This window comes from Barbus barbus, assembly GCF_936440315.1.
Source record: "Barbus barbus genome assembly, chromosome: 2".
Taxonomy (NCBI): domain Eukaryota; kingdom Metazoa; phylum Chordata; class Actinopteri; order Cypriniformes; family Cyprinidae; genus Barbus; species Barbus barbus.
The window spans coordinates 45265952-45409613 of record NC_136730.1 but is presented as its reverse complement, the minus strand read 5'-3'; the positions used below and the strand labels follow the sequence as shown (position 1 = coordinate 45409613).

Here is a 143662-nt window from a genome sequence, read left to right as displayed (position 1 = left end):
AACGGCACATAACAAACGGATGAACTTTTATTCACTCCCGCAAGACGACAGAATGTTGCTATGGTTACAAATGCAGGAGTGAGTGCTGTTCTGTACACACATGGAACGATCATTTACGGGACTCACTCCCGCATTTAAAAGCGGTTGTCACTCCTGAAACTGTAGTGTGTACGTGGCCCATGAAACATCTCTGAACACTCGTGAAACTAAATCTAACAGCGATCTTCAGGAAACTTAATGGACAAATAGAAAGCATGGCAAATCTCTGATTTCCATCATTAATAAGCACACGCTCTCACACACAATTCAGGAGCCAAACACTGAAGCATAACCACAAAACAAGACGTTTCGTTATATGAAATATTCAAGGCAGGTCAGGTGTTGTTAACCGGACGACAGATGTAATTGTGCTCTTTGGAGAGATTTTACACACTGAGAGTGAGAGAAGCGACGTGTGGCGCTAAATGAAGCGTAACACAGCGGCCATTTAAAAGCTGTTCTCTACAGTCACTGTTGAAATATTGATGTTTATCTGACAGTCGGAGACATTCACACAGCACTCAGCATCAACATGTCTGCATGAATTCAGGAGTCACTGCGCTAAAGTCTCTCAAGAGTCTGGATCAAATCAAATAAACATACATCCGGGGACCACATGTATAAATCTGTGTAGATTTCATTCTGAAAGCGTGCAAATGCACAAAAGGAAAGATTTGTAGAACTGTACAAACAGCAGAACCTGCACAAAAAATAACATCTGTGTTGAATTCATGTTCAGTTCATTATGGTAAACGTCGACATGTTACCACATGAATTTATTTTGAAAAGTTTTAGGCCCTACGTTGTACTCTGTTCCTGATCTTGTGTTAATTTCAAATGTGTAAATGAGTAAATATTTTCTTTACATTAGCAATCAGCGCTATACATGTAAGGTGTGCTGGCTGGTGTTAAACACTTTCCTCACCTGGAACACCTTTGGTAAAGATTTACAGCGTTTCTCATCCTAAGGCTGGATGTGTGAGTCAGACAGCGATAAACATCCGTGCCAACGACTACCCAGAATGCTCTGGAACCGCAGATGTGTGTGTGATTTACAGAAAAGACAGTTGCTGAACACTTTCTTCCAGAAGTAAAAACTCCATTCGTTTCCTCCAAAAGAAATAGATTTTTAACAATAACTAATAAACCTGTAAAGACAGACGAGTTGTGAGCTCTGAGGACGTTAATCGATTCTTTAAGCTTGTCTGTTCACATTAATTCAACTTATTTGTTAAATAAGCAGGATTTGTTGTGAAACACTACATTTATTGATAGCTACATAGATTATTAGTTTGCCGTTAACAAAGATCACATGTGACTGAAACATTTGCCCTGTGTTTTCAGTAAATTGCTGTTGATCTCTTCTTCTTTGGTGGAGTTTGATTTTCTTCAGGTGTTTTACATTCGGAATACTTTTTTTAGATTATGCACCTCAGTTGGACTGTTTTGAAGGTGGTGAGTTCCTGGTTGTTTCCTGAAAAAAAAACTACATTTCCCATGATGCTGTAGAGCAAATCACCAATCACCAGTCAGTCGCAGTGAGATCTTTAGCTCCACCCACTCCCATGAAGTCTTCTATCTTTGTCCTTTTCTCTGATTTTCATGTACTTTTTTGTTTCAAATCAAAGTTTGTAATGTTGTGAATCTCCTCGCAGCTTCATGGTTCATGGATTATTGGGTTTTAACAAAGATTCCGATGGGAAAAATGAATGGGAAAAAGTACTTCTGGAACTAGTTTCGCTGAACAAGTGGGCTGTTCTAACGCACTCTATTTGAAACAGCATACTATTCTCAATATATATATATTTTTTTTTTACATTTCCAGGTTTCTGAGCAGCGGAAGTCATTATAGTTGCATAAACGTCAAGAGCAGTGAATGGGAGAGTACAATACATATATTATTTGCATTCTTATTTGTTCAAATAGAAAAAGAAAAAACTCCACAATGGTGTTTTCATGACTTTCAGTCAAAGAGAAAAAAGAGAGAGACTGATAACGGCAGTCAGAAGAGAGAACATTGTCAAATATACCATCCCATTCATAGACGAAAACCGTTATAAGGAAAATGCCAATGTAGGTGCATGTTTTATTATGGGATCTGCTTGTCTGTATATAGTATGCTTATATACTATGAGCTTATATACTTTTAAAAACACTGTATTAATGCATTAAGCCACGTTAAGTGTTTTTCATGTTAAGCATTTTAGAATGTCCCGTGTTAACTAGTATTTTTTGTAATTTGATGCAAAGGTGATATAACACAAAGTATAGTGTTAGAAATGTACATACAGTAAACAATGTATGATGTTGATGCCCGTTGAAACGCATCATTAATGCAGTCTTGTGAAAGGCATCCATATTTGTCCATGCCCATGTTGATTAGAGCGTTCTTCAATCCACCATATCCTTTTATAACAGGAATAGCATAGGATCCAGTTCTGAATTCAACAAGTCTTTTCAGTGAACACAGACAGAAACACTGGTGGCATGTGAAAGCGGCACGTTCACATGCGTCCGAACGTACAAATACAGTCAGCGGCCGCTAATCAGTGCTAATTACGACAGACATCAAAGCTGCGATGACCTCAGATGGCTCAGAACTCATTACGGCTGGTATTAGCAGCTGAATCCATCAGCGAGAGCAGCACAAACAGATCTCCATCCTCACAGACGCGTTTAAAGGTGCGATGACTGAAGCGAGGCGCGTTTGCTAATCGTCATTTTCTGTCAGGCCTTTGTTTCAGGAGCTAAAGTGGGTCGGCTGCTTCAAAGACATGCTAATGGGCCGCGCGCTGATGTCAAGAGACCAATTACACTCGCAAGCGGCTCCTCAGACTCAGAGAAGCGGAAGAAGCTCGGAGACGCGCTTGACTTCCGCTCTTCTGCGGGACGATCCTCGCTGGAAAAGTCGATATTCCCACAGATGGGTGAAAAGGGCAAGAGAGAGGGGAAGAGTGTAATTCAGCCTCGCAGAAGCCCGTATTATTCATTCACAGGGCTGAACAGACTGTAGTTTAGAGCTCAACACCTAACGAGACACGCTTTACATTTGCTGAAGAAACTGTGAGCTGTGCTTGTCCTGATCGGTTGCTAAGGTCTTCAGACTGGTTGCTAGGTGGTTTCTTCCTGTCTGGTGTGAAAAGAGTCTCATTGATCGTCTGATACTTTATTACAAAATCTTTGTTTGTGATTTTAAATTTGAAAGTTCTATTTCCTATAGGTGATATCATGAGGCTAAACAGATCCTGAGTTAGGAGCTCGGTCACGTCTGTGGGATTGCATTCACAACTGTGTTCAACATTGATAATAATCAGAAATGTTTGTTGATCAGTAAATCAGTATATTAGAATGATTTCTGAAGATCATGTGACACTGAAGACTGCAGTAATGATGCTGAAAATACAGCTTTGATCACAGGAATCAGTTACCTTTTACAACATATTCACATAGAAAACTTATTCTAAATGGGAAAAATGTACAGTTGCATTTATGATTAAATAAATGCAGTCTAGGCAGGAAAGACTTCTTTCAAAATGATTTAAAAAGTCTTACAAACCCCAAATTTTTGAACAATAGTGTATACAATTCAATAGTATGTTATATAATTTTATTTCAGACGGACAGGACATGAAATGAGTTCCTATCTGAAGCTAAAAGCGGTATCTTTCGACTGAAGGCACGCGTCACAAGCACATCCACTTCTGTTGCTGTAGTATATTCAGGGGCGGATTTAGTGAATTGAGGGCCCCAGGCAAAAATAGGAATGGGCTCTAGACATTTGCACACATTTACCTAAATCAACCTTGAGGTTGCTTTTTTGTTGTGATGCTTGCTGCTTCTCAATGGTGACCCATAGCTGTGTCCAATGTGTTCATGTACATGTTACAATGGGATTCTTTCATTTACATTTTTTCATTTAGCAGACACTTTTATTAATTTATGTTGTAGACCACAAAATAGCAATTTACCGTTGAGATACAAGTTATAACAATAAACAAAATAAACCTCACAATTGAACCGTTAAACCATTTTTTTAAAGAAAAGGGATCAGTCAGAAGTATAAATTATTATATTATTTAAAATGGGTTTATGTGGGTGGATTTTCGCATTGCTCTGAACAAAAACTGCAGACAGGATTATTGAAAATGCTCATTCATTCTTTGCCAGTAGGAGGTGCTTTTGGAACATCAGAAATATAGCTGTTTCCCCGGTAACGACTGTAAACAAAGCAGCGCTCAGCTCATAAATGATACTTTATCAGGTAAAATGAAAATGCCATCAAAACTTTTCTGAAGACAATCGTTCCCTTCAGAGGTTCATTATTATAAAAACTTAAATTAGTGAGAATGAGAAAAGTGTGAATATAGCCTATATTGACGAGGAATGTCCACTGATTTAGACATGTTAACTTAGGGCTGTCAATCGTTTAAAATACTTGTTTGCGATTAATTGCATGATTGTCATGAGTTAACTCATGAATAATCACAACTTAATCGGACATTTTTATCTGTTCTAGATGTACTTTAAATTAATACTTTTCAAGTTTTGAATACTCTAATTCAGAGGTCTTCAACCCTGCTCCTGGGGACCCACTCTCCTGGCAAGAACCGGCTTCAGCACACCTGCCTGCAATTATCAAGCAGTCTTGAGGAGCTTGACTGGCCGCTTCAGGTGTGTTTGATTAGGGTTGTAGCTAAACTCTTCAGCATAGTGGGTCCCCAGGAACAGGATTGAAGAACGCTCTAATCAACATGGGCATGGACAAATATGGATGCTTTATGCAATATATGTGTATTATCAGTGAAACCATAGTTAACATAGAGCATGAAGAGTAGGTCATGTTTCATAGATCATATATGTTTTTCAAAGAACTTCTTCATGCTAGTCACATGAAAAAAAAAAAGAACAGAAATACCAGGTTCCTATTACTTCTCTTTCTTTGCATTGAGCAATTTTCTTACACACACCTGTTTACATTATTTCCAGACAGGGCAGCTCACTTCTTCTGAACATGCAAAATGTACATTTATTTATTATTAGGCTACATTTGTTTGCCACTATGTGCCGACATACTGTATTTTGATGCAGCTAAATTCTCAATAATACAGTTTTCATTAATATATATTTATATTAATTTATAAGAATACATAACAAGCTCTCCCTTCCAAGATGTTAATCTGCAAAAAATCCTGATTTATATCGTCTGATAAAATCAAATAGGCTACACATAAGATAAAGACAATAGCTGTGCTGTGATTTCGCTCGCTGAACAGAGCAGACGCAGAGAGAGAGCTGTGTGCGCGCTGGGAAAGAGAGACCTTCGCACTCAAGCGGCAGTCAGCTTCAGATGCATAATATTTCCATTTGCTACAACCAGGAAACATAAGAAGCATGTTCAACTCGGACACACAGACAGTTGTCGTGGTAATAGACGCCGTAAACAGAAACCGTTCGCGTGTATGTGCTTAATGCGCATCTCGTCACCTACAGTAAATGAAAAGCATTTTAGGGGGCCCTTGGCTTTTGGGGGCCCAAGGAAGTCACCTACCCTTGCCTAATGGTCCGCCCCTGAGTATATTAATAAAAAATGTTTAAATTCACAAATAAAATGCTTAGGTTAAAACTGCATCTCTATCTGAAACATGATTGACACTGGTAAACTTTTTCAATGCTGGAAGCAGAAAAGTAATAAAATAAATAAATCAATTTAAGAGTCTTTCCAAGTCAAGTCACGAGTCATTGTTTTCAAAGTCGATTTGCAACTGAACATCAGTCAGTATCAGTGGATCTGACTAATTCTGGGAGGTTTTGTGCTGTTTGTTGGTTTGCGTCTCTATGAAACATTCATCCTGTTTGATCATATGACAAAAATCTGTATAATAATAGGGTCAAAAATCTGGAAAAAAATATGATAGTCCATGTAAACAAACTCTCAATCCCGTCAACAGCCATCAAACTTAAAATGAATAAAGTCTGTGATCTTGACTGCAGCAGATTTATGAAACTCGGACTTCTATAGAAGTATTAAAGAGTTCAGAAGTTTTACATGAGTGACTCTGACTGGGCAAATGCCATAATAATGCATTCTGGCAGATTAAACTATGCAAAATTAATACATATATGAGGGTTTTTTTCCAGATGCCGGGCGACCCAATCCATATTCCTGCTCTCTGGGCCAGACGCATCAATCAAAGTCTCTTAACAAGACAGACACGAGACTTTACCAGGGTCTGCGTGATCTGTTCTGTCAAGCGTGGCCCCCGGTCAGAACGGGTCCTGTACGCCTGACCCTCGAGCGGCCCCTGACCCCTGCTAAACACTGCCTCGTCTACACAGTCTGCCTCTCTGCGGCTGAGTGAAGATGTATCTCAGCGCACCGCCGGACACACTTGATTTGACCAGAGGGGCGAGATGATGAATGAGACACTTCTGTGAATCTACTGCTACAGCAATCTGGCCCCCGTCTCTCTCTCACCGCAATCTAGCCGGGACAGAGACGAGGTATTGATGTACGAGAGTGAGACGGGAAGATGAAGAGGTCTCCGCACCGGCCGAGAACATCAGATCCTACGCTCGCCATAGCTGAAACGGAGCGAGGCCTCGTGAAAAGAGGAGACGTCTCGGAGCCACCGGAGGAGTTTTCTCTGAGGTTTTGTTTTGAATGTGCTCTTTAAATCAAATGGCATTACAGCTCCAGATGTCTTCAAGATGGCACCCGAACACAACTTCTACGGCTCATGCCGAAATGCCATGTCCCCCGGTACCTTCTAGCAGCTTCAGCGTCAGGATCTCGAGTCTCTCCCACACTCTTTCTCACTTTGCATTGGAAATCACAATGTGGCAGAATCACGAGCTGTGGCCTGTTTCATGATGTAATGCACTTCAGGGAGAGGAAACCATCAGAGAAGGGTGGATGGCGCCATCTGTCGTTGGCAAGAAGCTCAAGAAGGGGCTGTGTTACTCTCAGAGAAATTAACCCATGCATTCTTCTGTTTTCTTATCTAGCAGTTGACATTATCAATCAAATGAAGCAGGTTCATTGCATTTTGCAATTTGCAAAAAGGTGGACGCTTGAATTGCTTGGATATGATAAAAATAGGCTCACTGAAGAAGAAAAAAAAGAAACCTGCATTTACCTACACATTTGTAAAACTACAAAAACAGTAGCCATACATACAATTCACTGCAATTTTCAGCTGAAATAAACACAAGAGGCAGTGAAACAAAAACTTGTACTACTTTTTACACACATTATGATTACAGGGTCAGATTATTGATTGATAGAATACTTACTTTCATGTGGCTCCTTGCATAGTACTATGTTATGAGCTCAACACTTTTGCCATAGTGTATTCTTTGTAAAATAAGACATTTTGATGTTTGCATCACATATCCAGCTCCATATGTCTGTCTTTTCTGGCATGGTAAACTTGCTCGGGAGCGTACAGCATTGCACTTGTGGTGTGACGTGCTCGAGTACGAGTCTCGTCAAACACAAATCACCATAAAAGTGCTTAGAGACTTGTAGCAGCAGGAGAAAATGGCATGTTGGTTCAGAGAATGTGTTTTTATCTGACCTTTTCTTTATTGTTTAAGTTTTAAGTCGGGTTTACCGTAGGTACATTATGTTCAAAGCGATAGGACATTTATTTTCTGAAGTGCAGGGATACATAAAAAAAATGTACTAAAGCATTGCTACATCCACTGTCATGTGTATCAGATCAAAGTTTTTAGCACCCTCACTGGACATTTCACTTAAAAAGTGTCATGAAGAAGCAGTGTATTTCAAAACAGACTAATTACAACCTGACAAATCAGCCAATATTTGACAGTTTTGAGATTACTGGTGGCAGCCAATAACCGTATCTGTGGATTTTGAATACATATTGTGCTTTTAATTCTCCACTCCTGTTATAAAATTGTATATTACATGTATATACTAGCCAATGGCACACAGAAACACAACTTTCTAGTTACTGGCATCGGCTAAAGAAAAATCAATATCAGACAACTACTCGTACTCATACAAAAGATATTCTAGAGATGTACATCAATGTACTTTCAAACAGTAGTTTACTGTAAAATGCGTTGGAATAATACTGTTGGCATAATCACAGACACATAAAAGGCCTGAAACCTACAGAATGTACTTTTTTTTAGGTGGTTCGTGGTAACTAACTAGTCTAACCGTAGAGACGTGCCGGTTCACCTGGAGAGATCTGTGTTTGGGCTCTTTAAGAGGACGCTGGACTAGCGAATGGCCTGCTGGTTATTTATGTGTGTGAGTAATGACTGAATCACTCGGTGAAGGCCAATAGATGCTTTATTACCGTCAGGCCATAGTTTATTTTCCTTCGATTTTAACATGATGGCACTCAACTCTCTTAATGATTGGGCCTCTGATTTACGCATAGAACTGCCCATAAAACAGCAGCGTCTCAAACTACTCAGACTTTGTTTACAAAGTCATGACATCACAAAATGCTTCTCGAAGTCTGTGACGTCTCATGACCATGAAAGGTTTCATAACTCTTTAGTAGAGAAACACAATAATTGTGGATTCGGTTTCAATGTGAGCCAGAATCACAGATCTCTCGCAGATATAATCGGATGCACAATCCTCACGGCTGATTTCTAGAGTCTTTCATCATCATCATCTCTAAACGCGCTAATAGATCTGAGACTCCAGCAGCTTCCTGCCCTGAAACACAGCACCTTTAAAGGGAAAATTCATCTGAAAACAATCAAACCTGTATGATTTACTTCTGTGGGACACAAAAATAGGAGCTTTTACACATACAGAAACAGTTCATAATGATTGTAAATAATAATAATAATAATAATAATAATAAATACATTTTCAATTTGTTCCACAAAGATTGCTTTATGTGAGAAACAAACCCAAAACATTGTCTCTGTAAGACTCAAATCACAAACACATTCAAAACCTGCCGTCATGTCAGCGTTGATGTTAAATAACATTGGCTGAAGAAAAAAAAAGTTGAAATTCTATATAAATATTATATTATATATATATATTATATTCAATACATATATATATATATATATATATATATATATATATACTCCTGAGACACCCCCCCCCCCCCCAAAAAAAAAAAGTTTTATGAATTTAGTTTTTTTTTCATGTCATTATATTATTTAGACCTTAAGAAAAAAAATAAAAAATTATATTTTTGAAAAATTATATTTTATTCATGTTTTATTATATGGACACTAGGACTCAGTTTTTCTCAAAATAAAATGGCTTGAAAAGACATCAAAAAGGCAAAAACAATGGGATTTTTTTTTTAAATCACCAATCAATTTTTAGGTTTGTTTAAGGATGATTCTCAACTATGTTATGAAATATAGAACAAAATAGTTTGATATGCCATTTTGTTTTATGCAATATGTGTGTAAAAAAATCCATAAACTGTTTTTTCCATTAAACACAGTGTATCTAATTTGCATATTAATGTGTTGCTGTTGGGACAGTGTGTTGAAAAAAATAATTGTCATAATGGGAGTAATAAATGGCCAGATTTTCATAATAATATCTAATATTTCATAACAAAATAGATATATCATTAATTGTCCTATTCAATTGTTATGTCTCCCAAAATGCATAATAAACATGCTTTTATTCCTGGTGTCCTCCACAGTGGACATGTAGGAAATGATGTCCTGTTTCATAACAGGAAGTCATATTTGAATTTGAAAACCCATAACATTTTCCTGAGATGTTGCTTTATGACAAACAATTAGAAAATGATTCAGATTTAAATGACAATTACAAAATATAATCATATTTCCATCAGGATGTATATTTTTTCACTAAATTAAATGTATCCATCTTTAAAGACCGAGGAGAGGAGTGGTCATGGTGAAACTACCAATCATTTAGTATCTCTGTAAAGCCCTGAATGTGCTCTGTACAGGACATCCAGACTTACAACTGTGACATACACAGAGAAATACTGAGAAATACACTGAAATATAATGTCCACTACAGAGCAGGGAGGTGCGGTCAGGGTAGGCAGGGTAGGCAGTGCCTCACCAATGTTGACATTACATTTATTAATTAACCTCAAACCACATTATTAATTGCATTTATTTTATTCCAAATATTATTTTTTGTAACAAAGTTTTTCAGGAATACACATAATATACTCATTTTGCCATTGTTTGCTCCTAAAAACCATTGTTTCATGCAGGAAATTCAAGGCCATGGCCATTGAGGCAGAGGTTAGCAGTGCCTCTTTGGTCCATAGAACGTAGTTTACGTAGATTTGCGCATGCGCAATCAGTTCTCATGCTGTCTTGAATTATCAACATTGAGGCAGAGACCGAGCTTGCTTCATGTCACGTGATCCACTCGCTCTCACTCAATCCGCGTTTCCCGATACTAGCATCTAGCGGCGCCTAGCGTTGGCTGTCAACTCATGAAATTGAGTAATACACCCAACAAAGAGGACTTTTACAACAAAGTAATTGACAGCTTTGTCCAGAGGGATAGACGTATGGACTTCGTCTACAAATAAAAGTAAGCACTCCCTTTAAAACGTAAACTATTCATTTATATATATATTTTTTTTAAACCCGTATATTGGTGTGTGTTGTCTGATGGTGGGCTATAGGCCTGCTGTGCGCTGACACCAAAATGTTCTCTCTTCCATCACCTCTGCCACATTTGTACTGTATGTCTATCTGTGCGATTATGGTGCATTTCGTAAGGGTTAAAATGCTGTTTTCTAGTTCTCTTTTTTTAATCCTGGTGCGCCGTCGCCAGATGCTCATTGCGTGTCGGTGTGTGCGCCTAGCGCAGTTTGTTGGAGCGAATAAGCTGTTTTTGTACTTTAAAGCTGTACTGCTGACACAATGTTTTCTGACTGTAGCCTATTCAAATCCTGGTGCGCCGTCACCAGACCAATAGTGTGTGTGTGGCTGTCTGTGCGCGTTTGCGCATTTTGAAGGAGTGACTAGGCTGCTTGTCGGTTCGCTGACACCGCGCCGCTTCCCTCTCTTACTGTGTCCCGCACAAAACATTTGTTTGTTGTATAAGTCATCATAAGATAGATGTGTCCATTAATTTGATTTGATTGTGCATTAGCCTCACATATGACTGACTTTGCTGTATGCAGGCAGCGATGTGATGATGCCTGATATGAACTTGGGTTGCTACATTAACTGAATGAATATATGAACATATATGCCACATTGATAGGTCACAGCCTACCCATGACAAGATTTCACCGCACGTTACTGCTACAGAGGCACACACTCCATAGCTGGGTCTCAGGAGGATATATATATATATGTGTGTGTGTGTGTGTGCCACGTGTATAGACTTTGTTTCTGTTTTCTGTGTTTCCCTGTTCTCCTGCCTTGTTTTTGTTATTGACTTAATTTCTGTTTCCCTTGGTTACGTTAGTTAGTTCACCTGTGTCTAGTTAATTAAGTCGTTTAGTCCCTCTCTTGTGTTTGTATAAATTTTCCCTGTTCTGCTCTTTGAGTTGTCGGTTATTAACATTGGATACATAGCTTTTTGTCTTGTATATTAAAAAACTTTTGAATCTGTATTCTTTGTCATGTGCCTTGTATACCTCCAACTCCAGTGTGTGTGTGTGTGTGTGTATGTGTATATATATATATATATATATATATATTTAGCATTTTTTTCAATGTGATTTTAAGGAATATGAGGAATTTTAAGGAATGTATTATACCTGGCAGGGGAGACACCATGATCATGAAGGCGGTTCACCCAGGGCGAGGCTTGGCCATTGCACTCCGGTCGTGCTGACCCCTGCGAGTTCCCCAAATGAATCTCGACTGCATAATTTATGGTAGTGGGGGACTGCATTCGCGCTCTCCCCTGAAAAATTTTGGGAAGTCGTGGCCTAATGGTTAGAGAGTCGGACTCGTAATCCAAAGGTTGTGGGTTCGAGTCTCGGGCCGGCAGGGATTGTAGGTGGGGGGAGTGAATGTCCAGCGCTCTCTTCACCCTCAATACCACGACTGAGGTGCCCTTGAGCAAGGCACCGAACCCCCAACTGCTCCCCGGGCGCTGCAGCATAAATGCTGCCCACTGCTCCGTGTGTGTGTGTTCACTGCTGTGTGTCTGTTCACTGCTGTGTGTGTGTGTGTTCACTGCTGTGTGTGTGTGTGTGTGTGCACGTTGGATGGGTTAAATGCAGAAATACTTGGCAGTATGTCACTTCACTTCATTTCTATTTTATTTGATTGTTTGACATCATTTGAATTTTTCAGTGTCACGTCATCAAAAATGTTTAAGATAATATAAAACATTCAATGCATGATAGATAGCAACATGAATACAAACACTACATTTTGTCTCTAACTCATCATGCATTAAATGCCCTCTTCATGTGTAACAGAATACAAAGCGAAATACAGATGCGTTTGTCAAAGATAAACAACAAAGATGCTGAAAACAGCAAGCCTCGACACAGCATCCAAACACACCCGTATAGATGCAAAAATACTGTAATATTGCACTAAACACTAATATAGGTTTAGTTGACTGTAATGACCTATTGACTTTTTTTAACTTTTGATCTATTCAATGATTCACTCATAGACATTAGATCTTAAGTGACTATATGTGATTAATATCCTGGAATATGAAGCAATTAGTTTAAAGTTCAAGTAATCTATTAAAGTTTCAACTGACAGCTGTAATAATCTGAGTGAAGTTGGTTTCGACAGCAGGCCATCGGGTCGATCAGCTTCAGAAATGGGAAAGATGCTTCCAGAATCCAGACTGATGAAGTGTGTAACGCTAATAAAACTGATCACACATCATCACACACGTGTCTCGCTCGCTCCAGAATAATACCAGCTCACAATCCCAGCGGACGCCGTTCCCACACTCTCCTTATTTTTATCGTAGACTTTTATCTTCTCTTCCTACACAGTTAAATATGATTCACAGAACAGAGAGAATAAGCCAGTAATTCTCATAAGACATGACACCAAGTCTGACTGTATTAAAATATATTAAATGCGTGAGTCAACATGATTGACCTGCACGACTCGCTCTGATCCGCACAATATTCATCTTCGGTTGTGTTCTGAATATCATCGGCTTGAGACCTTTATGTTCCTCACTCCTTTGACTTTGAGGCATTGTCCGCTGGACCTTCATATGACAGACAGCAGTGAAGCTATAGTTAATATTCACTACAGCTGCTGCCAATAATCCTCAAATCTGAGCAGATTGGCACATAAGTGTGTGTGTTCTGGTATTCCCTACATCACGAGGGCCAAATGTCCCCATAGTTCACCCAGAAATGAAAATGTGTTCACCCTCAGGCCATCCAAGACCTAGATGAGTTTGTTTCGTCATCAGATTTGGGGAAATGAACCATTGCATCACTTGCTCATCAATGGATCCTCTGCAGTGAATGGGTGCCATCAAAAAGGACAGAAAATTTGCTTCCAGGCCATATGGTTCAAATGTTATTAGCCTAAACATGAGTGAAGATTTGTGCTGTTGGTGGTGATCGAGGGTTTTGAGATTTTCTGTGCCTGTGTTGTTAGTAACTACACACTCCTGATTATCATCGGCTCTGCTGGGTTTTGACGCTAATTTGCGCTGCTCTTGGTAGATTGTACTGGTCATTATGGAAATTATCTGTGTCTGTGTTCTTTCATTTTCTTTTTGTCAGTAGATCGACAGAAATGTCCACCCTGGTCGCGTTCACCCTAATTTGCTCTGATAAGTAAATCTGGTACATAGTTTCTAACTAGGGCTATGTTCAGACTGCAGGAAAGCAGAGCCAAAATCTGTTGTTTGTTTTTGTTTGTTTGTGTATTTATTTATTTAAAGTGTGAAAACCAGCTCAAACCACATGGAATCTGATCTTTTCGATTCTGATTTGGGACACTTCCATTGGTGTTTTACAATGCGACCTCAGTCTGAATTACAGTGTACTACAGACACAGATCTTAAGTGGTTGCACCGTTAATATTTAAAAAAGTGAATATTTAAGTAGTAGGCTACTGTACAAGCAGATATTTTTACATACCACAAAAATAAACAATAGAGCAAAATCTTTAAGGACAGACACTTTATACTATCATAATGATGATACTGTCATACTGCGCAGTCCTAATCTGGTCAATAAATCAAAATGGTAATTGTTAAGATAGACAGTAACTAAAACACAATTTTTTTTTCTGAAAACACACAAGTTTGCACTGCACTTTCTTTTGGGCTGATAAATGGTTTGTTCAAAAACTGTTTTGTTCTGAGGCGCTTGTTGTTTCTCATGTGCAAAAGAAATGGCAACGAATAATCAAAGAGAGTCGGCTGTCTGCAGTGACGCCAGTGTGACCGCTAACAGTGTTCAGTGAGAACAAATCCAGCCAAAAACTGTTGCAGGATGTCCAGCGATGCACAGTGAAAGTGAGTTTTATTCATCAACAAACAAGTGTTGTCAGACAGGATATGCACGCTTTATCATCAGTGATCTGAGCGCTTTACATGCAACAGCAGTTCAACAAAGACATGATGAATTGGTTTTTGTGTTTCATTCAGACAAGGCTCTTGACCGAGCAGAGAGACGCTGCTCTGTGTTCCTGCACCGTTTCCCATGTTCCCACGTCAGTGACACTGAATGAGCCCGGAGAACACGCGACACAAACCACAAAACACATAAGCAAACAATTAGAGTGACTTCAAAGAAACATGCTATGAATAATTAATATTGGGTGATTGCGTAAAGCACAGCACTGGGTTACATAAGAGACCCGAATCAGATGCGAACACTGGGTTACTGTTTAGAGCTGAAAGCTCTGGAGTCAACAAACCACAAGAACAGAAAGAGTCTGAGGATTGATTCAGCATGTCAAATGTTGAGGTTATTCAGGGACATCCAGAGGAGCCTCGACCCATCTATGACAAACTCATAAACCTCCCAGCATCAATCACAGAACATCTTCATCTTATCATTTCCATAGAGACTGCAGGGAGATTTTCTTCAGCTGATAATCTTAAAGATTCAAGTTTTAATTAGTGATTAGGGATGTAATGAATCACTCAACTCACGATTCGATTCAATTCATGATTTTGATTTCACAATTTGATTTTCTCATGACTTTTTAACAGAATGAGATTGAAGGCATTATACAGTAAATGACAATGTATCTGAACAAAGCAGCAGATGAGCTGAATGAGATGCAGATTCACTCTCTGCCAGCAGGTGGTGCATATTAATACAATGTTTAGCGCTGTAAATAAAGCAGAGCTGTGCTTATGAACACTACTTTAATATGCATCGTTCAGAGGCAAGACGAAAGGAAAATACCACGTTGGCATCTCAACCGATTTGAATCAATTTTCAAATGGCTTGCGGTTAATCGTCACATCCATATTATTGATAGGATCAAACTTCCAGCAATATCTTCAGTGTAGAAGTCATCCTGAAGTGTTCGAGCTGATTTCTCAAAACACATATGTTTTTGAGCTTGAGAAACTTGAGAAACCACCAGAAAAGCATCACATTGGCCACAATCATGTTAAAAACACTCAACTCCCAAACAAACACCCACGCGTCCTCAATGTCCTTCTACTGCTGTCTCTGAGGACAGCGTCTTCTGTGCCAATGAGAGCTGATTTGTTGACACTTCCATTGAACAACATTTTTCAGCCAATCAGCTGCAACACACTGTATCTGGTTGTCATGTCAATGCATTTTCAATGATGAACTGAAAGAAGTTCATGCAACAAATGACCATGACAGTGACGTGTTTCTCTACATTAATACAGTTTATATCGCTCTTGTACAGTGCTTGAAGAGGGCCGGTACACACCGTTACGCAGTACCGGCTCTTCTATATTCTAGCCTTCTGGCACTTCTAACATGTTGCCGGTACTCAGATACAATCGTCAGGGTCTGGGTGATTAGGCTATATGATCCCATATATGATTAGAAATGATATAGAAACGATGTAAATCACACTACCCAGGCGGGATCACCGCTCATCTCGACCAGTCACGTGAATGAACGCAAGCAGAGTCGGTCTACTTCATTGAGCATGTCAGTGGAGGCGCGCGAGCAGTAGAATAATAATTATTGATTACTAATTTGAATCAGTACTTTATAACGAAAATCATATCTTAAACTGAAAAGAAGCAGGCTTTAGCAATCACATCATTTTAAACCGTAAGAAAGTCCATGGATCCAGTGAACGAATTCAAACAGGAAGCTCAAAACAGCGCTAATGCAGAGAAAACACTATTCTTATGGACAGAATAGTGGCTTATGTCCAGATGTCAGTAAAATTATTATTTCCAGTGTGTATTTGGCTTAAAAGCAAGAGTGTTTTATAATGGACACTGATTATGCGGTGGTCAGAGATTTAGTGATTCTGAATGGAGACCGTGCCGCGACTGAGAGCAGCTGGATGGTGTTTAGTGTCCCGCAGCAGATGAATAGTTCTGTGTTCAAATGCACACAATAGACTAAAGCTTGCTGAAAAACCCCAGCAAACATAACCATGAATGTGTCTGCGGGAAACAGTAAGGAGATATTTGAATGATTTACTAATAAACTAATGTTTTCTGAGTCTGTGTCGCAAGGATGAAGTTACTGATCCTGACTCGCCGTCTCCTCATTAGACGCGCCTTTAGAGAGAAATGAGTCTTTATTGATTATGATTAAGATTATAATAAGAGTTTTTGTTTTCAATTGTTTTATTTGGTTAAGTGATAATTTAAAGCTTTCTATAGATATATGTATCATGTCTGTGAGGCATGTATTCTCTGCTGAAGCTCCTGTTCAAGACGCAGAAAACGCATCATGTTTGTTTTCTTTGTTTTATAAAAGAACTATCTTTTGTTGGTATTGTGAGTGCACACAAATACACATAGACCCTTTACAGCTCCGAATGATGTATTACTCTTACCTTTATCAGAAAAAAAAAATAAATAAATAACAAAAAGACGGCGTAGGCTATTTTAATGTGTTTCCACTGAAAGCAAAGCAAGTGTTTGTTCTGGTGCCTCCATGTCCTGCAGAGCACTTTAGCTTCCACTCTCCACACAAACTCAGATATAGATACACACATTATTATTATAGCGCAGGTTTAACGTTTAAACATTGTTATATGCTGTTTTAGTATATCTATACATTGTATTTTAGGCAAGTGGTGATGATATGAGAAGGCTAAATTGATCAAACATAGGCTATGATCAGCTCATGCCGCTGGCCGCTTGGTCGTTACTTTAAAAAAACTAAAACTTATAGTCTATTTAACGAACAAAAATGCTCCAAACGTTTTTCTAAATTAACTTAATAAAAAAACAAAACAAAATATAATAATTTTGCCATTACACACAAAACTGAACTATTTTAATAGCCGAAACAGTATTATAAACTGCTTTAGGAGAAGAGGGAAAAAAAGACGGGCTCGGGTCGGACTCGGGCCGGTAATTCTGATAAGCTGTCGGACGTGGCCTAAATTTGAGGCCCGTGCAAGGCTCTAAGTCATTGTAAGTCCACCCGCAAGCGCACGATCCCATAGGAACTAGGAATGCATTTAGTTCTAGGAACTCTGTTTGGGGGAACTAATTTAGCTCCTACTTCAGAATAGGGTCTAAAACAGTTTGGTAAGAACTACCAGTGACGTAAATTTACACTGATTGGCAAAACGCATACGAAACACTGGCTACCCGGCATTTTTCAAAAGCCATGTAAAAATATTCACTCTACAAAGATGAAAAACAGTGATAATGGCATTTACCTGTTGTCTGCAGTGTTGTGTTCTTTTCTCAGCTGCGATGATATGTAACCCTGCAAGTTGTCATAGGAGATAGTTTATAGTCCATCTCCGTTATCACTAAACTCGTAACACAACAAACACAGCTCCGATCACGCCATCCTCCATTCACCGGTTGTTGATGTTTGTAAATGCCGTGAATAAAGACACCGCTGTCGGTCGCTTCAGAGTTCCTTCTGCCAGCGAAAATGCAAGCAGGAAAACAACCCGACTGGCAAGTTCCTAGGACTACGCTATTGAAACGGTCGCCACATGAGAAAATGTACTCGCAATTGCTTTCCTGTGACAAAACATGAGGGCAGTCATGTTTTAGATCAAACTGAGCACGACAGATGCGTCAGTGAATGATGAGATATTTTCTGTAAATAGAATAATCCTGCCAGAAGAATTGCATGAAAACGTCTCATGCCTGTTCCAGCTCAGCTTTTATGAGGTTTTACTCATGTGCATTAAGGAGAATTTAACATTTTCCGACGTTTTGGTGTGGCTGAGAAACTTTTGGGAAATGCTTGAAAACACTAGTGTGGAGTAGAGCGTTTTAAAATGAAAACGTGGTTTTCAAATGTACCTGGATTAATGCAGACGTAGCCTCAGGTCCTTGTGTGAAGAGAACGGATGCATCTGTGTTGTGCTTCAGAGGGATTATTAATTAACTTTGCTTGTTCATTTCTAATTAAACAAACTCTTGTTTTCCTTTGTAAGCTTCTTAACGGGTGAAGTGGCTCTTGCCATCAGACATGTTTCTGCCGTGGATGTCAGAGATACTGTGTCTGTAATGCTGAAGGTTTTGGGCTCAATCATGAGAAATACGGGTGTTAGTGAGTCATGTGACATTCAGACTCCCAAAGCCTCTTATCTTCCGTCTGGAGAAGAAAGGAGAGTCGGGTTTGTCTTTAGACTCTGGATTAGAGAAAGACAGAAAAGAAAGAAAGAAATTACAAAGAGCGACAGCAAACGAGATAAATTTCTGACACATTCTAAGCACGCAGGGTGAGATTTAAGACACGTGGAACAGATTTCACCGCTGTACATCATTAAGGCTGTGTGTTAACCGTGATGTACGACACACTCGTGTGTGTGTGTGTGTGTGTGTGTGTGTGTGTGTGCGGTCGCATGTGGGACGTGTCGTCTGACGCTCATCTGCAGTCCGCCTTGCGTCTCTGTTCAAGATGTTCAAAGAAGAGCAAGTGATTCTCACAGGATCAGACGAGTCTCTAGACACTTGCCTGAAGAAATCCCAGAGATTACGTGAGAAACTCAGCCTACATCCCAATCACAGACGGAGACAAACAGAGAGACGTTCCCGTTTCTCATCGCAGACCTGATGGCATCACCACAGTTTACATGCAAACAGAGTTAATGTGATTGCTGTAAGGTGTAGTCTGCTGTTGATAACGCTGGGTTTGTGTCTTGTATCTTCCTCTAATTAGTCTCATTGTTCTCACCTGTGTCTCATTAACCTCATTGATCGCTGTCATATGTCCATGTCATATAGTCCTTGTTCTTCGTCTGGTGTTGTTCTTCTCAGCTCTGTTATTATGTACGTTTGGAAGTCTTTGATCATCTTTTATTACTGATTCTTTACTTGTCTTCAGTAACAGTTTGAGATGGTTTTAGTTAGGCTAGAACTGCAGTAGTTTTTGCTGTGGATTTGAGAGAATGGGGTAATTTTACTGGTAATTTTACTATGCAGATTTGACACAAACACTTCTATATGCATTCAGTCAATGAACAATGCTTTATTTGACAGAACGCATGAACACTGGCGCTCAACACATGCACAATAGAAAGTGTAATCTTCCTCCATTGCTTGTGCTGTTTCTCTCCAAGAGTTAGTCAGAATCTCGTCCAGGTACTGTTCGCCTGCTGTGCTGATGATGAAATGTGTGTCACACGCTCTATACACATATACTAGTGTACTGAAGTACAGCAAGTAAATTATGTTTTTGAAAACAGTATTTTTTAGCCGAGCGTTTATGGAATGGCCATGAAAGTGTGTCTCAGTCCAGCCCTGAATATAACGAGACGGAAGCAGCATCTCTTTATAATGTTTTCATTCCACGGCTGATGAAATCTGCTCTGTCTGAGCTCGTCTTTCTGTCGGCCTGCTTTTCCTCCTCTCTTCTGCTCAGTTTATAAATAAGGTCTCGGTTTGCTGGTCCTGGAGGGAATCTAATGAGTGTTCAAGTGTAATCCGGTGAGCAGCAGTAAATCTGAGCTGTTTACGGCACGCTCAGGCTAAATTACTGCTATGTAAATCTGCTCAAGTGCTGCGCGACTGGAGAAGTTGCGATTGAAGCTGCTGCAGAAATGCTAAGTGGACAGAAAGCCAATACTCTGGAGCGGAGAGAGAGACAGGCTCTGCCATCTATCACTGCCTGTGCTTAGCCAGCGACAAGCAATTTATCCGAGAAACCTGGAGACGGAGAGAAGCAAATCCTCTATGATGTGGGGGGGGGGGGGGGATAAATAAACAAACAAATTATAAAATATCTGATTGTGCCTTCGGATGGACGTTACATGACGAAATTCTTGTTTCTCTTGGAAGTTCAGTGTTATTTTTCTTACATTAAATAGCTGTTATAATAGATCATTTTGTAATACACATGAATACAGTGAGGAGGAGTTAATCAACTGTTGTTCTACTTTCAAATTTAAAATAAAAAATTCTTAAAATATTTTGTATGTTAATATTAACAATGTATTCAATTATACATGTATACGTATAAAACCAAGTGCTTTTTTAAAGTATTTTTGTATTTATTAAAAAAGTTTAATTGAATAAATAAATGCAGTAGCAATTGGTGTTTATTTTAATTGTGAACTGAAGTTATTCTTTAATACTCACAGATTATTTATGGTCATTAGTTTGACTGGACGTGATACAGCGGTAAAACTTAACCAGGGTTGTGATTCCCAAGAGTTCCCTCATTACCAATAGAGTTCAGTAGAACTAACAACCGTATTAGCCAATGATGCTTTTGGGAAATGCACCCCAGACAAGTGCTCACATACATTTGATTCGCAAACTGCATATAAGGGGCCAATCATAGTGCAAAAAACCCCAAGAACTCTTAACTAGTTCTTCCTCATCTAGACTAGTTTGCAAATACACATGAACATGATGAAGAAACAAACACATCTACAGCAGAGCAACATCTCATGGACGTGTTTCTAGGCTTGTGTATTTGATTATCTATACAGCAGCACTGATGTTAGAACGAGCTCTCTCTCTCTCTCTCTCTCACACACACACACACACACACACACGGCTGCAGTGCTGTTGTGTTCAGGGTTGATCTATAGATTCCTCTGATTTCAGAGCGAACAGAGACTCAGATCCTAGATGAGACTGACATCTGCTGGAGGATCCACCGACTGCAGCGTCACACATCAGAAACTGTGACCTGATCCTGAGAAACAGACTGAAATTTAAGTAATTCACTGAAAACCTCTCTTTCACACTCCTGTATATGTAAATATGGTGTTTTAAGATCATGATGGATTTGTTAATGTGAAAAAGTTTTTTCTCTTATGCTCACTAAGCCTGCATTTTTTTGATCCAAAGTACAGCAAAAGCAGCAATTCTGTGAAATATTTTGTTTAAAATAACTGCTTTCTATGATTTCCTGATTTCGAAGCTGTATTTTCAGCATCATTACTCATCATTACTCAGCGCCACATGATCCTTCAGAAATCATTCTAATACAGGTGCATCTCAAAAAAAGTTCATTTTTTCTCGTGACTTATTTCAAAAAGTGAAACTTTCATACATTTTAGATTCATTACATGTAAAGTTTTTTTTTTTTTTACTTTGATGATTAGAGTTTACAGCTCATGAAATCTGGATCTCCATAAAGCTTATCAGCAGATGGAAGCATGAAGTGCTCCAGAATCTCCTGATAGACGGCTGCATTGACTATAACTATGAATTTAACAGAAAATGGTTGCCTCTCGAATTTGATTAAATGTAAACTTTTTTGTAACTGTTTTTGTGAATAGTTTAAGCCAATCATCCCAGTGTTTGTAAGGCGGGTGTTATCTGTGGAGTGGAGATGGAGGAAAAGGAAGTGTTCGATCAGATATAGTCAATGATGGCCACGTTTAGTCTGTTTTAATACATGAAGGCCTGGTTCCACAGACAGGGCTTAGACTAAACCAGGATTAGGCCATAGTTTAGTTAGGACATTTGAGTTTTTTTTATAAACATGCCTTATTAAAAACATTACTGTTGTGCATCTTGAGACAAAACAAAGGCACTAATATATTTAAAGATCAATCAATGCAAGTTGCTTTCAGTTGAAACCGCTCAGACTTACATTTTAGTCTGGGACTAGGTTTAAGCCTTGTCTGTGAAACTGGGGAGAAGTGTTTCATGCCAAGTCTAGTGCTTTATACAGACTGTTTCAATAATAGTGTTAAGATTGTGAAATTCATCAGTAAAGCAGCTCTACAGAAGAGCGTAGAGTCATTATTCAGATCAGAGTCAGTGAATCAAATTTAGTTCTCAGTTCATGAAAGATCTCAGCATGTAATGTTATGTTTGTGATGTTCTTGATCACTGAACTGCCTGTGTTCTGTCGCTCAGACCCACATCTGGACGCGCTTAATCTGCATAAATAAAGCCATGATTGATCAAGCAGATGCTGTGAATTCTGGGAGTCTCACAGTCGGAGTTCAACTGCTGAAGTCTGTTTAACCAAAGCCAGACATGATTCAGACATGAGAAAGAATCATAAATGATGTTTAATACCTCAGCTGTTTCCCTGCACAGAATGAAGATTAAACTGATCTTGCGTCTCCTGCTTAGCTCTGATGTTAGATGTTCACTCACTGACTCATTCCTATCTGATGAATTACAGGAGGAGCTTCTGAGGAAAACTCCTGAGTACTGAGAGAGAAACCTGTGAGCAGTGACTCTTCCTCTGGGAATCACTATCATTACTGATGACGAGCGCGTTTCTTTTGGTGGACTGTGGGGTAACTTCTATTACTTATACCGCACATAATTATTGAGTGAATAATGTTACTTGATCTGTAAATCTGTAGGTGATGAAGGTCTGGTTTATCACTCTCATGATGTTGTGACTGAACTGAAGCTGTCTCTGTAGTTTCATGAGCTCATATGTTAATATAATCGTTGATAATTAGGAGAGTAAACACAGGGTCTGCTGAGACTCGTGCTGCTCGCGGCTGTTTGAATGAAGCAGGAGGAGACACTTTATACATCCAGAGATACATATGACTGCAGGATTCATTAAACACAGTCCTCCTGGAGATTCGTTTGGGATCATAGAAATGCATTACAGAGACTCATTGCTGTGAATGCATGCGTGTGTGTGTTTGTGTGTCCAAATGTCTCCACAAGGATAGTAAAACCTGACAGTTTTGACAATGTGGGGACCGGCCTGCGAAAATAAATAATAATAATAATACTATATATTATTAAGATATATATATATATATATATATATATATATATATATATATATATATATATATATACGTTAAATTAATCCAGCAGTCATATGTATGTACATTCAAAGAGCTCAAACAATCCTTCCAGCTGTGCTTTCATTCTGGATTATATGAAGAAAAAAGTTCAACACTCTTCAGCAATTAAAATAAATAAAATAAAACACAAATGTGATGTTTTGTGAAGTCATTTTTGCTCATTAGTATGGTTGAACTGGATCATTGAAGGTCAGCAGTAAAGACACTGGTTCATAACATGGAATTAAACACAGGATATTTGTATTAATAGTTCCATTACTAACCACTAGAGGGACTAAAGTTACACAACACAGCTGTAAACAGCAGCTCTTGCTTTGTCTGTCCAGTTACAACAGAAATGTGAAGCTGTGGGGATAGTTACAGCAGTTATAAAAAGTCATGTAATTTCTCATTATTATCATATTGTATCTGACATCAGTGAGAGCAGAGACTGATGCGTCACCGAACCACAGACCAGTGTTTCCCCTGCCATTATATATGAAGGGGGCACCCCACCCTCCCTTGAAGGTCAAGTTCATTTTATTTTCTATGTAGGGCCAGATCACAACAGAAGTCATATACAGATCACAACAGAAGTCATATACAGATCACATATACAGATCACAACAGAAGTCATATGTGGCCCTGGAGCACAAAACCAGTCATAAGGGTCAATTTTCTGACATTGAGATTTCTACATCATCTGAGAGCTGAATAAATGATCTTTCCATTGATGTATGGTTTGTTATGATAGGACAATATTTGTCTGAGATACAACTATTTGAAAATCTGGAATCTGAGGGAGCAAAAAAATCTAAATATTGAGAAAATCTCCTTTAAAGTTGTCCATGAATATCTTAGAAATGCTTTCTTAGAAAACATTTCTTAGAAAATATTTTTTCTTAGAAAAGTTTTGATATATTTACGGTAGGAAATTTACAAAATATCTTCATGGCACATGATCTTTACTTAATAACCTAATGCTTTTTTGGCATAAAATAAAAATCTATAATTTTGACCCATACTGTCCCTCTTGTGTCCATATTTGGTCATGTTCCTGTTCTTGTTCTCATTGTGTCATTATTAGTAAATAACCTCCAGCAGCTGTCTGTCCCTCACTTTTCCTATAGAGCAGGTCTATAACTATAAACCCCCCCCCCCCCCCCCCCCCCCCTGTAGAGTTCTGTAGAGTTCTGTAGAGTTCATAGAGCTTAGAGTTGACCTGAGCACCGGATTAACCCAGCAGTCACATCTACTCACATGGCGTGTGCGTGTGTGTGTGTGTGTGTGAGAGTGAGTGAGTGTGTGTGTGCATGTGTGTGTGTGTGTGTGTGTGTGTGGTGATATTTGACTGAAGGCAGAATTAACTGAGATTCAACCATCACATGATACACTGTGTGAGAGAGAGAACAATCTCTGCACAAACACGGTAAAACCTCCTCATGAGGAAAACGGATTAAAGGGGTCCTATTATGCTTTCTGAAAAAAAAAGGAAAGATCTACAAATTTACAAATCTCAAAGTCCACTCCAAAGGGAGATATTTAGTTTTTTTTAAATCCCTTTTCAAGAATACAACGTACAGCGTTGTTTTCCGGGTGTTGTGATGTCACAAAGCGGTCCCTTAGAATATCATTCAAATAACTCCCACCTACGGAAATTGTAATGTTTGGGGGGTGAGGAGGGGCGAGCTCATGATTAGAACGCTTGAGTGCATCAGACAAGACGACGATGAAGAAGAAGTGCTGCTGTAGCGTCAAGTTTTCATCATGTCAAAGAAACGCTGTTTGTTTCACCCCCGTGCCTTTTAATTTCCTTGCAGCAGATGTTTTCTACCTCTCTGGGCATTTTAACACAGTTAACACAAGCACCTGAATAATTATGCATGTAAATATGTATGTTAGTTATGAAAATTGCTGACAGTTCAATACTGGACAATGATGTAATCTGTAGAATTTACACTTTAATTATGAGACTATGGTATAAATAAATTCAACTGTATAATAGTTTCACTGCAATTCGTGTTTCCCATGCATTGATTTATTTGTCGTTATTATTTAATATAATTTATTTTTGAGCCGTTTGTGTCAGGCTGGGGAGAGATGTATTGTAATAATGTAAATTATGTGAAAAATAATGCATTTTTCGAACCACCGAGCATGAGAGGATGTTTTAGTACACCCCCAAAACAAAATCAAGACTTTGTAAAAGAGCATAATAGTACCTCTTTAAAACAACAGGCCACTTAAAAATTAACCTTACAAACCCGGATGAGCTACTTTCCACTGTCAAACACAGAAGGAGTATTTCTGAATGATAAAAGTAAAAAAAAAAAAAAAAAATCTCATGAAGTGGACCTTAAATGCCTTATGGCTTATAAATTTGATGTGGAAATCCAGAAAGGTTTGTATATTTAAGACTACAAAAGGAAAATAGTAATACTTTTAAATAACAGAAGCCTGTGAACACTGTGTGTGTGTGTGTGTGTGTGTTATGAGCGTGTGTGCGTGCGTGTGTGTGTGTGTGTGTGTGTGTGTGTGGATTATCTTCCTCACATGACTTAAATGTGAAACACTTCAGGGCTCAAATGCCAAGAATGAATCAGGAGCAAGATTTCATAACATTATACAAACACTCATTACCATTCAACAATTAACCCTTTTTACTCAGCTACAAAAAACATAAGTAATCAGTATCCCAACAACACATCCATATTTTCTTTAGGAAATTCTCAGACTCTCCCTAATTGGAAGAACGTTTGGTCGTTTGGAGCGCAGACTCTGGCTCCAAACGAATCTCTACTGCGCAGACTCGGGCTCCAAACGAATCTCTACTGCGCAGACTCGGGCTCCAAACGAATCTCTACTGCGCAGACTCTGGCTCCAAACGAATCTCTACTGCGCAGACTCTGGCTCCAAACGAATCTCTACTGCGCAGACTCTGGCTCCAAACGAATCTCTACTGCGCAGACTCGGGCTCCAAACGAATCTCTACTGCGCAGACTCTGGCTCCAAACGAATCTCTACTGCGCAGACTCTGGCTCCAAACGAATCTCTACTGCGCAGACTCGGGCTCCAAACGAATCTCTACTGCGCAGACTCTGGCTCCAAACGAATCTCTACTGCGCAGACTCGGGCTCCAAACGAATCTCTACTGCGCAGACTCGGGCTCCAAACGAATCTCTACTGCGCAGACTCGGGCTCCAAATAAATCTCTACTGGGCAGACTCGGGCTCCAAACTAATCTCTACTGCGCAGACTCGGGCTCCAAACTAATCTCTACTGCGCAGACTCGGGCTCCAAATGAATCTCTACTGGGCAGACTCGGGCTCCAAACGAATCTCTACTGCGCAGACTCGGGCTCCAAACTAATCTCTACTGCGCAGACTCTGGCTCCAAACGAATCTCTACTGCGCAGACTCTGGCTCCAAACGAATCTCTACTGCGCAGACTCGGGCTCCAAACTAATCTCTACTGCGCAGACTCGGGCTCCAAACTAATCTCTACTGCGCAGACTCGGGCTCCAAACTAATCTCTACTGCGCAGACTCTGGCTCCAAACGAATCTCTACTGCGCAGACTCAGGCTCCAAACGAATCTCTACTGCGCAGACTCTGGCTCCAAACGAATCTCTACTGCGCAGACTCAGGCTCCAAACGAATCTCTACTGCGCAGACTCAGGCTCCAAACGAATCTCTACTGCGCAGACTCTGGCTCCAAACTAATCTCTACTGCGCAGACTCTGGCTCCAAACGAATCTCTACTGCGCAGACTCAGGCTCCAAACGAATCTCTACTGCGCAGACTCGGGCTCCAAACTAATCTCTACTGCGCAGACTCGGGCTCCAAACGAATCTCTACTGCGCAGACTCGGGCTCCAAACGAATCTCTACTGCGCAGACTCTGACTCCAAATGACATCATTTACTCACAATGGCAGCGGCCTGAGATGTATTCGCTTCAATTTCTATAATGGAAGGAAGTGAAGACGCGTCGTCCATCTTTTTTTACAGTCTATGGTTTAAATTTAGGTAATCTCACTATAAGTAGCTGACAAATTAGAAAGCTCCTCTTACCAATAACTAATTGATGCGTGAAAATGAGTTATCCAGAATCTGCCAAACTGAGAATCTCTCTCGCGCTGTTTATGCCGTAATTACGTCACTTACTGCATGATTACGCAACTCCCGCTAGAATCTGCTACAGGTAACAAGCTCAGATCACAGAATAATGCGTGCTGTCAGACAATTATTATAAAAACCGACGAATCTGGCATTCATCTTTGAACATGAGAGAATTGAGACAGGATTTCTTCAGCTCCAACATCACAGTCTGACAGAAAATCTCAAATTAATAAAATAAATAAATAAACAAACATGTTTTGAATAGTTGCTTTCTTGATGTTGTTAGCAACTAATAATAGGTTTTTTTTCTTTATTTTTATTTCTTTATTTTTTTATTTGTTGGCTTGTTATGAGATAAATTAGCCCAAATTCTCCTGATTCTGACAGAAAAATAAATAAATAAAAACAGAATCTATTCTACCACAATAACATCATAAAGTATCCATTAGAAAATATGGCTTGATAGTGTTCATCTTGTGTTTGACGACGTGTCATTAATTAACTGCATCATTTTAGGCTAATCTTTATTTTTCTGTAATGCGCTATACAAATAAACTTGAAATTAATTGAATTGACATTCAAGATGAAGACTGAATGTGATCGAGCTGATTTGTTTATGGGAAATATCTGCATCTTTAAGGAGCCTGTGCTCTGAAGACAGGTCTTGATGAAGTAGAGCAGGAAGGTCTTTGAGTCTCAGCTCGGGGCGCGTGAGTGTGACGCGGTCACGCGGGGATCAGAGCTGCGGTCACGCGCTCCGCCGCTATTTAAACTCCTCCGCCGTTCATTCCCGAACTCTCCAGATTCATCAGACATAACCTGACTAATTACAGACATAACCTGACTAATTACAGACACAACCTGACTAATTACAGACACAACCTGACTAATTACAGATCTGACCGACTGCTCGTTCTTGGAGATGATGTGGGAACTTTTGATGTAGTGTTTGGAGATATTTCGGACGCTGATGATTGATTCATGCATTATTTCTGACAGAACTTGATGGTTTCTGCTGTTTTTGAGGCGATCTCGAGACTATTTGGATATTATTGATTGTTCTGAGATTTCCCGCCGGTTTTGGTCATGATGTGGAGAACACGCAGAGGAATGCTGCTGCTCGTGCACGCGCTGGGGCTCGTTCGCGCTCAGTTCCCGCGCGCGTGCGTGACGTCGGAGGGCCTCGGGAGCGCGCAGTGCTGCCCGTCCCCGTCAGCTTTGGAGAGTGACCCGTGCGGCGCGCGCTCCGGGCGCGGGCAGTGCGTGGACGTGCGCGCGGATGCGCGTGCACACGGCCCGCAGTACCCGTACGACGGGCGCGACGATCGCGAGCTCTGGCCGCTACGCTTCTTCACGCGCGCGTGCCGCTGCAGCGGGAACTTCGGCGGCTTCGACTGCGGCGGTTGCGCGCACGGATTCACCGGAGACGAGTGCGAGCGGCGCGTGCCCGTGGGTCAGAACTCTCTCTCTCTCTCTCATAGTGTCTTCTTCACCAGATTAACCAACAAGTTCAGAATGTATAGCAAACCCGCGACTAGACCAGCATTAGCTTGGATCATGCAGAGTTTAGTTCGATCGAGAATACATTTAGTTTATTTAGAGAATAAATTCATTTTGTTACTTAAACCAGGGGCGTAGCCATCATTTCAAAAGTGGGGGGGACGGAATGACTAGTGTTATACCTGTTTTTTTTGTTGTTGTTTTTTTTTTTAGTTACCCTTTGTCTAATTGACAGGTTTTATTTTTAATCATACCTTTTTGCTCAATATGCTTTATGATTATATTATTATATATTATATTATATATTAGGAAAGAAAGATAGAAAAAAGAAAAAGAAAGAAATACAACGGCTTGTCACTGGGACAGTACCATTAAAAGCACATCTTTGTACCTTATTTACCCCAAAAAGTTTCATAGTAGTACATTACGGTACATATTGGTACTCTAAGGTACTAATGTGCACCTTTTTGAGTATACGTTACATAGATGTCCTTATAAGGGTACTATTGTTTACATATTTCAGATTGTATTTTGTGTGTGTTGTATGTAGAGTACATGGCACACAGTAATGGATGCTTGCACATTCACATACTCCTTTATTCTGTTCTGTTCTGTTCTATTATACATTAGTCTGATTAGTCTGTTAAAAATAAATATCTTATCATAGACAATGCTGTAAATAATCTTTACCTCTAAAGCCTCACTGAAACTTTCTGCCTCATTCACTCTCAGCTCTGAATTCACTTCTACCTCTGTCTATAGCAAATAAAGTAGTGTTTGAAACATGTACATACAGGGAATAGTGACATACAGAAGAAAATAACTAATTAAGTACACTGCTGGACAATAACCAATCATTTATATATCCTAAATTATTTTTTAACACTTTAGAATGATAAACACATATTCACTATTAACTATGGCTTTTGCATCAATAATCTCTTCATTTACTACTTATTAATAGCTTGTAAGGTAGTCGCTGTAGTTGTTAAGTTTAGGATTATGGGATGCAGAATATGATCATGAAGAATACAGAATTAATTATGTGCTTAAGTGCTAATAAACAACCAATATGCAAGCTAATAATTACATACTAGTTAAAAATGATAGCTGAGAAGTTGTTCATCATTTTTTATTTTTCTAATTTGGCTAATTATGTGTTTTTTATGATTGGTCCATGTATAATCCTACAAACGCTTGTGTATTAATAGATTTTAATAATTTTTAGCCAGGTGTTAAAAGCCACTCTTCTCACCTGTCACTGTGTGTCGTCCTGATTCTGTCCTAACAAACCAGGCTGACTGTTTCTTGTTCATTCTTGACAACACATAAAAACGTCAAATTAGTGCAATAATGACAGAGCAGCCCTAAATGAAGATCGGTCCTGTATCAGATCAGTGCTACACTTGATTGAAATACATCATTTAGAATTGGCAGAGTGTCACAATGCTGTAAACGCTGTAAAATCTCAGTTCAACATTATCTTTATTCTTATTTGAAGGGTTCTGATAACATACATATGTGTTAAAATAAAAGACGTTACAAAAGAGTTACGGAAAAATACACTGAAAATAAATAAGTGCATGTTTGTCCAGGCAGCTTTTTTTTCTCCATATAATGAACATCAAACTTGCTAATTATTCAACAAGAGCAATAGGCGGAGTCACTGAACATTGTGCAACACTATTCGGATACCACATGACAACTTACGCTGCTTGACTTCTTCGTAAAAAAGGAGTGAAGAGTTTCTTGCCGCTTTGAACTCATCTCGACCTCTAATGAATGACGGATACAGCGCGGGACCGCGGGCGCGAGCCTGGGCATGTCGTGACGTCACAAACTGAGTGACTGATTGCCATGGAAACGTAAACGTCATGTATAAATTCTTTTGTCTCTTTGAATTTTAAATTATTCTGCATTTATATACATTGCTCCATTAAAACCTCAACATGAACACAAGAACACAACTGTCCAATGAAAAAGTGCGGGGGACGAATTTACTTTTTCTAAAAAGTGGGGGGGACACGTCCCCCGCGTAATCTACGCCCCTGACTTAAACTACATTAAATTATCATTTTTTGTACTTTTGTATCATTTTGTAAAAAAAAAAAAAAAAAGAACGAAATGTATTTATTGCAACTTACATTTTATTTCGTATAGGCTACAGCTTATATATATATATTCTTTCTCAGTCAAGAATGTCTCTTAAAATGTTTAATTAATTCAGTGTATTCAGTATTCAGTAACTGAGTTTATTCTAAGGGATATAATCTATTAATGATCTGTTAATAATTAATCTCTTATATATCTTATTTTTCCCGCCAGAATTAAAAACAACATATAAAGTAATCAATTATAACATTCTTTGTAATAGATTTTGTATTTATATATTGTATCTCTAAACATGTTTTGTTTTCTTACCTGTCTGGATTTTTGCTGTGGATCTAGAGAAACTATTTTCACTGTTTTTTAGAATGTGCAAGGCTTCAAGTGCTTTTTAACTTGCTGGATTTGTTATGTGGTTAAATAAAATAAAATAAAATAAATAAATAACAAATAAAATAATAATGTTTTATAGAAGTGGCTCTGGGCATATAGTGAGTGTGTTGTAGTTCTGTCCCGCTGGAGGCTCTCTGGTCGTGACAGGACCTCACACACCTGGCGGCCAGGTTTCAGCTTGCTGGGCTTTCTCCAGCAGGTATGGGAGTCTGTCCATATTTGGTTTCTGAAGGAAGTCTTTGTGGCGAGTTGTGAAATGGGGATAGAAAGTGTCCCTAATTTGTGTTATTTAGGGCAGGATGTCAGGAAGTGCAGTTCTGTTTCCACATCATTTCCTGTGCAGTGGGGACACAGCCGGTCTTCTTCTGGTAGCCAGGTCTGTCTGTGTCTGCCGGTCTCTATGGTGAGATTGTGTTGACTGAGTCTGGACATGCTCAGGACTTTCCTCAGTTTAGGGTCACTCACTGTACGCAGGTATTTATGCACTGTAAAAAAATTTAAGCCAGTACAACAAAAAAAATCTTAGTACCAATTTCCTTCTGCTTTTTTTTGTTCACTCAACTTTTGTAAATAACAGTTATACTGACTAAAATTAATTTGTCAGTCATACAAAAAATATTTAATTGGGTCAACTTAAGATTGTTAGTTTTGTGGAGAGGTGCAACTATTTTTTAACAAACCTTTTTAAGTTGCGCCAATTCAACATTTTTGGTCTGTAGAACTCAATGTCTGAAGTTGAGTGAACAAAAAAATCCTATTGGAAATTGGTACTAAGTAATAATACGTTACGACTGGAAACTACAATAACATTGCCCAAGTCAAAAACTGAAAACAGTGAGTCAATGTTAACAAAACATTTATTTTTGTTGGAGGCAAAAGTTGGTTGGTAAGTGTAATTTGCAACACTGCAATACAGTAAAACAGTTTTACAAAACACTGCCAATGCACATGAGAAACAAACTTTACAAATACTTTTCAAATTATACAGTAAGTAGCTTATTCTTCAGGGACTGAACTCTGTTGGTGCACTTTTCACCCAATCCCACAAAGATGTTCTGCACTGCCTCAAATGTGTATTTTAGTCCTTTTGAATACTCAATGTTCAGTGCATAGAGAAGTCCAAAGAGTACCATGAAAGCAGAAGGAAAGTCAGGTAGGTCCTGCATGACCAGTTTCCTCCAGAATGATGTCTTTGTTGTCTGTGAGATATCGTCCTCCATGACTTCAAAGATGCACAGTTTCACTCCTCTTGTGTAGGTCTCCTCCAAATCACTGTCCTAAGAATTATATAAATTTCATGAAAAATTGTTGTGCATATGTATAAATAAAAAAATAAATCAAAGCTCAAACTCTAGCAAAAAAAAAAAAAAAAAGCACTGTGACAAGCAGGACAAGGATAAGAACCATGGGAAAAACGCACCCTGCCTCGTGACTCACAAAAGAGGCCCGAATGACTAAAAGGAACAGCGACAACAATGCAAGACGAGTGAAGACCAGGCCTGGACTATTTTTGGTATGTTTTATTTATGTGTGTGTTGCTGTCGTCCGTGAGGGGCTGCTGTTTCAATTTTATTTTGTATTTATTTTATATGATCCGTTTGAACGATCGCTGGTTTCTGACTTCTCCTTCCCTGATCCTTTAACTGTGTTGGAGCTGAACCCCAGGAAGGAGGAGGCAGGAACCCGGCAAATGTTCACAACTTTAATTATAAATAAACACAAAACTAAAGTAAAAGCGGCAGCTCCCCACAGAGGACTGTCGCTCAAACATAATCAAAACATAATGTAAATAGTCCAAGCCTTTATCCTTCACTGTCGTCACTCCTCCTTTTATCAATCCAAAGCTCTTCTGTGAGACAATCGAAACCGGTGCTGCACACAGGTGAATTGCCTTATCAATCACACCACCGGCCTTGCACCATTCTCACGGCTCTCAGCCTCGTACTGCTTGCCACAGACACAGTACGTGTTAACCTGATGTAAATACTTGGTGAAAACAAGCCACATGGAAACTGTCAGCACCTTTATTAAATATAACCACACATTTCATAAAATAACAGTGATCAATGAAAATATGACATGAACAAAAGCTAAAAACTTACCAGACAAGTCTTTGATATTGCATCGTGCTCCCTGAGGTACAAGGGGAGACCCCGTAAAGCTGTAGCGTGTCTGTGTGATAGGATGTCTGTTGTCTAGAGGGAGATAAATAATTTTAATTATGATTTACTTCTGCATGAATCCTTAAAGATCGTTTAAAGAGACTTTAACTTAGACTTGGGATACTCCACTTTAAAATGAAAATTCTGTCATTATACTCACCCTCATGTTTCAAATCTGTATGAATTTCTTTCTTCTGCTGAACAGAAAGGAAGATATTTAAAAGAATGTCAGTAACTAGACAGTTTTTGGTACCATTGACTTCCATAGTAGGAAAAAAAATATATACTATGGAAGTCAATGGTACCAAAAACTGTCTGGTTACTGACATTCTTCTAAATATCTCCCTTTTTGTTCAGCAGAAGAAAGAAATTCATACAGGTTTGAAACAACATTTCTGTGGATGGTTTAGACAGGTATAGCATTTCATTCAGACTTTGAAAAATGTGCTGTGTAGCACTTCTAGATACACAGCTTCTTTGTTCCTTTGTATGCAGACAGAACTATAACTTCTCAAGAATTGTGTCAATATCTTCAACATCAGCAGCTTCTACATGTATATCATGCAATGTATCCTCAAAGCATTCTGAAGCAGAATCTAACCAATTATCAGAGTCTGTGCGATCGACAGTTACAACTGATGAACTATAATCACTTATTTTGCATTTTTGGTGATGTTTGCACTTGTGGCTATGAAATGTTACATAGACATTAGTTTTAAAATTACAGTGCAAAAATGGGCATTGCACTGTCTCATTCCTTTTCAGATGTGTACCCAGATGCAAGTTTTTTTCAGTACAAACATTGTGATAATCACATAGGTCACATTTAAATGTAGCTTGTACTGTTGTTTTATCAGAATTTGTGTGGACCCTATATAAATGAGTTTTCAACCCACCTGGTGTTTTGAAAGAGCAGACACACTCAGGGTACAGGCACAACAATGGTTCACATCGGCCTGGGCTCCAGTGCTTTAGCCTGTAGTGTCTCAGCAGCAGATTTTGACTGGCACAATTGTATTTACAGCATCTACACTGCATGAAGTTTGCTCTCAAGGTAGATCTGTTTAAGAAAAAAAGAACACGAAGTGAATGATCAGTTTCATATAAGGCAAATAAATGAATGAACAATGAAATAGACGATGAATTTATACTTATGCTTTTTATTTTTTAGTGTATGACAACTGCTGCACAGAGATTTTTAAAAATCATTATCTCTTCAGAACGTTATCAATTAATCTAACTTACTACTGTTGTAGCAATTAATCAGAATTCTTAGCTGCCCTTCAGTACTGTAACGTTATTAGCAGATGGAGAACCATGTAGCCTAATATAGCTGAAGTCAACAGAATGTGCACCACTTCAAAAATATTACTGTGCAGCAAAATCCATCGCAACAAAAGATAAAAACTTAAATATTTCACTTAATTCAGTAATGTTTATAACTTACAAAGTAAAGTTAGCTGCTAGTGGTGTTTCTATTTTTCTAACGAACTAATATCAACTAATTCAGAAGTAAAGTACAACAAAAACAAAATAAAATCACTCACCATATATATTCCTCTGGATTATTATCGCCACGTGCTGCCTTGTCTTTAATAAAGATTTTTCTCCGACCGCTTGATGAACACGCCTTGTCTTCTCAAGTTGTTTCTCCCGCATTAAAAAGTGAACGTTGACGTTGACTCGCATCAAGGTTGTGCAAAGGTCACGTACTGAGGGGCGTGGTTTGGCCCGATTGGAAAAGATCATTTTTATCGTAAAACATGCTGCTAATTATTTTTAAATGTATGTATTATTCAAATGTAACATTTCAATAAAAAAAAAAAACTCCTAATTAGGCTAATTGTGTTCTGTTCTGTCTTTGAGGGTATTATGCAAACTACTGAGATGAAGCGCCCGCTAACGAACTTCACAGTAAAAGTCTTCCTCCGCCAATTTAATGCTGCCTCACTTAAATTTCCTCCCGCTTTTGAAAGACTTGAGTTCAATTTTGACTTCGTTTCCTGTGTGTGTGTGTGTGTGTGTGTGTGTGTGTGTGTGATGAAACTAGTATTTATCAGAATTACAATAGCACGTGAAGGCAGCATAATTTCCTGAGTTCACAATATACTGCTGTGCACAATATACTATACAATATATTATAATTTATACAGTGGGCATGATTTAATTTATTAATATTATTCACTAATACTTTATTTCCAGACTCAAAAAAAAAAAAAAAATATATATATATATATATATATATATATATATATATATATATACATATTACTATTATTAACACTATTACATTTGGCACAATGAAGTTATTAAAAAAAATAACCAAACAACCATTTTTCTTCAATGTCCCATAAACAAATGGTATTAGTATTTGCTAGTGGGAGGGCAGTTCCTAACTTAACTTAATAAATTGGCCGAATTTTTTTGGATGAACTTGCAAAATCTTGTTCACAAAACTAAACTTTTTAAGTTTATGGAAAGAAACTTGGTTTAGGTTGAATAAATGTATTAAACATAGTTTTACTGACTTTTCCATAGAAATTTGCTGAGCCAACAAAACAAAAACAGTAATTTGAACCTTTTTCGAGTTGGATTTTTTACAGTGTGTATATATTGAACAGTGTAGGACTTCAGCTGCAGTCCTGTCTCACTCCACGACACTGAGGGAGGAATTCTGTGTGTTTGTTACCAATCTTAACAGCACATTTGTTTTTGTACATTGATTTGATGATGTCATATGTTTTTCCTCCGATGCCGCACTGAATTAATTGAAGAAAAAGACCTTCATGCCAAATGGCGTCAAAAGCTTTTTTGAAGTCAATAAAGCATGAGAAGATTGTGCTTTTGTTTTGGTTGATTTGCTTATGGATTAAGGTATGGAGAGTGTATATATGGTCTGATGTGCAACACTTGCTCACTTCTAAGAATATGGGCTAGTCTGCTGTTTAGGATGTTGCAGAAAAGTTGACCTAGGTTGCTGTTTACACATATGCCACGGTAGTTATTGGGTCAAATCTGCCTCTGTTTTTATGGATTGGGGTGATTGATTAGGCCTTTGTTCCAAATGTTGGGGAATATACCTGAACTAAGGATGATATTGAAGAGCTTGAGGATGGCTAATCTGAATTTGTGCTCCGTGTATTTGATCATTTCCTTTAGGATGCCATCGACACCACAGGCGTTTTGGGTTTCCAGGGTTTGTATTTTGTCTAATAGTTCAGCTCGTGTAACTGGAGAGTCTAAAGGCTTCTGGTAGTTTTTGATGGTCGACTCTAATACCCTTAGTTTTTCACACAGTGCATGTTGTTCCTGGTTGTTTTCTATATTACTAAAAAGGCTGGAGAAGTGGTTTATCCAAACATCTCCATTCTGGACGGCTAGTTCTTGATGGTAAGATGTGTTTAGTGTATTCCAATGTTTCCAGAAGTGGTTGGATTCTAAGGATTCTTCAATTTCTTTGAGTTGACTTTTTGTGTTTTGCTCTGTTTTCTTTCTTACAGTATTCCTATATTGTTTAAGTTTTTCATGATTGAGATGACGGATGTTCTCATTGTCAGCATCTCTGTGTTTCTGGTTTGATAGGATTCTTACTTCTTTCCCAAGTCTCTTGCAGTCATTGTCAAACCATTTCTCAGTGGCATGTGCTCTTTTTGCTTTTCTTTTTGTGGTTTTTAAATGTGATAATGTTTCTGAGACCTCAAATATTCTGTTCAGCTCGTCTGCTGCTAGGTTTGTACCTTCACTGTTGAGCGGGAAAGGAGTGGAGAGGAATTGATCTAATAGGACTTGAATTTTTGTTTGACCAGTTGTACTTAGATATGTATCTTTACTGTTTTGTTTCCATCTATACGTGTTTCTCAGTGAGTGGAGCTGGGTTTGTTTAGATGTTTCTTGGTTAAGTAGAGGGTTATTATGGTCTGATAGTGGGTTTAGTTGGCTGACTGTGAACGCTCTGAGGGAATTTGGGTTAAGGTCTGTAAGAAAATAGTGGACTGTACTGCTACCAAAAGGTGAGCTGTAGGTGTATCTACCGTAGGAATCTCCTCTTAGTCTGCCATTGACTACATACCTAGTGTGCGACACAGATGAAGACTCTCTCTCTCTCTCTCTCAGTAGGGGTTGATTATGTCATGTGTTTTGATAATTGTAATAAAGATGTATTGAAATTCAGTTCTCTCAGTCAGGAGGAATGTGATGCAGCTCAGCGCGGAGGAGAAGCGTTTCTTGGTGAACGCTCTGGATCAGGCCAAGCGCACTCCTCACCCGGACATCGTGATCGCCACCCGCCGGTACGCAGAGATCCTGGGGCCGGACAACAGCACGACACGGTTTGAGAACATCAGCATCTATAACCTGTTCGTGTGGACGCATTATTACTCGGTCAGCAAGACGTTCCTGGGGGCCGGGCAGGGCAGCTTCGGGGGAGTGGACTTCAGTCACGAGGGGCCCGGGTTCCTCACCTGGCACCGCTACCATCTGCTGCAGCTGGAGCGAGACATGCAGGTGCCCTTCTCTTCACATTCTATCAACCTTCTCTTTCAAGTGTTTGTTTTGATTTGTTCCAAATATGATTTAAAAATTCCATTCTTGTGAGTGTAGATTGTTTGACAAAGCATGCCATCAATCCATGACTGGAGATCAATGCTCAGATACACAGCAGCATTTGTGCAGGATGATTCATGATCATCACACTTTATAACCATCATATGTGATTATAATCAGAGGAATGGAAAGGAAGACACAAATTCCACCCTTTTTATACAGAAAATGTCATTGTGTAACGAGCCTCGTTTAGCATCTCACACAAAGACTCGTCTGTCTCCAGAGCCAAAGCTTTCACTGTGTGTTCTTCGAGTGGGTTTCCAATTCTGTCTGTTTCTAAAGAAATAGTACACTAATAAATTAAGATTTGCTGAAAATGTCCTCTCTCTCGATTTGTCGAGTGTGTTTCTTCATCAGGTTTGTAGAAATGTGTCTCTGCATCAGTGTCTCAGCAATGGATGCTCTGCAGTGAATGGGTGCCGTCAGAATGAGAGTCCAAACAGCTGATAAAAACATCACAATAATCCACACCACTCCAGTCCATCAGTTAACATCTGGAGAACACAAAAGATGAGACAAATCCAGCATTAAGATGTTTTTAACTAAAATACGAATCCATAATCCATAATAACGCTTCCTCCAGTGAAAAAGTGTTCTGGTCTGAATCAGGAGAGAAATCTGCAGATCAAGCAGCGTTTACAAGACAAAACAGCTCTAAACACATATGTGGCTGGATTTTGATGTGAGAGACAACAGCAGATGCACTTTCTCACTGGAGGAAGAGTTATTTTAGTTAAAAACATCTTAATGCTGGATTTGTTTCAGCTTTTGTCTTCTCCAGATGTTAACTGATGGACTGGAGTGGAGTGGATTATTGTGATGTTTTTATCAGCTGTTTGGACTCTCATTCTGACGGCACCCATTCACTGCAGAGCATCCATTGCTGAGACACTGATGCAGAGACACATTTCTCCAAACCTGATGAAGAAACAAACTCATACTGATCTCAGATGAACTGAGGGTGAGCACATAATCTGCAAATTAAACTTTTGAGTGAACTATTGCTTAAAGGTTTAGCAGTGGACAGTATGGATTTACACACTTTTTTACACATGATCGCCTAAAATGTATTTTTCTCAGGCTGAATGAGATGGAAGCTGTTTGTGCTTCAGGATTTCTCCGCTGTAAATCTCTGTGACGTGTGTCTATCAGGACATGTTAGGAGACCCGAGCTTCGCTCTGCCGTACTGGGACTTCGCCATCGGCGGCAGCGAGTGCGACATCTGCACAGACGATCTGATGGGCGCCCGCAGCTCCTTCGACAGCAGCTCCATCAGCTCCAACTCCGTCTTCTCTCGCTGGAGGGTCATCTGTGAGAGCGTGGAGGAGTACGACACGCTGGGGACCGTCTGCAACAGTAATACAGCCGCCTTGCATTAGAGCTGCTACTGCAGGATCCTTACAGTAAAACATCTGAGACGAGACATGACAGGCAAAACCAGTGTGTTAGAATCCATCAAAGAGCAACAATTCTTCAAATGTGTTTGCTATGTAGCCAAATACAAGGATTACATCCAATCTTTTATTCTTATAAAGTGCAAAACGTGCCAGGGGCATATTGATATTTAATATGCACTGAGCACATTTTTGCATGCAATCCTTGTATTTGGATACATAGCAAACACATTTGAAGAACTGAGTTTTTTTGCTCTTAGATGGATTCTGTTATTGACTTGAATCTGTGTTACATGTGAATGAAACCAAGTGTAAGATCCTCCTTTTTTCATTTTTAAAACAAGTTTTGAGGACTATTTTGCTTCCATAACATATCTTTTTTTTCAGACTGGAAATAAAACACATATACCTGTTTCTTTAATTGTACTTTATCTATTTGCGTCTGTAGATTTTAATCTTTAAAGAGTTTCTCTCTCTCTCTCTCTCTTACAAACACAAATGATGAACCTACACAATAAGTCCAGGAACATAGATTATATTACATGCATAGCATCAGTATGTTTAGTGAATGTTGAGAATATATCAGTATTTGTCTGATTGTACAAAAGAGCTGCACGATTCTGAACTAAACAAAAGAATGTGCGACAAATTATTAATTGCTGCAGTCTATTTAAAAGTGTTTAATTAATTAGAATTAATTATTAAAAATTTTAATATATGTATTTAAAATGTAATATATCCCATGTTTAATATTAAAGTGGTTTGAATGAATGATTCAATACTTCACTTGTTTCATTACTGGATGAATCAACATGTTTGAACGAATCTCTTGAATGAATGAGTCAATGACAAACACATTTTTACAGTCACGTCACCACCTAGTGCTGAAACGATGCAATCGACACAGACATTATTTGAAACACCAGTTACTTTTTAAGTTGAAAATGAACTTGCTCTATTTTGATCGCTACCTTAGGCATAAATGCTTTTATCTGAACGTAACTATACCGGATGATTTTTCAAAGGTTTAATAGACACGGGCGAATCGTTGTCTTTCAGAAATCAGATCGCATGGGTGTTTGAATCGAGGTCGCGATCTTCTAATGATTAATCGTGCAGCTCTACTGTACAGTGATCGGTGAGTCTTGTAACGTGTGATCGGTGTGTCTGCGAGGTTCGGAGAGCAGTCCCATCCGCAGAAACCCCGCCGGTAACGTGGCTCGTTCCTTGGTGCAGCGGCTGCCCGAGCCACAGGACGTAGTGGCGTGTTTGGAGCTGAAGACCTTCGACTCTCCGCCCTTCTACTCCACCTCCTCCAACAGCTTCAGGAACTCCATCGAGGGTGAGTCGCGTTCAGCTGCTGCCACGCTATGGAAGGCCACATGGTTCAAAAACGTGAATTTTAACATGTCAACAACACGTATTTAACGTGTATTATACATGCATTTCACGTGTTAAATAAGTGTCATTTATGCATTAAAAATCAGTGCGTTACATATTAGGGCTGGTTTAACTAATTGATGCACTGCGAATCAAAAAAACGATTCCGCATCGATTCCGAGATTTTCCAAATGCATTGCGATTCTTTCTCGAGTCGATTCGGAGCTTAGTTTTGAACACTGCATGCTTTAGAAACAGCCGTACTCTGCTTGTTTCCAAATCCTTACACACACTCGAACCTAAAATAGTCATTCATAAGATTCAAAAAGTGCTCTTCAGCGCTCTTCTTCATCAGCATTTGAGTGTGTGGATAAACACTAGAGTAGAGCGCCATCTGCTGTTAAAATACAAGCTCAGAATCCATTCCAGAGAGAATCGCCATGCATTCGGAAGATCTCAGAAAACATCCACAAATCCATTCTGCATTGATTTTTACAATATGTGTTAAAGCTGCACTAAGCAATATTTGAAAAAAGTGTTGTACCTAGATGGCAGATTCAAAAAGAAAAAGAGGAAAATATCAGAGAAACGATACACTAAAAAGAAGGGTTACGATCAGGCAAGAGGTAGGACCCGCGTAAATATCGAAGCGACGTCATCTTCCACGTGAAACAGAGCTAAATGATTCAAGTGTTAAATCACTCACTACTACCAAACACATTAGACCTGAATTACCAAAGTAACACACATCGCTTTCACCTATTACTGACTTCCGCCGTTGTCGTTGCCGGGGTTATGTATGTACGTGTGGGGCGGAGATATCAACATAGGGGCGAGGTCCTGTCGGGGTATGGCTGTGTTTGCTTTCAAATAGCAACATCCTTTGGCAAAATTGGCTTACTGCACCTTTAAATATGCATATTTTACATGTTGTGGACTAGTTTAAATTCAGGTGTTTTTGAACCATTTGGCCTTCCGTACGCGCCGGATTTCTGTGGTCTGATCGCGTTTGCTGTTGTCTCTTCAGGTTACAGCGCTCCTCAGGGGAACGACGACCCTGCAGTCCGCAGCCTGCACAACCTGGCACACCTGTTCCTGAACGGGACAGGCGGACAGACGCACCTGTCACCAAACGACCCCATATTCGTGCTGCTGCACACCTTCACCGACGCTGTGTTTGACGAGTGGCTGCGCAGACACACTCCCGGTAACCCGCCTCCACTCAGTGTGTTTAATGCGATTGTATATTCTATTCTGTTCTGTTCTGTTCTGTTCTATTCTGTTCTATTGTGTCTCTCCAGATGCTTCCGTCTATCCGCTGGAAAACACGCCCATCGGGCACAACCGAGAGTATAACATGGTGCCCTTCTGGCCGCCGGTGACCAACGCAGAGATGTTCGTGACGGCAGCCGAAACCCTGGGATACTCCTATGAGGCCGAGTGGCCAGGTTCCTCTTCTTTATTATTATGACTACTGTTGTTAAATAAATAAATACATACATAAATAATAGTAAAATTATTATTTTTATTACTACTAATTATAGCATTTAATAGAAATTAGTACTGTGATTATCATAATCATCATAATCATAATTTTGTATAATTATTAATATTGTTATTATCATTATAACAGCTGTTATTGTTATCATTAATAATATTTTATCATAACATTTTGATTCATATTCACATTATTATTATATTCTCTGGTAGTGTGATAATCTGAACAATATAAATAGGATTTTGTGAACTTTGAGTGTTGCTGAATAACATTAACAACCATCAAAAATCAGCCAGAACAACAGCACTAGTTAACACTGCTCAGCACTAGTTAACACTGCTCAGCACTAGTTAACACTGCTCAGCACTAGTTAACACTGCTCAGTACTAGTTAACACTGCTCAGTACTAGTTAGCATTGCTCAGCACTAGTTAACACGCACTAGTTAACACTGCTCAGCACTAGTTAACACTGCTCAGTACTAGTTAACACTGCTCAGCACTAGTTAACACTGCTCAGTACTAGTTAACAGTGCTCAGCACTAGTTAACACTGCTCAGCACTAGTTAACACTGCTCAGCACTAGTTAACACTACTCAGTACTAGTTAACACTGCTCAGCACTAGTTAACACTGCTCAGTACTAGTTAACACGCACTAGTTAACACTGCTCAGTACTAGTGAACAATTGTTAACACCAGTTAACACTAGTTAAAACTGGTCAAGGTCAGCACTATTTAATACAGGTCAATGCTAGTTAACACCGGTCCACACTAGTTAAAACCAGTCAATATTAGTTAACACTGGTAGTGTTTGGTAGTTTTAGAGCTGCTGATGTGATTCTCTCTCTCTCTCGCAGCTCGTCCACTCACACTGACGCAGATCGTCGCCGTTGCCGTGGTAACCGCGCTTGTCGCTGTGGCGATTATTTTCGTGGCTCGTTCGCGCGTGCACAGACCTGAGGGACTGCAGCCGTTGCTAGGAGACCAGCATCAGCGCTATGACGAGCACTACTCGCAGTCTGTCGTATAAATACTAATACAGCATAAAACATGTCATATTATCATATACTCCTTTCTGAGCAACAGGTGCAAACTACATTATAATCATATGAATGTGTAAAGGTGCTGTTTTGAATATGACAGATATTGTTTAGTTAGAAATGGGTTTGACATCAGTATCTCATTACAGCTGTTTCAAAATATATTTGGATTATTTTCAAGTTTCTTTGTAAAGATTAAAATAAACCAACAAACTGTTTCCCATGTATTTCCAAACGGCGCTGAAATATGAATATGATGCATTTATATAACACTTTAAGTAAATGTAAACACTTTATTATGTATCTCTGTACACCCAAAGCTCTTTAAAATCACACGAGGAATCTTCACTTTTAACATGTTTATAAAACACGCCTGGCCTGTGTTTCTGACGGTAATGAAGCAGTTTGGAGGGTCTCCGGTAGATGGCAGGTGAGAAACACCCCATTCACGCGCATCAGAGCCTCTAGCTCCATTACAGCAGAGCGCATGCGCACGAGGGCGTGTGTCACCTGTGCGTGCGCGCGCCCGCCCCGTGCGTCAGATCCGAGGAGCACCGAGGAACGGATCCCGCGACTCAGAGGGTCTGACGCCATGCTCCGGTAGGATCCGGGTTACTGAGGAGAAGGATGATGGAGGATCTGCCGGACTTCAGAGACGTGGAGAACAAACTGGGCCGGAAAGTCCCGGAGAGTTTGATTCGTTCCTTCACGAGCGAACCGGTCAGAGGCTCGGAAACCCGCGAGAGAACCGATGATCTACAGACGCTCCGCGACAAAACCAGCTTCCTGCGGCAACAGATGGTGAGTGACGCGATCAGAAGAGTCGCTTAGACCGATTCAAAAGAGTCGTTTGTTCTGATTCAAAAGAGTCGTTTGGACCGATGCAGCGACTCGTTGTGTTTGCTTCGCTCGTTCTGTTTAAACTCCATGCGCGCGTTCAGTGTCATTACCAGACATTTATAACGCATTTCTGTCTGTCTGTAATCACAAAGTACATCTGTACTATAATGCAGTGAGATTTTGAAGTCTGGCTAATGATTCACCTCGCGGATTACTGGGTTTATAGTCACATGAGCGAGATGAATTATGATCTGGATGCTGTGTGTTTATGGTTGAGCTTGTCATTCACGCGCTGGTCTGTCGTGCACTTTCTCTGAGCGCGTGCACCTGAAGCGCGCGCACTGTCTAACAGCGCCTGATTACTCAACTAAGTTATCTTTTGAGTTAATACTGTCAAAACGCACAAGGTTTATGTATAGACTCAGTTGGTTATGTTTAAAATGAAAGTAAACGGATGCGTGCCTGTATATTAGATGCGTGCAGCTCTTAAAGGGACAGGACACTAAACATGCAGCCGACTGTCATTAAAGGGATATATCACCCTAAAATTAAATTTCTGTCATTATTTACTCACATGTTGTCCCAAACCTGTATTAATTTGTTTCATGTGCTGAACACAAAAGAAGATATTTTGAAGAATGAGGAAAACCAATCAGTTGCTGGTCTTGACTTTAATAGAAGAAGAGAAATCCAGTGGAAGTCACTGAGGACCAGCAACTGATTGGTTTTCCTCATTCTTCAAAATATCTTCTTTGTGTTCAGCAGAAGAAACAAACTCATTCGGGTTTAATACTAATTTTGAGTGAGTAAATGATGGTATAAATATGACACAATCAACAGATAACATTTTTTATTCTTTAATGTTAAAACAATAAAACACAAAGATAAAAAAAACTCGCTACTCGTAAACTGAAAAAAATAATACAGTTGCTTTAATAGAAATCAATCTATATAGTGTTTTATTTTTATATTTGTTCATTCAGTTTCATTGAATGCTGCTGCTAAATATGCCTACTGTACCTGAAAATAAACACTGTTTTATTTGTATTATTATTATTATTAATGTGTATCTTTGTTCTTATGTTTTAATAACAAAGATAAAATGACAAAGATTTTCATCATCGCCCACTTTGGCCTAAATATCCACCATTATTTGTTGTATTTTACCTTGAAAGGCTTTGTCTTTATAACAGGGGAATTATTTTGGCTGTACTGCTCAGACAAAACACTGAAACATGACAGAATCGTGATGAAATCCTGATATTTCTAAAAAAGTGGTGATATGATATTTTTGGCATATCGCCCACTGCTAGTGTACAGCAGTTCTGGATGAGTCCGAGGTGTTTTGGTCACGAGTTCCTCAGGTCTAGTCTCGCTCGAGGACTGGTTTGGAGCGGGTTAACGGGTCGGTTTAGTGTGATTAACAGCGGAGCAGCTGGTCAGATCCACCGCCTGCTGCTCACAAACACTGACCCTAGATCAGTTCCTCCAGGAGCTCCTGACGGAGTCCACCTGCTCTCTGTCCAGACAACTGCTTCTGAGCTAAACACCACACACACACACACACACACACACACACACACACACACACACAACTGCTTCTGAGCTAAACAACACACACACACACACACACACACACACACACAACTGCTCCTGAGCTAAACAACACACACACACACACACACACACACACAACTGCTTCTGAGCTAAACAACACACACACACACACACACACAACTGCTTCTGAGCTAAACAACACACACACACACACACACACACACACACACAACTGCTCCTGAGCTAAACAACACACACACACACACACACACACACACACACAACTGCTCCTGAGCTAAACAACACACACACACACACACAACTGCTTCTGAGCTAAACAACACACACACACACAACTGCTCCTGAGCTAAACAACACACACACCACACACACACACACACACACACACACACACACACACACACACACACACAACTGCTCCTGAGCTAAACAACACACACACACCACACACACACACACACACACACACACAACTGCTCCTGAGCTAAACAACACACACACACACCACACACACACACACACACACAACTGCTCCTGATCACTCAGAACTGAACAACACACACTACACACTACACACACTCTCACTCACACACACCACACACACACTCACACAAAACTTATTTATTTTTTTTGTATTGCAGTTATTTTATTTCAGTCGGGGTTCTTATTTAAAGTTTTTCATCTAACATTTGCATTTTATTTAATTTGATGAAAACTATTTCCAGTAGTTCTAGTATCTTGAGTGATTTATTGTATCTCAGATAGTTGCCAAGGCAACATTTCTAATCTTCATTAATGTTGAAAGTTTGGTATTCCTGTTTCTGTTGTTTCTGCTTGATTTGTCGGGGATGTGTGATTTTAGTGTAGATGTGTGTTGTGTCGAGGTCGTTGACCCCTGCAGGCCTGACCGCACATTTAAAGAGACAGACACTGTTTATCTGACCGTTGTGAGAGACTGGAGGGGCATGTTCAGGTCAAAGCAAACCCAGGAGCACATAAACACACACACACACACACACACACAGACAGCTGTTGCCTTTCAAGGCTGTAAACCTTTGAACATCCCATCTGAACAAGCTCCCAGTGTTCATCAGATGCTGAAGTGTGTCAGTATTGATTGCTCTTAAAGGGACAGTTCACTCAAACTGATCCTCCTGTAAGTTAATGCCGGTCCAGTCCATACGGACTGCATCTGTGACCGCAGCGTGAGCGTCGTCTGGGTCTGACACCAGAGCTAATGAATTGCCAGACTGTTCCTGTAACACACAGCGGACCTTTATTTGGATAATGACGGCGTGTGTTGCCGTGGGGAACAGTGGCAGTATTATGGTCTGTCTGATTCACGATGAACACAGAGCTCAGGGTTCGTGTTTCAGTCGCTCGTGTTCGCGTCTGATGCAGATCTCATGCAAACCAGCCGCTTTGTTTGCCTTGCTGAGATGTTTTGCCTGTATTGTGTCACCAACTGCTGCGAAACGAAACAAAGCCGGTTCATCCGAGAGGATCTTGAGTTGAATGGCCTTAAATGATTCAGTGTGTTGTTTTAGTTTGACTCCTTTGAGTCTCCAGCGTTTCTTCACTGCTGGGTATCGTGCTCATCTCTTCCTCTATTGTCTCGAGCAGACGAGGCGTCTCAGATAATGAGATTATTACTGAGGAATGAGTCTCGGGGGGGCGTTTGGGTTAATTAGACTGACGAGGGATTGTTTTTCCATTAGTGTGTGTGTGTGTGTGTTCAGCAGCTGCAGAATTACACTGTTGACTTCAATGCTGTTAATTTTACAGGAAAGCTCAAGGTTCAGATCAAGTTTAGCTGAATCAACAGCATTTGCGGTTATAAACCACAGAAAATAGTTTAATTTCCTCAGTTTAAACCAAAAGAGAGCCTGTGAGGTCATTAACGTGAATGGAAATGTAGAAAGTTTGGAAGCAGAAATGTGAAATTTGTTTGTATTAAAGCATGACTTTGAATTGTTCTGCACAAAAGTGTGCATTATTTCTGCTTTCACTGCATGATTCGGTATTAAAATGCTTTTAGCATGATCACACAATTCAAGACACGGGGCTGTAAATGTATATATTTATGTAATGCTATATAATTAATCAATGTCACACGAAGAGTGCTGGGTTTTTTCCTCCAAAAATCAGCATGAATACAAATATGATATTGATTTTATTCAACAGTTCAATAAACAGAAAGTTAATATTAAGATACTTACAGCATATTGCCTGTTTTTGCTCTTATTTCACCAACAAAAATACAGCTTATTATTCTAATTGATTGATTGAATGTAAGACATCTACTCAAAACATAATGCACACTTTTAGAAAAAAAGGCTTTATAAAGGTAAACTTGCTCCTAAAAGCTACAAATCAATTTAAACTTGTTGGAAAAGAGTAATTTCTATCACTGATGTGAACTGATCACCACAGAATATGAAGAATATCAAACACTTTGCAAAATACACTCAACAAAATATCATCTAATTACTGTAAAATCCCAGAAAATATCGAGAGATTTGTGTCAATATCGCAGACTCCTAATTGACAAACTACTCTACCTTGACATGAAGACATGACGTTTATTCATTAAAGACACATTCAGTTAATCAATAGTGAGAGTAAAGACATGTATAACGTTACTAAATATTTCTGTTTCAAATAAATGCTGGTCTTTTGAAGTTTCTGTTCATCTGTGAATCCTGAGAAATAAAGTGCATCACGGTTTCTACAAAAATGATGCTGAAAATACAGCTTTGATCACAGAAATAAATTAGAGTTTAACAGATATTCACATAGAAACAGCTGCTTTAGATGTAATATCTAGCTGTTTTAGGTTTATAAGTTGTGCGGACAGATCTGTAGTGTTTCTGACGTGTTTCTCGCTCGCAGGCTCATCTGCGCTCCATCGACGTCAGACTGATGCATCAGCTGCTGTCCATCAACGAGGGCATCGAGTCGATCCGCTGGGTGCTGGAGGAGCGCGGGGGCGGGGCCAGCCGCGAGGGCAGCGTGACGGACAGCCTGTGCAGCCTATCAGACGGCGTGGAATCTGAGTGCAGCGACGGGCTGGATGGGATCTCGCTGGGCAGCTATCTGGACACGCTCGGGGACGAGGAGCCCGACCGCCACTCGCCCGCTAGCCTCTCGGACGGCCCCAGACCCCCCGCGGACCAGGAGATGCTCAGCAAACCTCCGCGGCGTCCGTGCGTGGAAACCGACGAGTACTACTGCTTCGGATAACAAACACATCCAGATGGAGAGCTACACTCTTACCAACCGTTTTGGGAGATTCTTAATCGGATCTGACTGATTTAGCCCACACTTCTCGTTCTAAAGTTTTTTTCTGTAAGTTATTGACGTTTGGGTTTGACTTTCTGAACATTTCTTAAGAGAAACATCCTTGAAAACGGAGTAAACCAAGAGAATCTGTTCCACCCGTTGTCTTAAATGTTTGATTCAGGCGTGAGAATCTGGCTCTAGTCGATGGATTGGCTGCGTTCACACTCGTTCAGTCCAGATTGAAAACTGAATTCAGTTCAGTTTAGTGTGGAAGAACGTGACTATCCACATTATCCAGTAGTATCTCCAGAAACAGTTATCTGCAAGTCTTAAGAAGGCTTAATTGATGTTTTCACAAATGAAGGCCTTGAAAGAAAAATGACATAAATGTCTTAGGTTTTTTTTACTTTTTAAAAATTATTGGAATTTCAAACTTTGAAGCATTTCAAAAGTCTTTAATAACGTTTATAAGTCTTAAATTATGATTCAAACCTGCAGGAAAGCCTGTTAAAGGCACTTGTGCTTGACTTCAGATATAAGTGCCTGTTAATTATGAGCGCTCGGCCGTTTTTGTCACCTGCTGCTTTAAATGCTTGCACCCTTTAAAGCAGGATGGATTCTGATTGGCTGTCAGTGTTTCGTTTAACGACTGAATAACTAATCATTCTGGAGTCGTCTGGTCAGGGTTTCAAAGACAGCGGTTGATCCGTACGATTGTGAAACTACTGTAGCGCTAACTAATGCTGTCTTTGGTGTTTTGTGAGAAAGAGCAGATGGGATCAGACTGAACACATCCTCTTCTCAAACACAATCACTGACATGACGACCGAAACATGATCATTTTATCTGCTGTTATTAATGAAAACAGCAACACGTGGAACGAATCTGAGATTTGAGCACAAACCTACTCTTCTCTTTATTTAATCAACATATGATCACTCGGTGCTCCTTAAACCACCTCAGGCCAACTCTGGTGCTTGCGTTAAAATATATTAAATATATTCGCAAAAACCCACCCTGCTTAGTTACTGTTGCTATGTCCGACAAGCCATGCCGCTCTCACACTACACTCATGTTCTCGCGCAGTAAAAAATACATCACAGACCGAAGAGAAACCTGAGAACACGCCGACAGACAAGACTTCTGGTTACTTCTGTTATGACACAAGGTCTCAGCTTTCAAATTGTAATTTTTTTTAAGAAATTCAAACAATAAATACTGTTTTGTGGCTCTTTTCATATTTACGTAAAGCACGACATAAACATGAATGAACATCAGAAGGTGTTTTATTTCAACCGTGGAAAGACATTCTCAAGTTTCAGTCCACTGAGGTTCATCCTCTCTCCTGTCTGATTGTTTGTTGGGCAAGATGGCGGATTCTGCGTCATGATTGGCCAGATCGCCTGTCAATCAAACTGAACAGTCGATTGCATCTTTAACGGGAAATATTTGTTCAGTGTTGGACAGAAAGAAACGTGTGCCTGTTTTAGAGTCTGAAGCAGTGAGCGTGAACGCAGCAGATCATCACCTCTGGCTCACGCTAGTGCTAATGCTAATGTGGTAAACTCGCACGTTTACACTGAAGGCTCTCGGTGCTAATGATTCACAGTCGCTCTGTGAGTTTCGAGGGCTTTTGCGTTGAAGTGCAGTTCCTGCTCATGCCACAGCTAGCTAGCGACTCTGACTCGTTCAGGGCTTCACTGCAGTAATCAGATTCTCACACTTTCAAGTCAGTTTAGTAGCTTTGTAGCACTGATCTCTTGAGAACTGTAGAGTCACAGCAGGTTGAGGTTGTTTTGTGTCAATGTTTGAAATGTAGTTGTTTGTGCTGCTATTTCATTCGTTTATTGTTGTGTGCTTGATTGATCGAATGCTCCTAATTTATAATATTAATTTTCAACTTTGTTTTTGGGGAAATGTCATAATACATTGTGACTTATTTTGTCTGTGTTTTCTGAAGCACAAAGTCTTTTAACGAAATATTTTAATGTAAAATAAAACTGCATAATTACAAGCTGGAAATGAGCTTCTCTTTACTTCTGAAGAACAAATAAATGATCAAGATGAAGCGCGAAAGTCAAAAGTGAGCAAAGAATTGGAAGTGCGATGATCGCTGTGGTCTCAAGCTATCTTGATCAGATAACGGCGTTCAGTTCATCCGTGCACAGAGTCTGATTGATTCAGTGCACAGAGTGGAGTTCATCTGATTCATGAGCGCTAACTGAGATAAAGCACGTTTGATGCTGCTTGCATGCGTTTCGTGGACAGATTGACTGGTAATAACCTGAGGAAACCTGACCAGACCCTTTGAAGAAGCTTGAAGGAGTTCAGAGTGAAGCAGTTTCAATAGCTTTAGTTTAAAGCTGAAGAATGAAGATGTCTTATCATTGCTAGCATGTATGTTTTAAAGCATTGCTAGCATCTTTTTATCTTGTTGCTAACATGATTTAATGCATTGTTAGCATGTTTTAGCACATTAACATGTTGACATTTTAGAACATTGCTGGCACGTTTAATCACGTTGCTAATTTATTGTAACATGTTGCTAGCATGTTTAGCACACTGCTAGCCTGTTTTAACAGCATGTTTTATCACATTGCTATCCCATTTTAGCACAATGCTAACGTGTTTTAGCGCATCCCTTACATGTATATTAGATAGCCCTGCTAGGAAAAACAAACAAATAGACAGCATCACAGGATTAGTAATGGTTCTACTGGTTATGATGGGACTCTATTGGTTTTAATGGAAACTGTAATGAACTGTAATTGGTCTCTGCTGGTAATTGGTCACCTTCTATTGGTGGCTTGTTAAAACCAATAAATCCTAATGGAATATGTCCCAAAACACTGCAGGAAACCATGTTTAATAGTTTTAATGGTGTTTGTAGTGGAAACCATTATAATGTTCTGTGATGGTTCTATTGTTATTTCAGCATGAACATTAGATGGGAAGGAAGCTCGGGATTCTGGGAGTTTAAGCTCTAATTTAGACTGCTGGAGTTTGATCACATGGCTCATTTGCACATTCGATGGGGTTTTTATCATCAGGTCTGAGTTTGGTGGTCGTAGCGTTGGAGCTCTAGGATCATTTATTCTCAGAAATCTCTGGAGAATGACAGCTTTAAATCCAGATAGCACAACAGTGTTCCTCAATGCTCTGAGGCAGTCAGTCATCATTAATCCCTGAAACAGGTTGGTTGGGTTGTTCTGCTGTGTGTCAGAGACCGTGAGCTCCGCTGCTGCCAGATGAGGATTTCCACACAAATAAAGAGCTGCATTCATACAGCAGGAGTGAGTCTGAGCGCGCTGAGACATGTTCATTCACACAGTGCCTTCCGATCGCAGGCCTTCAGCAAAGAACAGACATCATCAGAGTCAGACTACGCCTCAGAAATCACCATATATTTACAACACTTCATATACGCTGAGCCTGACCCAGATCGTCCGTATCATGTGGAGAGATGCTGTCAGATACAGGATGAATGTGATGGAGAATCTGTGGTTTATCAGAGAACTGTACCTGCTCCTGCCTTCAGTTTTACTGTAGTTGCTACACATAAGACCTATATAGAGTGGACAGAAACAGCTTATTATTACCCAGCAAATAAACCGCGTGTAAGAGTCCATCTGCAGGCACACATGACTTCAATCGACTGTTCAGCTGCCAGAGTTTAATGTTTTGTGACAGATTTCATGTCTTCTGAAGGAAGAATAAAGGCTTTTCATTCTTCAGGCACTGATTTAGAAGAGACCAAAATAGTTTGAAAAAAGAGTATTTTTACTGTGTGTCAGTAGCTGTGTTTCCATCCAAAGATGCAAATTTAACTTATGCACATAAAACATTTGTGAATAAAGCAGCGTTTCTGTCGAGTCAAAGACAACAAAATCATCACTTTCTGATGCTATGGAGACGAACTAGTGGCGGGAACATGGGAACAAAGGAAACATTGCAGAATAAGTTGTTCATAGTGGAGGAAGGTTCTTCTGATTATGAAACGCTCTAAGAATCACACTAAAGAATTTAGTGATTTCTTTAAGAACTGCCACTGAAAGGGTTTTTTTAGGGAATCAAAACTGGTTCTTCTAAGGCAAAGCACCCTTTTAAACCCTTTATTTCTAAGCCTGAGTAAATCAGAAGGACATCTTAATCCGTCTTAAGTTTTCTCCATCATCTTACGTCATGAGCAGCATGTTTGATGGACGACGTGTCGCCTAGAAACCCGTTTTTGAGACGGACCTGGGCTGTGAAGCATGGATGCTTATGGAGCTGTTATAAGAGTCAGAGTCCAGCAGCGCTGACCTTCATGTGTTTGTTGTGCGGTTGGTTTCAGTGGTCCTGCAGTCTGAGGAGAATCTGCAGTCAAACTGCTGCTGCTTTAAAGGTTTGCTTTGAATTTCCATGAGGATCATGAGACTCTGGGAATGTTTTTAGGAAAATGCTTCTGTTCTCCCGTATTTTGCATATGAACACACATGATTATGATGATGATGAGATACTCATCACAAGCTGCTTTGCATTACTTTGCTGTTCGTTTCTCTCTCTGTCGGCACAAACACGCAAGGAGCTGCTTTGAAAATCAAATGCCTTCAGATACAGAATCACAAGAACATGGCAATCAGACTCCTGCATGAACTGGTCAAACAACACAATCATCCGGAAGCTTGTTGAACTGGATCTGAGTATCTCTGAATCAGTAGTCCCTTTCACACTGCACGTTGGTCTCGGAAAATTGCCGGAGTGCCTTCTGTGTGAACGCAACCACGTCCCGGGATGGATTCCGGGTTGGGGACCTAGTAACATTGCCGGGTTCAGTCCCGGAACGAGTGCTGTGTGAACAATGCCGGATCAATGCCGTAAAGGCTGATGACGCGTGTTATCATGCGACTCTTTTTCCGGGTGTTTTGAAGGCAGATCAAAGTTCACACAACGAAAAATGTGTAAACTGGGATGAAGCAGCGATTGGAGCTCCTCACTATCCACACTGAAGCTGAAATCGTTCGCCAGTTTATGTTTTTTTTTGTTTTGTTTTCGTTCGCTAGTTCAGTGAAATGGTGCGCGGTGCATTATACACGTCATGTGTCTTTACGGGATCTTTACGGGTTGTGTGTGAACGCACGCACAGATTCCGGAAAATCACTGGCAGTGTGAATGAACCAAAATCAAACGATCCGGGAACAATTGCCGGAACACATTACCTGTGTATTTTCTGGAATCTCTGTGTGAAAGGGGCTAGTGACTCGCACACACACACACACACACACCTGAACACACACCTGAACACACACACACTCACACACACACACACCTGAACACACACTCTCACACACCTGAACACACACACACACACACACCTGAACACACACTCACACACACACTCTCACACACCTGAACACACACACACACACACACACACCTGAACACACACTCTCACACACACACACACACACACCTGAACACACACTCACACACACACACACACACCCCTGAACACACACACACACCAGAACAAACACTCACACACACACCTGAACACACACTCTCACACACACACACACACACACACACCTGAACACACACACACACCTGAACACACACTCTCACACACCTGAACACACACACACACTCACACACCTGAACACTCACACACACACACACCTGAACACACACTCTCACACACCTGAACACACACACACACTCACACACCTGAACACTCACACACACACACACACCTGAACACACACTCACACACCCTGTGCCCGGAGTGTGAATCTAGCTTCATAGGACTGGCTCAGTACTGCTGCTCCATAGTATAAACAGAGTATGTGGGATTGAAAATCTCAAAAGTTAGTGAAACTAAAAAAAATCTCAGCATCCACATGTGGCCTAGCCTACATACACAACCATGGCAACGACAATCACAGAAACACGCAAAGATGACACAAAAGCATATTCAAGCAAAAGCCAACAAGGATAAGTTGTGTGAGACAAAGCCAAATCAACGTTACTCTCCTATCAGAAAGAAACAACACAACCTCGGCGTCCTTGAGTTTCTCTGCACCGCTGGAAAGCTGCTCCGATCTATACTCACACGGGTCCTACCTCTTGCCTGATCGTAACCCTTCTTTTTAATGTTTTGTTTCTATGATATTTTCCTCTTTTTTTTTATCTGTCATCTCTCTCTATCTATAGTCGATCTGCTAATATCCGTCCTGTGCACTCAAATAGAGCGCTGTCTTCTCTCTATCAGTACAAGACACGCCCCCTTACTGCTGATTGGCTGCACGTGTTTTGGGACTCGGTCAGACACTGCGGTCAAAAGAGGTTTTCAAAAATGGCTTAATGCATGTGGCCTGGCCGCCACTACTTAGGCTAATGTACATAGCGGAAACCCTGATTTATCCTCTGTATACTGATGTTGCCTTTGGTAGAGACAGTGAGGGGGACGGATCGGGTCACTATGAATCTGGGGGGGGTCATGTCCCCCACGTCCCTAGTGCCATCTGCGCGCCTGGTGTCTTCTGTTCATCCGGCTGCTGCTCTGTTTTTCACTCTGAAAACTGTTTCGTGTCGGGTTTGAAGTGTCAGACAAAGCCAATCTATGATGTGAAGCTCTGATAATGTGTGTGTGTGAGTGTGTAGATGTAGGTGTAGGTGTGTGTTCAGGTGTGTTTGTTCAGTGATAGCCCCAGCGTGTTCATGAGTATCAGCCGCGTTAGCCAATCAGAGCGTCTGATCTTATCTGTGCTAATGTGTCATCGCTGACCTTTGACCTCACGAACAGTGAGATGCTTGAGATTCTCAAACCGGAGAACATGCAGCAGGATAAAGGGTTTTCGATTGTCCAGCTGTTTTTATTTCAATCTCGTTTCGCGCTCATTTTCAGTGCATGGAAACACTCAAGCAGTTAAGTGTGTTTATGTATTTACTCTCCTGTGATAATAAAGCTCAGGACTCAAAAGTGTGTGCTATTAACCCGAGCATCCAGCTGAGCTAAAGTTGCTCTGAGAGACTAGAAGATGTTTCCAGTGTTACAGAGACACACTGAGACACGTCTCCAAACACATGAAATCAAGCTTCTGTGTGAACCTGAGCTCTGATCACGAACATAATTACACTACAGCGAGAAGAGCCTGGGTCCTGCGATCATGAGATCAGTGAACTGATGAAATCCATCCTGGCTCAGACGACTGATGTTTGACAAACATCCAGTAAAACCAGTTCAGAGAAATTAACCAGTGCATTGATATTCTAATGCAATGTTGGTTTAAGATCAAAACTTGGATGTTTTTCAGTAAACACGCCTCATCCAGATCATCTCTGACTCGGTCACATGACCGGCGGGATCCCAGGGCTCCTCGGAAGCGTGTGGTCAGACTCCCGAGACGTGTCCACACCTGTCTTCAGTCTGTCTCTATTCCACCGGCTGCTGAACAAACATGAGAGAAATAAGCACTGTTAACAAGCGAGCAGAAACAAGCCGTATCTTGCGGGTGACACTGCAATGCATCGTGGGTAATCTCTGAGAATGTGTCATGGGTTCACAGGAACAATCTCTCCGTCATTCAGAGCTTCTGAACACCAGTGATGTGAAATAATGAGGGTCTGCTGTGATCGATCTTCAGGAGAACAGCGTCCTCTGCTGACTGTGTGTGTTATATAGAGAGCATCATTAAACGACACGATAAACTGTGTAGAGTGCTTGAGTCGAGCTGGACGCCGTTTGAATATGAAGATCAACAAGCTCTGGAGTTTTGCTACTGATCTACCTTCATACTTTAGCCTCTACCTTCTTTGCTTTAGCCAAAAAAAAAAAATGACCAGACTCCAAACAACTGCTTATAAATATCTCTTTATACTATATTATCACCAAATATTGGATTCATTCTTTTTGTCAACTTGTTTTATTTCATTTAGGACTGGTTTTGTGTTTCTGTGTGCATCTGATTAATCGTAGGCCTCATTTATCTGAGAGTAAGCACCTGTTTTTTTGAGTGGTCTTGTTTTATTATTTTTATCCGGGAACACCACAAGTGTAACTAGGTGAAATAAAACTCCCAGAAAAATATGGAAATTAAAAACAACAAAAAAAGTACTTATACCCTATGTGAACAAAGTCAGTAAGTTTGAGTCCAATGCAATAACATTAACTAGTATTTTCGGGGAAAAGAAAATCTTTACCTGGTCAATTTGACCCGAGCACAACCAGAGGGTTAAACTGATTTAGTCTTTATGTAAAGCTCCTACATTCGCCACATTTCACAACTCTTTATGGATTTTTGTCTACTTAAAGTCTGTTTTTTCCTCTTTAGGAAGACTTCTGATAGTCAGTTTGCTGGGAATCAACTGAACGCACTCCAGTCTCCAGAAATGAGTTATTCTATGATTTATGTTCTATTATTTCTATTCTATTTGCAGTGGATTTTCCCAGCATGCATCTGCGCGGGAGTTTGTGTTGCTGCCTCAACTCGGTCCAAACACAAATGTTATATTTGTTTAATATGAATTTGAATAAAATGGCTAAGAGTGATCTATATGGAAAAGCGATTACTTGGACAGTTTCTGTACGAGAGAGCATCAACTCTCACCAGATTCCTGTTAAATATAAATATGCTTCGATGTTCTTCCAGCTCTTCTTCAGGCCAGAGATCCGGGAGATGATTTAGCAGGACATTCGCTTTTGCCTTAAGTTGTTCAAGGTGTAATGAATCTTAATGATCTCTTACAAGAATCAAGACAACTTTATGACTAAATAAAATAAAAGGTATACAACTTATCACAATTCAGACATTTTTTTTTTTCTATTGATTCTGAGCAAAAAAAAAAAAAAGCAGAATTGTAAAACAAACTCAGCCACATTCACTTTTTTCTTTCTTGCAATTCTTAGATAAAATATAGAAAGATAAAAGTAATAGCAACTTTAAGAACAAAAAGCGATTAGAAGTTGCAATTACATTTATTTCTTTATTCTTCATATAAACGTGTTTCCATATAATACAGTCTTCCTCTTCTTCATCGCTGGTGAAGGACACATCGATCTGTCTGCAGACTAATGAAGACGCTTCAAAACATACTGGCACGCCACTAAGCTTTGTTAAACTTTATTTATTGCAAACCCAGATGTTATGAACCTGTTGGACTGGAACAGGCCTGAAGAGTGAAATGATGAGCTAGAAAAACAGCTAGTGTGTGAGAGAGCAAGAGTTCAAACACTGCGAAACGTGACGCTTACAGACGCTAAATCAAACCAAACCAAACTAAAATGCGCGTCAACAGAAACAATACGTGTGGTTTCTTTAACTACATCGTGTGTGTTTTCAAGACGGTCTTCATGCCGATGGTGGCTCCGCCCCTTCACCGCTTCTTAGGGGGTGTGGCCGTTCTGGGCGGAGTCACGGGTCGCCCGGAGTTCATCCCGCCGTACTGATACTTCGCCTTCTTCTCCGACGGCTTCAGGATCTGAGAAAACAGCAGCCAAACTTCAGCACTTTCACCTCTGACAACAATCACGAGTAGAGACCATTTACAAACGTACAGTTCTAGCATTTCAGTAACGAGAGCGGTCTTAACGGTCATGACATCTCGTCAAAATGCAAAAATCATAATGGGCCAAAAAAACCCAGCAACATTTATTTGATGCATTACAGCTTATATATGTCCCTGCAGCACAAAAGCAGTCATGAGTAACACAGGTATATCTGTAGCAATAGCCAACAATACATTGTATGGATCAAAATTATACATTTCTCTTTTATGACAAAAATCATTAGGATATTAAGATCATGTTCCATGAAGATATTTAGTGAATTTCCTACCGTAAGTGTATCAAAACTTCATTTTTGATTAGTAATATGCATTGCTAAGAACTTCATTTGAACAACTTTAAAGGAGATTTTCTCAATATTTAGATTTTTTTGCTCCCTCAGATTCCAGATTTTCAGATAGTTGTATCTCAGACAAATATTGTCCAATCATAACAAACCATACATCAATGAAAAGATTATTTATTCAGCTCTCAGATGATGCAGAAATCATAATTTGTCATGTGACGGTGGAGTCATGTGATTATGGAGGTGGAGTCATGTGACGCGGAGGTGGAGATTTGTGACCTGGAAGGAGCACATCAGGGTCTCGTCGACGCTCATCATTCCTCCAGCGTTGTCGAACTCTCCGCAGTAATTGGGCGCCGAGAACAACGTGACCAGCTGGCGTTTGGCAAAGAACTCGTAACCGTCCTCAACCACCTGCAGAACAACAGCAGAGCGCCTTAAACCAGCCCAAAACCACCGCAGTTACTCATAATATTACGAATGTTTCTCAGTAATACACATTTGACAGTGAAGCACCAAGCTTGAGGTGTGAAACACACAACATTTACTCTCATTAACAACAAGCGCAGAATCTAAGCTACTACTTGTGTCAAATGTACTATTAATCTTCTATAGTATTACACTGAACTGACCCACATCTTCTGAAAGGAGCTCTTCACTTGCGTGATTCAGTCGCAATGGAAAAGTTAGTTTTTCAAGGCATTTTGAGACTTTTCTTACTTCATACACAAAAAACGTACAAAACTTTGACAAAATTTGATTTCTTGATGATCTGATATTTTATAATCTCAAAATTAAGTGTATATGAGTGACTAGTAAGCTTATAGGTGCTCCTCTGCTGGTTACAGTGGTAATTTTAAGTCGTTTTTTTATTTTACACAAGTGTTTGTTTACCACAAAAAAAAAGTTAGTGGGATGACCAAAATTTACTTTAAGCATTTTAGTGCTTTACGGTGCTGGAAATACTAGTGTGAATACTTGAAAGTAATTGAAACGTGCTTGAACTTCTCTTGAAAGGCTGTAGAAACCCAGAAATGAATAATGTAATGACATTAAACTGCATCTGCCACAACATGGTGGCATCCTTACTGCTTCAGGTTTTCTGCGTCAGCGCTGTCTATAACAGAGTTCTCACGCTGCACTGATGCGTGTCGTTTCTGATCACAAACCTCTCAAGCTCAAACTAAACCTTACAGGTCTGACTTCTCAAACCCTGACAGAGGAGTTTAGTCACCTGATGCGCGCGGCAGATGAGATCCAGATCGTGACGGTTCAGGAATTTACTGACCACATCTGCTCCGAAGGTGAAGGACACTCCACGGTCATTCTCTCCCCAACCCTGAACATCCTTATCAGGATCTGACCACAGCAGATCACACAGCAGCCCTGGAACACAGACAGAGAGACGCGCGCGCACACACACACACACACACACACACACACACAGAGACGCACACACAGAGACACACACAGACACGTACATACATAGAGACGACACACAGAGACATGCACAGACACGTACACACACACGCACAGAGACGACACACACACACAGAGACACACACACACACACATCAGGACTGATCCAAGCTCAGCAGCGTGTGAGTGTGTGTGTGTGTGAGAGTGTGTGTGTCACCTGTGTCAGGTACGTCCGTGGGTCTCATGATGCGTCTGATCTGCTCCATCGACTGGAGATCTGGAGAAAGCCCTTCAGAAGAGAAACACAGGAGTGTTATGCCGAGTTCACACTGCATGATGTTCCACCGGATCAGCGTTGCTTTCACGCTGCAGGACTCTCTGGGACAGCAGTCAGCTGCTGCTGTGTAACACGATGGATCGGTGACAGGAGGTCACACTGCATGACTTTACAAGAGGAAGAATCGCCAACAACTCTGTCTGCTCCGCAAACTACAGCCAAACACACTCGAGAAGGTAATAACGCAAGATCACGCTGGTCTATGAGTCCTACCCAAACACACAATCATTAACAAAGACGACTTAACAAACATACCTCTGCTGGGAAATTTGTATATACACAACTCTGAGTAGCCTACTTGAAAGTGAAACCAATGTTTTGCGCATTTTATTTAAGTGAGTTTATTTCTTATAGCCTATAAAAGCCCTCAAAGTGATGACAAAGAATAATTATTTTGTCCTTTATAGAAGAATATTATTTACAGGAAAAACCCTAGCCCCTTCTTCATCTTCATCTAGCCTACCTGTTCTGTATATTCTAATGCAAATGTAGGCACGGTTTGTAAACGGCTAATCGCTTCGAAAAAAACAAAAAAAGTCCTCCCCGAACTTCCCGCTGCCCTGTATCTTGCGCTCTCATTGGCTGTAGGTCATCACCAATGCCTGTTTCAGTCAGAAGTCATTCACACAGCAGGATTGTGAATTCTCTTCAGATTGTCACTCGCGTGAACCAGCACTGATTTGCCTCTGATTTCAGGTATTTGTCGGTGATTTATCAACACCTGACTGCGAGTGAAAAATCGTGCTAAACTGGTGCAGTGTGACGGGTGTGATGCTCGTCTGCTAAACCTGCCTCCGTGGCAGCAGAAGATCTTCTCGTCCACGATAGCGGCGATCGGCAGACAGTTGAAGCAGTCGGTGAACGTCTTCCACAGCTTGATGTTGAACCTGCGCTTGCCTGCAGGAAAAACAACACATCACACACAGACACAGGACACCGTCGCATTACTGCAAGACATGAGCATTTATCAACAAACTTTAGAGACAGTAAGATTTCTTCTACTTTCTCATTATTGTCATGCGAAGCATACAATTTATATATACACAATTTCAATAAATACAATTTATCATTGTCTTGATTTATTCATTCACTCTTAAATGCCATGCCAGCATCAAGATCAATCTCTGAATTAATTATACAAGGTATACAATTAACAAAAAGTTATAAATGATATTTCAGATGCACACTAGACAAAACTTGTCGTCTTTATCATCATCATCATTACGGTCAGTGCAGCAAATACTGCCATTATGAATAAACACGATTTACAAATCACTTTTTTTACATTTCAGTGATGATTATGCTCTTAATTGTCATGAAGATAATGTCGAAATGCAAAAATCAGTTTTCTTTATGAAAGTGTCATTTGTTTTTCTGTCGATGCTGTGATGAAATACGACACATTCAGGCCAGGCTGTTTCTTACAGGAACCAGATTTTCTGGTAATAATGTGAATTTGGAGAGTTTAAATGCGCTTATTTGTCATTAAGTTATGTGAGAAAGAAAAAGCGATTCTAAAAATAGCCTTAGTTTTCCTTAAGCAAAATATATTTCTTTCTTATTTTTATTTTGTAGGGAAATCCATGCCACATTTATTCCCACAACAAAGCACTGGAAAAGCTCTTCATGCTGCAGAAGAGTTGTTCATAGCAGAAGTCAGTGCAGCGGTGTGTATTCTGTGCTTCTGACTCACACTCGTCGTAGAAGCCGTAGATGCGGTTGATGGAGGCGCACTCGTGGTTCCCGCGGAGCAGGAAGAAGTTCTCGGGGTACTTGATCTTGTAGGCCAGCAGCAGGCAGATGGTCTCCAGCGACTGCTTCCCTCGGTCCACGTAATCGCCCAGGAACAGATAGTTGGCCTCCGGAGGGAAGCCGCCGTACTCGAAGAGCCGCAGCAGGTCCGTGTACTGGCCGTGGATGTCGCCTGAGGACGAGGAGCGCGTTAGCATTGCTGTTTCTCACTCATAGAAACCTGACCCTGGAGCACCAATGCATTTAGACTGCACAGTTATAACAGCATAAATAATATTGTGAGCTTGGTGTTGAGAGCAGATTTGACGCTGTAGTGGAAACACCATTAGAGACAAACGCGGCGGGCTTCATTGCTCAGAATATGTGCTGAGACACATGTGCACTGCTAGCGCTTCCACTCGCTGTTATATTAGTCTTTTACTTCACATATGCGTTCATTTCTGCCGTTTGGAGTGCAGTACGGATTAGAAAATCTCACATACTGACAGACTTTCGCGTGCACTTTGTGTTTGTTTGTCCTGAAGCTCGATCGCTGCTGCGGTTAAATGCACTTGCATCTATTTCTATGATATGAAATTGATGTAAACAGTGTTTTCAGAACAAGACAAAACATGTTGAAATAGATCTGTGCATTAGTGTGAATGCAGTCTATATTAAAGCTATGATCTCATCAATAATAATCAAACGGCAATAATGTTGAGGAAAAAAAGAAAAACAACTGATTATCTATAAACTTTCTATACTTAAAGCACTCCCAGATACTGAAAGTGCTCTTTGTTTATCACTTGAAATTGTCTTTGCCCCCCTTTATTACTTTATATTTGCTAGTATGTTTTGAAGCTATATCTACTTATAATCATTATAATTAATGATAATTAGTGCTCAGGTATCCCGAAGAGAGGAGCATAACCTCGGCTAGTCCTTCTGACATTTGCCGCTGGCTCTGATGTCTCTGTAGTGGATAAACATAAGATATAATTAGTTTTGGGTAAATCTAACAGGTAATCTTTGTTCTATGGTACAGCTCCAGGTATCCACATACAGGACGATGATTTTGTCCTCTATTGCTGTTTTGATTTCTGCCTCCGCTCGTAATCACGTCACTACTAGAGCAAGCTCCTGATTGGTTAACGAGGCGCGAATATCCACCAAAGTTCATATTTTTCAACTTTCGTGAATCGCGCGAATCACTTGTTACACACATCAAACGCCCGAAACACTCGATTCACGCAAATCACGCCGCAGGATGTCTTTTCACATCTTTGCATTGACTTTACATGTAAATCACTCAAGCTTAATGCTTCATTCGCGTCTGGTGTGAACGCACCGTAAGGATTACCTGTCACGATGATCGAAGAGGAGGACTTTATCTTAATGATGGAAACAGTAGATAGGAGGCTGACTGTACCAAAGAAAAGTAAAATAAGCAATGATTGACAAACAATATGAAGATGAGTTTCTGCTGTCAGGAACATATCTATAGGCATTGACTTGTGGACAAAAAAAGGACTATCTGCTTCATTCCTTGCTATAAGTTCATGCTACTTTGTGTACTGAACAAAATAAACCTGAACACATATTATTATTATAACGGAGGTGTTCTCACTCTGTTGTTAGTGAGACTGTCACTCAAGGCTGGCAGTCGTGCATATGCTCTGGAACAGAGTAATATCACATCCACATCGCAGGCTTTGCGATTAGCAAAACGCAACGTCTCAAATCGCGACTGCGATTCGATTAATCGCACAGCCCTACTGGTGTGTGTGAGAGAGAGTGTGTGTGTTATGAGTGTGTGTGTGTGTGAGACTCACCGCAGATCTTGAGCGGAGCCTCCAGCTCCAGCAGGATTGGCTGGCTGAGGAAGATCTCGCGTGATTTAATGCACAAACCCCGAACCTCTGCCTCCGTCATCTGCACGATCTTCCCTGGACGGCATCCTCGCACTGAAACACAGCAGCGTTCACATTCACTCAGTCCACGGCTGTGAAACACTTCGGCAATGCAAAAGTTATTTTACTTGTTTATAAGTCACTCAATGGCCCAGGACCTAAATACATGGCAGATATGCTCACTGAATATAAACCGAACAGACCACTCAGATCATTAGGATCGAGTCAGTTAGAAACACCAAGGGTTCACACAAAACAAGGGGAGTCTGCTTTTAGCTATTATGCCGCCCGCAAGAGATCAGATGTGCTAAAACATTAGCCACATTTAAACCAAGACTCAAAACTCATCTGTTTAACTGTGCATTTGTTGAATGAGCTCTGTGCTCCGTCCCAACTGACTGCACTGTTTTATGTACAATCTTTCTCTATCCTTAACTGTTTTAAATTCATTTTAAATCAATTTCTATATCATTTTAAAATCCCTTGTTTTTATTATTATTTTTTAAATTCCTTGTTTTTATTGCTGTGATTATTATTTTTAATGACTATTTCACTTCCTTTTATGTAAAGCACTTTGAATTACCACGGTGTATGAGATGTCCTATAAATAACCTTGCCTTGCCAAGATCCACCTCACCACACAAATAATGCTCTGAACCTGAGTGTTTGTGTCACTTTAACTGTTATTATGCTGTGCTTCTCTGTATTGCAGCCCTTTAGTCAATCAAATATTTTATTGCAATTTAAGCAAATGTTATATTTTCTGTTTAAATAAACCGCTATTAAATTGTTAATGCTGTATGAACTCAACTGCAATGCCTTTTAATAAAACAGCAGAATAGTGATTTAAAAGAAATGACTCAAAATAATTAAGCAACATCACAAATGATATTATAATAATTATTATAAATAATAGCAAAGCAAAAGAAGAAAATGAAAAAGACATTAAAAGATGCTGCTGATCTCGAAATATCAGCTGACAGATCGATCTCTCAATATAGAAACACAGAAGAGCTTCAGACGCTCAAACACACACATCTGGAGGAGCCAGTCGGACCAGAAACACACACACAACCTGTTTGAGAACAGCCTGTGTGTGTGTGTGTGTGTGTGTGACTGAACAGATAACTCCTCAGACTCACACTCATGACTTTATATGGGCGCGACACACACACACAAGCCCTTATATGGGCACGACACACAGCCCTGACCATCTGATGTTTATTACACACACGCTGCATTCTGATTGGCTGCTTCACACGCCTCAAACCAGACACAAGAAACCGCATCTTTACTGTTTTAATCTGGGTTTTCTTCCGATCTCGCCATGACTCAGAGACACGGACTGGATTTAGGTTTCATGTGACTAGTAAAATGTTAAAAGGGTTTAATTTGAGTTTGATTATCATTGTGCATGACTTTAATATCCATATTGAAAGAAACAATTTACCTCAGATCCTAAAAATCAAAGCAAGCAAGAACACACACACACTGTAAACAAACCAGAGTTTAACTGTAGGTTTCATTACTTTTTATAGTTATGCGTAACATACTAAATGCATTATAGAAATATAATTATAAGCTAAGGCAATATGATGAAAAGTATGATGTGAGGAGCAACAGTAACGCTTAGGCTAATAAAATAAAATATATAAAGCAGAATCAAGAGCTGTAGAGCCGAAACTCATTCAGAATATTTAAACACAGGCCAAAATCCCTTGATCTTTTGACATATAAGAGGTTATTGTAAGTTTCAGAGTAGGGGTCAACCGATATGTGTTTTTCAGGGCCGATGCCGATTATTACAGACCAAGTAGACCGATAACCGATATATTGAACCGATATACATGTCTGGTGTAAACATTAAAACGAATGTCAAAATTAAGAATAACAAGGGCTCTGATAAAAATGGCCTTCCCTAGTGTTGGTTGCACTTCTTACTCTTGTCTTCCTCCGTGCATCCATCTACAATAAGGGTAATATATAAAGAGAGAGTTAAAAGTGGGGCCACTGTATGCTTCATGATTAAGCCTATGAATACTAAATACTAAAGCTAAACAGCTTGGGGAAATGTAAGTATTTGGCTTCAATAATTTACATGTTAGAAATGTATGTGTAATAGCATAACCTCTCATAATTCTTCATTAATTATTTTCGGTTGACTAAATCATAACCTACAAGAGGTGACTATTCAATTCATCATCTAATGCACATCACTTGATTAATTTAAAAAGCGCAATGTATATAATAAGTGTAAATAATTTAATTGTCTTCATAGCTCCATTGTAGAAGTTGCGAAGAAGACCGCAACTATTTTAATGAAACTATAACACTAATAGCCTGTTATAGGCTCACTTGGTTCAATAGCCTATTGAAATGTCCCAATTTCCGTCATCCTAATCTTGGCCTATGTGACAGTAACTTAATCTTGGCCTATGTGACAGTATCTTAATCTTGGCCTATGTGACTAATTTCCATTAGTTTTCATTTACAGTGCAGTGCAAATGAAGGCATAAAACATTAATTTAATTGATCTTTTAATCAAATGAGAGTTGAACTCCATTTTTTGGCAAACAAATGTGTTTACTATTAAAATTAAATCATGGAAGAAATAGCGTATTGTGTGATTGTTCTTTTAAGCAAAAGTTGTAATAATTGTAGTAGCATTAGTAAATAAACCGAACTTTTATTTTGACGGGTTGCCATGAGGACCTCTTAAGTTTCTGTAGCCTATTTATGATATGACGATCGTTTTACTCAAATGAAACAGTCAAATGCTCATGAAGTAACCCTCAGAGCAGTTCTGGGGATGATGTTCATGTATTTATGTCCTCATTTAGTGACATGGCAGATGCTGCCTTTGATAACTGATGCGTGATGAAGCAGCACCAGTTAGCAAGCGCTTTCGGTGTGAGAGCGGCTTTAGTCTTCCACGTTGATTGGTCGGACTCCTGACTCTCAACAAATCAGATGCGCGGTGGGCGGAGACTGCTCTAGGCCACAGAGTGGTGAGTTCCCACAGGCTGCATCAGAGCCAAATAGCGCGTTTCAAAATTAAATAATTTTATCGGCACATCGGTTTTGAAAATGACCGATACCGATTATCATAAAAATGCTTGATATCGGTGCCAATAATCGGCCAGGTCGATAATCGGTCGACTCCTATTTCAGAACTCAACACTTTCTCGTTAGTCTAAAAACTGTTTTTTGATCCACTTCAAATGTTGACTACACTATGATGTAATAGTGTGAATAAGCGCCGCCTCCACAGAAGATCAACGCCTGCTTCTACAGCACTGCCGTTTAGCCCCGCCCACCAATTCTACAGGTCTATACAGAAGCAGGTCTATACAGAAACCTAACGATAAAGACGCCTCCAAAGACAACAAGACGCTGTGCAACGCCATTTTGTCTTTGCATCACCTTCCCTCTGATCCCAACATTAGGAACGATTAGATTAACTTTATTTTTAATGAAGATCCAGACCGTGTCAGTAAGAACTCGGTCCTTCGTTCACTTTATTTTACCATGGATTCATTTACAAACAAGGCACAGATCACCACAGGCTTTTCAGAAAGATTGAAGCTAAGGGTGTATTCGCACCAGGAAAGTCCGCTAGTTCACTCGCTTTGGTCCAGACCAAATACAATGTTGATTTAGTTTTTTTGTTTGGTGCAGTTCGCTTTCACATTGCCCTTTTTAGTTTTGTAAACAAAACCACACGTGTGCTAAGCTCATCCGTTCATTGGACAGAAACTCTCAAGCAGGGAAAACAGGAAGTGCACAAACAGGCTAATCATGGAGATCTTTCGTAGTGCAATTTTTATTCTTTTACTGATTTGGTTTTATCAGATACTAACGCAATATGAAGAAACTTATGAGCATCAAATGAGACAATAGCCCCTTTCACACAGTAATACCAGTAAATTGCTGGCCGACTTTTACCGGTAAATTCAAAAATGCGCTGTTCACACAGGCAACGACATTCCGTCTTTTTTCCGGAAAAGCACCATTCACACATCCATTCAAAATGCTGGTAAATTCTGTGACATCATTAACCTCCAACGGCTGCGCTTGTATTTGTAAACATGGAGGGGTATATGCGGTCAGTCTTTTTGTTGACGTTTCATTTTTGTTTCAAACTTTTGCATTCATGCAGCTGCTTTTGTCCCAGAGACATCGTAACAGTCGACTGCTTAATTTGAACATGTCGAGGTCCCGGAACAAAGCGGGGTGATGGATCCAGCATGTGATTAGAGGAGGGAGAGGTATCGCAGCATTCAGCCGATCACACTGGTGGCCAGCTTAAGTGATTAACAGCCTGCATCAGTCGCTTTTATTACATTTTGAAAACAGCGATTTCCAGGCCAGGGGGAAAAAAACACTAAAAAATAATGACATTTTATTTCTAATTTTAGTTATAATTAATCATGTCCAGACTTTCGTGGGGGATTGTGTGTATATTACATAGTTTTACTCATCCCCGCAGCTTTCAAGTTTATAATGAGGGAAATTCCTGCAAACATTTATTCAAGATAGCAAGTAGGTTATATGAGTAAATAAATCCACACACACTAGCAGATTAAATCAGTCATTTGAAAACAGCGTGAGTGATTCAGCTGGACGCTCTCTCTTTCACTCTCAAAGCAGCTTCACATCACATCTCGTCTGCAACGAGCTGCTGCACACCGACCCAAGACTTGCGCTCGCATTTCAGGACAGAATTGTAACTTGCTTAATCGGGTCATTGTTGCATCGTCACAAAAATGTATAAAGTGCATGTCTTTTTAAGCCAATCAGTACTCGCACGCTCCAGAGGCTGAGCGCTCACAGTCACATCTAAAGCCGCCTATAGCCAGCATCATATGGAGTTATTTTACGTAGTTTGATGTTGAACTTAAGTGGCCAAATACACACAAAATGGCTGTCCTGGCGAGTATCCAGGTTTTTTCTTAAGTAAATGTGAACAGTTGAAAAAAAAAAACAACTTATGTTTACACAAATGCAGAGGTCTGAGCGACGGACATGTGCGGATACATGGGGAAGTGTGGAGTGAACGCATCATCTGTGTCAGAAGGTGATGATTGGCCCGGAGTAGAGTCTTACGTCAGCGCGTTCTGAACGCGTACGTGCTCATACCGGTCATTTTCCTTCTGCATTCACACACATCCAGCAATTTACTGGTAATGTTACAACTTCTCATACCGGTAAACTGCTGGAACGAATTTACCGGTATTTTTGAAAAGGTCCTGTTCGCACATGATCTCTTTACGGCAATTTCCCGGTAATTTTCTGGAAAAGTCTGTATGTGTGAAAGGGCTAAATGTCATACAATGTTGTAATTACGACTTGCCGAAAATAAAATCTATAGACATAAAATACTTAAAGCATATCACAATGTTACATTTAAGCTAGATAAATGTGTGCTATTAGGCGCATATCCAATCGTTTATGCGGAGAGCGGAAGCGTGCTTCAGGACATCAGGGGAAACAAATTAAATACGCCATCATTTTTGCAATAATACATCGGGCGCTTTCAGGGCTTTATTAGGGCGCTTTCAGGGCTTTATTAGGGCGCTTTCAGGGCTTTATTAGGGCGCTTTCAGGGCTTTATTAGGGCGCTTTCAGGGCTTTATTAGGGTGCTTTCAGAGTGTTATTAGGGCGCTTTCAGGGCTTTATTAGGGCGCTTTCAGGGCTTTATTAGGGCGCTTTCAGGGCTTTATTAGGGCGCTTTCAGGGCTTTATTAGGGCGCTTTCAGGGCTTTATTAGGGTGCTTTCAGAGTGTTATTAGGGCGCTTTCAGGGCTTTATTAGGGCGCTTTCAGGGCTTTATTAGGGCGCTTTCAGGGCTTTATTAGGGCGCTTTCAGGGCTTTATTAGGGCGCTTTCAGGGCTTTATTAGGGCGCTTTCAGGGCTTTATTAGGGCGCTTTCAGGGCTTTATTAGGGCGCTTTCAGAGCTTTATTAGGGCGCTTTCAGGGCTTTATTAGGGCGCTTTCAGGGCTTTATTAGGGCGCTTTCAGAGCTTTATTAGGGCGCTTTCAGGGCTTTATTAGGGCGCTTTCAGGGCTTTATTAGGGCGCTTTCAGGGCTTTATTAGGGCGCTTTCAGGGCTTTATTAGGGCGCTTTCAGGGCTTTATTAGGGCGCTTTCAGGGCTTTATTAGGGCGCTTTCAGGGCTTTATTAGGGCGCTTTCAGAGTGTTATTAGGGCGCTTTCAGGGCTTTATTAGGGCGCTTTCAGGGCTTTATTAGGGCGCTTTCAGGGCTTTATTAGGGCGCTTTCAGGGCTTTATTAGGGCGCTTTCAGAGCTTTATTAGGGCGCTTTCAGGGCTTTATTAGGGCGCTTTCAGGGCTTTATTAGGGCGCTTTCAGGGCTTTATTAGGGCGCTTTCAGGGCTTTATTAGGGCGCTTTCAGGGCTTTATTAGGGCGCTTTCAGGGCTTTATTAGGGCGCTTTCAGGGCTTTATTAGGGCGCTTTCAGGGCTTTATTAGGGCGCTTTCAGGGCTTTATTAGGGCGCTTTCAGGGCTTTATTAGGGCGCTTTCAGAGCTTTATTAGGGCGCTTTCAGAGCGTTATTAGGGCGCTTTCAGGGCTTTATTAGGGCGCTTTCAGAGCTTTATTAGGGCGCTTTCAGAGCTTTATTAGGGTGCTTTCAGAGCGTTATTAGGGCGCTTTCAGAGCTTTATTAGGGCGCTTTCAGGGCTTTATTAGGGCGCTTTCAGAGCTTTATTAGGGCGCTTTCAGGGCTTTATTAGGGCGCTTTCAGAGCTTTATTAGGGCGCTTTCAGGGCTTTATTAGGGTGCTTTCAGGGCTGTAGATCGTTTGCTTTGTTCCGAAACAGGGATTAATTTGTTACATTTTCTTCTTGGTTCGGTTTGCTTTCACACAGCAACATTGCAAAGCGTACTAAACTGTGTTTATGCAAGTCACATGTGAGTAAAGCTGTCCTCTTATTGGTCAGAGTTCACTTGTTTACGTTCCTCTGCAGCATTCATCAAGATGGATTGACAAGTTTGCTCCACGCTTTATAGCTGTCCTGCTTATTCCTCTCTAATATACCTATCTATATATAATTATATTTTCACAGATATATATTTATATATCTGTGAATGCAAGTGAGATATTCATTTCTGTAGTTGTCTCGAGGTGCATCTCGCGCAGTGGAGCACCTAACTCAGATCTCACTGAACTAACAGCGGGTGGGTCTCTGTCTGGATTAGAAATTGGATTATAGGGAAACACAGATATAGTTTATGTACGACCTGGAAGTATTTCTTCAGCGATCGGCGCTAAAACGGCATCTGTACGGAACATGGTAAGTACGTTATTTACACTCGGCTCGCGCATCTTCACCGATATTATCCGCTTCCTCGCGACGCTGAATGACCGGATATAACGGACTAGTATCTGGTCTGTTTTCACAGTGACCGCGGTTTCCTCAGAAATGTCGCTCGTGCTTGTTTTCGTCGGTTTGTTGTCGCAGGCCGCGCGCAAACACAGGCCAGAAACCGCGCGAACGATCGAGTAAAAACCCGCCAAACTCGACGCTCAGAGTCAGCGCGAACATGAAGAAGAGGATGAAGATGAAGATGAAGGCCACTCACTCACCCTCCAGCAGTCTGGAGATCAGAGAATCCACGTCCAGCTCCCCCTCCGCCATGATGACTGAGACCCGCCTCGCAGCGCGCTCCCGACACGCGCGCGCACGGACTCACGGGCACGAGCAGCTCGACGGACACACCGGTGTCACGAGTTTCATTTATTCGTTAATTCAGAGTAAAATTATTCTATTAAAACATTTTAAAAGGTGTGTAGAGACATTTTCAACATCAGATACATAAACTTTATAAGAAAAAACAAGTTATTTATTTAAAAAATAACAGTAAACTGTGCTTTTTTAAATTTGCCAACCAGTTGTACAATACTTTTGTAAATTCATAACATTTTCTGAATGTTTTCTGTATTTGTGTGTCTCTTCTGCTCAGGCTGCATTTATTTGATCCAAAATACAGAAGAACAGTAATATTGTGAAATACATACATCAGACTGTAAATGTAGCACAGTCTAATATTAATATTATTACATTATCTGTTCTTATATTACTATATTTATCATATAAACATAATGACATGTCAAAATATATTTGAAATAATGATGATATATATATCAGGAGGGTCAGCTTTCATAATGATTTGACACACTTTACAACGTCTGGAGTGTTCAGATGTGAAAGATGCATTACTCTTGTCTGTATGAGCAATAATGAGCGAGTATTTTAAGAGCAAGAGAGCGGCGACTATACGCACATTTCTCCAGGTTAACATTAGATTGAGTGGCCATGTAAAGATGCTAATATGTGCATATTTCAGATGATAAGCCATGTTTGAGGTTGATGGACGTAGACTGCGTGATTCACCAATGTGGATTTGATTTGTTTATTTATTTTTTTGCGACTAAGCAGCCACACAATGCATCAAAATAAAGACTGTATTTGTGTATTTTACTAAGAAAATACTTTTACAAAGGATCATGAAATTTCGTCTCAAACCGTCCATCAGTCCTTCAGTGTTACAGCGACTGCTGAAGTAAACAGTGTTTGACAGCAGCATGCAATAAATCTGACATAAAATGCTCGCTCATTATTGCTCATACAGACAAGAGTAATGCATCTTTCACATCTGTAAAGACTCGACGTGTATGTGTGTGCGCTCACAATAACAACACAACACTGCGCTGTGGCCAGCTTCGTGTGTGTGCTTGAGCACTTATTAGGCTATGTAGGCAATTAAAGGCCCATAATAATGATTTAAATGCTTTATTAATAAACGTGCAATTAGTCGACTAATTCTTCAACGACTCCTATTCGACCAGAAAATCCCTCAGTCGAGGGCAGTGTCCTCTCCCGTTGTGGTGCCGTGTGAAGCTAAGTTTATCAGCTCCTGTTGAAGTTCAGAGTCTCTGATCGTTCTGCTAAAGATCAGCTGATCTGTGCTTTCATCCGGCGCGAGAGAAAAGCATCTGCTATTGTTGATTGTGTGTTTCAGCTTCTCTCTTGCCAAATGCTTTAGCACTGCTTTACATTTTCACCCTCTGATAAGGTCTTTTTCGCTTTTAGTGAAACCGCATAAGATACGTTTACTCGTGATTGCTGCACCGTCATGCATTTTGCAAAAAGGCTTTGCTGAAGATGTAATTTACCTTTTAAGTCTGAGATGAGAGCAACTCTGGCATCACCGGTGTATTGTTCATACTTCTCTTTGTTTGCATGGAGTAATGGTGACTTTCATTACAGATTTTGTTTCCAGACAAACTAAGCATATCGGTGCCCCCTTGAACTCAGTAAAAGGATCATGTTTCCCATTTTGACGGGAAAACACACTTTCTGTAGTCAATTTTTCCTCTAATTTTTGTTATCGTTCAAATTATAGCACTCATCCTGCTATGCTGCAATACGGTGATGATAACAGATGGCAGATGGCCATTGGTTGTAAATCACAAATCTAGATTGGAACTAGTTAACATGTATTGCCCAAACCCACAGAAGAGGATTTTAACCCTTGTGCGTCAATTGGACGAAAATGTTCATGTCAGAAAAACTGTCATAAAAATGTGACGCTTGTTAGCACAGAGTTAGGGTTGGTTTCAAGTTATAGAGCTTTAAGTTTATGAAAATGATTTATGAATGATATTTTACATAAAATATATATTTTATGAAACCTGCTAGAAAATCAAAGCCATAAATCTAAACAATTGTTCCAAATTTGATGCTGATATCTCAAAAAATTAGCTCTCAGTAAGATTTTGTTTGGGCGAAACTCTGCTGGTGCTCACAGCGGCTGGGCTTTCTCTCTCAAATATTACTCGAATATTACACACACAGAGGTACTCAGTGCTCAAATACTCAAGCATGTTACTCAGTGCTCAAATACTCAAACAAATACTCAGTGCTCAAATACTCAAGCATGTTACTCAGTGCTCAAATACTCAAGCATGGTACTCAGTGCTCAAATACTCAAACATGGTACTCAGTGCTCAAATACTCAAGCATGGTACTCAGTGCTCAAATACTCAAACATGTTACTCAGTGCTCAAATACTCAAACATGTTACTCAGTGCTCAAATACTCAAACATGTTACTCAGTGCTCAAATACTCAAACAAATACTCAGTGCTCAAATACTCAAGCATGTTACTCAGTGCTCAAATACTCAAGCATGTTACTCAGTGCTCAAATACTCAAGCATGTTACTCAGTGCTCAAATACTCAAACATGTTACTCAGTGCTCAAATACTCAAGCATGTTACTCAGTGCTCAAATACTCAAGCATGCTACTCAGTGCTCAAATACTCAAACATGTTACTCAGTGCTCAAATACTCAAACATGTTACTCAGTGCTCAAATACTCAAACATGTTACTCAGTGCTCAAATACTCAAACATGTTACTCAGTGCTCAAATACTCAAGCATGTTACTCAGTGCTCAAATACTCAAGCATGCTACTCAGTGCTCAAATACTCAAACATGTTACTCAGTGCTCAAATACTCAAACATGTTACTCAGTGCTCAAATACTCAAACATGTTACTCAGTGCTCAAATACTCAAGCATGTTACTCAGTGCTCAAATACTCAAGCATGTTACTCAGTGCTCAAATACTCAAACATGTTACTCAGTGCTCAAATACTCAAGCATGTTTCTCAGTGCTCAAATACTCAAGCATGTTACTCAGTGCTCAAATACTCAAACATGTTACTCAGTGCTCAAATACTCAAACATGTTACTCAGTGCTCAAATACTCAAGCATGCTACTCAGTGCTCAAATACTCAAACATGTTACTCAGTGCTCAAATACTCAAACATGTTACTCAGTGCTCAAATACTCAAGCATGTTACTCAGTGCTCAAATACTCAAGCATGTTACTCAGTGCTCAAATACTCAAGCATGCTACTCAGTGCTCAAATACTCAAACATGTTACTCAGTGCTCAAATACTCAAACATGTTACTCAGTGCTCAAATACTCAAACATGTTACTCAGTGCTCAAATACTCAAGCATGTTACTCAGTGCTCAAATACTCAAGCATGTTACTCAGTGCTCAAATACTCAAACATGTTACTCAGTGCTCAAATACTCAAGCATGTTACTCAGTGCTCAAATACTCAAACATGTTACTCAAGTGAAATACAAATATCTGGCCAAAAACATTGTTCTCAATTTTTTTTTCTAACAGATATACAGAAGTTTTGTTGAATGGAGAAAACAAAACAAAATACACAGGTGAAAAACATACATCTAGTGCAACACTAAGATTTAAGATGCAGCTCAGTGGAACACACACAAATACAGGGAAAGAGATTGATATTAAACTGTGTCCTGTATCATATACATATATATATACACTCACCTAAAGGATTATTAGGAACACCATACTAATACTGTGTTTGACCCCCTTTCGCCTTCAGAACTGCCTTAATTCTACGTGGCATTGATTCAACAAGGTGCTGAAAGCATTCTTTAGAAATGTTGGCCCATATTGATAGGATAGCATCTTGCAGTTGATGGAGATTTGTGGGATGCACATCCAGGGCACGAAGCTCCCGTTCCACCACATCCCAAAGATGCTCTATTGGGTTGAGATCTGGTGACTGTGGGGGCCATTTTAGTACAGTGAACTCATTGTCATGTTCAAGAAACCAATTTGAAATGATTCGAGCTTTGTGACATGGTGCATTATCCTGCTGGAAGTAGCCATCAGAGGATGGGTACATGGTGGTCATAAAGGGATGGACATGGTCAGAAACAATGCTCAGGTAGGCCGTGGCATTTAAACGATGCCCAATTGGCACTAAGGGGCCTAAAGTGTGCCAAGAAAACATCCCCCACACCATTACACCACCACCACCAGCCTGCACAGTGGTAACAAGGCATGATGGATCCATGTTCTCATTCTGTTTACGCCAAATTCTGACTCTACCATCTGAATGTCTCAACAGAAATCGAGACTCATCAGACCAGGCAACATTTTTCCAGTCTTCAACCGTCCAATTTTGGTGAGCTCGTGCAAATTGTAGCCTCTTTTTCCTATTTGTAGTGGAGATGAGTGGTACCCGGTGGGGTCTTCTGCTGTTGTAGCCCATCCGCCTCAAGGTTGTGCGTGTTGTGGCTTCACAAATGCTTTGCTGCATACCTCGGTTGTAACGAGTGGTTATTTCAGTCAAAGTTGCTCTTCTATCAGCTTGAATCAGTCGGCCCATTCTCCTCTGACCTCTAGCATCAACAAGGCATTTTCGCCCACAGGACTGCCGCATACTGGATGTTTTTCCCTTTTCACACCATTCTTTGTAAACCCTAGAAATGGTTGTGCGTGAAAATCCCAGTAACTGAGCAGATTGTGAAATACTCAATATTGCGTGACTATGAGTGTAGTATTAACGTGTAGATTTCAATTTCTGTACAGTGTAATCTCTAATTGTCATACCATTGGAATTTCATATTAATCAATTATTTTAACCCAAAAAGCAAACTATGGTCATGTAATGAAGCAGAGCCTCGAATCTCGTGCGGAAACCCACCCCTAACTCTCAAATCAGAAAACATTATTATAAGATAATCGTTGTGAGGAGATAGTTTTGAACACTGGCTGGTTATGTACTTGCTCAAATATTGATTTCGGATTATTTTTAACCAAAAAATGTTATGTAGTGCAGCCTTAAGTGAAACGATAAATACAGAAAATACCTATATTCGTGTTGACTTTGTGTGGTTTCTGAAGTGGTTCTGTCCTCTTGCATTATCGTCAGAAACATCTGGGATGACATGAGGGTCAGTAAATCATGAGAGAATTTAATTTTAGGGTGAACTATTCCTTTGAAGAGCAAGATGTGATGCAGAGGCTAAAACATATCGCAGGCAGATTACAGGAATGTGCTGCATTAATGAGGAGAGTCATAGAATTAAAACATACAACATTAACGGTTTGAAACGCCACTTTTTTTGTGTTGTCTATTATTCAACATCTCCGTCTAAAACAGGGAGAGTTTAGCTCCAGCTTTAATCAAACACACCTGAACAAGCCTGAGCTAATCAAGGTGTTCAGGATACAGTAGGTTTGTGTGTGTTTCTCAGGATTGGAGCTAAACTCTTCAGGACAGCCCTCCTCTGAAAGCACAATTCAACTTTTAATTGTTTATTTGGGGCATTTAGACTTTTTTTTTTTCCTCAGCAAATATTGATAATTGACTAATTAGATTAATGAGTAAATCATGTAATTATTAAAATATATATATATAAATTGACAACCTAATTTTTACTCAGTGGCATATAATTACATATTATAAATACAACTTATCCACAAGAACATCACTAAGCATAAATAACACTTTTTTTAATTATCTTTTCTAGAGATGCGTAACATTTAATAATAAAAAAACAATCGTTCACAAAAAAAAAAAAAAAAATTGCATTTAAATTCCCATCACTGATTGATTTGCTCTCAATCTTTAGCTAATGGCTCTATCAAAACAGAAAGAATAATGAAGACCTTTTTTTGGGGTGGGGGGGCATTTTTGCGACCTCAATACATTTCCTCAGATCTGATAGTGAAAGAAGAAATGTGTGCTTGATGCATGAAAACAGTGATCATTGGTTCTCACAGCAAGCATCTTTTGAACTTCTGTTTACCATATTTATTGTGCATAAGATAAAATACAAATGTAATGCACTTTTAATGAGAATTAACTTTTACTCTTTATCCAGGCTAAATAATTGCATAATTTCCATCTGTTTGACAGAACCACTGACCGATTTTAAAGTTATGAATCTACACGGAGCATAATTTGAGTTTTTCCTGCAGCACATTTGCATCGATCAGCAGTCTTTATTCTGCATTAAAAGCCTTGAGAAATGAACCGCTTCACATCTGGCTGCACCACCACTAAACTAATCAAGCGCTTCAGGATTATCTGCAAACAGTGGTGTGTTGGAGCAGAACTCGAGTCAGCATCAATTATTATACTTTAAGACAAATCTGAACACAAGCACATTAATTCAGTTCCTGTATGAAAACCAATGTGACCACAAGTGTGCAGCTTAAAAAAAAAAAAAAAAAAAAAGACTCCATAGTCTTGCCGAAAACAATTAACAAAAACAGTGAATAAATAAATAAAGAAAAAAAAATAAAGCACTGCTTGAACTTTATCAACACGAAGCCATCAGTTAAGCACCGTAAACGCCCTTTCAGAGAGTAGATGGGTGGCTCTTAAAAGAGCCTTTGTGGTGTGAGAGTGTCGGGCTGCTCTACTTGGAGCTGGTGTACTTGGTGACGGCCTTGGTGCCCTCAGACACGGCGTGTTTGGCCAGCTCCCCGGGCAGCAGCAGACGCACGGCGGTCTGGATCTCTCTGGAAGTGATAGTGGAGCGCTTGTTGTAGTGAGCGAGACGAGACGCTTCACCGGCGATGCGCTCGAAGATGTCGTTGACGAAAGAGTTCATGATCCCCATCGCCTTGGAAGAGATCCCGGTGTCAGGATGAACCTGCTTCATCACCTTGTAGATGTAGATAGCATAGCTCTCCTTCCTGGTCTTTCTGCGCTTCTTTCCTCCCTTCGCCGCGGTCTTTGTGACGGCTTTCTTGGAGCCCTTCTTAGGCGCTGACTTCGCTGGTTCAGGCATGATGATGCTGATGAGTCAATGATTAGAAGGAGCCGGACAGAGGCGTTTATTCACAAACCTATGCTAATTTACACAGAGATGCGGAGCCTTCTGATTGCGTGTTTACACAGACCACACCCAGTAACTCCACTGTGATTGGACAACTCCAAGTACCACGAGCCGGACGAGGGCCAATCACAGGAGGCGAATTTATAGCCCCGCCCTCCGCTCCATGATTGAGTGACATCAGCCCACGTGACTAATCTTCCTTTGTTTTAATTCCCGCTCTTTTTGTTAGACTCAAATATCAGTGTATTTTTTAACGCTTATAAACCCATTGAGAGAATCTGGAGAAAAGAGAGCAATAATGATTAGACACTTTATTTTCCTCTGCTGTCCCGCCAGTTTTACTTCTGCTTCAACTACCAGTTGATTGTTTTATAAATGACTTAAAGCTCATCAAAGCGCAGGATCAGACAAAACAACAAGCATATGCTCCAACTTTGAGGATCAGTATCAAATTCAGAATGAAATTACTTAGATGTTTCTAGATACGAGTTTATTAAAGACTCAAAATATTAGTTTTGGTCTGAAATTCGTGAAAAGGGATATATTCTCTGTGCAACACGCATCAAGTAATTTCATCACTTTCGGTGTTTATTCAGAAGCATGATCCTTTAACTCTTTATCTGGAGTATAACGCATGAACATGGTCTCTTTCTCTGAGAGTGTGTGTGGCTCTGAAAAGAGCCGTTGGGTTTGTTCTCCGGATTGAAGGCGTTTATCCTCCGAAGCCGTACAAGGTGCGTCCCTGTCGTTTGAGCGCGTACACCACGTCCATGGCGGTGACGGTCTTTCTCTTGGCGTGCTCGGTGTAGGTGACGGCGTCGCGGATAACGTTCTCCAGGAACACCTTCAACACACCGCGGGTCTCCTCGTAGATCAGACCGGAGATGCGCTTGACGCCGCCGCGGCGCGCGAGACGACGAATGGCGGGTTTGGTGATTCCCTGGATGTTATCCCGGAGCACTTTGCGGTGCCGCTTAGCGCCTCCTTTCCCGAGCCCTTTACCGCCTTTACCTCTTCCAGACATGATTAAGCTGATTTCTGCTTCAGTCAAACGACGAATACGAATGTTTGGTGAGTGCTCCAGAGAGCCGTTTTACATTTGTCTACAGGACCTAACTGAAACCAGCTCCGGGTCACGTGACACATTCCCTCCCCGCCAGCAGTTCGATCAGGAAACAATGTGGTTTAAAGCTAATCTAAGGATGTCTGTCCTTTGTTTCTTTTCATAATCCATGTTTTATCAAATTTATCTGACAATGATTTATATAAGATCAGTATAAGATTTATATAAGATTTTTGTATATATATATATATATATATATATATATATATGTATGTATGTATATGTGTATATAAATAAATATACCAACACTGAATGACATTTGCAGGAGACAAAATAAACATCAGTAGTGGTATGTTACTGCAGTTTTGTGAAAAGTTGTCCAATTTAATTTACAGTTTCTTAATCTTCATTTAACATGATTGACAACTACACACAGTATATTGCATCTAACAGGATAGATCAGCAGCATTTTCAAGCAATTGAAAGTTACTGCTTCACAACATTGTTCTGTTCTGTTAAAAATCTTGAATTGGAGAAATTGTCTCTTACTCATGAAGACAAATGTCCCTTGGAAGCACACAATTATAAGATTAAACAACATCTTTGTTTTCAGGACATTTTTGAACTGAAACTTCTTATGTTTTACTTAATGTACTCAGTTTTAAATGTGCTTTGTTCAGATCAAAGCTGCAGATGAGAATATAAAAAGCTGTAATCTGTCAGTATTACATTTATGAACATTTTGTAAAACATTAAGTGGAAAGGTAATGAAACAATCCTGTCTGAGAAAGCGATGTAAATATGCTGCCTGTCACTGGCTATACGTCACGTGTCAATGACTGAAGATAATGACATAAAACCATTAGATTCGGTAAAATGACAAATTAAAAGATAATCAAATTACTTGTGAACTGTTTTATTACAAACCTATAACTGTGATACATCCAGAGGATTAAAAAAAACAACCTTGTCACAAACAACTGTTTGTACTAGGAGCCAGTTTGTACTGTTAAGTCCAAAGTTTACTGTTTTGTTTTCTTCAGAACAAAGCTATATATCACATGTGAATGACTGAAGATAGCCAAATAAAACGATCACATTTAGTGCCATTCTGATAAAAACATCAGCATACAGCACAGTAATCTCTGACACTTCAGCTTAAGCTAAGCATTAAGAATGAGAAAAACAATAGCTGTTCTTCTTCTGTACAAAAGTCATATGTTCGCTCAGAGTGCTGCAGGTTTGAACTTCATTAGAACAGTAACAAGAGAAAGCAGGTGGAGCAAATGACAGGGTAAACAGGGGACAGGGCCAAGACAAAGAAACCAACATGTGCTCACATCAAACATGACAAAACAAGTGCACATGGCAAACAAACACTCATAAGCCATGTGCTCCTAAAGAGACCCAGCAAACCAGACTGCTAGTAGCAATGCAAGGAAACCGACAACAAATGCCACATGCTCACAACAAAAGACACAGCATGGAGAATGAGTAACTCAGAACTTAACGAGGAGATTATGGGACACGGCTGAAACAAATGGAACTAATGCTGCATTCACGTTATCGGAATTATCATAGATACCAGTTTCCTAGTCGGAAATTGGTTATATAAGGCCTCTCTAAGGCTGTTCATGTCCAATTTCTGACTAAGAAGCTCATATTTAAGATAATTCCTATAACACATGAATGCAGCATAACGAGATCAGGAACACCAAATATGGACATGGAGGGAGAAACTAGGTCAAGGGAGGCTCATAGTCTGACAAATAGTAGGAACTAGTTTCTATTGTTAAGTACAAAGTTTAGTGCTTTGTTCAGATCAAAGCTGCCAGTGAGACTGTAAAAAACTGTAATCTGTCAGTATTGCATTTATGAACATTTTGTAAAACATTAGGCACAAAGGTAATGAAACAATCCTGTCTGAGAAACAGTCATATAAATATGCTGCCTGTCATTGGCTATAGATCACGTGTCAATGATTGAAGATAATGGCATATAACCATCAGATTTAGTGTAATTCTGATAAAAACATCAGCATACAGCACAGTAATCTGACACGATTAAGATAAAGCATTAAGAGAGAGAAAAACAACAGCTTTTCTTCAAGTTTTACAGATTTGAACTTCACCGCAACAGAACCGGTCGCCTCTGAAATGACTAGTAAAGAAGGAACTTTTCTTCAAAATGAAGTCGAACAGCTGTCCTGTCCTTTCAAAAACCTGTGCACAGACCTGCTGAAGAAGCTTGGAGCATCAGAGGAGAAATTACAAGCCACAGAAACACGACTCAAAGCTCTTGAAAACACCGTGCAAGAGCTGATGTCCAGGCTTGCTAACAGTGAAGCTCAGATTGAGAAAGTACAAATGGAAGGTGAGACTACTGATTTTTTTAAAGACCTACATGCTTTAATATTGTATATTAAAAAGCTGTACAATTTATACTTAGAAATTGCTAGTAAATCTCATGAATAATTATAAAAAATGTCTATTAACACACTGACTTATTAAATTTTGGTGTAAAAAGATTGAATTTGTATTTTCTTGAAAAACAATGTACTCCAAAATATTTTTTAGTAAGTAAGGCTTTATTTATATAGCATCTTTTAAAAACGTGTTTATTAAGTGTTTTACAGAAGACAATTTGTTTTATTTACAACTTTAACTTTTTATAGTGTAGGAGTGTTATTTAACAGTTGTTTGCATGGCTTCTGAGCCAATTTTCAACATTTTAAGAAAGTTATATGCTCTCTTCAGACAGACCAAAGGTGGCATTTTCAGCTTCAGCAGGGCCCGTTGGTTTCGCTGGACCGTACAACACAGACGTAACACTGGTTTACAAGAATGTCATCATGAATGTTGGTGATGCCTACAACCAGGCCACAGGTATTGTTAATCCACTCGTTTTATATTTCTGAAAACACACTTCCATAACTCATGTGTACAACTGTTAACAGGAGAATTGTCTGACTCTTTAACAGGGATTTTCACAGCACCGGTCCGGGGAGTATACTATTTCAGCTTCTTCTACCATTGTCAAGCTGATCAACCGACACTGTTGGCCTTGCATAGAAATGGAAAACAAGTGGCAAAAACACAACATCACAAGAGTAGCTGTAACACAGAGAATGGAGGCTGCGGTGTAACTCTGCTGTTAGAGAAAGCGGAGCAGGTCTATATTGTGCTCCAGAAGAACACAAGGATCTGGGATGACAGTCATTTCTCAATGTTTAGTGGTTTTCTTATCAATGCCATGTAAATAAAACACGCCATAACAGTTATGCAGTGAGTTTACAGGTTAAGGTGAAATATCAGGTTACTTTATCCAGTCTTTGTTTGATGAAAATACAACATTGCAACATCAAAACAATCAGCATTCAGCATAAAATCCCCATAAAAAGGTAATTTACTCTTTTTGACCAATACAACAAAATAATCAGTTAAAAAAAATATATATATATCTATTTTTTCTTTGTTTTTTGGTACCGCTGCATGTCTTTCAGATTAATTTTCAAATTGTTCCTTTCTTCTTTAGAAATGATTCCTTCAGACACAGACTTTGAACTAATGTGCTGTTATAATAAGAACCATCACTCTGGATGATGAACTTAGATCATGGATCTTGATTATTAGTCCAAATATCATTATATATTCAAATGCTAAACAACTGTAAAATCAGCTGCTGTTAATTTGAGCTAAAATATAATCAAATCATAGTTGAAATAATCAGAAAATAATGATTTTTAAGTTTTTGCATTAAACACACTGAAATGAGAACATCTCTACTGTCTCTTGTTTTTAAAAGTCAATTAAAAAGTTAAGAAAAGTGTTCACTTTAAAAGGTACGTGAATACCTTTTATTTGCACTCAAGATTTTTTTTGGCAGGCACTTTTAATTGAGTAATATTTTTGACATTGTATCTGTACTTCAATGTAAGTACAATTTCTCAGTGCATTTTACACAGGAGTCTCTGGAGCATAACAAACAGAAATACGGATACAGCCCTGTATATATAAGACTAGGGATATGTAAGCAATAAGGCCTGTATTGTGAATAGCCCTACTTGTTAGCGGAGACCATGACAATTGGATGACCCTAGAGACAGATCCCCTACGAAGACCTCATCAACTAGACACCCATCGACACAAATAAGTATAATATATTGTATTATATGTTTTGTCACCCTTATATAAAGTTACCTTTATAAAAATAAAGGTGACTTCAACCCTTCAGTCGTGACTTATGCTGCCTTCGCATGCTATCGGAAATCTTTCAAATGATTTGTTGTTGAAACTGCACTAAGATTGCATCAGATTGCTGATAAAATACAATTCTGGAATTTCGTTATATATCAGTGACGTGGCACACACATTTATGCCATGTATTGAGGGAGGAGAAAGCGCTGGTTCCCCCACCTAATTCCTGCCAGACTCTTTGGGTTGCACGTCTGACTCTCTTTCCATTAGGCCACGACTTCCCCCAAGTTTTGTTATATATATTTTTTCCTCTGCATTTCTCCCATCCTAAGTGAACATACACCCGGAGCAGTGGGCAGCATTTCACGAGTTCACACTTACATATAATAATAACGGAGCAAGTTTATGCGTATTTGGCGTGCTGTCCAGGGGGAGGGCTCCGAGCTCGGTAATCATTCCCGAGCCCGGGGTACTCCCCTCGACCGGGGAGAGGGTACGAGCTCGGCATTTAGCCCGGACCCAAAGTGCTCCCCCCCCCGAGTGCTCCCCCCCGTGCTGGGGTAGGACCGGCTGTGGTGAGGAGTCGGGGTGGTGGAGGGATGTCGGAAGACGAGAGATAATGACGGTAAGACTGCTTGGTTATTTATAGGGATTCTCTCTCGTGCTGATTGGATAAGTGGTGTGATTGCTGATGATGAATTGGCCGTGTTAATTATCTGCGCGTGCTCCTCCCGAAATTTGTTAATAAAACATCACTTCACGAGTTCACACTTACATATAATAATAACGGAGCAAGTTTATGCGTATTTGGCGTGCTGTCCAGGGGGAGGGCTCCGAGCTCGGTAATCATTCCCGAGCCCGGGGTACTCCCCTCGACCGGGGAGAGGGTACGAGCTCGGCATTTAGCCCGGACCCAAAGTGCTCCCCCAAAATGCTATTATTGCAGGACAGCAGCCGAAGAGGGGCTTGATAACCCCCCAAAAACTTGCATGACTTAGGCTGAAGGGATGCTGGATACTGCTGTGGTAGTGGTATTTCTGTGGAATCTGGAAGTAGAGATGAGAGGGAGGTAGAGATGCAGGCTCCTGCGGGAGCAGTCACTGCTGCGGCAGTGGAGAAATATAGAAAAGGCTCCTGCGGGAGCAGTCACTGCTGCGGCAGTGGAGAAATATAGAAAAGGCTCCTGCGGGAGCAGTCACTGCTGCGGCAGTGGAGAAATATAGAAAGGCTCCTGCGGGAGCAGTCACTGCAGCGGCAGTGGAGAAATACGGATAGGGCTCCTGCGGGAGCAGTCACTGCTGCGGCAGTGGAGAAATATAGAAAAGGCTCCTACGGGAGCAGTCACTGCAGCGGCAGTGGGGAAATACAGATAGGCTCCTGCGGGAGCAGTCACTGCGGCGGCAGTGGGGAAATACAGATAGGCTCCTGCGGGAGCAGTCACTGCTGTGGCAGTGGAAAAAAAAATATAGAAAAGGCTCCTGCGGGAGCAGTCACTGCTGCGGCAGTGGAAAAAATAGAAAAGGCTCCTGCGGGAGCAGTCACTGCAGCGGCAGTGGAGAAATATAGAAAAGGCTCCTGCGGGAGCAGTCACTGCGGCGGCAGTGGGGAAATACAGATAGGGCTCCTGCGGGAGCAGTCACTGCTGCGGCAGTGGAGAAATATAGAAAAGGCTCCTGCGGGAGCAGACACTGCAGCTGCAGTGGGGAAATACAGATAGGCTCCTGCGGGAGCAGTCAGTGCTGCGGCAGTGGAGAAATATAGAAAAGGCTCCTGCGGGAGCAGTCACTGCTGCGGCAGTGGAGAAAATATAGAAAAGGCTCCTGCGGGAGCAGTCACTGCAGCGGCAGTGGAGAAATATAGAAAAGGCTCCTGCGGGAGCAGTCACTGCAGCGGCAGTGGGGAAATACAGATAGGGCTCCTGCGGGAGCAGTCACTGCTGCGGCAGTGGAGAAATATAGAAAAGGCTCCTGCGGGAGCAGTCACTGCAGCGGCAGTGGGGAAATTACAGATAGGGCTCCTGCGGGAGCAGTTACTGCTGCGGCAGTGGAGAAATATAGAAAAGGCTCCTGCGGGAGCAGTCACTGCAGCGGCAGTGGGGAAATACAGATAGGGCTCCTGCGGGAGCAGTCACTGCTGCGGCAGTGGAGAAATATAGAAAAGGCTCCTGCGGGAGCAGTCACTGCAGCGGCAGTGGAGGAATATAGGAAAAGGCTCCTGCGGGAGCAGACACTGCAGCGGCAGTGGAGAAATATAGAAAGGCTCCTGCGGGAGCAGACACTGCAGCGGCAGTGGAGGAATATAGAAAAAGGCTCCTGCGGGAGCAGACACTGCAGCGGCAGTGGAGAAATACAGCTGGGCTCCTGCGGGAGCAGTCACTGCTGCGGCAGTGGAGGAGTACAGACAAGGCTGAATGTAGTGCTGTTGGAATGAATGGAGTGGGGATGGGCCGTTGAAGGTGGATATAGGTGATGTTAAGAGGGGTTGGCTATGGAGGGTCTGAAGTTCGGGTTCCCAGGGACGTATATCATTAAAGGGGTTGGCCGATTAGTGTTTGGTGAGCTTCCTTGATCGAATATAGCTTTTGAAAGCTTCTGACGACCAGCGACCAAGTGCTTGAATCTGCTGCTGGAAAAGGCCTTTATGGGCCGCTGTGGTTGCTGCGCCTATTCGGAACGAATGGCTGGAAAAGTTTTCGGCTGGGGTACCAGACAGGAGCAGGACTGACTTAAGGTGCTTTTGGAACCAGAAGCGAGTGACGGGGCGGTTGGAGTCGTCTGTAAACAGGGGGTCGGATGGGAGTTTGGCCTGTGATTTCCTGAGGTGGAGGAAAGCTAGGAGGGCTTGGTATGGGCGATAGGAGGTTGAAGATGTAAACAAAGTGGCCTTCTTTGACTGGTCTGTTTTACTTGCTTAATGAAGTAAGAGATAGTTTCATCGTCCAGCACCGCTAGATCAGAAATGGTGGGGTGACTTTTTTACTAGACAATCAAGCGGGCGTGAGCTGGTGGATTTGGACGGAGATGATTCTGGGCAGGGGGGGAATGGATGGGTTGGTGAAGGGGCATGAAGTGGTGGAGTGGGAATTGGATCGGCGGACCGCACATGTAATGTTACGGCGGCCTAAAAATATTCTGTTATGGAGTTCGGTGTCCAGGGCTCCCCAGTAAGGGGCTTGATTCCGCTGGGCTACTCGAATGGCGCATTTAGCTGCAAATAGTTTATGGTACGTATAGAAGTGGGAGCCTCCGTATGATAATGCGAGTTCGGCAACTATCGCGAGATAGTTGCCGAGCTCGCGTCTTCTGTGGGGAAATTCGGTGCAAATAACTTCCGTTTAGCAGTTGGAAGTGATCGTGAATTCGGTGAATGATAAGATACGTGACGGGTTGTTAGCGGTGTTCTTTAAAGTGACGGAAGATTCATCAATTCGGCGATCAGCGGACGGAGGTGAAATTGGTGACAAAAAGGAAAAAGGTCTATATCCGCACCTGACGAGATCTGTGTCCTGATGGAGTTGGCTACGGGGCTGGTTCCAGTGCGAGCACATTGGCGGGATGGGTAGGGGTGTGGCTGAAGAAAGTGAGAATGGACCTCGGGAGGAAGGAAGGGAAAGTTAGCCGCCAAGCAGCTAGCGGAGGCATGCTTGTGCTTGGGAAACTTCGAGGATTGGAGGAAAGGGAGGGGAAGGGGGAAAGGTGGGCGCTGGGGCTTGCGCTGTTAGCGGCTGCGTGCTTGCGCTTGGGTAAGCTCGGTGAGTGGAGGAAAGGGAGGGGAAGAGAGGGGGAATGGCGGGCGCCGGGGCTTGCACCGTGGTTAGCGGAGGCATGCTCGCGCTTGGGTAAGCTCGGTGAGCAGAGGGAGGGGAGGAGAGGGGGAATGGCGGGCGCCGGGGCTTGCGCCGTGGTTAGCGGAGGCGTGCTTGCGCTTGGGTAAGCGCGGTGAGCGGAGGAAAGGGAGGGGAAGAGAGGGGGAATGGCGGGCGCCGGGGCTTGCACCGTGGTTAGCGGAGGCATGCTCGCGCTTGGGTAAGCTCGGTGAGCAGAGGAAAGGGAGGGGAGGAGAGGGGGAATGGCGGGCGCCGGGGCTTGCACCGTGGTTAGCGGAGGCATGCTCGCGCTTGGGTAAGCTTGGTGGGCAGAGGAAAGGGAGGGGAAGAGAGGGGGAATGGCGGGCGCCGGGGCTTGCGCCGATTGCGGAGGCATGCTCGCGCTATACGTGTGTGGTGGGGCTGCTCAGTGTTGCCAACTTCTTTCGATGGAAAGTAGCTAAGCCAGTTTGTAAGTCGCTAAATGTCGCCAGATGACGTCATGCGCTAATTAGCATATTCGTGACGTCATCACGTCATATTGCCTTTACATTTGTTTGTCTCTCTGTGCTCATACTGTATTTTAATGCAGCCAAATTCTGAATAAACTGTTTTTCTTTATATATATTTTACTGTTTATGTTGTCAGTCAACGGGATAAATATGAAATAGTGACTGAAACGCAGCCCTTTAAGGATACATAACCATATGTATGGTTATGTAGCTCTCCCTCCTAAGAAGTTAGTCTGCACAAAAATCCTGATTTATAATTGGGCCGTCGTCTGATGAAATCAAATAATACACACAAGATAAGACGAGACAATGCCTGTGCTGTGATTTCGGCTATATTTGTATGTAAAATTAGAGAAGCAACATAATATCTATTTGAACTGAACGCGCTACTTACTGAACAGAGCAGATACAGAGAAAGAGGTGCGTGCGCGCTGACCTCGCGCTGTTGCGGCAGTACCAGCGATCGCGGAGACTCGCTAAGTTAGTCAAAGTTGCTAAATTGGCAACACTGGGGCTGCTGGCCATGGGTAGGGGAGGGGATTTGGAGTGGGGCGGGGCGGGGCCGGGGCTTTGGGTGGTTCCTTGCCGCTGGCGGAGGTGTGCTCGCTCTGACGCGGCGGCTTGTGCTAGCTCGGTGGCTCGAGGTGGAGGGTGGGGGCTGGTGGTAGCGGCATCCGAGGTGCGGCCTAAACTTGCTGAAGGCCTTCTGGTGCGGCCTAGTGGCCGGAGGCCCGTCCCAGAGGGAGTGGTTCTGGTCGTGAATAGGGAACGCCGCGGCCCTGGCTTGTTTTAGTCACTGCTTGGACAGAGGTGAAGAGTTTGGAGGCTCCCCGGACTGAAGAGAAGCGTAGAGGGCGAGGAGATCCGCTTTGTAGAACGACTTGAAATGATGATGCTGGCGCTGGTGAGTACCTGGCGAAGTCCTGCCACGGTCCAATTTCCGCGGCTGGGGCGTAAGAAATGGCTGACGTGATGGAGGATGCTGGAGAAGGTGGATGATGCCTTGAAGATGCAGGTGATGGCGTGCCTCGACGCCTGGATGTATGAGCGGGTGCTGCGCGGGAAAGCCGGCGGCCCAGTGTTACAGCCGTGGGCTCGAATGTGATGTCCTGCGAAGCGCTGGTGCAGAGGACGGCTGCTGGTGGTGCAGGAGGATCCGTGGTTTCCAAGGAATTTTGTTTGCGAAAAGTTCTGTCTCTGACATGATTTCTTCGAATGGGTGTGCCAATGTCGGAAGACGAGAGATAATGACGGTAAGACTGCTTGGTTATTTATAGGGATTCTCTCTCGTGCTGATTGGATAAGTGGTGTGATTGCTGATGATGAATTGGCCGTGTTAATTATCTGCGCGTGCTCCTCCCGAAATTTGTTAATAAAACATCACTTATGCTGCGGCGCCCGGGGAGCAGTTGTGGGTTCTGTGTCTTGCTCAAGGGCACCTCAGTCGTGGTATTGAGGGTGGAGAGAGTGCTGGACATTCACTCCCCCCACCTACAATCCCTGCCGGCCGGAGACTCTAACCCACAACCTTTGGATTACGAGTCCGACACTAACCATTAGGCCCATCACAAATAAGAGTTTCAGTCAAATACATGCTTATTTCACTGTTTATAAAACATATACTTCGAATGGTTGTTCATATATACAGTATAAATGCAGTATGCACTACTTTAATGACAAGACAAGTTGATGTGTTTGTTGTGGAAAGAACTAATAAAGAATAGCACTGAAATTAATGACTACCTCTGGCTATCGTCGATACGAGATCATGGCCTGATATATATATATATATCTCAGGCCATGATCTCGTAAAGACACTTTCATTTTTCAGATGAACAAACTAAGAGTTTCAGAAAAAATAAAAATCTCTTTGTATAATACAAGTGTATGGGACATCTAAAGATGAATATTACAGTAAGTCATACAACCCGTTAATGAATCAATGTCTTCTTAAAGATGCAGTGAACTAATCAAGTGCTTCCGAATGATCGGTTCTCAGTCAACAGTTGTGTGTTGGAGTAGAATGCGAAGCAGTACAAATGATATATTTTAAGACAAATTTGAACGCAAGCACATCAATTCACTGTTCCTGTATTATAACGAATGTGGCCACAAATGTGGATAAAAAAAAAAAATAAGGCTACTTGTTAGTTTACCATAACACAAAGCTGTATCAATCACACACATTAGAAGCTCTTTCATCGAGTAGATGGGTGGCTCTTAAAAGAGCCTTTGTGGTGTGGGAGTGTCGGGCTGCTCTACTTGGAGCTGGTGTACTTGGTGACGGCCTTGGTGCCCTCAGACACGGCGTGTTTGGCCAGCTCCCCGGGCAGCAGCAGACGCACGGCGGTCTGGATCTCTCTGGAAGTGATGGTGGAGCGCTTGTTGTAGTGAGCGAGACGAGACGCTTCACCGGCGATCCGCTCGAAGATGTCGTTGACGAAAGAGTTCATGATCCCCATCGCCTTGGAAGAGATCCCGGTATCAGGATGAACCTGCTTCATCACCTTGTAGATGTAGATAGCGTAGCTCTCCTTCCTGGTCTTTCTGCGCTTCTTTCCTCCCTTCGCCGCGGTCTTTGTGACTGCTTTCTTGGAGCCCTTCTTAGGCGCGGACTTCGCTGGTTCAGGCATGATGATGCTGACGAGTCAATGATTAGAAAGAGCCGGACAGAGGCGTTTATCCACGAACCTATGCTAATTTACACAGAGATGCGGAGCTTTCTGATTGCGTGTTTACACAGACCACACCCAGTAACTCCACTGTGATTGGACAACTCCAAGTACCACGAGCCGGACGAGGGCCAATCACAGGCGGTGAAATGATAGTCCCGCCCACCGCTCAATGTTTGAGCGACATCAGCCCACGTGACTAATCTTCCTTTGTTTCAATTCCCTCTTTTTGTTAGACTCAAATATCAGTGTATTTTTTCACGCTTATAAACCCATTGAGAGAATCTGGAGAAAAGAGAGCAATAATGATTAGACACTTTATTTTTATCTGCTGTCCCGCCGGTTTTACTTCTGCCTCAACTACCACTTGATTGTTTTATAAATGACTTAAAGCTCATAAAAGCGCAGGATCAGACAAAAAGACAAGCATATGCTCCAACTTTGAGGATCAGTATCAAACTCAGAATTAAATTACTTTGACAGATGTTTCCAGATACGACAAATTTATTAAAGACTCAAAAAAACAGTTGTGGTCAAACTTATGAAAAGGGATATATTCTCTGTGCAACACACAAGTATCTTCACTTTCAGTGTTTATTCAGAAGCATGATGCTGCAACTCTTTATCTGGAGTATAATGCATGAACATGGTCTCTTTCTCTGAGAGTGTGTGTGGCTCTGAAAAGAGCCGTTGGGTTTGTTCTCCGGATTGAAGGCGTTTATCCTCCGAAGCCGTACAAGGTGCGTCCCTGTCGTTTGAGCGCGTACACCACGTCCATGGCGGTGACGGTCTTTCTCTTGGCGTGCTCGGTGTAAGTGACGGCATCGCGGATAACGTTCTCCAGGAACACCTTCAACACGCCGCGGGTCTCCTCGTAGATCAGACCGGAGATGCGCTTGACGCCGCCGCGGCGCGCGAGACGACGAATGGCGGGTTTGGTGATTCCCTGGATGTTATCCCGGAGCACTTTCCGGTGCCGCTTAGCGCCTCCTTTCCCGAGCCCTTTACCGCCTTTACCTCTTCCAGACATGATCGAGATGCTTTCTGCTTCAATCAAACGATGAATACGAATGTTCGGTGAGCACTCCACAGGACCTAACTGAAACCATCCCCGGGTCACAGCCCCTCCTCGCCAGCAGTTCGATCAGGAAACAATGTGGTTTAAAGCTAATCTAAGGATGTCTGTCCTTTGTTTCTTTTTATAATCCATGTTTTATCAAATTTATCTGACAGTAATTTATATAACATCAGTAGGTTTGCATGTATCTGACAGACGCTTTTACCTCCTTACCTCATTTAACCAGTGGTTCTCAATTCCCTTTAAATATACACATATGATAAAATGTGTATTTTCACATTAAACATCGCAACAGACATTTATGATGCACTTTAAACATGTCAATTTATAATTACATATTTATTTTATTAACCCTATAAATAATTGCACTTGACTGTATACACATGCATATTACAAGCAGGATCATTTCAATTGTATCTACAGAAGTGTGTTAATAAGAGTTAATTAATTAAGGCATATCCACATTTTTCCCCTCATGTGTTTGCTTGTGTAAACTCTTTTGTAGTAAAATGGGAAATAGGAATGAAGAAAAGAGTTGATTAAAGACTTGGGAACATTGTTAATCTCTATGGTTTATACTCAGTATTACAGTGAAACGGTCTCGTTCAGTGCAGTGTTGGTGGCTCTTAAAAGAGCCTTTGGGGTGTCGCTGCAGCGGCGGGTTTAAGCGCGCTCTCCGCGGATGCGGCGCGCCAGCTGGATGTCTTTGGGCATGATGGTGACTCTCTTGGCGTGGATGGCGCACAGGTTGGTGTCCTCAAACAGACCGACCAAATAAGCCTCGCTGGCCTCCTGCAGGGCCATGACAGCGGAGCTCTGGAAGCGCAGGTCCGTCTTGAAATCCTGCGCGATTTCTCGCACCAAGCGCTGGAAAGGCAGTTTGCGGATCAGCAGCTCGGTGGACTTCTGATAACGGCGGATCTCTCGGAGAGCCACGGTCCCGGGCCTGTAACGGTGGGGCTTCTTGACGCCACCGGTGGCTGGAGCGCTCTTCCGGGCGGCTTTAGTAGCGAGCTGCTTCCTCGGGGCTTTGCCGCCGGTGGACTTACGAGCCGTCTGCTTGGTTCTTGCCATCGCAAAGATTAACTTCTTTCTCCGTTAGAAGTACGTAGAAAACATATACTGCTCTCTGTTACACGCTGCTTTTAAAGCATGAAATGGCCACGAGTTGATGATGTCATGAATGTGCAGAGGCTTGTGATTGGCTGATGTGTGACGTCTGCTCATGACTGCTAGCCAATGACTGAGCAGCTTCTGTTTTCAAACGGGGATGTTTTGTGTTTCCCGCTCAAAATTGCTTTGTTCTGTTTATTACGTTATGCATCATTCATTCATTCAACTTTATTTCCAGAATCAAGGTCCTTTAGCAAAACACACAACAGTACAATGACATTAAAAAAAAAAACACTTTTTCTTTGTTGACTAAGCTTAGGATTCAACAACAGCATTATAGTAGCATGCAGTGAATCATCCAACCAGCAAGTAAACTTACATTAAATGTCTCATTAAAGTCTGAAAGCATTGTTCTTTAGTCTTACAGAACAGATCACATGCACTGCTCCATCTTAGTGTTTTCAGCAGGATCCTCATACAGTCTCTGTAAGCAACCTAAAGCTTACACAGACTCTCTCTTTTAAACTTAATCCACAAGGCAGCAGTATAAAAACATGCACAATATGGTATATAAATCTTTGCCTGATCCATCCAAAAAAATTATCATAGCTCATTTGAGCATAAAATACATAGGCTATAGGCTCATATGTGTGCATGATCTATTAAAAGATTGTGATCTCGACTCAAACACAATCTTATTCCTAAATGATGACTGTCTATTAAAACATTTGCAATCACAATCACATCAGAATACATCAACCTGCTTTCACAGCCTCTGATCAGAGAGAGATCATGCAGCTTTACGTCTGAAACAGCTTCACAAACATCTACACAGGATTGCAAACATCAAACAATAATGAAAGCATAAAACTGTAAAGGATAAAAAGTGTATTGTCGGGAATACACTGATGTTGCAGCAGCCGCCATCAAAAAGAGTGATTGACCTTCATAACTAATGTTACGCTTATAATACAGATTATATACGTCACATGCCATTATGTATTTGATGTCAGAAACTTTGGATGACAATAAGTCTTCATTCACTTATTTCAACTGATTTTCACAATTTAAATCAAACGTTTTAAAGACTAATTGACAACATTTTAGACACTTACAAATATATCCTTTTATAACATTAAATAAAACTTTGTCATGAACAAGTAAATTGGGCTACATATTTTGTTTGGTTGTCTAGTGTTTTGTTTTCAGAATCGAGGCCCAAACCTCAGACGCTTATATTAGCAAAACATCAATAAACTTCAATTAATATTTATCATTTAATTAAAATGTTACTCCACATGAACCGCACACTAATACACCTTTTTTAGATTTCCCGCTAACATTTTTCTTAATGAAAATGTATTGTGTAAAGATAATCTCCAGCTGTGGATTATATTTGGAGCTCCCTTATTATCATTAATTATTCAGCAGATCTGTCACTTATTTTGAAGAACGTCATTAATACAATAGACTAGAAAACCGCTCTCTATCATATTAAGTGTGTGGCTCTGAAAAGAGCCTTGTTATTGGAGAAACAGGCCGGACTCGGTTTACTTGGCTTTGGCGGGTTTCTCGGTCTTCTTGGGCAGCAGCACGGCCTGGATGTTGGGCAGCACGCCGCCCTGAGCGATGGTCACTCCGCCCAGGAGTTTGTTCAGCTCCTCGTCGTTGCGCACCGCCAGCTGCAGGTGACGGGGAATGATGCGGGTCTTCTTGTTGTCCCTCGCGGCGTTTCCAGCCAGCTCCAGGATCTCAGCGGTCAGATACTCGAGCACAGCCGCCAGATAGACGGGAGCACCGGCACCGACGCGCTCTCCGTAGTTACCTTTGCGGAGAAGCCTATGAACACGACCGACGGGGAACTGCAGACCTGCCCTGGACGACCGAGTCTTGGCCTTCGCTCTCGCTTTGCCGCCAGTTTTGCCTCTGCCGCTCATTGTGGGTTGTTGAAACTTCTGAGTTTGATTAACTGACAAAAATCATGAAGCTGTGAATCCCGCTGTTCTGTTTTTAAAGGAGCGTGCCAGTCGCCCATTGGTTTAGAGCCTTGTAAGATTTTAAACCAATCACTGAGCTTTCCTCTAACACTCACCGCCAAGGCCACGCCTCCACAGCTGGCGGCCAATTGTGCTGCATTTAGACTAAACACACGACAGAAAGCATTAAATAAACTGTTTAAAATAAGTTTAAAATATGTAAATCAATGCAAAAGAACATTAGTAAATATGTGACCCTAGACCACAAAACCAGTCATAAGGGTCAATTTTTTGAAATTGAGATGTGATCTGAATAAATGATCTTTCCATTGATGTCTGGTGTGTTAGGATAGGACAATATTTGGCTGAGATACAACTCTTTGAAAATCTGGAATCTGAGGGTGCAAAAAAATCTAAATATCCTCCTGAGTCCCAACTATGCAGTTTTTGAGACCTCACATGTCCACTGTAGAGGACACGTGAGCTAAAAGCATGTTTATTATGCATTTTAAGAGACAACAATTGAATAGTAAAATTAATTATATATCTATTTTGTTATGAAATATTAGATATTATTATGAAAATCTGGCCATTTATTACTAACAATATGACAATTCATTTTCAACACACTGTCCCAACAGCAACACATTAATATGCTAATTAGATACAGTATACATACACTGTGTTTAATGGAAAAAACAGTTTATGGATTTTTTTACAACATATTGCATGAAACAAAATGGTATATCAAATAATTTTGTTATATATTTTATAACATAGTTGAGAATCATCCTTAAAAAAAATCCTGAAACCTAAAAATCGATTGGTGATTTAAACAAAAATCCCATTGTTTTTGCCTTTTTGATGTCTATTCATGCCATTTTATTTTTAGAAAAAACTTAGTCCTAGTGTCTTCTACAGAGGACATAGAATAAAACGTGAATATATATTTTTCAAAAATGTTAATTTTCCATTTTTTTTCTAATGCTCTAAATAATGACATGAAAAAATACTAAGTAAACAAAACTTTTTTTTTTTTTTTGCGAGGGGGGTCTCCGGGGGATATTAAGAAAAAGTTGTTCAAATTAAGTTTTTAGCAACACATTTTACTAATCTGAAAATGAAGTTTTGATATATTTACAGTAGAAAATGTACAAAATGTCTTCATGGAACATGATCTTAATATCCTTATGGTTTTGTCATAAAATAAAAATGTATAATTTTGAGCCATACAATGTATTGTTGGCTATTGCTACAGATATACCTGTGCTACTGATGACTGCTTTTGTGCTGCAGGGACAGATATTGTTTTTAAACTAAATTTAGATGATGATCCATTCAATCGATGTTCATAATACAAGTGAATAACAGTTTTTTTTCTAAATGCAGTCAATCTGTAAAACATTGTGAGTCGAGGTAAACTCATATACAATCTAATAATTGACTTGTAAAGAGTCTAAATGCAGGTGTTTTGCTCTTTCTCTGGAGTCAGTGGGTGGCTCTGAAAAGAGCCTTTGGGGAATAAAACAGAAGATTTATTTCTTCTTGGGAGCTGCCTTTTTAGGCTTTGCAGCTTTAGGTTTAGCAGCTTTAGGCTTAGCCGTCTTGGGTTTGGCGGCCTTGGTCTTTTTGGGGCTCTTGGCTGCTTTCTTGGGCGCCGCTGGCTTCTTCGTCTTCTTGGGGCTCTTGGTCACTTTCTTAGCGGCCGCGGCGGCGGGTTTCTTGGCCTTCTTGGGTGATTTCTTAGCGGCGGGCTTCTTTGCCGCTGCGCTCTTGGGCTTCTTGGCAGCAGCGGGTTTCTTGGCCGCGGGCTTCTTGGCTTTAGGAGCAGCTTTCTTGGCCGGCTTCTTCTTGGTCTCGGCTTGCTTCTTGCTGATCTTGAAGGAGCCGGAGGCGCCGGTCCCTTTGACCTGCAGCAGGGTGCCTTTAGTCACCAGGCTCTTGATGGCGATCTTGACGCGGGAGTTGTTCTTCTCCACGTCGTAGCCGCCGGCGGCGAGAGCTTTCTTCAGCGCGGCGAGGGACACGCCGCTCCTCTCCTTGGACGCGCACACGGCTTTGACGATCAGCTCACCGACGCCTGGACCTGATTTCTTGGCTTTGGCGGCGGATTTCTTCTTGGGCGCTTTGGCCGGCGGAGCTGCAGCTGGGGCGGTTTCTGCCATTTCTCGGAGCGGATTAACAATCTTTCAAACACGGAGTTCAATGAGTGGCGCTAGAGCGGTGCTGCGCTCTTAAACAACACATGAGAACCTCATAGACTCAACCCGCCGCTCGGTGTCCGCGCGCCTCCGCGAGCCCCTCGCTTGTGTTTTCTTCTCCTATATTTAAGGACAAAACTCGAGTGATGAAATGGTTTAGCGCAGTAGAAACACAGTGAACACCAAGCAGAGGTTCTCGGCTTTCTGTGGAGAGTAAAATACTCGGCGAGGAAATGTTTGTTTTGTTCCGGTCAGATCAAACTGACCGGAATCAGCCCCGGAACACAGCCGCGTGTGAATCTAATGCCTTGTTTAAGTGTAAAAGTTGATAACAGATTAAAATCATCCTCTGTGTGTTTCAGAAACAGTCTGGAAGTGAATATAATGAAATGATCTTCAGTGAAGGGCGTGTGCAGTGTTTCATACAGCTGCTGTTTTGGGCGGCTTGAAGCACAAACATCTGGAGGCTTCTGAACTTTGTTCACATTCAACATTAACAAATAAAGATATTACAAAGTACCGAAGGATTGAAGATTGTATCATAACATTTTAAAGATGTAACATAATTTTTATTTTTATTGACGAAATAATCAATCAAAGAAGTCAATATCAGAACAAAACAAATTTAACAGGAGATGAATTAAGACAATTTTGTTCTTGTATGTGAAATTTTGCTAATAAAATACATTTTAGATCTTCATTGCTTTTGTTTTCATAATACTATACAATATATTTTAAATCAATAATTAATATTCATTAAACTAAATATAAACTTCTAATTATAAAATCCTTCCAAAACCTTCTGTTTATGACCGAGTCAGCATATCTTTCACACTATTACAAAACAGCACACATCATCAATATCAGTGAATCTTGATATTAAAAACTAAGAAGGGTAAATAATATGTAGAATTTTGAAATGCATTTATTTTATTTTATTATTAATGCAGTATTAATACAGTATTCACAGACCGTGGGAAAGTATGACATACTATATTTGTTATTGTATTTTTTTCTCAGTTAGCTTAACACCTTCTAAAATAAATTTTGGGTTTATCACAGAGAATTATAACAAATATGACACTGACAAAGTGTTACAGGAATAGCTTTAATAACTTCCCTACAGTTATTAAGACCTGTTTGCTCTGTAGGCAAACTGCAGGGGGTCCAGTAAGAGACCAGTGATGTTCTTCAGATAAGCCAAAACCAGTCTTTCAAATGATTTCATGGCCACAGATGTTAAAGCCAAAGGTCTGTATTCATTAAATCCAGTAATCTTGGGTTTCTTTGGGACGGGGATGATGGTGGAGCGTTTGAAGCATGAGGGGACTTCACACAGCTCCAGTGATCTGTTGAAGATCTGTGTGAAGATGGGGGCCAGCTGATCAGAATCAGCTGATGCCAAACATTTTTATGAAATTATTAATGTCTCTGTTAAACCGATAGGGTATCAGAGCGAATAAGACAATTTAAGATTCGATCCGAACATTGTTGAAACATGAGGAGCCGAATTCCACAATATATAGGCCCAAGCCAACAGGATTTTCATAAATCAGATCCTAGCGTCAAGCTGTTTTATTTGCAGTGCGTTTCTTTATTTGTTTGTGTTGTGAGTATTTGCAGCATGTGCGTTGTAAAATTGAGGAAGTTGTTTTCTTTATTTGCAGGTGTTTTATCTATTTGCAGCGCGTTGAGCTCTCTCGACCACCGTACATTCTTTTTATATGACTAAATGTAAATGTAAATGTTATAGAAATCATGTCCAAATTACACTCTGCAAGAGCAGGAAAATTCAGATCATGTGACTGATAAGATAAAATGTGGATTTATGTATTGGGAGGGAATTTGTGCCCTGCATTTAACCCGACTGACAAAGGGAATCCTTTACCACAAAGGCAATGCAAGGACAACCCCAGATTCTAGCTGAGCTGGTGCTTTTAAGATAAAGTTTATAGCCTCATTGAGAAACTCAAAGCGAGGGTTAAATAAGTGATTGATGGTTGTTCAGGTTGATGCAATAGCACATATTGCTGTAAACTTGGGATTTCGCATTTCCATTCTCTTAACCTCATCCTTTCCTCACTTTCTGTCTTTGTGCAAAGTGTATGAATGTGTTAGATTAGTTTACATGTCTTAGATTTATCAAATAAAGTCTTATTTATATTAAAAAGAGAAGTATCTTGTGTTTTGTACTTACAAGTTAATGTCTTAAACTGCCGATCTTGTTATGTGCTTATTAATAATGTTTTCACAATATTTTGGATTTTAATATCCAATGCAGAATTGATGTTATACGGCTTGTTCAGTGAATCGCTGCCGAATCAGTGATCAGCTGTGAATCAGATTGCTGATGAAATTTCTAATAGTATGATGTACTATATTTCCTTCATTTGATAAAAGGTGCATTCTGTTATGCTTAAGCAATGTTTGGACAGGATGCCGGAAACTTAATCTCTGCAAAAATATTTAAGGATGTTTGCTAAATTTGTCTTCTATTTTTATGACACTAGATGTTCTTTTACAAGAGCTGGTATTTTCAAGAAAATTGCTTAACTCTCTTGTTTCTGATAGAAGGATGTAAAACCACAACCCATGTCTTTATTCTTACTTTTACCTACTGCATTTCATAGATCATGTCAATGTAACCTAGTCCTGAACTAAATTTACCTTAGGTATGGGAAATATTTGACGACATGTAGATAATAATATAATGGATAAAAACAGTTTGACATTTGTTGATCAGACACAAAAACATTCCATGATGTAAGAGGATGCAAGTCTCTAGTGCAGTGCTTCCCAAACCTGTCCTGGAGGACCCTTAGCCCTGCACATGTTGTATGTCTCCCTTATCTGATACACCTGATTCAACTCAACAGCTCGTTAGAGACTGCAATACATGAATCAGGTGTGTTAGATAAGGGAGACATACAACATGTGCAGGGCTAAGGGTCCTCCAGGGGCCCGTTTCAGAAAGGAGGTTAAGTGAAAACTCTGAGTATGTTAACCCTGAAATGAGGGAAACTCTGGGTTTTCGGTTTCAGAATGGGAGGTATGTTAAACCTGAGAAAGCAGAGTAAGTCAAGCCCGTTTCTGAAAGAGAGGTAACTTATACTCAGAGTCAGTTACCATGGCAACTTACTCTGTGAACCTAACCTGGTCGGGAGCAGGTTTTCTTTCTTTTTGAGTCTATGAGGTTCTCATGTGTTGTTTAAGAGCGCAGCACCGCTCCAGCGTCACTGATTGAACTCCGTTTTTGAAAGATTGTTAATCCGTTCCGAGAAATGGCAGAAACCGCTCCAGCTGCCGCCGCTCCGCCGGCCAAAGCGCCCAAGAAGAAGTCCGCCGCCAAAGCCAAGAAAGCAGGTCCAGGCGTCGGTGAGCTGATCGTCAAAGCCGTGTGCGCGTCCAAGGAGAGGAGCGGCGTGTCCCTCGCCGCGCTGAAGAAAGCTCTCGCCGCCGGCGGCTACGACGTGGAGAAGAACAACTCCCGCGTCAAGATCGCCATCAAGAGCCTGGTGACTAAAGGCACCCTGCTGCAGGTCAAAGGGACCGGCGCCTCCGGCTCCTTCAAGATCAGCAAGAAGCAAGCCGAGACCAAGAAGAAACCGGCCAAGAAAGCGGCTCCTAAAGCCAAGAAGCCTGCGGCCAAGAAACCCGCTGCTGCCAAGAAGCCCAAGAGCGCAGCGGCAAAGAAGCCCGCCGCTAAGAAATCGCCCAAGAAGGCCAAGAAACCCGCCGCCGCGGCCGCTAAGAAAGTGACCAAGAGCCCCAAGAAGACGAAGAAGCCAGCGGCGCCCAAGAAAGCAGCCAAGAGCCCCAAAAAGACCAAGGCCGCCAAACCCAAGACGGCTAAGCCTAAAGCTGCTAAACCTAAAGCTGCAAAGCCTAAAAAGGCAGCTCCCAAGAAGAAATAAATCTTCTGTTTTATTCCCCAAAGGCTCTTTTCAGAGCCACCCACTGACTCCAGAGAAAGAGCAAAACACCTGCATTTAGACTCTTTACAAGTCAATTATTAGATTGTATATGAGTTTACCTCGACTCACAATGTTTTACAGATTGACTGCATTTAGAAAAAAAACTGTTATTCACTTGTATTATGAACATCGATTGAATGGATCATCATCTAAATTTAGTTTAAAAACAATATCTGTCCCTGCAGCACAAAAGCAGTCATCAGTAGCACAGGTATATCTGTAGCAATAGCCAACAATACATTGTATGGCTCAAAATTATACATTTTTATTTTATGACAAAACCATAAGGATATTAAGATCATGTTCCATGAAGACATTTTGTACATTTTCTACTGTAAATATATCAAAACTTAATTTTCAGATTAGTAAAATGTGTTGCTAAAAACTTAATTTGAACAACTTTTTCTTAATATCCCCCGGAGACCCCCCTCTCAAAAAAAAAAAAAAGTTTTGTTTACTTAGTATTTTTTCATGTCATTATTTAGAGCATTAGAAAAAAAATGGAAAATTAACATTTTTGAAAAATATATATTCACGTTTTATTCAATGTCCTCTGTAGAAGACACTAGGACTAAGTTTTTTCTAAAAATAAAATGGCATGAATAGACATCAAAAAGGCAAAAACAATGGAATTTTTGTTTAAATCAACAATCGATTTTTAGGTTTTGGGATTTTTTTAAAGGATGATTCTCAACTCTGTTATACATATATAACAAAATTATTTGATATACCATTTTGTTTCATGCAATATGTTGTAAAAAAATTCCATAAACTGTTTTTTCCATTAAACACAGTGTATGTATACTGTATCTAATTTGCTTATTAATGTGTTGCTGTTGGGACAGTGTGATGAAAAATGAATTGTCATATTGTTAGTAATAAATGGCCAGATTTTCATAATATCTAATGTTTCATAACAAAATAGATATATAATTAATTTTACTATTCAATTGTTGTCTCTTAAAATGCATAATAAACATGCTTTTAGCTCACGTGTCCTCTACAGTGGACATGTGAGGTCTCAAAAACTGAATAGTTGGGACTCAGGAGGATATTTAGATTTTTTTGCACCCTCAGATTCCAGATTTTCAAAGAGTTGTATCTCAGCCAAATATTGCCAATCCTAACACACCAGACATCAATGGAAAGATCATTTATTCAGATCACATCTCAATTTCAAAAAATTGACCCTTATGACTGGTTTTGTGGTCTAGGGTCACATATTTACTAATATTCTTTTGCATTGATTTACATATTTTAAACTTATCCAGCACCCCATCACAGTTTCTTTAATGTTTTCTGTCGTGTGTTTAGTCTAAATGCAGCACAATTGGCCGCCAGCTGTGGAGGCGTGGCCTTGGCGGTGAGTGTTAGAGGAAAGCTCAGTGATTGGTTTAAAATCTTACAAGGCTCTAAACCAATGGACGACTGGCACGCTCCTTTAAAAACAGAACAGCGGCTTTCACGGCTTCATGATTTTTCTCTATTAATCAAACGCTGAAGTTTCAACAACCTACAATGAGCGGCAGAGGCAAAACCGGCGGCAAAGCGAGAGCGAAGGCCAAGACTCGGTCGTCCAGGGCAGGACTGCAGTTCCCAGTTGGTCGTGTTCATAGGCTTCTCCGCAAAGGTAACTATGGAGAGCGCGTCGGTGCCGGTGCTCCCGTCTATCTGGCGGCTGTGCTCGAGTATCTGACCGCTGAGATCCTGGAGCTGGCTGGAAACGCCGCGAGGGACAACAAGAAGACCCGCATCATTCCCCGTCACCTGCAGCTGGCGGTGCGTAACGACGAGGAGCTGAACAAACTCCTGGGCGGAGTGACCATCGCTCAGGGCGGCGTGCTGCCCAACATCCAGGCCGTGCTGCTGCCCAAGAAGACCGAGAAACCCGCCAAAGCCAAGTAAACCGAGTCCGGCCTGCTTCTCCAACACAAAGGCTCTTTTTAGAGCCACACACTTCATCTGAGAGAGAGAGTTTTTCTCTTAGTTTATTGTATTCATAATAACGTTCTTCAAAATAAGTGACAGATCAGCTGAATAATTACTAATAATGTGGGAGCTGGAAATATAATCCACAGCTGGAGATGATTTTAACACAAACTGTTTCATAAAGAATAAGAGAAGTTGATTATCATTAATGTATGCGAGGTTTGGGCCTCGATTCTGAAAACAAAACCCTACACAACTAAACCAAATATGTAGCCTAATTTACTTGTTCAACGTTTTATTTAATGTTATATAAGAATATATTTATAAATGTCTAAAATGTTGTCAATTTGTCTTTAAAACATTTGATTTAAATTAATTATTTGTGAAAATCAGTTGAAATAAGTGAATGAAGACCTGTTTTCATCCAAAGTTTCTGACATCAAATACATAATGGCATGTGACGTATATAATCTGTATTATAAGCGTAACATTAGTTATGAAGGTCAATCACTCTTTTTGATGGCGGCTGCTGCAACATCAGTGTATTCCCGACAATACACTTTTTATCCTTTACAGTTTTATGCTTTCATTATTGTTTGATGTTTGCAATACTGTGTAGATGTTTGTGAAGCTGTTTCAGACGTAAAGCTGCATGATCTCTCTCTGATCAGAGGCTGTGAAAGCAGGTTGATGTATTCTGATGTGATTGTGATTTCAAAGGTTTAAGTGAATAAGTGAAGTGACATTCAGCCAAGTATGGTGACCCATACTCGGAATTCATGCTCTGCATTTAACCCATCCAACGTGCACACACACAGCAGTGAACACACACACACCGTTGAACATACACCCGGAGCCATTTTATGCTGCAGCGCCCGGGGAGCAGTTGGGGGTTCGGTGTCTTGCTCAAGGGCACCTCAGTCGTGGTATTGAGGGTGGAGAGAGCGCTGGACATTCACTCCCCCCACCTACAATCCCTGCCGGCCGGAGACTCGAACCCGCAACCTTTGGATTACAAGTCCGACTCTCTAACCATTAGGCCACGACTTCCCTGTCTTTAATAGACAGAGTCGTCATCATTTAGGAATAAGATGTGTTTGAGTTGAGATCACAATCGTTTAATAGATCATGCACACATATGAGCCTATAGCCTATGTATTTTTGTAGCCTGTCGTATTTTTATAAGACCTCAAAAGTGACCCGGGCCCCGTTTCTGTGACCCATGTGCTCAAATGAGCTATGATATTTTTTTTGGATGGATCAGGCAAAGATTTATAGACCATATTGTGCATGTTTTTATACTGCTGCCTTGTGGATTAAGTTTAAAAGAGAGTCTGTGTAAGCTTTACAGAGACTGTATGAGGGTCCTGCTGAAAACACTAAGATGGAGCAGTGCATGTGATCTGTTCTGTAAGACTAAAGAACAATGCTTTCAGACTTTAATGAGACATTTAATGTAAGTTTACTTGCTGGTTGGATGATTCACTGCATGCTACTATAATGCTGTTGTTGAATCCTAAGCTTAGTCACCAATGAAAACGTGTTTTTTTATGTTATTGTACTGTTGTGTGTTTTGCTAAAGGACCTTGATTCTGGAAATAAAGTTGAATGAATGAAAGATGCATAAAGTAATAAACAGAACAAAGCAATTTTGAGCGGGAAACACAAAACATCCCCGTTTGAAAACAGAAGCTGCTCAGTCATTGGCTAGCAGTCATAAGCAGACGTCACACATCAGCCAATCACAAGCCTCTGCACATTCATGACATCATCAGCTCGTGGCCATTTCATGCTTTAAAAGCAGCGTGTAACAGAGAGCAGTATATGTTTTCTACGTACTTCTAACGGAGAAAGAAGTTAATCTTTGCGATGGCAAGAACCAAGCAGACGGCTCGTAAATCCACCGGCGGCAAAGCCCCGAGGAAGCAGCTCGCTACTAAAGCCGCCCGGAAGAGCGCTCCAGCCACCGGCGGCGTCAAGAAGCCCCACCGTTACAGGCCCGGGACCGTGGCTCTCAGAGAGATCCGCCGTTATCAGAAGTCCACCGAGCTGCTGATCCGCAAACTGCCTTTCCAGCGCTTGGTGCGAGAAATCGCGCAGGATTTCAAGACGGACCTGCGCTTCCAGAGCTCCGCTGTCATGGCCCTGCAGGAGGCCAGCGAGGCTTATTTGGTCGGTCTGTTTGAGGACACCAACCTGTGCGCCATCCACGCCAAGAGAGTCACCATCATGCCCAAAGACATCCAGCTGGCGCGCCGCATCCGCGGAGAGCGCGCTTAAACCCGCCGCTGCAGCGACACCCCAAAGGCTCTTTTAAGAGCCACCAACACTGCACTGAACGAGACCGTTTCACTGTAATACTGAGTATAAACCATAGAGATTAACGGTGTACTTGAGTCTCTGAATCAATTCTGTGTATACAGTCAAGTGCAATTATGTATAGGGTTAATATAAATATATAATTATAAACTGACATGTTTAAAGTGCATAATAAATGTGTGTTGCGATGTTTAATGCAAAAATACACATTTTATCATATGTGTATTTTTAAGGGGAGTTGAGAACCACTTGTTAAATGTTTAATATGAAATCTCCAGACAGACAACACATTTTTGGAGGTAAAAGCGTCTGTCAGATACATGCAAACCTACTGATGTTATAAAAATTACTGTCAGATAAATTTGATAAAACATGGATTATGAAACGAAACAAAGGACAGACATCCTTAGATTAGTTTTAAACCACATTGTTTCCTGATCTCACTGCTGGCGGGGGAGGGGCTGTGACGCGGAGCTGGTTTCAGTTAGGTCCTGTAGGCAAATGTAAAACTGCTCTCTGGAGCACTCATAAATCGTTAATATTCGTCGTTTGATTGAAGCAGAAAGCAGCTTGATCATGTCTGGAAGAGGTAAAGGCGGTAAAGGGCTCGGGAAAGGAGGCGCTAAGCGGCACCGTAAAGTGCTCCGGGATAATATCCAGGGAATCACCAAACCCGCCATTCGTCGTCTCGCGCGCCGCGGCGGCGTCAAGCGCATCTCCGGTCTGATCTACGAGGAGACCCGCGGGGTGTTGAAGGTGTTCCTGGAGAACGTTATCCGCGATGCCGTCACCTACACCGAGCACGCCAAGAGAAAGACCGTCACCGCCATGGACGTCGTGTACGCTCTGAAACGACAGGGACGCACCTTGTACGGCTTCGGAGGATAAACGCCTTCAATCCGGAGAACAAACCCAACGGCTCTTTTCAGAGCCACACACACTCTCAGAGAAAGAGACCATGTTCATGCATTATACTCCAGATAAAGCGTTAAAGGATCATGCTTCTGTATAAACACCGAAAGTGATGAAAATACTTGATGCGTGTTGCACAGAGAATATATCCCTTTTCATAAGTTTCAGACCTGAACTGTTTTTTTAGTCTTTAATAAACTCGTATCTGGAAACATCTGTCAAAGTAATTTAATTCTGAATTTGATACTGATCCTCAAAGTTGGAGCATAAGCTTGTCTTTTTGTTTGATCCTGCGCTTTGATGAGCTTTAAGTCATTTATAAAACAATCAAGTGGTAGTTGAAGCAGAAGTAAAACTGGCGGGACAGCAGATGAAAATAAAGTGTCTAATCATTATTGCTCTCTTTTCTCCAGATTCTCTCAATGGGTTTATAAGCGTTAAAAAATACACTGATATTTGAGTCAAAAACAAACAAAAAGAGCGGGAATTAAAACAAAGGAAGATTAGTCACGTGGGCTGATGTCGCTCACACATGGAGCGGTGGGCGGAGCTATAAATTCGCCTCCTGTGATTGACCCTCGTCCTGCTCGTGGTACTTGGAGTTGTCCAATCACAGTGAAGTTAATGGGTGTGGTCTGTGTAAACACGCAATCAGAAGAATCCGCGTCTCTGTGTAAATTAGCATAGGTTCGTGGATAAACGCCTCTGTCCGGCTCTTTCTAATCATTGACTCGTCAGCATCATCATGCCTGAACCAGCGAAGTCAGCGCCTAAGAAGGGCTCCAAGAAGGCCGTCACAAAGACCGCGGCGAAGGGAGGAAAGAAGCGCAGAAAGACCAGGAAGGAGAGCTACGCTATCTACATCTACAAGGTGATGAAGCAGGTTCATCCTGACACCGGGATCTCTTCCAAGGCGATGGGGATCATGAACTCTTTCGTCAACGACATCTTCGAGCGCATCGCCGGTGAAGCGTCTCGTCTCGCTCACTACAACAAGCGCTCCACCATCACTTCCAGAGAGATCCAGACCGCCGTGCGTCTGCTGCTGCCCGGGGAGCTGGCCAAACACGCCGTGTCTGAGGGCACCAAGGCCGTCACCAAGTACACCAGCTCCAAGTAGAGCAGCCCGACACTCTCACACCACAAAGGCTCTTTTAAGAGCCACCCATCTACTCTCTGAAAGAGCTTCTAATGCGTGTGTAGAATATAAAAAGGGGGAAAACATTTTGTTTTCGAGTAACTTGCAACATTTTTGTGCTTCGGAAACCTTTTTATTATTTTAATTTATTTATTTATTTTTTAACTCTTAAATTGTTTGTAAAAACACTAACGTTACTTTTTGTTTACCGGTTCAGGCTAATATTTGGCTAAATCAAGAACTGATAATTTTTCCAAGGGGCCACATGAGAAACTTGTTCGATTGCAGAGGGCCAGACCAATACACTACTCACTTCTGCCCAATATATTTTGTATCTATAAATTGAACACTACAATCATACAATGAAAATGTGGAGCACACAATTATACCAGTAGCTAATGTGCTTTCACAAAAGACTGTTTTTTTTTTTTTTTTTTTTAAGGTTTTTTTTTTTTTTTTGCAGTTTCAAAAACTACCATCACAAGTTTGAACAAAAAATCAAGTATTTTAAAGATCATGGACGTGACATTAGCAGTCAAATGAGAAAAAAAAAAAGACCTGAGTCTGGAAGACAACGGCCTATTTGTAGACTTTCTGTGATTTACAGAAGCAACAATATGTGCCCGATGTAAAGGGCTTGCTATTCACAACATGAAATATAGCCTACATAGGCTGTTTAAATAAATTTGTTCTTGTGTTTCAGAGGAAAAATCAATATTACGGACAACTATCCATTACAGACGAGACGGTTCTGAAAGCAGAATTTATCCAAAAATGGAAACGCGTAGCTAAAATGCTTTAACAGGACGTCTATAGGGTATTTAATAGGGCTGCCCCCAACAACTTAACTAGTCATTACTTTGTCATTTTTAAATCTCTTGTTTTGCCTCATTTTATTTGTAAAATGAAACATGCCTAATAATACACTCCTGAACATAAGAAGTCAATTTCATCCTTCCTGGACAATTATATATCGCTTATACTACGGGGCCGTTGAATGCTTGAATCTGATTGGCTGACGAACGTTCTGAGGTGTGCAATTATTTTCAGGGAAACGCACGGCGAACGTAGTTCCAGGCAGCTTTCTTGACCGCATTACAGTTCCATATCACTTCGCATCGTTGTCAGCGCTGCCCTGACGATTTTATCAGTTAGCCTAGTGTAGCAACTTAAAGGCTACACATGACATTTCTCACTAGCGAGGTAATAACAGCGCTGCATCTTAAAGCAGACTTACAGTTTAGAGACGGTGCTTCAGAACACTGTTGAGGGACACACAGAGGTAGCCTAATTCATACAAGCTCTCTCTCTCTCTCTCTCTCTCTCTCTCTCTCTGTTTCTCTTTCTCTGTGTCTCTGTCTCTCTCGCTCTCTTTCTAATAACTTCATTATTAACTGCATTAGTCTGCTATCAACGGCTCAAGCCTCCATTGCCAGCTTTAAAATGACGTTTTGGAACTAGCAAAAGAGTCGTTGGATGAGATGCGGAAGAAATAATCCTACTCACAATAGCGATTTAAGTAGAAAAACCGGACGAATCCCTTGAAATATATAATCTGATCGATGTCTTGAGGTGTGGCAACCGTAGTATAAGCGGAATAATTGACTCCGGACCGTTGAATTATTAGAAAAATAATGCACACCCGAGGTCAATCACCACCTCGGGTGTGCATTATTTTTCTAATAATTCAACGGCCCGTCGTCAATTATTCCTTACTTATAAAGGATTACAAACAAAATTGATGTTAGTTATTAAGATTGATGTGTTTTTGGAATTGGTAAAATATGCTTGGAAAAAAAAGATCAAAATATCATGTATGGCTAATGAACATAGGCGTAATTTACGGGTGGGACATGTCCCCACCACTTTTTACCAGGCTCGATATTGTCCCCACCACTTTTAAAAAGTAACTGAAAAATAGATTGCGTAAGGTATATATTAAAGGAAAAGCACCATCTACAAATCGTCACTCTTCATAATCTAATTCATTCACTTAACACATTTTTCCGCCGGTCAGAAGCTTTTCAACGTCCTCAAAGATGAATATTAAGTCTCGTTGTGAAACTATCGCGAGATACGCGATATGCGTCATGGGATATGTAGTCCTTCAACCACGCAGCTAGGTGAGTTCACTTGAGGCATTGTTAAAAAGTCACAAGTCACGGTTATTATTACAAGTCATGATTAAGTGTTATATGAAAAATTAAGTTATGTAAGAAGTAAATAATTAATTTTGGGATCTAAATGTTTACATTTGCAATCATAAGCAATATATTGGCATTTGAAGGCTGAATAATAGTTAAAGCACTTTTTTTTAGGCAACAGGACAATTCTATGTTATGACTGGGATTTTCACAATTAAAACAAAAAGTATACAAGTCTTTAGTTCATAGTCCTTTAATTCAGTTTTGTATTAAATCACAGCGCGCTCCAGTGGCTGCCAGAAAACATGATTAGCGACAGTATGTCTATATTCACGGAAGTTAAATATAATATGTTTTCGTTTTAAGCAAAATAACTTACTGTGCGTGGCTGCTTCACTAAAAAGCTTCTTATATCACTTCCACGCTTTATTTTGGACATTTTGTTGATGTTTTAACATTTATGCTATAGGTAGCAACATTTACCGTTAACTAGCCTTTACATGTGGGGTGGGGGAGGAAAAAATAGAGCTCTTATAAAAACGTCATAAAAAAGATTCGTTAAAACAATTTCATTTATTTAATTATTTAATTAATAAAGGTAGTTTAACCATTTTAAACACAAATTAACTCTCACTCATGTTTTACACAAGGTTTTGCGTAGTTCAGGATTGGTTAAATTATTTGATTGGATGAGGAAACATTTTGTGGGCTTGTCTTGACTCTTGACGTAATGTTGATCCATGTTCAGCGCGTGCATCGATCACACCTGCTTTTAGCAAGTTGTCCGGCTGGTATTAAGAGAAAATATGCAAGTAATTCAAAGTAGAATGAATCGTAATACACACACACACACACAATTGTGCAATTAATGAATAAGCTGCAGCTGAGCTGACCATGAAATGGTAAATTCACCATATTTATCTTGCGTATTTTGATTGATATTAGCTACCCTGGATGTGTTGTGATAAGCAAAACGTAACATTCGCATTGTGAATGTTACGTTTTGCTTATTCGGATGTTTATAGACATATTTGTGAATGTGATGCATGTACATCAAAGTGAAAATTAAGTGCATTTCCAACTCTGAACTCAGTCCCCAAGTAAATTCGGTTATTAAATAAACAAATAGCAAAACGAGTTGTGCGGTGTCCCCACCACTTTTCAAAGCAAAGTTACGCCACTGCTAATGAATATGAAAGTGAAAGTATGAACGCATTCTATCTATCTATCTAGAGTAATTACACAAAACCAGTACGATTTGAGTCCCTCTGACCTTTTTTAATTGTATTTTATCTATTGGGTCACCAAAATATATTTTTTTAAAACATGTTGTATTAATTGAAATGTCTCCTGCAATAAGTTTTAAAACATGACATACATTTTATCTATATATGTGACCTGGACCACAAAACCAGTCATAAGGGTAAATTTTTCAAAATTGAGATGTATACATAAGCTGAATAAATAATCGTTCCACTGATGTATGGTTTGTTAGGATAGCACGGTATTTGGCTGAGATACAACTATTTGAAAATCTGAGGGTGCAAAAACATCACAATATTGAGAAATTGACTGTTTCTCAAATGGAAGGCTGCATCCTCCGGAGTTCGCATTTGTAGGCTGCATATGTCATAAAGATCTTATTTTAGAAAATTAACAGTTATAAATGTAACCATTATTGTAAACCAGGCTTTATGACGTATGCAGCCTACAAATGCGAACTCTGGAGGATGCAGCCTTGCGTTTGAGAAATGGCCCAAGACTGCCAAACCCAAGACGGCAAAGCCTAAAGCTGCAAAGCCTAAAAAGGCAGCTCCCAAGAAGAAAGACAAATCTTCTGATATATTCCCCAATGGCTCTTTTAAGAGCCACCCACACACGCTTAGTGGAAGTAAATTATTATGTAGATTGTATAAGAGTTTACTTCGACTCACAATGTTTCACATGTTGACTTAGAAAGTTCATATAACCTCATATGTATATTTTTGAGGTTCTGTACCCAACAGAATACCATATGAATTTTTACCTTCTATTAACTTATATATAATAATTCACAGTATAAACGCCATGTTCACATTTAAACATCTCACATGCACGTGTGATTCAGTATGTGCGCACACACCACGTGTGGTATTACTCTATATCTTCATGTTATCCACAAGTTCACATCCCATTTTAAACACATATAACAATATAATCGATTAACAACAGGAAGCTAACTCACAGTAGAATCGCTAAATTTATATTCAATCGCCCAACATACACGTGAATCCTACAGTATTAGCCGCATGCTAACGTGGTGCGATTGTTTCATGTGGTTTTTAACTCACAAAAACAACTTACACGTTCCTTTAAACCATACAACATTAAGATGAACGCATTTAGAGACCAGTTTATACATTTGTGTGCAAATGTGCATTTTCAATACCTGTCAGGGAAGATATTATAACAGTGAATACACAACATGCAATGCTTCACATTCACAGCTTTACTTAGAATGAAGTGCATCGCGAGAACTCCCTGAGAATACACTCACGCTCACACCCACGACCAATCAGATGTGCCCACTTTAAACATTTCACTCCACAACATATACACTTTTCTGAACACCTTAGTTATTTCAAAACATAACATTTGAAAGTATTTTCCAACATTTGTATAATTAATATTTAAACTGAAGTCCTGTTCCATTTTTAACGATATTATAAAAATACAAATTTTGCATAAAAATAGCAATTTTGCGATTAACCTGAATAGAAACTGTAAAAGCACAAACACAACCTATATTCACAACATCACAAATGCCACGATTGCATTCACATAAAGGAGTCCTACATTATTAGACAAACGTAAGTCCATTATAATTAGCCTGCAAATAAACAGACTGTATATGAATGTTTTTATTTACTTGTTTCATTTGTCTTTTGCTCTGTTTAATCATTCTGAATGGATCTGTTTATTTGGGTACGGTGACTGGTTTAGTGGTCTGTTGGCATCTCCGTGTGGTCCTGGTTGGTATTGCAGCTTGATTTGTAGTTATAGAAAATGCTCTAAACAAATGTAACTTCTTTCCCTTACAGTTTTTGCTGTTGCACTGTATACATAAATTGTGAACAAAAAACATATATAAATACTTCACTGTTCATTTTTTGTTACTTTCACTGTTCATTTATTTATTTATTTTTTCATTGCTCTATGGTACATCATCTTTAATTTAATAGCATTAGAGCTGCTCCATTGCAGGAGCTCAGTACTGTAATCACACGTTTTACTGTAATAATGCAGGGAACCACTCCTTATAAATCTCCTAACAGTAAATACAAGTCGCGTTTTTCTTTTCATCTGAAACATGCTGCAATTCATATTCAAAAGCCAGTCATATAATGGAGAAACACTCATGAAGCAAGCAAAACACGCAGCGCGCGCAGGTGTTTGCACGAATGAGAGGGACTATATACATCCTAGCGCATTTCACACAGGCTGATACTTTCGCTTTCGCTTGTGTATGCTTAAGGTTGAAAATAAATGGTGTTTATAGTGAATGCCCCTATACATTTTCTTACATTTACGATTCAGTTTTAATCCAAATGATGCATGTGAGCGAACATCAATAAAGTTCACACAATAGAAGTGCGTGCTCTCTCTCTCTCTCTCTCTCTCTCTCTCTCTCTCTCTCTCTCCCTACCGTTAAGTAACTTGTGCATTGTTTTGCTTACTTGATTTTGCCATATCCGACCGAACTACAAACTTTCCAGTGACGTCTGTGAGAAAGGGAGACAAGCTCGCGCATCTGCACCAGTGCACGCTCAATCCACTCTTTTCAGCTCGCGCACATCGCGCTATAAAGGCATTGATACTGAATATTTAACATTATTCATTGCATGCATCTGCTTCATAAACATCCTTAAATATCTAATACACTGCAAATGCTTTATTTTTTTTCTTATTTTTTTTGTCTTGTTTCCAACCAAAATATCTAAAAATTATTTAATCACAAAATATTTTCTAGACAAGTAAAAATAATTGTCTTGTTTTCAGAAAAAAACAAGCAAAATAATCTGACAATTTGGTAAGAAAAATAATCTTATGTCAAACAGAAAACAAGATTATTTTTCTTACCCCATTTGCAGATTATTTTGCTTGTTTCAAGCAAAAACTCACTTAATTTTGACAATTTTTTTTTTTTTTCTGAAAACGGCAATTATTTTTACTTGTCTAGAAAATCCTTTGTGATTTAATTTTTTTTTAGATATTTTGGCTGGAATCAATACAAAAAATCGAAGAAAAGCATTTTTGCAGTGTAACTCCATTCTGCTGCCTGTTGTTCTGTTGTGTGTTTCTTTGTCTGATTATGGCACTGATCACATGCTGTGTGGTAAGCTGCAGTGTTATTAGATTTTTTTTTTTTTTTTTTTTTGCCAAATCTCAAAATTGTCCAGTGGTGTGACTGTCTCAACTATGGCTCAATAAATTACAACTTTTATAAATGAAAAAGAAAAACATAAAAATATTAATAAATACCTCCGGCATAATTGTACAAGTGTCTATTTTAGTAAATGGCAATCTTTTTTTTTTTTTATCCATATATTTCTGAAAGTGTAGGAACTTGATACATTTTATACAATTTTGTACTTGACTGTAAAATGTTGATACACTATATTTGTAATGGTGCACACACCAGGAGGATACAGCAACACGGAGACGAGGATATACACTCAAATAACAGTCTTTAATGACTCCAAACAAAGCAGGGCAAGACAAGGCAAGGCTGACACAGACAGGACCACCAGGGAGTAACGAGTAGACCAGACCGCATGAAACTGAACAGACAGGACTATAAATACATAGGATAATTATACCTAATGAGACACACAGCTGGACAAGAATGCACTAATAATCACGCTAAACGAGGACAGAAAACAAACCATATATGGAAACATGAGGGCGGGAAACAAGACACACGACACAAGGCTGACAATACTCTGAGTGGAAAACACAGTAGTAAAATGATTTGAAATGTTTTAATAAAATATTTATGAAAATATGCTTGTATTTCCTTTTGATTTGTAATGTTATTCTGAAGTATAGTACTATTATAATTTTACTAACTACATGTATACATGTATGTACTATTTCAACAGATTGCTAACAGTGTAGAAATTAAATTTAGCATTTATATACATTAAATAAAACAAGCCTTATATAATTTTATATTAATAGTTTTTATTAATGGAAATTAGTTTGTTCCTGCTTATTCTATTCATCAGTGTTTGAACCATTAAAGAAGAAATCACATTTTCTGTATTTCATTTCTGGGTTAAAAGTTTAAAAATGAATGGAGGCAAAAGTACATGGACTGGTAATTGCTCTTTCGTGCATCGTGGGCGTTATGTGAGGTGTGTACCTCTCCTGGAAGATGCATCAGGTAGTTGATCGACAGACACCAGAGAGGAATCATAACTGTGCCATCTTAGCAGACGAGTGTTAAGAAACTCTGCAGCTGTCATCATGTCCAGGGAAAAAAACACAGAGACCAACAGTGAAAAAAGGTCAGTGGGAACCAGATACTTTCTCTGAAAGTTTTGTTGCACTGTGGTCTTTTAATTGTGTCAGTTTTATGCCTGGTTTCAGCTGTAGGCTACTTAGGGAACATGTGTGTAGTCAAGGAGTGTAGGTCTATGTGTTGAATGATTACACTGACTGTAAATAGGTTCTGGTCTATATATAGACCCACATCACTTTGTGATGAGTAACTAGATAATCTTCAAACATCTTTTAGATCTGAGTCACTCCATGTGAGGAGTGCAGGTAAGACAGTCTAAGGTGACCCTGACAGGACTGAGTAAACTATTTTGTCAAATAGCAAAGTAGGTAGTTACTAGTTTTTCTGTTCTGAACAGAATAGAGACATAACTTTGAAATGCATATTAAATGAATACAGTAATTTAAATGTATTATTTCCTGTAATCGATTGATATTTTTATTATTATTGTTATTATTATCATTATGTAGTAATCAACATTTTATTGTTCTTATTGTATATAGTACTCAAGTTTACCTGTATCAGAACAGGCTACAGTCAAAATGCATAAGGAATATTTAAAGATAACTGAATGTTTATGGGGAGAAGTTTAATGGCGTGACAAGTTTAAACTTGTGATGGTATGAGAGATAAGACTCAAGACATGTTCTTTGTTTCAGCAAGATTTCACTAATGTTCTGTCGAGAGGATTTTACTCTAGGAATATAGTTTCAGTTTAGGTCAAAATTATTATATTGGTTAAAAAAAATCTAAACATAGTTTTCAGTTTAAGTCATCTTTTGGTGGTGTTTTAATGAGCTATGCATTCAGTGTCAAATGTACCAAGTTTTATGGCTTGTCTGTCTTCTTTTGACAGAAAGACATCACATAACTGTTTGCAGTAAGCTAAAAAGGACAAAACCTTAGATTATTTATTTGCACTGTACTTAAGATGTCCACTTTTTTTGGTTGTTTATGTTTTTGCATGTTTATGTTTTCGCCCGCTCCCGCGAACAATGTCAACAAAGCCTTTCCCGGCAACAAAGTCAAACGGTCTGATATCTTTACAGCAAAGTGCAACACATTTTTCTGTAGTTTTTAACGTGAGCAGGAAGTGCTGTATTGGGGAATGAGAGCTTGCTTTGAACAGAGAGAACTGTGCAGGTATGTCGCCTCAGGGCAGAGGTGCCAGATTTATGTCTGTTATAAACGAACACTTTTGCACATGTATCCCAACTAACGAAATTTAATTCTTTCCCATTTTTTTCCGTGACAATTGAAAATTGTTTCCAGATGTCTGACTTGCCTTGCTTTTGTCATGTAAACAGCCGCTTGAAATTTCTTCTCAACTTCATGTGTTGACTCCATTTTTATTGCACGCCAAATCCCACCGATTCCCGCAAAATTTTCTGACCACCCACTCCCGCCCGCAGCAAAGCTAAAACCGCCCGCTCCCGCGAGATTTGTGTCGCAGCCCTCTACCTTGAATGATAAGATACTGAATAAATAAAGGCCATTTTACACTGACCGCGATGTGAAGAAGCGAAGCAAATTGCTAACAAATGGTGCTTTCCCCGAAAGCTGAGTGCAAACTACTTCACACCTGCACGCTAGGTGGCGCCGACCAAAAATGCATTTTTCATATGCATATGCGTATATGGATTTAACATTGTCCGTTGCACAATATACAACATTAAAATTAAAATAAACAAAGTTTGGTTCATATTTCATGTGTAGAAAACTGTTTCACTTAATTTATTTTTAAATACGGAAGATCTAGAGAGTGAACGCGCTCTGACTTATAACAAGAGTGGAAGAAAACGCACTCGGTTACTAACATAACCTCGGTTCCCTGAGATATGAGAATGAGTACTGCGTCTTGCTCAAGGCGCTAAGGGGAAAACTCCTTTTTCTCCAATGACTGAAGCCTTTTCACTAATGCAGTGTAACTGCACGTCCATTGATTCATGCAGTGAATTAAAAACTAACCAATGGCTTGGCAGCGGAGCTGCACGAGCCCATCGCGACGATGCCTGCCAGAATGGATGGGGCCGTCTAGCTATATAAGCGGGCATTTCGCCATGGGATCCTTAGGTTACTTTGACTGAAGCGACAACTAAGTTGTACAGCTACATAGCACGACAAAGTAAGCAGTACTCGTTCCCCTATCTCAGGAAACTGAGGTTACGTTAGTAACCGAGTACGTTCCCTATCGATACTTCACTCGTACTGTGCCTTGCTCAAGACGCTAAAAGGAACTAGTACAATCCCGCCATGCTATGCTAGAGGAACGACTAATACTTGAACTTGTCTTAAGCACCAAAAAGGGGCCCATAGGGACCAAGTATTGTGCAGGGAAGCCCTGCAGGAGGCAATAGGGCCAAACTCACAGAGGTCGCCCCAGCCTTGGAAATCGTCTCAGGAGAATTTTGTACAGCCTCGGAACTCAGTGAGGGGCAAGAGCATACAAGAAGGCGGCAAACACCAAATTACTGGTTTTGTCATATGACAAAAGTGAGCCCATTTATGCAGAAAGGACCCGGGCGTGTTTACCCCAAAGAAGAGTATGCTAGCTCAATAGCGTCAATTATCTATTTGCAAAGTCTCTGCAGTGAACTTCAGTTGTTAGTGAAAATTCAAATAAAATGTTGGAAAGACAAAATATTGCACAATGTTACAAACACTGATGTTGTAATACTTGTAGCATTAATATAAAAAATGTATGTTATATTTTACATAAAATAACAATTTTGAAATGTGGTGATGGTTAATTTTATTTTTATTTTTTTTATCTCAGTGTTCCTATCAATGTTGTATAAGGTTTGTTTTATGCATAATAGTAACCCTAGAATTTGATCAAACAGTTTAAAATAGCAGGGCTAAGATATATAACAAATTTTATGACTGCAGATGTTAATCAGTACACACATTATCCCACCTGTCACCGAACATAAAACACATTTTTTCACACACTTTTGCAAAATAAATAAATAAATGTTGATTATTTCAAAGGGTTACTTATGACACATCATTTGGATATTTTCATGTCTGGGAAAAATGTTGGATTAAATGGGATAAGTTATTCTGTATAAAGAACATATGAGAATAAATCTGTTCTCAAATACCAATGATAACAAGAACTCAACGTCCACTCTTTTCTCTTATCCGGGATACACTTCTACGCCAGTCATGTGATCTAAGCTCAAATCTCATTGGACGGCCTGTGTTTTTGGTTTACAAAACTGAAAAGATTCGTCGAACTGGTCCGAAAAAACCAAACAAAAAAACATTTGTATTTTCGGTGCACGAATGTTCGTGGTGTATCTGGAAACATCCATAGAAATCTATTGTTTTATTCCAGCACATCATCACGTCCAATATTTGTTTTGCTTTTCCGCGCTCAGTGTGGAAAGGCCTTAATGTAGACAAAGTGGAGAAGAACATCATGGAGACACAACAGATTCTCATTCCACATCGTCTGGCACAGACAGGAAAATAAAATGCAGAACTGCCGTTTACCGTTAGCAGCCTTGCATAATAGTGCATTCAGCAAATTCTAGAGAAATGCTGTTTGATAGTACAGAGACATGTCTAAACATGTCTAAACAAATTACACACCTCGAGGACATATTCCATCTGATCTAAATTAATCTGTCATTTCTCCAACTTCACAGGAGGGCCAAAACAAATACCATAGTTTGATCTGATTTTGTGTACTGATTTCAATCATTTATGATAAGAAATTATACACACATGGATGGGAGTATACTTATTGAACACTATTCTAACATTTACCATGTGTTTTGTGTGTCTGTTTATTTGTATTTTAAGTCACATGCACCTTTTTGGCATCAATGTATTTTTCAACTTTGTGTATAAAAACAGGTGCATCTGATGACAATATGAACAAAGCATTACATTAATGAGTTTAAACTAAATAACAATCTATTGTGATAAAATGAAATATCACATACAAAAGTCCTCTAATCGAATTATATATATGTGTGTGTGTGTGTTTTAAAGTATAGACTATAAAGAGACAATAGATAAAGCAAATAAAATGATAACAGATTTGAAATTAGTTTAGTTTGTAATATAGCAAATACCATTAACTGAATGATACTGAAGTAATGAATTTCATAACTACTTATTATTAACAATAGTGATAATGATTCAGTCTTTGTATTCTGTCTCTTGTGGCTAAGCAGTAAGTGAGTGCCTATATGATGCATTAGACTGTAAGTTATTGGTTATTAGCGAGTTACACCACACTGATATTGAATTTTGATGGGTTTCATATGCATATAAATTTAGCTCAGATGACGTACTGTATGACATGTTTTTATCATTTTTGCATATAGTGGCACAGTAGTAAAACCTGTTAGATCTGTTTGAGGTGGGTAATTGGTTTCCGGGGGAGTTTAGACATGTCTCTGCACTGTCACGCATGTTAAATAACATTTCTGCATTTTTTTTTCTTCCTAGTGTGGTTCAGCTATGAGAATATTTGTTGTTGGTACCATGGTTCTCCTATAAAAGATCTGAAGTGCAAGCCCTGTATATATTTTCAGAGATCTCAGCATGTCAAATGATTGAAGTGAGGTGTTTTGTCCAAGATGCAGAGATTCAACATAAACCTAATATAATTTGTAGCAGAAAAATGCAGACCGAAACTTGTATATTTGCAACAATGAAACTATATCAAACTCCTCCCACAATAAAGCAAAGAAAATAACGTATTATTTGTTATTTTACCTCAGACCACCTGTCAGTTATTTAGTGGCCTTGAATGATAAGCTGCAGATGAATGCAGGCAAACTGGAGAGGAACGTCATTGAGACAGAACAGAATCTCAGCAGGGTAAGTACAGAACAACTGCTCAGATTACAAATCAAAGCCAGAGAGTTTATGTTCAATGCCCTTTCAAATATGTCAGTTTACGGTTATTTGCGGTACAATTGCAGAAAGTGTATGACAATCTTATTTTAGTATTATTTATTTACTATTATTGCATTTTGGATTAGCCTTTATTTTTACACTTTCAGTTTTCATTTTAAATTATCATTTTGTTAGGAGCTTTTGTCATACTTCAGATTTACTTTTATTTTATAAATAAGATATAATGAAGGTGTTCTAAAGAATACTTGTTTAGAATGACGAAGGGGTGAATTATTAATTTAACAATTGTTGCATAGCTTAATTGCATTGCTCTTCGATGTTTCTAGGATATCAAGAAGATTGATGAAGGGACACAGCCCCTGTACCAGGAGCGCATCAAGAAGACAATCCGGATCTCACTGGAGCTGCTGGATTCTCTGTATCAAGATTCAGCCGAAGCCACTCGTTTGCAGCACCCTCACGCTGAGATGATTGAGAAGGAGTGAGTACAAACCTCATAACTCTGTCTATATAGCCTAAACATCCAACTGCTGTATGCCATGCAAGCAGAATTATAAGCTGTGAATATGGTTTTGTGGATTTTCTCGTGTTTTCTCCTCAATGGAAAAGTTTGAAACAGCTGCGAGACCGTACGATGAAGCTCTGTGAGGAACATGACTGCATTTACAACTGCTCTGCCGCCGTCAACTGGGGAAAGAGGATGGATGAGAAACTGGTGTGTATCTAAACGTACCTCTCTTTCTTTCTTTCCTTTGAATATACAGTTTCAAATGGAAATGATTCATGTAGTGATGGTGAAGTGAAGCGTTCTGAACCGGGCGAAGATTTCCATACAACCGAATGGGAAAAAAGGTCATTGCTCGAAGCTTTTAAAGGTGTCCTGAAATGCTTTGAAACAGGCAGCGTTATTTTATGTGTTGACATCATTTGAACTGAAACAGGAAGACAGGGCGGGACATATCAAGCAGCCCCGCCCCTTTTTAAAATAGCCAATAGCGTTTGTTTTTAATACAGCTTGGGCTAAAGCCGTTCAGGGTAGTGATGGGCGATACCACTTATTTTATTTTCGATCCGATACCGATATTTTTAAGCCCAGTATCGTCGATATCGATATCGATACCTTGACTAAACTGATCTTTTAAATTAGTACAAAAATATAATCAGTAATTATACTCACTTAAAATTAGATGTTTTTTTTTTACATTTCATAGGCTTTTTTTGTTTTTGTTTTTTGTTTACACTGAAATAAAATACATTTCAGGGCCATTGTGTTTCGTAAAGCCGCATTTGACAGGGTATGACAGCCACAATCGTATCCATATTGCTGTAAAATATAGCATTCTTTGTAGAATTCAAATAGGTCCGATACGTTTTGTGGTCTGCGCTGACTCATGCATGTGATCCGCTCCGTGCTATCGTGTCTCTGGACCGGAGCAGAGTGTGTGTGTGAAACCAGACTTCTTTTCCTCGATGGAAAGCATATTTACACTGTCTGAATCGTTCCCTGTCCCCTATATAGTGCACTACGTCTCACATCTCACACACTTCAGTGCCCTTTTGAATGGAACATATACTTCTGCTTCGAACCGGAATCATGGAGGATGACACAAACATGTACATTCATCCTGGTCGCATATTATTGTAGCCCAGTTTGTGCTGAATACAGTATAATCAGGCTTTAGTCTTTAATGCATGTGTAAGATACTGAAAAAACCACAAATGTCAGGGCATGTCAAAACTTCTCCAGTGCCCCAAAGCCACACACACACACACAGAGAGATGCAATTAGGCCCCGGATATGTCTGGACTTGCTATAGACATAGTGATGTTAATACTGTATCAACACCTAAACCTATACCCATCACAGTAAACTTATATATGTAATTTTCATTCTTTTTTCAAAAACATAATTTGGTATAATTTATGATTTAAAAAGCTGTATCCTGGTGACAAATTGAGCTTAATACATTTGATGTACTCTATAACTATACAACAAGGGATACATAAAACACACACACACACACAATTTGGTGTATAAAGGAACTTATCTCTATTTTAAAGAAGATGCTAATATATAACACTCAATATAAAATAAGCATGACACTTAAACACAGAGAAACAAGTGCTATAGTCTTAGGTAACAGAAAATATGAAAAACCTCCTTACATTTTCCAGAGTGCTTAGAGAAAGATCTTTACGCAATGATGTCCAAACATGGATGAGCAATTTACAAAAATAATAATAAAAAACCATGCTGGAATGCACAAAACCTGCCCTGAAAGAGGTGTACGCCACTTCCTACGCAAAAGGTGGGATTTATAAAGCAAACTTGATGGGAAAATGTGCGCACCTCCACGCAGACTCTGACCCATGTGTACATACTCTTTTTCCAGGAGTCAGAAAATTAATGACGTAAACAACGATTTTAAACTCTGTTTTCATGTCGATATACACATTTACATTAAATATTCCACTCTCATAATGTAAATAATCACTGAAATTACATAAAGTCATTATGCAGAGGTTTAGGCTATATGAATTTAGACATATTTGTAGTGGGTGCACTTCTCCTGTGGCATGCTATGTTTTACTGACAGCGAGGAGTGCTATAGGTGCACAATAATTCATCCTTAAACTGCAGATCTCATGTTATAAGAACATATTTTTAGCGATGCCAACCCATCTGATAACACTAGTTTATTGCTCAGAGGAATGCGGGCAGAGCAACACTCACTTCATTTCCTCTTAGGAAAGACACATAATGCCCATAAAATGAACTCTTCTCTAATTAATTCATAGAAAACAAAAACTTTATTTGAATGAACACACGTATCTTCAGGTCATTGTGCATATTATGTATATGTTCTTGTGTATTGTACACTGAAAAAAAATGATACATTGAATTTACTAATTGTTTTTAAGGTAAGTGGTTGCAATCAATTTATTTTAGCTACATTTATATAATCAAATTTATTTGACTAACTTTCAGTAAAAAAAAAAAAATATTTAAATGTAGCTAAAATAAATTGATTGCAACCACTTACCTTAAAAAAAAATATTAAATTCAATAATTTTTTTTCAGTGTATACTGTTTTATGCATGCTTATGATAGAAGTAGTTAATATCACCTCACTTATACCATGTTGGGTCTCTATCAATTTGTCTTCGGATGATCTAATTGATAAAATAAATTATATTTTAAAGTATATTAAAATAGAATAATGTTATTTTCAATTGCAATACTATTTCACAAAATACTTTTTTTTCTGTATGTTTGATCAAATAGATACAGCTTTGATGAGCCGAAGAAACTTCTTTAAAAAAAATTAAAAATCTTACTGATCCCAAACTTTTGAGCAGCAGTATATATATGTATATAGATATATATATAAACACATTAAATTGTTTGTTTTTTGTTGTTGTTGTTTTTTTGTTAAATAAACAAAATCGCTGGTAAATGATATTTATTTATTTTTATTTTTAATTTCTTTATTGAATTAATGATTATTTTTCTTCCTCTCAGGGTGATTATGAATGGGAAGTTAAAATGCCTTCAGAGGTCACAACAGATGCAGATATCAAGTACAGGTACAGAGAGTGTATCTTTATGAAATATTACATACCTGTAACATTGCATATGTAATATCATCTTCTGAGAGCATCTTTATCAGTGATATATTTGTGTTTTCAGTGTCAGCTCCTCTGAAGGGAAGCATGAATGTTCAGAGACTGGCCTCCGCTGGCTGTCTGGCAGTGATGTTAGTTTGGATTACCAGCTTGTTGAATGGAAATCACTCAGTAAAGATATTTTGAAGAAATATAAGCCATGTGGACCTTTGATGGACATCACTGTGACCTCTGGCACACTGGAGGAAATTCAGCTACCTCACTTCGTCTGTGTAGGTAAGGCACATCTCACTCCTGATCCAGTCATGTCAACATGTTCTCTCCATTCGTGTAAACCATTTAAGCCAGACCAATGAGCTCTCGTTCTTGAAGAATGTGTTACTGTCCACAGATTCTGAATCTTCCTCCGAAGATGTAGTGAAAGTTCTTCATGTGAAGGATGGTACTGTTTCAGTGGAAAGCTGTGAATTAAGCAGATTCCATGCCAAGATTGTCAATCCCACCTTCTCACTCTTGGCGATTGTTGTAGAGGTGCAACAGTACCTCAACCTGAAATTTCACTGTGAAACTTTGATTTATCGCAACAGAGCATCTCCCCTCAACCTTCACGTGTACCTGATTTTAAAGGATAAAAAACTTAAGAAGGTAAAACCAAATGTTTGCATTTGCCGAAAGCAAGTCATGTAAGTACATGTTTAAATGATGCATAATTATGTATAACACTGTTAGGATGTGGAGGAGAAGGAGCAAAATAATATGGAGATATTAAAGCCAACTCCAGATGAAGCCCTTAAACTGAATGACAATTTCACCCTGCAGACAACTTCTAACGCCAAAATCAAACCTTCGGTACTTGCAAAAAGTTTTTTTATTTTTATTTTGTTTTAACTAGAAAATAACCCAGACTTACTGTACATGCTGTCTCTTTCTAAAATATTTCAATTCACTTCTTGCCAGAGTTTAAAATTGACACCCAACAAGACCAACTTCTTTGATTTACACATTAAAGACGAAAAGGAATGTCTTGAACTCTCTATAATGACAAAAGAGGGCCAACAAATATGGGATGTTAATATACAACCAGGTAAACAACCCACAAGAACTTGCAAAACTCTCTGCCGATCAGATCTTTATCTTTTATATTTTAATGTTTTGTCTGTGTTCTTTCAGATGAATTCAACATAGACACTTCAGTCTGTAAGTAGCAGTACAATTGCATGAATCATACAGATCTGCACATGCTATAAATTCAAGAAAGTGTTTTACTGTTATTCTGCAGTTAGAATAATATTTAATGCAGTTAAATAATTTTGGTATTGTTGGCTTCATTTCAGCTGACTGGAGGCAGAAAAAAAGTAAGTGTTGATGTCAATTTAATTCAGTGACTGGTAAATGTTCTGCAAAGTTTAATATATTATTTATTTATTTATTGTTTGTTTATTTGTGTATTTAGCCACTATATGTAATTGAAGTTTTACCTAATATAAAATATACAGTCTACCATATATATATTTTTTTTGTGAACAATAATTTTGATTGAGAAAAATACAGAAATAAATAATAATAAAAATAAAACTCCCCCTCCACCCACCCACCAGGCAGACCCACACAATAAAAAATGAAATTATACATCAAAAAGAAGAAACTAAATATTTAACAATGTCAAAAGTGGCACTCCAGTTCTTCAAAGTTTTTGTCTTTGCTCCATGAATATAAGCTGTAGATAGTTCCATAGAAACAATGTCCAGCAAAGATAAGCCCCATACACGTCTGGATGGGGAGGAACCCGGCGACTGACTAACATTTTCTTTGCAGCAGTGAGAGCAGCTCAAAGTAAGTTTCTCTGTTGCGTAGACAAAGCCAATTCAGATAAATTATTTAAGAAGAAAAGTCAAAACCACATCCTTTTCTAATAGGAATGATATGTCATGAGCAAGCTGAGTCCAGAAAAGAGAAAGTGCAGAGCATTCCCCAAAAAAATGTAAATATGTACCGAGTGCCCCCTGCAGACATAAACTGCAATTTGGGGAAGGTGACACATGCATATAGAAGCATTTTAAAGGGGACAGATAGAGTCTATGCAGTAACTTCCAATGGATCATCTGATGATTTGTTTTTTTTGAGGATGATGTGATTGTCTCCCAAATTTGGTCAGAAAATAACATTTGTAAGTCATCACTGATATCCTTAGACCAGATAGTTGTCATGGATAATGGTTTGTATGATTGTTTGAGGAGAAAAGAGTAAATAACTGAAGCAGAAATAACAGAATTATCGGTAGCACTTTATTTTACAGTACATGTACTTCCCAGGTACATACATGGTAAATATATTGTACCTACAGGCAAATGAGTGGTAACACGAGGTACTTACCTGAAGAGTATGTACACGGTAACAAATAAAAAGCTCAGCCGTACTTAACACTCATACATGCATGGTAATTAGTTTGTACATACAGACAAGTGTGGGTAAGAACGGTCACTTACAGGTAGTGCCCATACATGGTAACTAACTTTACTGTACCTACTAATGTATATACATGGTAAATATGTAGTACTTACAGACAAATGGGTACAAACAGGCAGGTCCTTACAGTATCTGTATATGGTAACTAATAAGACACATTACTGTACACTAATGATATATACATGGTAAATGTGTAGCACCTACGGAAAAATGTGCTATTATGTGCTAACAAACAAGACACATACTGTACTTGGTATACACGTGGTAAATATGTAGTACTTACAATCAAGTGTGTGTTAATGTTAAATTGCTCTCCACAATGCTTACAAAGTTTGAAGTATTGGTAATTCCTGTGTAATGTTGATGTAAAATGGTGCACTTTATTTTACCGTCCTATTTCCACATACTTACTATGTACATCTACCATCAATTACTCAATATGTACCTTGGTCCATGTTTATAGCCCCAACTTGAGTACCGCATAACTTGTTCTGTACATTAACTAATAGGTACATACACCAGTACTTACATAGTAAATATATGGAAATAGGACTGTAAAATAAAGTGCACCATTTTACATAAACATTACACAGGAATTACTTATAACACACACTTGATTGTAAGTACTACATATTTACCACGTGTATACCAAGTACAGTATGCGTCTTGTTTGTTAGCACATAATAGCACATTTTTCCATAGATGCCTCACATTTACCATGTATATATCTTTAGTAAGTACAGTAAAGTATCTAATTAGTAACCATGTATGGGCACTACCTGTAAGTGACCGTTCTTACCCACACTTGTCTGTATGTACAAACTAATTACCATGCATGTATGACTGTTAAGTACAGCCGAGTCTCTTATATATTTACTACGTATGTACCTGGGAAGTACATGTACTGTAAAATAAAGTGCTACCGAATTATCAGTGGGGAGAATTACTTTCCGCAGAGGATGTACAGGTAATTGTGCATCCCAGGGAACCCCGCGAAGTGCTGACCTAATACAAAGATAGATGAAAAAGGAGGTTCCTGGTAGATTAAAGAGAGCCTTAATATCTTGAAATGATTTCAGGCCTTTATCATCATAAATGTCACCAAAGGAATTTACTTTACATTTAACCCATTGTGGACAGTAAAATGGGTTTTTCCCCAATAAAAATAAATTATTATGGACTATTATCCATAATCATAATAATTATTATTATATAATTATTATTATCTTCCTGGTCACCGTTCTCCGAGTAGAAATAAAATGTGTTATGATAGGGCCAGAACGAAGTTTGCATTGTCTAAGTGAGACACCAGCAAAAACAAAATGCTCTATATTGTCTGGAGAAATAAGAGACTCTTCAATAGCCCACCACGAGGTTGACACATTTGGTTCTTAATGGATATAGGACATAAATTCTGACTGACGTACAGACATCAGCTATTCAGATTAAATGCTTTTCTAGAATTTGGGCAAAACTGCTGTATTTCTGAGTAATATATACCTACGTATACATTTCAAAATGCAGTTTATGAATGTGCGGCCTACACTTTCTTATGTAATTCCAAAAGCCTGGAAAATATTTTTGTTAAGTTATGAGTTGTTGTACTTTGTTATTTGTATGTTCTTTCTATTCCCTTTGTGTGTCTTTCCAGTGAATAAATCGGCGCTGATTTTGCAATGGTGTCGCCGCATGTTAGAGGTTATGGAACTCTCAGCTCGTGCTCGACTTGAATCACCTCTTCTGCCATCCGGAAGTGACCTGATGCGACTTCGGCCCAGTCGCGCTCTTCAGGGGCGCTCTTCTGGTCCAACAGGTGGGGGATACCAAAACTGAGTGTTGGGTTATAGTTAGCTTTAGTACCACTTTAACATGCAATGAAAACATCACAAAGAAAATAATATTTTCAGAAAATTATTATTAACATAATTTAAGGAAAAACTTTATTGTTTTAATAGTTTTTGACTCACATAATATTACAATTTCATAAATGACAGGGGCCTAGACTACGACCATTTTTTTTCTGCCGGTACAACTAAATGGTTTGAGCGGTTGCATTGGTGCAATCACCGTGTTGTCCAACTCATAAGAGCTGCCATTTTTGTTGCATATGAGAAACAGCAATGAAACCGTGCTACTCATTTGAGCTGCACAGTTTATCAGCTCGGAACAATACATGAGAGCAGCACAAGCAAACTGGTCTGAGCTCATAACAGGTTTACTCAGGAACCAATGTTTTCTATTGTTACTGCACAGTGCTGCAACATCCAGTGAGAAGCATTTTAATTCTGCTCAGAATTATCTGTTATAAACAGATCAAATAGAGCTGATAGTACGTAAACAAACAAAATAAAATAATAATAATAAATAAATAACTACTCATACACATAATGAAAACATGAGTTTTATGTCGAAAATCAACAAACAACAAATAAAATGAACAGCGCTATGCACTTTTTGTTTGCATAAACATTAAAATATTAATATTAAAAATGATGGCCGGTTTTTAATCAAATAAAAAATCTTGTTTAGGTTGGGTGACTTAGGCAGCGGCTCCTGACCCTAAATTTAGGTGGGGCAGATTATTTTGTAAACTTTATATTCTGATCTAATCTCTGAACATAACATTTTGGCAGAGATGTCCTTGCGTTATCCTGTGGGTGGCATGCTAAAATTGATTGACAAGCACGAAGTAATGTTACACACATAAAATGCGGTATAATAATTGCCTTAATATAATTTAGCACGATAAGACAAAAAGTTAACAGTTCGGGGGTGCGGTGTCTGAAACGCGGCTCTCTCTCTGTGCACGCTTTGGGTGTGTACAGAAACCAGTGCTCAAGTATTGAATGTAGTTCTGTTTTCGCAATTTTGTGTGGTTGAACGTTTAAAATCATTTAAATGCTTAAATTGGTAAAACTTAAAAACGCACGCAAATGATAAACGTTCGTAAATTATGACATCACACCCCGCCCCCCCTAGAAATTGTGCCACTGGCGCTAGTTTTTATTAAAGTTGTTTCATACTTATTTTGTGGTCAATGTAGGAGAGACCTGCCCTTTTGTTTTAATCTGTTCTCTCTGTTTTTGTTAAGAGTAGTTAGGTAAGGATCTTTGTATTTTTATTTTGTTGGGATAATTACATTGATTTATTTTCTAGACTGATTTTGTTTGTTGTTTTTGGGCCTTCTGTCTCTCTGAAGCCCAGTACCACTCAGTGAATGTTTCTCCTCATCTTTTAAATACATTTACGTTTACACCTTCAACTTATGGTGTTTTTTTTATTGTTGTTGTTGTTTGTTTGTTTAATTTTTTATTCATCTGACGGCTGGATGAGCATTATTATTTTTATTGTGTCTTACCCATAGCAGATGTAATAATTGTAATTATTTTATTTTACTGTTTTTCTTTACCTAGGTCATCAGTCTGCAGAGACTGCCACATCACAGAAACAAGAAAGATGCAAAAATGGTAAAGGTAAAAATAATTTATGAAAATAGATCAGGCTATTTCTATGGTGACACATTGCTGCCAAACATAATTTTTCCACTCAATAATGTCATTATAACAAGATGTTATGTTGTTAAAACAACACCTTTTCTTGTAATAACGATGTAACTGGGCGACTGAGACGAGAGACGTGTGGATCCATATGCAAAGCTTTATTTAAAAGACGTGGTCATAAAACTGGCAAGGGGTCTGACAATGGCAAACAGGTATATTGAGGGCAAGACAAAAGAGCAACCCAAAGACAGGCGTAGCTCAATCAACGGCGAATGTAGTCCAGAGGGCAAGGCAAACAGGTAATCCACAAACAGGCACTGATCCAGGCAAGGAGCAGAAGCTCCCAATGTAGTACAATCCAGGAGGCCAGTGTAGCGGAGGTGGAACAGGGGTAGGGATGGAGGGCCAGGTCCATGTGGAAGTGGAGGGAAAGGGGACTGAGGCAGAGCCAGCAGATTAGGATGCCAAGGCGGAGCAGGGAGCCAGGGCGTAGCCGAAGACCACGGCACAATAGACGGAGCAGAAGACCACCACGAAGGAGCAGAGAACCACCAGAGCAGACCAGTAGACCAGCATGGTGGAGCAGATAAAGTAGAAGACCACCACGGAGGAGCGGACGACCACCAGAGCAGGGCAGAAGGCCACCACGGCGGAGCAGACGGCGCAGAAGACCTCCACGGCAGAGCAAAAAACCTCAACAGCAGAGCAGGAGGGTCTGAAGATCCCCATGGCGGAGCAGATGGAGCATAAGACCACCACGGCCAGATAGTGATTGTCAAAAAAGCTGAAACACAGAACACAGAGAGAAAATGTATGGCCCCAAGGGTCAGAACGGGAAATACGGTGATCTTATCTACAGTCTTCTTGGGCATGACTAACAGATAGTAGACTAAATCTTTAGATAGTACTAAATCAGAATTGTCGAGGGGATTGGAACAGACAGGTTATTCAACATCAGGCCCCTTGAGGGAAATGGGAGTGGCAGATAATTCAGAAACAGATTCCTGCGTTGATCCAGGATAGACTGACAGTTCATAATCAGATTCATTGCCAGAAATTTGCAAGACAGAAAGTTCAAAATCAGATTCATTCGCAGCATTTACACAGACAGACAGTTAGAAATCAAACTCATTAGTTGTGACTAGATGGACAGACAGTTCACAATCAGCCTCCATGGCTGGTTCAGACCAGAACAAGAGTTCAGAGATGGCCTCCTCAGCCAGTTCAGAGCAGGACAAAAGTTCATAAGCAGCCTCCATGGCCGGTTGGAGACAAGGCAAGAGTTCACAAGGTGCCTCAGTAGCCATGACAGGGCAATCAAAGAGTTGATAAGTGGATACCACTAACATCTCTGGAGGTTCTGCAGCAGTACCATCAGCAGTTTCAACAAACGCAGAGAATTCCAAGACAGCGCTTGCGGTCATGACAGAAGCATCAGGAAACAGGGAAAATTCATTAACATTCTCCTTGATAAGGTAGATACAGATTTCAGTAACGGTCTCGGGTGACTGAGACAAGAGACGTGCGGATCCATATGCAAAGCTTTATTTAAAGACATCGTCATAAAACTTTTATACAGTATATATATATACAGTGGTGTGAAAATCTGTTGGCCCCCTTCCTGATTTTTTTCCTTTTGCATGTTTGTCACACTTTAATGTTTCAGATCATCAAACTAATTTAAATATTAATCAAAGATAACGCAAGTAAACACAACATGCTGTTTTTTTTATGAAGGGAAAACTAAATCCAAACCCACATGGCCCTGTGTGAAAAAAGTGTTTGCCCCCCTCCCCCCTGTTAAAACATAACTGTGGTTTATCACACCTGAGTTCAGTTTCTCTAGCCACACCCAGGCCTGATTACTGCCACACCTGTTCGCAATCAAGAAATCACTTGTTATCAACCTGTTAACCTTTGAGGCCCCCCATTTTGGGCCTCACAGGTGAAAATAACCTACATAAATTAAAATGGTAACAGTTCCTGACAAAGTGTGCTACACAAACAAATTAGGTATCTTTGGAAAGAAGACACTCTATGCTTTACTATCTATCATCCAGAGTTGATAATGCTCAAAAAGTTAAAAAGTTATAGACACTGACGTGCCTTGAAAAATATTTTTCCACACTGAATATTTTTTTTATTTCATATACAAATACATGAAATAAGTCCTGGAGCAATCCAGAAAAGTAATGGATTGAAAGCCACATGTCTCATGAGTTCATATTTCAAATTTGAAGAAGATACCATGAAAAATGAGATTCCTGCAATATTTTATCAATTATAAAATAATAGACAGGATTTATTTGAGCACTAAAAAATACAAAAATAATTGAGTAATAAAAAAGGAAAAAAAATAGAAAAAATGCTTTGTATATAGTATGTATACTGAAGTATTCTGATTGCCAGACATGAAGTGATATTGCCAGACATGGTCATACAGTCAGTAATCAGCTGATCAATGAATCACAATGATAGCCGTCATACATATTATAATCATGCAGATACTGTCACATTCCCCACACAATACACACACACACACACACACATATAAAAAATGTAGAAAAAAAAAACAACAGTTTTTTTTATGCAAAAAGCAGATCGCTAAGTTACGCCCCGCTCAGATGACAGCGTCATAGCCTGCGTCACGCTTTCAGGAGGGAGCGCCAAATTCCAATAATCTATATTCCGCTTTTCTGATACTTTTTTTTCCGTAGACGGTCTCATTCTGTTTGTAAAACTGTATGCTACAACAGCGTGTTGTTTTTTTACCACCAAGACGCTGTTTTTGAGCGTAATTTATTCCATAACAGACGCGAACAATAACTCTCCCGAAGAAATGAAACGTAAACAAAGGAATATTCATCCTTATTACAACGTTATTGTTTCGTTGGACTAAAAGTGCTCACTGGGATGTTGTTCTGTGGACCCTTACCTCTCTAACTAAACTGGGATTTCAGCAGTGGACGCGTTTGTGACTAGTTATTACAATGATAAATGTACGTACTGCTTTTTTATTCTGCATGTTTGGATGTGTACTGCTTACACAAATGTAGCAAATACATTCCTTATAAGCTTTCCATCGAAAAACAGCGATCTGTCGTCGATGCTTGAGGCTTAGACCTTCAGAATGATATATAGTTTGTCAAGATGAATTATATTCTTTCACGTTAAATTCATTCATAAACATTAAACTAGTGGGGAAAAAAAACGCTTCAGTGCGCCGTCGCTCTGGTAAACGTTAACAGGTTAAATAGGACCTGCTTGACAAAGTGAGTAGACCAAAAGATCCTCAAAAGCTACACATCATGTTGAGATCCAAAGACATTCAGGAACAAATGAGAAAGAAATTAATTGAGATCTATCAGTCTGGAAAAGGTTATAAAGCCATTGAGAGCCAACCACAGTGAGAGCCATTATCCACAAATGGAGAAAACATGGAACAGTGGTGAACCTTCCCAGGAGTGGCCGGCTGACCAAAATTACCCCAAGAGCGCAGCGACGACTCATCCAAGAGGTCACAAAAGACCCCACAACAACATTTAAAGAACTGCAGGCCTCACTTGCCTCAGTTAAGGTCAGTGTTCATGACTCCACCATAAGAAAGAGTCTGGGCAAAAATGGCCTGCATGGCAGAGATCCAAGACTAAAACCGCTGCTGAACAAAAAGAACAAAGGCTCGTCTCAGTTTAGCCAGAAAACATCTTGATGATCCCCAAGACTTTTGGGAAAATACTCTGTGGACTGACGAGACAAAAGTTGAACTTTTTGGAAGGTGTGTGTCCCAATACATCTGGCGTAAAAGTAACACAGCATTTCAGAAAAAGAACATCATGCCAGCAGTAAAATATGGTGGTGGTAGTGTGATGGTCTGGGGCTGTTTTGATGCTTCAGGACCTGGAAGACTTGCTGTGATAAATGAACCATGAATTCAGCTGTCTACCAAAAAATCCTGAAGGACAATGTCCGGCCATCTGTTGGTGACCTCAAGCTGAAGCCAACTTGGGTTCTGCAGCAGGACAATGATCCAAAATACACCAGCAAATCCACCTCTGAATGGCTGAAGAAAAACAAAATGAAAACTTCGGAGTGGCCTAGTCAAAGTCCTGACCTGAATCCTATTGAGATGCTGTGGCATGACCTTAAAAAGGCGGTTCATGCTCGAAAACTGTCCAATGTGGCTGAATTACAACAATTCTGCCAAAATTCCTCCACAGCGCTGTAACAGACTCATTGCAAGTTATGGCAAACACTTGATTGCAGTTGTTGCTGCTAAGGGTGGCCCAACCAGTTATTAGGTTTAGGGGGCAAGCACTTTTTCACACAGGGCCATGTGGGTTTGGATTTTGTTTTCCCTTCATAATAAAAAACTTCATTCAAAAACTGCGTGTTGTGTTTACTTGTGTTATCTTTGATTAATATTTAAATTTGTTTGATGATCTGAAATATTAAAGTGTGACAAACATGCTAAAAAATAAAAAATCAGGAAGGGGGCCAACACTTTTTCACACCACTGTATATATATATATATATATATATATATATATATATATATATATATATATTAGTGCTGTCAATCGATTAAAAATAAAATAACTAATTAATCGCAGATTTTTTTCTGAAATTAATTGCGATTAATCCCACCTAACATTAAAGTTTTTAAATATACTTTTATATTGCAATAATTTCACATTCAATCTTCAAATTTATGTACAAACAACATATGTTTAATATTTGTTTAATGGCATATTTTTCATGACTGGAGGCCAGTATTTCTGATACCAAGTACTACTGATTTCCCTATAAAAAAAATTCCCCCTAATATTTAACCATTGACTATAGCCATTAAACATTACATTATAATTAAGAGCTATCAATTGTAACATTTATTAGACTTTAAAAATGACTTCTAATTTAAATGAACTTTAAACAATCTTCACATAAACCTGTTATAATAAATGTTATATTTACTGAAACCAATATGCTGTGCACTAAAAATGTCTCAATGTAGATTTTGGTGAACTTAATAGGTACGTTTACCCTATATAGCAACTATCAGCAGCACACATACCTGTACATGTGCTAACATAACTAACAATAGGCTATCACTTTACTGTAGGTGTGAATGAGATCCTCCTAAAGTGTCTTGAAGATCTGACCTCAGATGACCTGAAACGATTTAAATGGTATTTGACTGAAGGTGTGGATAACTTCAAAATCATCCCCAAAAGAAAACTGGAGACAGCAGACGAATGCGATATTGTGACACGTATGATTGCTCAATATGAAGTGGATGGTGCTGCTGAACTCACTGTGACGATTTTGAAAAAAATGAATAAGAACAATGATGCTAAACAACTGCAAGATATGCTTGATATGCCAGGTAAAGATTAATTCTCAATACACAGACTTTGTGACACCTTTCAACAGTACAGACAACTTTGTATTCAGTTATGCTTTTAAAGTGTTTATAACATGGCTTTGTTGTCTGTGTTCATTTTTCCACCTCAACACTTTGTGTGTGTGTTTTTTTTTTCAGGCACAGACTAAACAGCAACCATGATGAGTGGATATTAACTGCATATAAATATAATTTGAATACTGTATGCATCCGTTAAAAGGTCAGCTTAAGCTCAGCAATTGTCAGCAGAAGTCCATAAACTAAGTGACTTTAGAGGAACACTGCACACTATCTCCTCATAAATCTTTACTTGTATTCATTTATCTATCATGCATTAATGAAATAATGTCTGTCTCTTATATGTAAACCATTTAAATAATAATAATAACTAATCAGTCTGCAGACATTAAGACATTTTTCACTTGATTTCATGTGATTTGTATGGCTATAGTAATAACATATCAATTAGGAAAACTTTGTATCACTTGATGAATTAAACACTTAAAGGGTTAGCTGTGTTTTAATCAACCTTGAGACATCCTAGGTGTATATGATTTTCTTCTTTCAGATGAATCCAATCAGAGTTATATTACAAATTGTCTTGGCTCTTCCAAGCATTATCATTGCAGTGGGTGGGTGTTTTTTTTTTTTTTCTTCAACAACCCACGAGACGTCAAATACAACGAGCGCATCCTGTAGCGAATCCATGCATTTTTGTAAGAAAAATATCCATATTTGAAACAGAATAAACACATTTTTCTTACAAAAACACATGGTTTCGCTACAGGATTGGCTGTCGTCATTCCCCCAGATGCCATTTGGCCATGTTTGTGATGGCCTTTAATTGTAAATAATTTAATCAAAAAGATAATCTTTCAAGTCAGTGGTTCTCAAAGTGTGGTACAAGGCTGCCTCTAGTGGTACGCAGAGGAATCACTAAATTAAATATAAATTAATGTTAAAACACATAGGCACGGTTTCACAGACAGGGCTTAGACTAAGCCAGGATTAGGCCATAGTTCAATTAGGACATTTAAATAACTTTTATAAACATGCTTAGAAAAAAACATTACTGGGGTGCATTTTGAGACAAAACAAAGGCTCTGATATATTTTAAGATCAGTCAGTGCAAGTTTATTTCAGTTGAAACAGCTTAGACTTACATTTTAGTCTAGGACTAGGCTTAAGCCTTGTCTGTGAAACCGGGGGATAACATTTTAAGTTAATCTTTAGTTGAGTAAAGTTTTTGTTGTTTTTACATTTAAGTACAGTGAAGTTTTTATTGAACTTTTAGGTACAACACGTTTTAACCTGTATTTTCCTTATTTACGTTACCTGTATAAACATTTAACCATATTTACCTGTAAAGACAGTGCAGTGTTAATGTTCAAACTGTGTATTTACAATGCTGGAGTGGCTGACAACAATAAATGTTCTTATTATGAATAAAACTGCCTCATTTGTGAACTGTGCAGAGCTGTATCTGAATAGTTAGGCCTATGCTACTGTATTTTAATGTTGGTCATTATGGTGGTACTTGGAGAGCCAAATATTTTCTGAGGTGGTACTTGGAATAAAAACTTTGAGAATCCTGCTCTAAGTAATACATTTTTTTTTTTTTTTTTGTATGATTGCTATGATCATTTTTTCAATATTCTTAACAATTTTCCTAAACCCTTAACACAGTTAGCACAGCATCTGTTTGTGTAGGCTATACAATTTACAGCCACAGCCATATCACCCTGTAGCCCAAGACTGGTTGCCCACTGAATACATTGCCCGTCTTCCGGATGAGACGTTAAACCGAGGTCCTGACTCTCTGTGGTCAATAAAAATCCCAGGATGTCTTTTGAAAAGAGTAGAGGTGTGACCTTGGCATCCTGGCCAAATTTCCCCATTGGTCTCTGACCATCATGGCCTCCTAATCATCCCCTTACACTGATTGGCTTCATCACTGTCTCTTCTCCACCAGTAAGCTGGTGTGTGGTGGGTGTTCTGGCGCACTATGGCTGCCGTCGCATCATCCAGGTGGATGCTGCACACTGGTGATAAAAGAGCTGATAAAATGTAAAAACTGTAACTTGAATGCAATGTAAGTCGCTTTGGATAAAAGCGTCTGCTAAATGCATAAATGTAAATGTAAATGTGGTGGTGGACGAGGAGACACCACCCCTCACAATGTGCTTTGAGTGCTTAGAAAAGCGCTATATAAATGTAATGAATTATTATTATTACACATTTCTTGTTGCTTCGACACAAAATGCATACAGTTAAAACAAATTTAAAATGCTTGAACTTCTTTTACACACAAGCCCAACCAAGACCAAAACAATGTAATTTTACTGCCAAATGTTCATATGCTTTCACACTGCATGTCAGAACAGATAGATGAATGCAAGTGATATTTACAGTCATGTTTGGTAGCATCTGAATTGTCTCAGGGCATCTGGTACAAAGGTCTCATTCTTACAAGAAGTAAACTAAAAGGTAATACAGATCCTAAGAGTTTAGAGATAGTTTGCATACTGTAGAGGGTGGGTCAGATTCCAGTGCTTTTCATGCAAAAATACCTTTTGTCCCAAAAGGTATTAACTCAATCAATAAAAATTCAAATTGTTAGTTCCTGTCTCCATTTCGGGGGGGGTGTTGGTCTTGGGCTGAGTACTTAAGGAAATCTTGCAAGAAGATCAGGGCCTTCCATAGCCAGAATGAGCCATAGGGTGTCCACACACTTTATATCCTAAATGTATTTTTCTCAAAGTTAGGTATGCATCTTACTCTTAGATTCATCTTTGAGAATTGGATGTCTCGTATTGATTAAAAATGTCAAATATTGTTTATGTTAGATAAATTAGCCCAACTGTTTATAGTAATGTTTTAAAATGCGTTATTTTGTGTTATAGAGACTCCTAGTGGTGAATACATGCTAGAACATTTTTTATGATAAAAAATACTATAGTAATTTATAGTAAATACCATAGTGTTTTTGAACCATACTGTAGTAAAGTACTTGAATTAATTTGTTGTGGTAATTCTATAGTTGCTGTGGTAATAGAACAACTATAGTAATATAAAATTGCTTTATCCAATACTGTACTAAGTTTTCTACAACTATACAATACACTACAGTTTACTGTAATAAAAACTAAAGTGTACTACAGTATTTATTAGAGTGCTTCAGTTCAGTATAGTCAATACTACAATATGCTGTAGCATTCGTTAACAAAGTGTAATATATACAGTATTATACACTTTACTATAGTATGGTTCAAAATTACTATAGTATTTTATATGTGGAGAAGAAGCAATGACATACAGAATTTTTTTTTTATATCATTTGTATAAATACATTTTGGAATACAAATCTATACATAAGAAATGTAAAAAGCATGTAATTGCTAATCAAACATAATTTAGGGTAAGAGAAAACAATAATAGAGAATGAATAGGAATAATAAAGCACGAATAAGTATATGGAATGTGTTGGAAACACTTGAAGCAGACGCGGTGGGCGGGGCTATCGTTTCACCGCCTGTGATTGGCCCTCACCCCGCTCGTGATACTTGGAGTTGTCCAATCACAGTGGAGTTACTGGGTGTGGTCTGTGTAAACACGCAATCAGAAGGCTCCGCATCTCTGTGTAAATTAGCATAGGTTTGTGAATAAACGGCTCTGTCCGGCGCTCTCTCATCATTGACTCGTCAGCATCATCATGCCTGAACCAGCGAAGTCCGCGCCTAAGAAGGGCTCCAAGAAAGCCGTCACAAAGACCGCGGCGAAGGGAGGAAAGAAACGCAGAAAGACCAGGAAGGAGAGCTACGCTATCTACATCTACAAGGTGATGAAGCAGGTTCATCCTGACACCGGGATCTCTTCCAAGGCGATGGGGATCATGAACTCTTTCGTCAACGACATTTTCGAGCGCATCGCCGGTGAAGCGTCTCGTCTCGCTCACTACAACAAGCGCTCCACCATCACTTCCAGAGAGATCCAGACCGCCGTGCGTCTGCTGCTGCCCGGGGAGCTGGCCAAACACGCCGTGTCTGAGGGCACCAAGGCCGTCACCAAGTACACCAGCTCCAAGTAGAGCAGCCCGACACTCTCACACCACAAAGGCTCTTTTAAGAGCCACCTATCTACTCGATAAAAGAGCTTCTAATGGGCGTATAGAATATAAAACCGGACAAAACATTTTGTACTCTATAGTTCTACAATATTTTTGTGTGTTTGGGGAAACTTTTTTTTTTTTTTTTTTTTTTTTAACTCGTTAAAAAGCTGTTTGTGTAAGAATGCTAATTTGATTTATTAGTTCATAAATGTCGCTAAATCAATTTATCTTCCAGAATTTGGGAGTTTTAGGCCATCTCTGCAAGACAGACTTCAGGATAGGAGATGGACTAAAACTGAACTCGCAATCTATTGCCAGATTCTAGCAGATACGTTCTTGACGTAGTACAAGAGGATGTGATGCTGGTCCTTCAAGAGTCACTTGTGTCTATAAAGCCTATACAAATACTTGTATTTCACAACACTTCAGCATGTTAAGTGAGGGTCATTGTGTAGGATTTTTTTACCCAAAGTCTCTGAGAACCTGACACCTTATTCTTCTGGAGAATCCAGGAAGGTTGCATTTCTTGAAAATGGTGGCACTGGAGATTAAATGGTCCTAATTCTTCATTATTTTGCAGTTAACGCGTTTTTTTGGGTTTTTTGTTTTTTGCTGACCCAATGAGCATTTTACTGTCCAATGGTCATGCCTTAATTTTGCAAATTCTATTATTGCATTAGTATTGCATCCTTCTCATGGACATTTAATACATTTTTACTTTTAGTCTGAGTTGCAGTTTTTCTCGATTGCTAAAACACTATAACCAGGCCTTTGAGCTAAAATTTATTTAAAAACCATAATGACTTTTTTCAAAAAGCACACCCATTTTTCTGAATTATAAACACTATTCCCCTGCTTTAACACATGAGTCAGATTTGGTGAACTGTTACTGCAAAACTCTACACACAAATCCCTTCATCTCTCAGTGTTCACATCATGTGCTCATTTAGAACGCACTAGCATTCAATATAGTTCACTCAAGTCTGCACAGTGTGAGCTCAATTAGCACACAATTGCTTCAGTGGAAACACTAGGAGCCAATGTCTACATGTTGGTGCAGCCTGCTTCTGAGATTGCCTTGTATCCTCTCCTTGGACTATTATTAAATGTTTGAAGTTTGATGTTTCTCCGTCATCGTGAGCCTTCCTCTGCACAACACCGTAACACACATGAACAACATCTCCAGAACTGCTCTGAGTCACTTCATGAGCAGTTATACACACAGAACTGTAAAGGTAGACAGTTCTGTGTGTAGAAACGGTCAATTTATTAAAACTGATTTCATAAAATTGGTATTGAAAAAAGTATCGTTCAGGAACCGGTATCGAACTCAAGGTATCGGTATCGATATGGAAATTTTTTGAACGATACCCAGTCCTACCTATGCCTTACAGTGCACTTTTATCTAAATGTTTCAACTAAAATTGTAATATGCTTGCAGTGTTTCATATCCATAGATTTTATTTTAAGCAAGTAGTGATGATTTGAGAAGGCTAAATTGATCAAACGTGATCAACTCAGCTGTCAGCCGCTATCCACTTTGTCCTGACTCAAAAAAACAAACAAACTTGAATTTAACAAAACAAAAATAATGAAACAATTAAAAAGAAAACTGAACTATGTTAATGGCTGCAACAGCAGCTGTATAATTAGAAAGCTAGAGAGAGAGAAATGAAACGGGCTCCAGTCGAACTCGGGCCGAGGATACTGCTGTCGGCCAATTGGGCTGGGCTAGGCTCTACCGATCTCTGTGTTTGGAAACAAATGTGGTGAATCAGGGGTTGTTTTCTAATTAAAGCTGCAGTCCGTAACTTTTTTGGGTTAAAATGATCCGAAATCAATATTAGAGAAAGTACATAACCAGCGTGTTCAAAACTATCACCTTACTTTAGCCCGATTCACAACGGTTAGCTTATAATAATGTTTTCTGATTTGAGTGGTACGGGTAGGTTTCTGCGGGAGATCTGAGCATGACTCTGCGTCATTACATCACGTCTGTAAACATAAAGAAGTTCTCCCGGCTAGCAGGCTATCGCACGTGAGGATCCTGCAGGTGGAGAATCATTTATAGCCTTTTCTCACAGCAGCTATAACTAAATTTATAATTTTGATGGTGAATTGTAATCCAGAAAGGATTATGTGTTTATGAAACACATGTGAATGAAATTAAATTATATTCCAGTTTTAAATGTATGAAATTCCAATGGTATGACAATTAGAGATTAGACTGTACAGAAATTGAAATCTACACGTTAATACTACACTCATAGTCACGCAATGCTGATGTTAACATTAATAATTTTAGAATAAAATATAACAATAATAATAATTTGCACGGTTTTAATGTGATATGAGGTAACCGATCGTTAGATGTAATCACCGTTGTTAGCGTGATTTATTGTAATTATTTTTTTCTCAGTTGGTCAGAACAAACGTGGCAGACTTGTTACTTTTTCAGATGACAATATATGACGCAAAAAACTTCTTATTTGGGTCATATGTTCCAAGACGAAGGCTAGAATCTGTGATTCCTGAGTACAGTATCCACACTGGTGCATTGCAGCAACACATTCACCTCAAAACATTAGATTCATCCGCGCCGGAGCCGTGCCGGAGCACCGGATCACAACCCCACAAGAAACTGCAATTCAAATTTTTCAAACAAAGATGGCGACAAAGAGGCAAAACTTACGGACTGCAGCTTTAAATGACAAAATTCTTAAGTTGTACAGTGTTGTCTAATTCTGTCTTTTTTTTTTTTTACATTTTATGGATTCCCCCAATCTCACGCATGCCGAAATACGAAACTGTATAATAATAATAATTAGTAGTAGTAGTAGTAGTAGTATTTAAAATATGCTTTAATTGTTGTTTAAAAACGATTTAATTATACAAAGGAACGAATCATAGAAAGTGATCAAATTCTTAATTAATGTCCAAAATGTTCGACATGTCATGGGCTCTGTATACTGAAATACATGTGTTAAAAAAGGCCAGAAAACGAATAAATATGTGACCTGCTGAAATGCATCAGATAATTAAATATTCCAACATTGCAAGTTAATATCCTACTTTTTGTAGGATTTCTAGGCGTTTTTCATGTCGCAGTTTTGGTCCATTGATCTTGTTTTCTCATTATCTTATTTTATTATGTATCTATTTATTTTATTTAATGTTGTTTTATTTCGTTATTTGAACATCATTTACAAAACAAAATATCGTTATTACAGTCAGTTTGCAATCTGTTCCTTTGCGCCACCTGGTGGTAGTTTTGTGAATGACTTTAACACTCGAATGTCTTGCAGTAAACGCCGTAGCCCAAATATATATAATATATTATTATTATATTATATATATTTGTCCACATACAGTAGGTGGACAACCAAAATGCCTATTACCGCCTCGTGTGCCGCCGCCGCTTTTTTTCTGCGAATTAATAATGATTAATATTATAGCCTACTGCCTGTTTCGTTGAGGAATGAATCATTCACGTAGTTTCATTTGTAAATGAAAACACAACACACTCATTTATCATCACGCACAGGCATAAATAGCCTACAATCATAAAGTATTGGCATAATTGTCAGGTTTACATAATTGTCGTTTACAGTATTTGCAAAATATATGGAAGCAATTAGCATAATTATACAGAACGGTAATTAGGTAAAGCGATACTCAAATTAAAAGGGGAAATAATAAAATATAATATTTATATTAAATAAATATAAAAAATATAGCCCTAACAAGTTAATATAAGCTAATAATAATAATATACAAATATTAAATTAAATGTTTAATGTTAATACAAATGTTTTATCCATCTCTGATAATACTGGGTTGCTATGGTCACGTAGGTTTGTTTATGCATTAAACTCTTGGCCACGACATCAATCATCTCGAGGCCACGACAAAACTAAGTGAAC

General features: G+C 39.8%; 18 protein-coding genes and 1 long non-coding RNA gene across 22 annotated transcripts; 10 read left to right on the top strand and 9 right to left on the bottom strand.

Annotated features, from left to right (window-relative positions):
- The first annotated feature begins 28234 nt into the window (after window positions 1–28234).
- On the top strand, window positions 28235–43759 carry tyrp1a (tyrosinase-related protein 1a). The gene is made up of 7 exons (XM_079442128.1): window positions 28235–28911; window positions 37800–38122; window positions 39374–39578; window positions 40791–40958; window positions 42024–42203; window positions 42298–42444; window positions 43351–43759. The coding sequence occupies exons 1-7, from the start codon at window positions 28545–28547 to the stop codon at window positions 43521–43523; spliced, it is 1563 nt and encodes a 520-aa protein (XP_079298254.1). The 5' UTR covers window positions 28235–28544; the 3' UTR covers window positions 43524–43759.
- Window positions 32298–35563, bottom strand: LOC306885777. Its single transcript, XR_013785579.1, has 4 exons — window positions 35167–35563; window positions 34516–34679; window positions 33560–33652; window positions 32298–32734 (listed from the first exon to the last, which is right to left on the bottom strand). It is a non-coding gene; the product is annotated as an uncharacterized lncRNA (long non-coding RNA).
- Window positions 43760–44063: 304 nt separating the features above from the next.
- LOC306885636 (leucine rich adaptor protein 1-like) lies at window positions 44064–51252 on the top strand. Its single transcript, XM_079442299.1, has 2 exons — window positions 44064–44334; window positions 48844–51252. Exons 1-2 carry the CDS (start codon window positions 44161–44163, stop codon window positions 49192–49194), a joined length of 525 nt encoding a protein of 174 aa, XP_079298425.1. The 5' UTR covers window positions 44064–44160; the 3' UTR covers window positions 49195–51252.
- A 5973-nt stretch (window positions 51253–57225) lies between these two features.
- Window positions 57226–72206, bottom strand: LOC306885568 (serine/threonine-protein phosphatase PP1-beta catalytic subunit). Its single transcript, XM_079442181.1, has 8 exons — window positions 72076–72206; window positions 64383–64514; window positions 62513–62743; window positions 61612–61716; window positions 60700–60771; window positions 60298–60449; window positions 59343–59477; window positions 57226–58692 (listed from the first exon to the last, which is right to left on the bottom strand). Exons 1-8 carry the CDS (start codon window positions 72125–72127, stop codon window positions 58588–58590), a joined length of 984 nt encoding a protein of 327 aa, XP_079298307.1. The 5' UTR covers window positions 72128–72206; the 3' UTR covers window positions 57226–58587.
- Window positions 72207–78703: 6497 nt separating this feature from the next.
- LOC306885714 (histone H2B 1/2-like) lies at window positions 78704–79137 on the bottom strand (the record flags this gene model as incomplete). Its single annotated transcript, XM_079442441.1, has 1 exon — window positions 78704–79137. One exon carries the CDS (start codon window positions 79135–79137, stop codon window positions 78763–78765), a length of 375 nt encoding a protein of 124 aa, XP_079298567.1. The 3' UTR covers window positions 78704–78762.
- Window positions 79138–79896: 759 nt separating this feature from the next.
- Window positions 79897–80209, bottom strand: LOC306885738 (histone H4; the record flags this gene model as incomplete). The annotated part of the gene is made up of 1 exon (XM_079442478.1): window positions 79897–80209. One exon carries the CDS (start codon window positions 80207–80209, stop codon window positions 79898–79900), a length of 312 nt encoding a protein of 103 aa, XP_079298604.1. The 3' UTR covers window position 79897.
- Window positions 80210–82153: 1944 nt separating this feature from the next.
- LOC306885623 (cerebellin-2-like) lies at window positions 82154–84015 on the top strand. Its single transcript, XM_079442274.1, has 3 exons — window positions 82154–82621; window positions 83005–83133; window positions 83229–84015. The coding sequence occupies exons 1-3, from the start codon at window positions 82405–82407 to the stop codon at window positions 83504–83506; spliced, it is 624 nt and encodes a 207-aa protein (XP_079298400.1). The 5' UTR covers window positions 82154–82404; the 3' UTR covers window positions 83507–84015.
- A 7004-nt stretch (window positions 84016–91019) lies between these two features.
- Window positions 91020–91394, bottom strand: LOC306885732 (histone H2B 1/2-like; the record flags this gene model as incomplete). The annotated part of the gene is made up of 1 exon (XM_079442468.1): window positions 91020–91394. The coding sequence occupies one exon, from the start codon at window positions 91392–91394 to the stop codon at window positions 91020–91022; it is 375 nt and encodes a 124-aa protein (XP_079298594.1).
- Window positions 91395–92151: 757 nt separating this feature from the next.
- Window positions 92152–92463, bottom strand: LOC306885756 (histone H4; the record flags this gene model as incomplete). Its single annotated transcript, XM_079442526.1, has 1 exon — window positions 92152–92463. The coding sequence occupies one exon, from the start codon at window positions 92461–92463 to the stop codon at window positions 92152–92154; it is 312 nt and encodes a 103-aa protein (XP_079298652.1).
- Window positions 92464–93174: 711 nt separating this feature from the next.
- On the bottom strand, window positions 93175–93585 carry LOC306885653 (histone H3.2; the record flags this gene model as incomplete). Its single annotated transcript, XM_079442323.1, has 1 exon — window positions 93175–93585. The coding sequence occupies one exon, from the start codon at window positions 93583–93585 to the stop codon at window positions 93175–93177; it is 411 nt and encodes a 136-aa protein (XP_079298449.1).
- A 1589-nt stretch (window positions 93586–95174) lies between these two features.
- On the bottom strand, window positions 95175–95561 carry LOC306885677 (histone H2A; the record flags this gene model as incomplete). The annotated part of the gene is made up of 1 exon (XM_079442362.1): window positions 95175–95561. The coding sequence occupies one exon, from the start codon at window positions 95559–95561 to the stop codon at window positions 95175–95177; it is 387 nt and encodes a 128-aa protein (XP_079298488.1).
- A 1574-nt stretch (window positions 95562–97135) lies between these two features.
- On the bottom strand, window positions 97136–97765 carry LOC306885605 (histone H1-like; the record flags this gene model as incomplete). The annotated part of the gene is made up of 1 exon (XM_079442250.1): window positions 97136–97765. One exon carries the CDS (start codon window positions 97763–97765, stop codon window positions 97136–97138), a length of 630 nt encoding a protein of 209 aa, XP_079298376.1.
- A 3317-nt stretch (window positions 97766–101082) lies between these two features.
- Window positions 101083–101715, top strand: LOC306887305 (histone H1-like; the record flags this gene model as incomplete). Its single annotated transcript, XM_079444938.1, has 1 exon — window positions 101083–101715. One exon carries the CDS (start codon window positions 101083–101085, stop codon window positions 101713–101715), a length of 633 nt encoding a protein of 210 aa, XP_079301064.1.
- Window positions 101716–103293: 1578 nt separating this feature from the next.
- Window positions 103294–103680, top strand: LOC306879889 (histone H2A; the record flags this gene model as incomplete). The annotated part of the gene is made up of 1 exon (XM_079433118.1): window positions 103294–103680. The coding sequence occupies one exon, from the start codon at window positions 103294–103296 to the stop codon at window positions 103678–103680; it is 387 nt and encodes a 128-aa protein (XP_079289244.1).
- Window positions 103681–105573: 1893 nt separating this feature from the next.
- LOC306883121 (histone H3.2) lies at window positions 105574–105984 on the top strand (the record flags this gene model as incomplete). Its single annotated transcript, XM_079438222.1, has 1 exon — window positions 105574–105984. One exon carries the CDS (start codon window positions 105574–105576, stop codon window positions 105982–105984), a length of 411 nt encoding a protein of 136 aa, XP_079294348.1.
- A 615-nt stretch (window positions 105985–106599) lies between these two features.
- LOC306879510 (histone H4) lies at window positions 106600–106911 on the top strand (the record flags this gene model as incomplete). Its single annotated transcript, XM_079432510.1, has 1 exon — window positions 106600–106911. The coding sequence occupies one exon, from the start codon at window positions 106600–106602 to the stop codon at window positions 106909–106911; it is 312 nt and encodes a 103-aa protein (XP_079288636.1).
- A 769-nt stretch (window positions 106912–107680) lies between these two features.
- On the top strand, window positions 107681–108099 carry LOC306885448 (histone H2B 1/2-like; the record flags this gene model as incomplete). The annotated part of the gene is made up of 1 exon (XM_079441965.1): window positions 107681–108099. The coding sequence occupies one exon, from the start codon at window positions 107681–107683 to the stop codon at window positions 108053–108055; it is 375 nt and encodes a 124-aa protein (XP_079298091.1). The 3' UTR covers window positions 108056–108099.
- A 7533-nt stretch (window positions 108100–115632) lies between these two features.
- Window positions 115633–137232, top strand: LOC306879327 (uncharacterized protein). Of its 4 annotated transcripts, none has more exons than XM_079432168.1 (15): window positions 115633–115766; window positions 120499–120598; window positions 120964–121118; window positions 121247–121352; window positions 124161–124225; window positions 124329–124540; window positions 124656–124909; window positions 124994–125113; window positions 125222–125348; window positions 125435–125461; window positions 125599–125619; window positions 128382–128534; window positions 130144–130203; window positions 135350–135613; window positions 135770–137225. In XM_079432168.1, exons 1-15 carry the CDS (start codon window positions 115726–115728, stop codon window positions 135778–135780), a joined length of 1716 nt encoding a protein of 571 aa, XP_079288294.1. In that variant the 5' UTR covers window positions 115633–115725; the 3' UTR covers window positions 135781–137225. The 4 variants fall into 4 exon arrangements, with proteins under 4 accessions (XP_079288294.1, XP_079288292.1, XP_079288293.1 ...); XM_079432166.1 differs by having other exon boundaries at window positions 115641–115766; window positions 128382–128543; XM_079432167.1 differs by having other exon boundaries at window positions 115645–115766; window positions 128382–128543; window positions 130144–130197; window positions 135770–137232.
- A 2111-nt stretch (window positions 137233–139343) lies between these two features.
- LOC306888074 (histone H2B 1/2-like) lies at window positions 139344–139718 on the top strand (the record flags this gene model as incomplete). Its single annotated transcript, XM_079446203.1, has 1 exon — window positions 139344–139718. One exon carries the CDS (start codon window positions 139344–139346, stop codon window positions 139716–139718), a length of 375 nt encoding a protein of 124 aa, XP_079302329.1.
- Between the last annotated feature and the right edge of the window lie 3944 nt (window positions 139719–143662).

Excerpts from the sequence above, each read along its gene's own strand:
- tyrp1a (XM_079442128.1), top strand. The coding sequence starts at position 28,545 with ATGATGTGGAGAACACGCAGAGGAATGCTGCTGCTCGTGCACGCGCTG. Across the intron at positions 39,579-40,790 it reads GCTGGGGACCGTCTGCAACA|GTTCGGAGAGCAGTCCCATC; the intron begins GTAATACAGCCG and ends TGTGTCTGCGAG. Across the intron at positions 42,445-43,350 it reads CTATGAGGCCGAGTGGCCAG|CTCGTCCACTCACACTGACG; the intron begins GTTCCTCTTCTT and ends TCTCTCTCGCAG.
- LOC306885636 (XM_079442299.1), top strand. The coding sequence starts at position 44,161 with ATGATGGAGGATCTGCCGGACTTCAGAGACGTGGAGAACAAACTGGGC. Across the intron at positions 44,335-48,843 it reads GCTTCCTGCGGCAACAGATG|GCTCATCTGCGCTCCATCGA; the intron begins GTGAGTGACGCG and ends TCTCGCTCGCAG.
- LOC306885568 (XM_079442181.1), bottom strand. The coding sequence starts at position 72,127 with ATGGCGGAGGGGGAGCTGGACGTGGATTCTCTGATCTCCAGACTGCTG. Across the intron at positions 60,772-61,611 it reads GATCTTCTGCTGCCACGGAG|GGCTTTCTCCAGATCTCCAG; the intron begins GCAGGTTTAGCA and ends TCTCTTCTGAAG. Across the intron at positions 59,478-60,297 it reads TCATCTGCCGCGCGCATCAG|GTGGTTGAGGACGGTTACGA; the intron begins GTGACTAAACTC and ends GTTGTTCTGCAG.
- LOC306885623 (XM_079442274.1), top strand. The coding sequence starts at position 82,405 with ATGACTAGTAAAGAAGGAACTTTTCTTCAAAATGAAGTCGAACAGCTG. Across the intron at positions 82,622-83,004 it reads TGAGAAAGTACAAATGGAAG|ACAGACCAAAGGTGGCATTT; the intron begins GTGAGACTACTG and ends TGCTCTCTTCAG. Across the intron at positions 83,134-83,228 it reads TGCCTACAACCAGGCCACAG|GGATTTTCACAGCACCGGTC; the intron begins GTATTGTTAATC and ends ACTCTTTAACAG.
- LOC306879327 (XM_079432166.1), top strand. The coding sequence starts at position 115,726 with ATGTCCAGGGAAAAAAACACAGAGACCAACAGTGAAAAAAG. Across the intron at positions 125,349-125,434 it reads GGATGTTAATATACAACCAG|ATGAATTCAACATAGACACT; the intron begins GTAAACAACCCA and ends GTGTTCTTTCAG. Across the intron at positions 128,544-130,143 it reads GCGCTCTTCTGGTCCAACAG|GTCATCAGTCTGCAGAGACT; the intron begins GTGGGGGATACC and ends TTCTTTACCTAG.